Raw genomic sequence first — 144179 nt, forward strand, 5'->3', positions numbered from 1 at the left:
TGGATCACAATAAACTGGAAAATTCTTCAAGAGATGGGAATACCAGACCACCTGACCTGCCTCTTGAGAAACCTATATGCAGATCAGGAAGCAACAGTTAGAACTGGACATGGAACAACAGATTGGTTCCAAATAGGAAAAGGAGTATGTCAAGGCTGTATATTGTCACCTTGCTTATTTAACTTATATGCAGAGTACATCATGAGAAACGCTGGGCTGGAAGAAGCACAAGCTGGAATCAAGATTGCCAGGAGAAATATCAATAACCTCAGATATGCAGCGGACACCACCCTTATGGCAAAAAGTGAAGAAAAACTAAAGAACCTCTTGATGAAAGTGAAAGAGGAGAGTGAAAAAGTTGGCTTAAAGCTCAACATTCAGAAAACTAAGATCATGGCATCTGGTCCCATCACTTCATGGCAAATAGATGGGAAACAGTGGAAACAGTGGCTGACTTTAGTTTTCTGGGCTCCAAAATCACTGCAGGTGGTGATTGCAGTCATGAAATTAAAAGACCCTTGCTCCTTGGAAGGAAAGTTGTGATCAACCTAGACAGCATATTGAAAAGCAGAGACATTACTTTGCCAACAAAGGTCCATCTAGTCAAGGCTATGGTTTTTCCAGTGGTCATGTATGGATGTGAGAGTTGGACTATAAAGAAAGCTGAGTGCTGAAGAATTGATGCTTTTTAACTGTGGTGTTGGAGAGGACTCTTGAGAGCCCATTGGACTGCAAGGAGATTCAACCAGTCCATCCTAAACGAGATCAGTCCTGGGTGTTCATTGGTAGGACTGATGTTGAAGCTGAAAATCCTGTACTTTGGCCACCTTATGCGAAGACCTGACTCATTGGAAAGGACCCTGATGCTGGGAAAAATTGAGGGCAGGAGGACAAGGGGATGACAGAGGATGAGATGGTTGGATGGCATCACTGACTCAATGGACATGGGTTTGGGTGGACTCTGGGAGTTGGTGATGGACAGGGAGGCCTGGTGTGCTGCAGTTCATGTGGTTGGAAAGTTTTGGACACGACTGAATGACTGAACTGAAGTCAGGTATCATAAGTCCTCCAAATTTGCTCTTCTCCTTCAATTGTTTGTTAGCTGTTCCAGTGTTTTATAATATACGTCAGTTGCTGAATATTCCCATCAAGAGGGAAAGCTCCAGGTTGCTATTTGAAAGCATTTTTTTCTGCAATTGTTCTTTCTGGATGGGGGTAGTTTTTATTCCTCATAAATGAATAGAGAAATTATATACTCATTACTGTCTCTTTTAAGGCTGATATTTTATATCCTGGAGATAGTGTCAGGTAGGTTTCATATGAGAATATTGATGAGTCAGAAGTCATAGATCATCAGAAAGCAAATTGGCAGAATTATTATCATGTCTAGACTCCTCAGTCACAGGCTGTATATCAGCATCAGTGTTCCCTATGTTTTCTGTCTTTATTCTGGCCTGTTAAGGGGAAAATGAAACATATGTGATAAGGGTATAAACAGCTTCGACTATGTACTAATCAAAGCACTGAGGTCAGTTGGTGGTGATAATCTTGTACCATTAGCCACCTCATCTAACAATCAACCACGTCATCTAACAATCAGCTACCATGTGACCACTTGATATATATCTGAAATGGAAGCCGAACATTAAAATAATTATCTTATTTTCGAGTGATTTTTAAAAATAGAAATCGAACTTACACAATGACCACCCTGAGCCCTCACGACATTTTTGCAGATTCTGAGTGTTTAAGAAACATTTAGGTAAATGATCTCTTAGGGCTCTTCCAGCTTTAATATTTTATGTGTCTATGGGTTACATTGCTAAATGGATCCATGGACTGGAGAGATGCAAATTACTTTACCATGGAGGAATTCTGGCAGTTATGTTTGTTACAAGTATAAATACTAAATATTTTAGAATCCTTAATCTCAGTTATCCTGAGAAATAGTATGCATTTTTCATAATGCAGTGGTTTGCTTCCCCTCTCAGTCTCTCTCATTTTAGTAAACTATTATATTGTGTTGAGATATTCTAGGAGGGAGAGAGAGGAGTTCTTTCAAAAGAAAGCAGGGAGAACATGTTGAATAAAGGAGAAAAGATCATTTGACATTTCTAAAGGTAAATTAAGTGTTATAAAATGTCAACAGGAAGTAATACTTTATCTTGTGGTTATTTGATTTCTGTCTTCCATTCAAGTTGTCTTTTTTCTCATCTTGATATTGTAAAAGAAAAGCATTACATTGAATAGTTCACAAGAAATGTCAATTCAGTGGTTATTCTCATTTATATGTTTTAACATATATAGTCTGTAGAAAGTATGAAAATGTTGGCTATTTAACAAGCTTGAGAACAAACTAGGTCAGAATGAAACAGATAGCAAATAAATAAGCAAATATAAAAAAAATCTTTGCCTTCTGTACTTCCGCACCAACCCTTCTGTCTTTGTTCTGAATTTTCTTAGATTCTGTGTTTGTCTGTTTGGCATCCATTAATCACAGAACCAAACTAATGGCCATAGTTGTTTATATCTCCCTTGTGATCTAGTTTTTGCTAGCAAACAAAAATCATATTTCAAACTCTTGAATCAGTTCTCTTTATCCCAAATCACCTCCTGTATCTAACTTTCACACAACTAAGTCAATATTTCCCCTTCCCTAAATCACCCAGGGCCAGGTACCAGACAACTATGCATGCATGCATGCTAAGTTGCTTCAGGTGTGTCTGATTCTCTGTGTAACCCCATGGGCTGTCGCCTGCCAGGCTCCTCTGTCCACTGGATTCTCCAGGCAATAATACTGGAGTGGGTTACCATTCCCTCCTCTAGGGGATCTTCCCAACCCAGTGATTGAACCACATCTCTTACATCTCCTGCATTGGCAGATGGGTTCTTTACCACTAGCACCAGCTGGGAAGCCCACCAGACAACTATAGACCATTCCTAAGTTGTTTCCTTGGTCCTGCTTTTCCTTTCATGAGGAAAATAGGATAAAACCTCTGGGTCATGTTTTCCTCTCACTCTTGCTTCTGCCTCTTGACCAAGCCTGCTTCTTCCCCATTGGCCTGCTTGATGTGGCATGATCCCTCCTTTCAGGAAATGTAAGTGACAAGAATCTTCTTTCAATGGCATTGTCTCATAGTTATCTCCATAAATTAAAATCTTACAAGTACATTTTAACAGTCTTGAATCTACTCCAGTCAAATTTTTACCCCACTGAAACTGGTCTTGTGAAGGTCACCAATGGCTCCCCTGTTGCTAAACCCAATGGACAGTTAACCATCTCCAGCTTACATGACCATCCAAAAGCAGCATCAGGTCCAGTGACTTGTTCTCTCTTCCTTGCAATGCTTTCTTCATTTGCAGAATTAAGACTGGGGGGGGAGACAACTGAGTGCTTCACTCACCTCAGGCACCAAATTTAAGGGATGTATAAAACCTCAGTAATCAGTTTGTATACTATTTCAATGCATTACTTCAAAAAGTCAAAATAAATTCTAAAAATCTATGATGAAAATATCAACATTTTAAATGAAGATGGGATCTAGTAGTGCCATGCCAAGCCATAAAGGAGGCTGAGGCCCATTATATGTGACTCTGTATATATGCATATATACGTATACATATGTATTTATATATTTTAATATATTTTCCAAAATAATGAAAAAATTAAAAAGTAAGTATAATGAAACTCATAATATTATTTTGACTTCAAATATTTTATTTATACCTCCAATTTTTAAAAATTATTTCATTTTCCTGGCTCTAGTGGAACCAAATCCATAAATACTATTTTCAAACTCTCTTTTTTTCTTCTACTTCAATATCAGGAAAAAAACCAACAATTTAAAAAGTACATCCAAGACATGTATACGAGGATACATATGTTTGCTTTGGCCCAGCACTCTTTGCTTGTTTTTCTAGGAACCCACTCTCTTGCTCTTTCTTTTATGCCCCTGGCGACTTCTTCTCTGTTCTACTTTATCGCCTTTTCCACCTCTCTTTCATCTCTGAGTGTTCTAGTGCTCCAGACTCAGCATGGTACTATTTACCCTCACTCCTAGTCAGGCGTATGAGTTGAAATATCTGTATTTATATCCTCAGCCCTAACCTCTCTTACATGACAGATTTAGGCCTGAAAGAGAATATTCTTTTTCTCTTTTCCTGTACTTTGGGATTTAGAATCTCTGCCTACAGAGAACACCAGTACTAGTTTTATTAACATGAGAACCAGCTTCTAGAAATACTTATGGAGAAGTATTTGTATGAACATTTAATGGTAATGATTCTTGCCATGGAAGTTTTAGAGTAAATTAAGAGAATACATTCTAGGTGTCCTGGGGTCTCCAAAACTTTCAGAGTCTTTTCCCTTTCAGAGCCATTCCCAATATATCCCCATCTCTCATACACACAGGGAGCCCCACACATTTTAGAATATATAAAATATGTATGTGTAAGTAATATATATAGATAGAGATATAGGTTTCCAGGAAGACTTATGACTGTCTTTGGCCCCAATTCCTGCTGCCAACTTAAATTCCCAAGGAACACTAGCCACTTCATTCCTTTTTATTTTTTCTCAGCATTACCAAATGTGCCAATATCCTTTCTGATACATCCCTAAGGAAATAACATCAGATTTAATAAAACTAAAACTGGACACAATCACATCCAGATATTGTAGGCTGAACAGAGTTCAGTTGGAACAGTGTTGGATAGTACTCTCTTATTCTCATCTTGATTCTTCCTTATACCACCATATGGATCTTAACTTGGATATCCTCTAATCAAAGGTTGTCAAAATTCAACATGCTTTCTGATAAAAAATGAACAAATTGGGCATAGAAGAAAATTACATCAATATAATAGAAGTCATATATGACAAGCTCACAGCTAATAACATACTCTACAATGAAGGGTTGAAAGTTTTTCCTCTAAAGTCAGGAACAGGACAAGTTTGCCCACTGTCACCACTCCCATTCAACATAGTATTAGAAATTCTAGCCAAATAAATTAGGCAAGAAACAGAAAAAAAAAGCTCATCCAAATTGGGAAAGAAAAAAGAAAATTGTCTCTCATTGAAGATAACATGATCATAGATATAGATATGGATATGGATATAGATATATTGTCCCAAAAGACTGCACCAAAAAACTGTTAGAACTAATAAAGTGGAAGCTTATAAAATCAACATATAAAAAATCAATTATGTTTCTATACACTAAAATGAACTGCCTAAAAAGAAATAAAACAGTCCCATTTACAATAGCATCAAAACAATGAAACTTAGGAATAAATTTAATCAAGAAGGTGAAAGATCTGTACAGCATTAATTATAGCACATTGATGAAAGAAATCAATGAAGACACAAACAAATGGAAAGATATTCATGCTTATGAATTGGAAGAATTAATATTGTTAAAAGGTCCATACTACCCAGGGCCATTTATGGATTCAATTAAAAATATAAAATAAAATAATAAAAATATTAAATAAATGTAAAATATTAAAATCCCAATAGCACTTTTCACAGAAATAGAACAATCCTAAAGTTCATGTAGCACTACAGAAGACCGATAACTGAAGGAATTCTGAGGAAGAAGAGCAAAGCTGGAGGCATCATGAAAGGTAGTTGCTAAATCACAAAAGATGTTGGGATTCTTGGCCTCCAGAGGGGAAGAATCCAATCAAGGGCCAGAGACGAGGTTTGATCGCTCAGAGCTTTTGTGTAATAAAGTTTCATTAAAGTATAAAATAGATAGAGAAAGCTTCTGACATAGACATCAGAAGGGGGCAGAAAGAATACCCCCATGCTAGTCTTTAGCTGGATATTATATAGCTACTAGCAGTCTGCTAATTAAAGAAAGGAAACGTCTCAAAACTCAGAGAATGGCACTAGGCCCCTTACCCACAAGATGCATTTTGAGATAATCTTGGCACCAGGTGAGTCATCTGGGCCATAAAATGATTGACATGAATCTTGAAGAAAGGCAGATTTCCATAAAAATATATTGTTTCATTAACATAGATTAGGAGAACAATGTATGAGTATAACATCCTGTTTTGTCAAGTCGGTTCTGAGCATTTAGGCAGAACTGACTTGAAGACAGAGTCTGGGGTAAATACTTAGCACATTAACATAGCTTAAGACAAACATTTCCATAAGAAAAATGCATTGGATAGCTCAAGGTTTGAGAAAAGTTAAGTTCAGGTAGAACCAGGTGTTGTTGTTATGGCAATACAGAATTTTAAGTGAAACCTCTTTTTTAAATTTGTATAGAGAAGGGGGAAAATGTAACACTAGTTTGTTTCCTCCTGGCACTTAGGAGAGAGATAAAAAATGTCTGACACTTGCAGTCTATTTCCTCCATTTGGAGACCCCTGGCTTTCCCACCTGTTACCCTCTCAATCATGCTTCCTGATGTCAAGCTATATTACAAAGCTCTACTAATCAAAACAGTATTGTCCTGGCATAAAAATGGACACATAGACCAATGGAATCCAATGGAGAACACAGAAATAAATCCATGCTTATATGGTCAACTAATTTTGATAATGAAGCCAGGAATGTTCAATGAGGAAAGTGTGATATCTTCAATAAATTGTGTTAGCCAATTTGGATATTCACTTTCATAATAATGAAATAAGACAACTATCTAACATCATTTGTAAAAATTAACCTGAAATGCATTAAAGACATAAGACTTGAAACTATAAAAACCTAGAAGAAAACATAGGAAAAATCTCCTTGATATTTTACTTGGCACTGATTCTTTTAGATATAACACCAAAAGCACAAACTAGGAAAGCAAAAACAAACCAAAAAGCAAACAAAAAAAGCCCAACTCCCCTCCCCACAAAAATAAAAACAAAAACAACAACAAAAAAAAAAAAACACGTGGGACTACATCAAGCTAAAAAGTTTCTGTATAGCAAAAGAGAAGATCAACAAAATAAAAGGAAACCTATGGAATGGGAGAATATGTTTATAAACCTGATTGATAAATTTGATAAGCAGTTAATGTCCAAAATATATAAAGATCTAATATAATTCAATAAAAAGAACCACACATAACCCAAATAACCCAAATAAAAAGGACTAGAATACACATTTTTCAAAGAAGCTATTCAAATAACCAACAGTTACATGAAATTGTACTCAATATAATTAATCATCAGGCAAATGCAAATCAAAATCACAATGAGATATCACCTCATACTTGTTAGATTGGCTATTATCAAAAAGACAAGAGATAATGAGTTAACCAATCCTGGAGAAGATGTGGAGCAAAGGGAACCCTGATACACCATTGGTGGGAATGTAAATTGGTACAACTACTATGGAAATCAGTATGGAGGTTCCTCAAAAAATTAAAAGTACAAATACCATACATATGACTCAACATTCCTACTATTGGGCATATGTGAAGGATTGTCACTCCAATCACCCCAATGAAAATCAAATACCCAACAATACAATAGCTGGGTGATGTTGACCACAATGCACTGCAGGAACACTGGAGATGCAAGTGCAGTGGGAGGTGGGTGCTAGGGAATCTGCTCATGCTGCAGGAGATGGGCGCTAGATGCACTCTGGAAGCTGGGTTCTGGGGAAGGTGCCCAGAGTGGGAGCTGGGAAGTGGGGAAGCTGTGGGTGGGGAAGCTACCTGTGCTGTGGGAATCTAGCAGTGTCCACAGGAACCAGGAAACAAAATTCCTTTCTCCAACAGTGTCTCCCCATTGCCCTCTGTTGGTCAGAGAGGAGAAAAGCACTTTGACCCATTTCACAGAGCAGGGAATAATGATCAATTTTGAAAAGGCATAATATGTATATATACTTTACACGTGTATTTATAAGCTTCCCAGGTGGTGCTAGTGGTAAAGAGCCTGCCTACCAATGCAGGAGACTTTGGAGATGTGGGTTCGATCCCTGGGTCAGGAAGATTCCCCTAGAGAAGGGCATGGCAACCCAGTCCAGTATTCTTGCCTGGGGAATCCTTTTGACAGAGGAGACTGGTGGGCTACCGTCCATAGGGTCACAGAGAGTCAGACACGACTGAAGTGACTTAGCATGCACATATAGTGGGTTAGATGGTAATAAGTTGTATGGAGAATTTTTTTAAAGGTAAGAGAATAATGAATGAGTGTGGTCTACTTTAGATTGGCTGAAGAGAGAATATTTGAGCTGAAGTGATGATGACACAAAGAATCGAGCATGTAACCATGCAGAGAAAGAGCATTCCAAGGCAGAAGAACTAGCAGGTGTAAAAGTCCTCAGACAGGAAGCAGCCTAAACTTATTAAAGAATATGAAAGGCATCTTTAGAATTGGCAGCATGCTGTAACCTCAGGACTGGAGAAAAATGAAGTGACTAGACCAGATCTAGGAGATCTCAATAACTTCTACCAGTTACATGATGTGGTTGTTCTTGTCCTAGTGCAGAGAATAAGGTTCTTACCTTTCTGAAACTGTCATTTCCAGATACCTAGATTTTAAGTCAGTTGCTACTCTTTACAAGGTTCAACATGGATTTACATGATTCAGCAATGCCACTGACAGATATGTACTCAAGGGAAATTAAAACAACTTCACACAAAAACTTGTACATGACTGTTCACAGCCACATTATCCATAATAGCCAAATAGTGGAAGCAACCCAAATATTCATCAACTTAGTGAATAAACAAGATTTGGCATACCAATATAGTACAATGTCATTTGGCCATAAAAAAAAAGAATGAAACACTGCAACAACATGAAGGGCTTGCTATGACATCGATGGACATTGAAAACATTCTGCTAAGTGAAAGAAGTCAGACACAGAAGACTAGGGGAAAGGGATTGGTGGATGTAAGGTTTCTTTTGGAGGATGATTAAAATGATCATGATGAAAATTGATTGTGGTGGGTTCTGTGCTAAGTCACTCAGTCATGTCTGACTCTTCACAACCCCATGGACTGTAGCCCACCAGGCTTCTCTATCCATGGTATTTCCCAGGCAAGAATACTAGAGTGTGTTGCCATGCCCTCCTCCAGGAGATCTGCCCAACCCAGGGATCGAACCCACATTATTACCCTATATTAGCAGGTGGATTCCTTACCATTAGTGCCACCTGGGAAGCCCTGATTGTGGTGATGGCTGTGCAACTCTGTGAATAAACTAAAAACCATTGAATTATATTAATGCACTTTAAATGGGAGAGTTGTCTGGTATGTGAATTATATCTCAATAAAGGTGTTCCAGTAAAATTTTGTTGCTGACTTGGATGCAGTGTCCAAGAATCCTTTTGGAGTGTTTAGTACAGATGGAAAGAACACATCTTTTAACATGCACCTCTCAACCAAGTACTGTGTAATTGGACCTCAAAGTAGGCTCAGTCTATAGTGCTGTTGACATACATATCTGAAAATGTCTGAAAAGTCCCCCTACAAGTCTCAGTTCAGTTGTCATATGGATTTTTGCTTTATTCTGCAACCAGCTCTATTTTTCTTAAGAGACGGTAAAAACATGGGTAAAACACTGTTTAGAATCAGAAGATCTTGATTTGAAACATAGTTCTACCACTTAAAGACATACTGTTGTTTGACTTAACATGTATAAACACACATACATGCATATGCACATTCCAAACAAATTCCAAAACTATGTCATCTTTTCATTTGGCAGAGTGTTCTCTAAATTGTGCTTCTCCTGGAAGCCTGCTCTGTAAACAAATCTCTATTCTGACAATGGAATACCAACCAATCAGTAATCCAGTTTGATTTATATGATCAATATAATTGGTAAGTCTTGTTTCCTTCATTTTGCAGAGGAAGAAGTAGAAATATGATAAGATTCAATGACTTCTGCTGTGCGGTAGACATGGATGGCTCCTGCTCAAATTTATCAAGACAGAACTTCTTATAACGTGTACAGTCAGTTGAAAACTTTCAGATGTAGTGATTTTGGTCTCCACTGGTCTTTCAGCCCAGGACAGGCTTTCCTTAGGCAGCTCTAGGCAATGGCTGAGCACAATGGGGTACTAGGATCTGGCTATTTCTACCCAGCACGCTGGAGTCCCCTCTTGGGCTGAACAAGCCATTCTGAAACCTACAGATTGTACAATTATACTACAATTGTAGTACAATCTGAGCCTCTTCCTAACTAATCCTTCTTTCTTGCTCCCTCTTTTCATACGTGTCATACCTGCATTTTTCTCTGAAAGCTTCCCCTGCACCTTCCTGCCCTCTTTCCCTCTTATCTATCATAGTGGTTTCTTTCAATAAATCTTCTGCACTTCTAGCTCTGTCTTGGTATCTCTTCTCTGAAGAGGACTTAAACTTACACTCTTTGGTGAAGCCAAGACTTACAAGTCTTCTGACTCCAAGGTCATCCCATAGAGCTACTACTATGCATAGCTCATTGGAACTAACTAGAAGCGACTAACTGGATTAACTAACTATTGTGTGGGTTTATCATGCCCCAGTCCCTGCATAGTCCTGAATGGATGGATAAAGCCACTTTTATAGAAAGAACAGGCTCTTGTGGCTGAATCTAACATACTCAAGAGCATTCATTCGTTTGGCAAGAGAGAAATGAACCCATAGTTAGTGTGCTGCTGAGTAGAACTCTGAATCTCCTTTATTGCTTCCCATGAAATGTCACCTGTGAGCTTTCAGTAGATATATGCAAAGGGCTGTCCCACCACCTATGCCCTTGCAGGTATTATGTGAAACAAATTGCTTTCTTCTTTAATGGCCAACTGTGATCAGCTACACTGAGAGAATGGGGGTTTGGAATTGGATTTGAGATGGCAGCCGGGAAAAGGTAATTTTCAGAGTGCACACAGCACATCAGGAGAAACCAGTCCACCAGCATGAGGGTACTGGATCTAAGATGTGGGGAAATATGCAGAACAGAAAGGCAATACACACTTGTGTTGGCTGTTTTGCATTTTTGCCTAGAGCCCCTAGACAGTCAGATCCTTTGTACCCTCTCCCCAACCTGTACCCTCAATTCAAATGCAAACAAATAGACTTGATTGAGCACTTACTGTATGCTAAGCTCCATACTAGGAATCTTGGGGCCTCCCAAAGCTAAGGTCAAGTGGAGAGACAAATGTGAAGATGACCTCTCAATGCAAGGTGGGATGTGACCAGGGCTGTAGTGATAGTGCTAAGAGGGAGAGTGAAAGAAGAGATTGATTCTGAAACAGACACTTTAGGGAGGTTTACTGAAGTCAGGGTTGAAACGGCTGGATACACAAAGAGAAGAAAAAGTTGAACAGAGCAGGCATTCCAGACAGCAATGCCAGCAGGAAGAAAAGCGGCACTGTGAGTGATGACGTGACATTTAGGGGAACAAACAAAAGTTGTTGAGTTGTTGCAGAGTCCTGTTCAGAGCAAGGAGGAGCAGGGCTGGGTGCAGGGAGAGGCGGAAGGGGCCAGGTCCTACAGGGTCTCGTGTGCAAGTTGAGGAGCATGTATTTTATCCTACAGACAAGCAGGGGTTGTATGTGTGCAGGAAGGGGTGTTTATATGCTTTTTTTTTTTTACATGCATCCATGTATGTAAATGCATCCAAGATGCATCTTGGATGAATGCATCCAAGACTGAAATCTGCAGTGTCCACAATACATCTGCAGAAATGCACACCTCTATTTCATAATGCATTTACATATTAGAAAGAACACTAGACCATAGTAAAGCAGCTAAGCCTCTTTAGATTTCAGTTTTCTCATCTGTAAAATGAATATGACCTCTGAGGTTTCTCCTTCCCTATGCTTCTATGATTCTGTTCTTAATAGCTTGTCTTGACATAACTTAAATGATGATAGCTTGACATGAAAATCTACTTGAATTGGGTCTCTACCATTAATGTGAAGTAGTTAAGCAATTAGCAACTTAATTTGACAGTGTAGCTGAGTTTCCAAAGTAGCTGTATTTAAATTGGGTCAACTATCTGGATAAGACATTTGTACTATGAGGGAGGCATGCTGCTCGGTTTATGTTTTTTAAAAACAAAAGCTTTGGTTCCATGTTTGAAATCTGATGCTTAGTTTGCATGGGTCTCAATGCCTCAGGAAACAGTGTGCCTATCAGGCTTGCTGATATTTAAACATGTGGGAAACGACCCCAGTTCACCCTAGTCATTAAATCTGATAGCTTGTTGGGTCCAGAGAGGAGCCCAGGCAGGCCGCTGCATAATAGAGTCCTGCAATGGGTTTGGGGGTCTTTTTTTTTAAAAGCTGCTTTCAACCCAGCCCTTTCCAGTTAACCATATCCTTGATGGTGAGAAGGAGTTGGTTTATTCAGCAAATCATAAATGCAAAATGATGAACCCGGGGCTGTGGAAATAAGGACTGACTTGCCTATCCGGTGAATAATACAAAGAATGTAGACTTTGGAAGGGCCTTAGAAGTCTTGCTTACATCTTTCATTTTATAAATCAGGAAGTCATTAGGTCAGTTGGCTCTTTTCAAATCCACAAGTAGTTGCGACCTGTTCTTTTTGAGCCTCATTCCTCCTAAACATTGGCCAGAATCATGGAATTTTCTCTCTGTAAAACTGATTTCCTACCAGTTGAATACTCTTGATGATAACGATGTGATTTTGCTATACAGAAGGGAATCATCCCTGAGTGTCCTGGCAAGTTAATCATTTATCTATTCCCAAGGTGCCTCATTTCTCTTTAATACTCTTCATCTTCAACATTTATGTAAATTTGTGCAATGTTCCTTCAGCAGCTTTTACTGAGCTGGTTTTGTTCTCCTCTAAGAGATGAGTAAGATATGCTCTCTGCTTTGAAGAGATCATTTTTTTCTTGGGGGTGGACACCCTGAAAAGCAACTGCAATTGAATGTGATAAGTGCTAGTGAAGAGAAACAGATGTAGTGACAGAAATGAGGGAGTAATTAGTTCCAGCTGAGGTAGACAGAGTGACACTTCAGCTGGCCCTGGGATGGAGAGAGGAAGTGTAGCAGGTAGTTGAGGAGTGGGATGTTGAGGAGGGCAATCTAGACAAGGTGATGACTCAAAAGCACTGAAACATACAAGACTATGCCATGTATCAGAAAGTGCAAGTGCACAGCTGGGGTTTAGGGTGTCTGGTTACAAAAGGGCCTGGGTGGCGGCCCCTAATTTCATGTTGGAGAGGAATAGTAGTTAATTTTATAAGGCAGTTTCAGGCATGAGGGGGCTTGTCCTATAGCTCTTGTCTGATAGGTAGTAGCCCATGGCAATTTGTGGATGCAACATGATTTAGGAAAAACACCCTTGTAACTTCCTTGTGCAGGAAGCACTCAACTCTAGGAGTGCAGTGAGAAGATGGGCCTAAAGGCATAGTTATCTCTGACCACATGAGGATAGCTTCATTTCTCTGTGTGTGTCGGGCTTTACTTGGCATTAATCTTTATCTAGAAGACAATGCACAATTGTATTACTGTGTTCAGGCTGCCATAAAAAAAAAAAAAACACCACAGACTGGGTGACCTAAACGATGAAAATTTGTTTTTTCACAGTTCTGGAGGCTAGAAGTCCCCGACTGAGGTGCTGACAGATTCTGGTCCTGGTGAGAGGTCTCTTGCTGGCTTACAGATGATCACTGTCCTGTTGCGTCCTCACATAACCTCTTCTCTATGCATGTGCAGAGAGAGACAGAGATCTCAAGTGTCCCTTCCTCTTCTTCTGAAGACACCAGTTCTATTGGATCACAACCTCACTCTTTCATCCTCATTTAACCTTCATTATCTTCACAAAGGCCCTATCTCCAAATACTACCAGAATGGGGTTTGGAGCTTCAATACAGAAAGTTGGAAGGGGAACATAACTCAGTCCCTAAGGGCAGCTGACTTCCCTTTTCGTCCCACAGAGCAAGCAACCCATGCAAAGTTATGGCAAGAACTTTAATGAACAAAAACAATACCCATCATTTCTGCAGATGACAAATGAAAACCAAATGTGCCATAGGAAATCTCAGTTCAGTCCAGTATCTCCAACGTGTATTTTCTGACTTTTCCTCTGCTGTAGGGGCCAGAAACTCCCCCTTTGCTAGCACTAGCATCCCTTTCCACATTAACCACACTTGGAAAATGTATTACTCAGCCCTAGCCAACCATGACCTGGTTCTTCTGAATAGCCTGCTGCTGCTTCTGCTGCTGCTAAGTCGCTTCAGTCGTGTCCAACTCTGTGCGATCCCATAGACAGTAGCCCACCAGGCTCCCCTGTCCCTGGGATACCCTTTCCCAGTTCCAGCATTGCCCTCCATGGTTTTCTCTCTCACCTCTCCCAAAAATAATCCTGGATTTCTCTCTTTCCCAGTCCATAATCCTTTTTCTTCTCCAATTCCCAGACCCTTCTGGAAGCAACAAATCATTTCCTTTCATCCAAATCGTAGGCACAAAGCTTGGCCTTCAGTCTCAGCTCTCTTTTCTGCAAGCTGAGAGGGCACATGAACTATGAATGCCATACTGTTTCCTAAAGTTTGCCTCTGAACGACTAATTGATTAAATGCCTGCTGAATGGATGCTGCAAAACAAGGTGAATGTCAATAGTCACTGGAGCTAGAAAGAGGAGTTGTTTCTAAACTTAGCAGGCAAAGTGCTACACAAAATAACAGTACTGCTAATATTTCAGCAGAATTTTAGAATCCTGGTTTCACTTTCCCAAATATTGACTTGCATATCATTTTATTTAATGCAAAATAATTCTTCAGTCATTATTTCTAGATAGGAGGGCTTCCCTTGTGATTCAGCTGATAAAGAATCTGCTTGCAATGTGGGAGACCTGGGTTCGATCCCTAGGTTGGGAAGATCCCCTGGAGAAGGGAAAGGCTACACACTCCAGTATTCTGGCCTAGAGAATTCCATGGACTGTATAGTCCATGGGGTCACAAAAAGTCAGACACGACTGAGCAACTTTCACTTCACTTCACTTCATGAGGGTAATATGAAGTAGAAGAATAGTGTTCTTTTCTCTGGGAAAATAGGATAAAAGACATAGTTGCAAGAATATATTGGGTAATAATGATACCATCTTTACATGCTATATCCCTTGCCCCTGTAACAGTGGTATGGCACAGACAAGGTGCTTGAATATATGTACAATACATAAAATAATACAATATTGGAATTGATGTTTAGTACAGATTAGTTCCACAAAAATGTACTGTGTATTGTCTAAATGTTCAGCAACTGCTAGGGCCTGAGGAATCTAGCAGGGGCCACACCTTCTCTTCCATCCACCATCAAATAATGCCCCTTGTCTATGTCAGGTGCTCATGTTCTTCAAAACCACAGTTTAGGGTTGAATACACAGGGAAGACCAACTAGCTGAGCCTAATCCAGAGAGCAGTTTTGTTGTAAATGGCCAGGAAATAAAATATTTTAGGCTTTGCGGGCCATACAGTCTCTAATGTGACTACTCTACCCTGCATTTGAAGCAGAACAAATGCCATAGACGATATGTAATCAAATATAGGCTTGGCTGTGTTACAATAAAGCTTTGTTTCTAAAATAAAATAGCTGAATTTGGTCCATGGGATGTATTCTTCCAGAACCTATGTGGCAGCAACTGGGGTGAAAGATCACCTTAATATGTACATAAAATTGTGGAATTTAGAAACTGCATGGACTGTACAGACATTGTCCTCTGTTTTACTCAAACAGCAAAATCCCAACCCTGGTAAATCCTATTGCAATAGGTGAACATGATTTCAGAAGAGCATACCATCATGCTGCCCAGAAATCCTACTGCATTAACCTAAGGCACTCATTATCCTTCACCCCAAGAAGATTTTCTAATGCTTTTCCTTCTCACCTGACTTCCAGCACCATGGTGGCCACCATGGATGTCTGTGCTCGGATCATCCTGCAAGAAAGAACTTTCTGTTCAGGTGTTCACTTCTTCAGAAACCATCTTAGTTCTGGCAAGGCCACATTCTTTTCAGGTGAGATCTCTAGGTGATGACCAAAAATAGCGTGTGTACAAGGGCCTGGCCATTTTGGCTAAGGTAGAATTCTCTAACTCTTCCTCTCTGCCTCAGACCTCTGCTTTGGGTTGTCAATATTTTTTAAAGTCTCATCAGCATCTGAGTTTCTCCTCTCCCGATTCTGTTTCCTCTACCATTCCTGTGCACAGGTGTCAAAACAGCCTAATTTATTTAAAATAGAATAGAGTATGCAACATGCAGAAACATTTAAGCTAATTTTATTTTTTTCTTGTCTTAGTGTGTAAAACATTTGTTACAGCAAAAGAATTTTTTAAAAATTTCTTTCCTAAAGGAAAGCATTGAATCAGCATGCTGCTAATGGCAGCTATGGCTTTCCTCTGTTCTCTGCAAATCTCCTACTGCACCCTAAGAAGCAAGCCTATCTCCCAGGAGACTAAGGCAGCAGTTCCAACGCCAAAGAGCACCACTGACCAAAAGATAACAAGGTGTGTCAAGGACTGACAGCTATTTTTCCACACCAGTCAGAATAGTGAGGGAGTCTATATTCCCCTATAAAGCTTTGTATTCCCAACAACTGTGCCTTGGAAACATGTTTGTTGCATTTCATACTTGTGACTTGACTCTATGATACAAGAAAAAAAAATTTTTTTTTAAGAGAAGCACCAGATTTAGAGAGTTATTCGGACTTTCTGTTGATGGAATTAGTATTCACTGGCTAATTCTTATCTCATATTCATACCTCTTGTGTGCATAGTCATTTGTTGCTGAGAGATTTTGCCCTCCAATGTTTCATGTGAATCTTCTTACGATTTTGTGAGAGGACAGGAACAAGTAATGTTATCTATGTTGTCCTACATATGAGGAAAATGAGGTTCATGGAGGTTAGGTGCTTTTTTCGATGTCACATAGCAGGAAAATGCAAAAGCTATTACTAGATCCTAAGCTATCCAAGTCTGATGAAGACCTAATCTCCAAAACTATGTGTCTTAAGAAATGTTACTCTGACAAAATACAAGAAGACATCTGTTATTTCAGTCCTCGCTTTTATCAAATATGACTTAGTGCATAATAACAAGTGAGGAACATTTGTTTCTTTATTCCATTTGCATGAGATGCAAAATAAAATAAATATTCATTAATGAAAACTTCTTTGAAGTAGAATACTTGCCTGCCCTATTTAAGTATTAAAAGCTGCCAGTTGTTCATATTCACTAAGACTATTTTTGTGCAAATAATAATTTGGCTGTGACTCATAATGAAGGTTTAGTGGGTACAACAACTCAGGGATGGAAGAAACAATGAACCCTCTGCCATTGGCATTTAGTTCCCAATCAACACATCGGACTACTGGATTAGACTCATCAATAAGCCATTGGGCATAATATAACTATTAAAAACATGTCTAATGATTTTTGGCCCAGGGAAACTAATGAAATCATTCAGTTATGCAACTTTTGTTTTTCTTTTTTCTTTTGTAGCTCTCCAGCTAAGCAGAATAGATTTACTAGCATTAAAAAATTAAACTTGGAATAATTTAATGAAACCAATGAACTTTTAAATGGGTAATTATCCTTATCATATTAAATAAATAAGAAAAGATATAACAAAGCTTATGGAATTGTGACTTATTCAGGAGCAGGAATTAGGAAAGTAAACAGAGATATTTCAATTTGTTTTCAAGCAAGCAAAATGTGGACACCATATTGTAATGAGAAATGATTTCAAACATGCAGAATATAGGATAAAAATGGAACATATACCTTTAATTCCACCTTTCTTTCTCAGACACAACAACTGTGAAGAGTTCAGTGTCTATTTCTAGCTGTATTCATGTATAAATAAACCTTTTTATATTAATTGGACTTCGTTCTATGTATTCTTCCATTACTCTCTTATTTTCACTCGGTGATAGGTATTACAGATCTTTCTATGTCAATGTATACATCATTATGTTTAAATGTATCATATTAATCTGTGATATAGGTGAAACTGCAACTTATTTAGCCACTTCCAAATTAATATCTATTTAAGTTGTTGCCCATCAACAATGTAGTGAGCAGCATTGTACATGCCTCTTCATTCACATAAGGATCAGTACCAGAAATCAAATCAAGGGTTTGAAGTTTCTGTGCATTTAATATCTATATATACTCTGCTGAATTACCCTCCAAAACAATTACCCATTTATCTTATCCCCAATAACATATGAGATAAATGTTCACAAACATGTATATTATTATACTTTGATTTTTGTTTTCTTTTCAAAGAAGCAACTCTTGGTTTTCTCACTCTTTCCTATTGTATCTATTATCTTTCATTTATCTGCTAATATCTTTATTATTTACTTTCTTTTGTTAACTTTGATCTTCATTTGTCCTTATTTTAAAAGTTCCTTGTGATGTAAACTTAGGTTGCTTACTTGAGATCTTTCTCATTTTTTACATATGTATGTGTTTATCAGTATAAACTTCCCTCTTAGATCTCCTTTTTCTACACCCATTAATTTTGGTATATTGTGATTCTATTTTCATTTGTCTCAAGACAGTTTTTATTTCCACTTTGATGTCTTTGATCCAGTGGCCATTCTGGAGCATGTTGTTTAATTTCCATGTATTTATGGGTGTTCCAGCATTCCTCCCATTATTGATTTCTGGCACCATTCCATTGTGGCCACAAAAGATACCTGATATAATTGCCTACTTCAATTTGTTGAGGTTTGTTTTGTGGCCTGCTATATGATTTATCCTAGAAAATGTCCTGTATGTGCTTCAGAAGAATGTGTACTCTACTACTGCTGGATGGAATTTTCTGTATATATCTTTTAGGCTCATTTTCTCTATAATGGTTCTTCAATGTTGGGTGTATAAATATAATTGTTATATCATCTTAATGGCAAATAAGTAAAATTAAAAATGAGAGAGGAGACATTACAACTGATACCACATAAATACAAAAGATCATTTGAGACTATTATTAACAACTATATGCCATCAAATTGCATAACCTAAAAGAAATAGATAAATTCCTAGGAACATTCCACTATCAGGACTGAATCATGAAAAATTAGAGTTTATTTGCCTTTGCTTTTAGATTGTTAGAAGGTCTGTATATATTCTGGATTTTAATCTTGCCTGTTTTAAATAGTTTTTCTCAGCCTCACACTTGTATTTTGCTTCTTCCTTATGGTGTCTGTCATGAAATGATGTGTTTACATACTCAAATCTGTTGATCTTTTCCTGTAGCCTTCTGGGCTTTGTGTCTTGCTTAAGGAGGCCTTTTCCACTTTGAAACAACAAGAAAAAATTCTCTTAATTTTTCCAGTATGTTTGAAACTGTGTAGTTTTCATACCCAGATCTTTAATCCATATGGAGTTTAATTTTTGAATGAACTGATGAAAAGATCCAATCATCTGTTTTTTAACAGATAGGCAATTGTTCTAAGACCATTTAATAGATATTTAATTCATCCCTGACTGAATATCCAAGTTTCTCTATAAAACCTGTATTTGTTTTTAGACTTTATTTTCTATTTCATTGATGTATTATTCTAGTCCTATGCCAGTGGTACACTCTCTTAAGTACTATAACTTTACAGGTAGTGTGCTACCACTCCACCTCTATTGTACTATATGAAATGTGCCCCATCAAATGCGCCCCCTATTTTTTCATGCATTTTCTTTTCCAAATAAGGTTTTGAATTAGCCTTTTAAGTTCTATGACAAAAATGCTAGATTTTAAAAACTCTAAAGTGCATTGACTTTTATGGTTTATTTCTAGCTATGTTCCCTTTCTCATTCCTAAAGTTAAAATATTTGTGCATTTATTTGGTCTTCTCTTTTCCTCCAAACCTGCATTCAGATTTCACAAAGATTTGCCAATTGTATTGCTTTAAAAAACAAAACAAAACAAAACTGCCTTTTCCACAGGTAACAAAAGTAAAAATAGATGAATTGGGCTACTTCAACACTGAAGGAGGAGAAGGGGACAACAGAGGATGAGATGGTTGGATGGCATCACAGACTCAATGGACATGAATTTGAGCAAGCTTAGTGAGATGGTGATGGACAGGGAAGCCTGGTGTGCTGCAGTCCATGGGGTCGCAAAGGGTAGGACACTACATGACTGAGCAACTGAACAACACTATTGAAGACTCATTAGCTTTAAAAGACACTATCTGTAGAATGAATAGTCAACCTATAGAAGGAGATAAGATATTTGCAAATCATGTATCTGATAAGAGATTCTTATCTAGAGTATATAAAAGCTCCTACAACTCAACAACAAAAACCACAAATATTCAATCAAAAAATGGTCAACGGGCTTAAAGACAAGTTCCTCCAAGGAAGATACATAAATGGCCATGCAAACATGCTAAGTCATTTTTGTTGTATCTGACTCTTTGTAATCCTATGGACTATAGTCCACCAGGCTCCTCTGTCCATAGGATTCTCCAGGCAAGAATACTGGAGTGGGTTGCCATTTCCTCCTACAGGGGATCTTCCCTAGCCAGGGATCAAACCTGGGTCTCTTATGTCTCCTGTATTGGCAGGAGAGTTCTTTACAACCCTGGGAGGATAAATGGCCATAAGTATGTGAAAAGATGCTCAACATAACTAATCTTTAAGGAAATTCAAATCAAAATCCAAAATGAGATATCACCTCATATCTATATTAGAATGGCCCCTACCAAAACAACAACAACAACAACAAAACAGAAAATAACAAGTTTTGGTGAGGATATAGAAAAATTAGAACCCTTGGGCACTACTGGTAGAAACATAAAATGATTCATCCTTTATGGAAAACTTATGGCATTTCCTCAAAAGATTGAACATAGAATTTTCATATGATCTAGAAGGTCCACTTCTGAGAATATACTCAAAATAATTAAATCAGTATCTCAGAGATTTTCATATACCCCTGTTTATAGCAGTGTTATTCACAGTACCTAAAAGGTGAAAACTAACATGTGTCCATTGACAAATGAGTGGATAAACCAAATGTGGGATACTCATGCCTTAAAAAGGAAGAGAATTCTAACATTTGGTACAACATAGATGAACCTTGAGGTCGTTATGCTAAGTGAAATAGTCACAAAAATACAAAAAGTATACAAAAGTATACAGATACAAAAAGTATCACAAATACTGTGTGATACCACTTATATGGGACACATAGAGCAGTCAAATTCATAGAAATAGAAAGCAGACTGGTTGTTGTTGCCAGGGACTAGGGGAAGGAGGCCATGGGAAATTATTGTTTAATGGAAATAGAGTTTCAGTTTTGCAAGATGAACTAGTTCTGGAGATTGGTTACAAACAATGTGAATGTATTTAACAGTACTGGACTGTGCAGTTAAATATTACTGTGATGGTAAACTTTACATAGTGTTTATTTTATCACAATTAGAAAAACTGGCTTTTGGCCTTATTAATCAAGTCTTCTTTTAATGTTTTGTATTTCTTAATTTATGCTTTTATTTGTTGTAAGTCTTCCCTTTTGTTTTATTTACATCAATTTCATTCTTTTTATTAGCCTTTGGAGTAAAAGTAGAGGCATGTTAATGTCTCTCAACATGATTGTGGAAAAATGTCAAATTTTTATTTCCAGAATTTTTACTATATCAATTCTGCTAGATTCAAAAAGTTTTCCAGATGTTATATCTTTTACACAGAATGAATATTTTCTCAATGTTAAAAATTGTCCTATAACCTTTTTAGTCCAATTTAATTCTTTTGAATATGAATTCTCCTCTGTGTTAGTATCTGTACACCTGTTTTCCTCCCCCAGATCTTTGATTAGCATATCCATTTTTTCTGTCTGCCCCTTAATTTTTAATCATTCTCTGTTGAACAGAGAATGCCTCTTATCAGTAAAGCATACGTGGATTTTTTTTAATTGATGCTGGAAACCACTATTTTGCAATAATGAAATTTAATACACTGATATTTACTGTTACTATCAGTTTGTTTGATTTTATTCCTGGCATGTAATTTTATGTTGTCTGTTTACCGTGCTTTTGTTGTTTTGTTTTCTCTTTCCTAACAGCTTGCCATTTGTTAGATTGATCAAAATTTCTTGGTTTCATTTTTCTTTATATTTCTGTTTTCTAATACCTGAAAAATTTTACACATATTTACACTTCTTCTTTTCAATACACATTTAGATCTAATTAATATTTTTATGTTCTTTCAAAAAATAAAAGAAGGTCTATTACTTTCTCCCATTCCCCTAAAATCCCCTGTGTAGTCATCATCTGAGGTTTTTACTGTATATTGTCATCAGCTTTCTATATAATGTAAACGTATTTACTTAGATGTAACCAGAAATTATACTGTATTCTTTGCTCACCACTCATGTGTCTGGTATCATCCCCTTCTTCCCTTCATCTCTTCCTTCTCTCCTTTGTTGTTTTTTGCTTTGTTAAAATCCATTATCAAATATTTCTTTCAGAGAAGTTCTCAAGGCAGTAAAGTTTCTGATTTCTTTTTGTCCAAACTGTCTTGAGTTTACTTTCACATTTGAATGGGAGCTTGGTTAGATATTGATTTTTAGGTTCAAAATCAGTGTCATGCAGAAATATCAATGATAAGCCTGATGCCAATGTGATTTTAGTTTTCCTCCCCTGGGAGCTTTTCAGATTTAGATGTCTGAAATATCACCAGGATGTGTCCAGATGTGGGTAAGTGTTCTTTTCATTCACTCTGTGTGATTCTCAGTGGATTCTTTCACACTGAAGTGTTCTGTGTTTCCTCCACGCTGGGGCTTTTCCTAGCCTAGCTCTCTGATTATTATTATTACCTCTTATTAGTACTCTTGCCTGGAAAATCCCATGAATGGAGGAGCCTGGTAGGCTGCAGTCTGTGGGGTCGCTAAGAGTCGGAGACGACTGAGCGACTTCACTTTCTTATCCATTCACTTGGTTGTTGTTCTTAACTCCATTTAGTGGTTGTCAGAATTTATATCACAGAACATTTCCCCCCAGTATTCCATGTCTTGTCATTTTACCTACATTCTGAGAGATTACCTCAATTTTATCTTCTAGATCATGAATTTAGGCTTTCCTTATTTCTGTTTTGTTATTTAACCCTTCTATTGAATGACATATTAGCCAGTCATAGTTTTAATTTTTAAATCCTTTCTCTCATTGGATTGCTTTTCTTTGTAGAAGTCTTTTCTTGTTGAATGGATGAAATCTCCTTTCATAGCCTAAGTATATATACTTCTCCTTTTTTCTCTAAATTATCTACTTCCTGTAGAGTCAATTGTACACCTTTGTCCATGTTATTCACCTTAGTCCTTTTCTTTCATCTTCCTTGTCTTCCTGACATCTGATGATTCACTTTATTTTTCTGGACAGTTCTGCTGGGTCAACAGCATTCTCCCCCAAGTTACAGCAGTGGGCTGACTGAGGCTCTGGGTAAGTTGGAGTGTGTCAACTGACAGACTTCTCTATGGGGTAGGTGGCCTTAGAGGCCTCTGTGATCCATTGCCAGCAAGCAATGCTCTGCACTACTGGTGGAGGATTTTAGAGTAACTCCCTCTGAGGCAATGCTTCTCCCTAAACCCATACCCATACCACACCATGCACATGCACACATGCATGAGCACATGAGTGTGATCACTATGGAGATCCATAACTACCGTAAGCCCTTCTCTGCTTTTCTGTCAGATTGCTATATTTTGTAAGAATCTTTTTCCAGTCAGGTAGTTTCTTTTTGGTTTTGGTGTGGGGGCCAATGTCACTGTGTGTGTATTTAGCTATGGAGATTGTTGGGAAAGAATGTCTCTCGAAAAGACACAGTTACCTTGAGAAGTTTCCCAGGAATCCCTCAGGTTCTTTGTGTTTGTTTTCTCTGTTCTTAGAGCTTCTGTAATTCTGTCATCACCTTAGAAAGTTGTTTGTTCCCTTCTGTCCTTTAGGCTGTGTTTTCTCTTATTTCTGTATTTCAGTCCAATTGCATCTACTTTGAGAAGCAATTTGAGTCCTTGGTTGCAATTCCTCTTTTTGTTTAGTGCCATTGTGGGTATGTGTGCCACAGGTGTTGGGGGTGGTGAGACATGTACAGCACTTATTTGTAATGCTCTGTCAGTTTTAATAATTTGAGCAGAAGTTCAAGTAGATTGTGTCATGAGTTGAAAAATGATAGCCATTCCTCCCTCAGGATCTCGTCTAGGCATTGTGCTCAGTATATCATGTACAGTTTTTTAAATACTCAAACACTATTAGAATATAAGATCCATGGGAATAGGGATTGTAGGGTTTCTTGTCCACTGTAGTATTCCTAATGCCTAGCACAGCACCCACCCAGCACATAATGGCTGTTCAATAGATATTTGTTGAAGGAAAACCCTACCAGATAAGTAATAACTTTACTAAAATTTAGCAGATGATGAAACCTAAGCTCAGACAGCGTTATTAAACTTCTCTAGACTGTAAATACTGGAGAGAGGGTGCAAATCTATATGTCCTAAGCTTGCTCTTACATCTGGCAATAGTCTTCTAAGGGGTTCTTTACCATTTCCTTCTCCAGGGGATCTTCCTGACCCAGGGATCGAACCCGGCTCTCCCACATTGGAGGCAGACGCCTTAACCTCTGAGCCACCAGGGAAGCCCAGAAAGGAAATATGAATAATTGTTGCAGATCTGACTTGAGTTCTATTTTTCTCTTTATAATGAAGTTGCATATCAAGATTTGCCCTTATGTGTTCAGCAAAACAAGAATCTCTTCTCTGGGGCGCACAGATTTTAAATGAGAGAGATATGACCTTTGAGAAGTTCATATTAATAAGGCCTGAGAGTTTTAATTTATCATAGATTCAAAGTGATCCCACAGTTTGACTTGATCAATACATAAAGTAAGTTTACTTTAGGGTGAATATATGCAAATATGATGTCCAGGCCAAGTCCCACTGTATTCTGTGCTCATTAGCTCTCCTGTGGAGAATTCTGTTTATCTCTGGGACATTAACAAACCATGTTACATGTGGCATAGTGAAGGACCAGGTGCATTTTATATCTGACCATGCTTGTGTTTCCAGTTTATCCTTCTCTCTTTGCACCCACATATGCTGCCTTCACTGAAGACCTCATTATCCTCTCCCTTTGAAACAATCCAATGACTTTTCTCTGTGTCTACAGTCTTACCACTTCAGATCTATCCTCCACACAGCAGTCAGAGTGATCTTTCAAAAAGAAAAATCAGATCTTATTTTGCCTCTTATAAAATTCTGTTAATGATTCTCTGGGAGTCTAAAGATTAAAATAACATGGGAAGGGATGACCTGTATGATCTGAGCCCTTTTACAATCTTTGGCTTTGTTTCCCATCACGTCCTTCCTTCACATCAGGGAAGGAGGTGATGCCGAAGTACGATTGAAGTAATGTTATGAACCAAGGCCATGTAGTACAGACACTCAGTCTGAACACTTTAAATCCTCTAAGTCTATGCTTTCCTACATTATATAGATAAATGTTATCTGGTGCTATGGCTATTAGGGTCTAGGTCTCAGAACCCAGTTGGATAAATACAATTAATATTATCATTTACAAATGCTTATTCATCAAGAACAGCACAACGACTATATTCCAGAAAACAAAGATCTTAATTTTCTCATTTTTTGCTAAGTTACAGACATATTGGAGTTCATTGGCATATGGCTCTGAAATCTAGAGAAGTCAAAGGGTTGTGGATGTACAAAGTTTACCAGCAGTTGAGGGAAAGTAGGTCAGGTAAGGCAAATGGGGCCTGTGTAGACCAGATGGTTCAAGAGCCTTATAATAGTCAGCACAGAACTGTTCAGTCACTCATTCCAAGAGCAAACCTCTGAGTGTGTACTTTGGTTTGATTCATGTGTTATAAGTGTACTGTAGTCAGGAGGATCTCAGGATCTTTCAGATGAATTTTATTCCTCACTTAGCAAACAACAGTTAAATCTTCTCCATCATCTAGTCATTCATTCCCTTGCAATTTACTAGGAGCCTGCCATGTGACAGAGGTGCTGAGATATGTTAGTTGGAGTGTTAATTTCTATTTAAAAAACAGACCTAAAATCTGGATGATTTAATCTTTTAAAAGTTTAACTTTTGCTCTGATCACAGTCCTATATGGGTCGGTAGAAGAGACTTTTCCCCATGCAGTCATTCAGGGCATAGGGCTCCTTTCATCTTTTTTTTCTTCCGTGAATCTTGAGCGTCACCTACTTCTTGGTCCTTGGAGGCCTCTCTCGTTCAGTGAGCAGATAGAGAATGAGAAAGATTTGAGCCAAACCTGGAAGGGGCCCATTTCACTTCTACTCATATCCCTTTAGCTAAACTAGTCATATGGCTTCTCCTAAATATAAGGGACCTTGGGAGATGCAGACTTCCTGCGGATCTAAGAAGAAGTGGAGGAGACCAATATTGGGCATCACCAGTAGTGTCTATGGATGGGGCTTATAGAGTTTTAGCTTTATAGCCATATGCCAAGAAGTTGAGATCTTAAAATATGACAGCAAAGGGAGTATAATGGAAAAACACAGGGTGAGGACAAGGTAAGCCTCATTAGAGAACTACTGAGAAAGTATCTTTCTTGAGATAGAGAGTGGGAGAAAAGTAGAGCCAAAGGTAGAAATGTTATTATTTTCCTGGATTTTTAAATAACTAGACAAAGGTATCTGTCATTCATAATCTCTGATGGCCACTTAGCTGACCTAAAACTAAGAAAGCTGAAAGAAACAAGTCATTTCACAAGTCAGTTCCTTGTTGGCAGAGCAGCACTCTTTGTCAGATCCTCAGCTATGTGGGCTCTGAGGACACAGAGATGGATGAAACCAGCCCCTGTCCTCACTTCATTCTCAGCCCAATGAGGTGGGTATGTGGGGTGGGGAGCGAGGAGGAAGTGAGGAAGCCATCATCCCTACTCAGGGGCTGTGGACAGTAAAGACCATGACATTGGAGCCTTTGCCATGTATGGGGCTATGACAGGTCAAGGTGGGTTCCAAGGACAATTGAAGCAGAAAAGCACTGGGAAAGACACAGGAAGATGACTCTGTATAGCATATATCAGGTATTTCTCAAGATCTGATGGCTTACTTCAACAAACCTCAGTGGTACTGAAAAATACCTTAGAAAACAACTGCTTATCCTGTGGTTCAAAACAGCCACATTGTTATCTATAACTGCTGAGAAGGACCATTATATATGAAATTGTGCTGGGCATTTTTGATATTTTTGGTTTCCTACTTAGCAAGAATTGTTTTCTCATGTCAATAGCAGAATGGCAGCCATATTGGCATTTTTATTTAACTGTAGATAACATTCACAAACTTTCAGGCTTTGTTCTAAGCACTTTACAAATATTCACCTATTTAATTCTCATAACAGCCCTAGGAGGTAAGAACTATCATGATATGCATTTTACATATGAGGAAACTGAGGCCCAGAACATGGAAGAAGCTACTCCAGACCACACAGCCAGTAAGTAGCCTGCCAAGTCTTAAGGCCCCAAGCAAACCAAAGCTCCTAAGTCTGGGTTATTTTAAATCATTAACTCATATCCAACAACACAGAATGAGGTTTATTTTGTGATACTAGCCACCTTGGGGTTCCCAGAAAGATGATTTACTTCAAGGATGAACAGAGGTAGGCAAGGTGTCCAGTTCAAAAGCGTGACCTCAGTGGAGGCCCTGAAGATTAGTTCTGTGGAGGGGACTGGACCAGGGGGAGCTGTGAGGACAGTGTGGTCACAACCCGCTGAGCTGCTAGGAAGGGCTGTGACAGAGAAAGGAGGCAGAGCTACAAAGCAGACTGTGCACAGCAAAAGCAGCAGGCTCTGGCAGCAGGTGGCGAGGAGAGCGAAAGAGAGGGACGACTTTCCAGCAGCGTCCATCTGTCGTCTTGTCGCTTGTCTGCCAGTCAAATTGAGCCGGGTGACTTCTGAAAGCAAACTGCCCTTCACCTTAGAGTGGGCTGTCAATAAATAGTACTTACAAGTGAAGAAGAGAATTGGTTCTGGAAGGAGAGAGGGCAGAGAATGTCCTGTTAAGAAACTCTCAAGACACAGACTGGCCACCATCATGTGCCCCATGAGGCCCAAAGCTTCCTTACTCAGGATGACTCCTGCCCTGCTGTGGCTTCTCAATATGAACATGCTTAGAGGAGACGGAGAGGGTGGGGTTGGGGTTGGGGCCCAGCAAGCCTCCCCTTAGAGCAACCCCCAGGGATGCCCCAGGTATGGGCCCTGGGTACCCCAACAGCCTTGCAGACAAGTTGGGTGCTAAAATGAACTGTAACTGCTTGAATATTAGTAGCTTGTATCAATTCAACCCATTGGACTCTATTTTCAGTGATAGTGGGTTCTGTTTGTGTGTATATTTGTTTCATTTCGTCTTCCTTTGACCAGAGTGCCTTCTCTTCCAAGAGAAGCGTCTTTGTGGAGGGAGTCTTGGCCTGGTGGCTAGGACAAAGAGGTTGAGTTCCTTCCTCCCTCACCTTTTCAAAGCCAGCTTGTTAGCCTTCAGCAAGTCATGAAACTTTCTTGGCCTCTCTGCTCTACTGTCTGTTGCCCCAAAGCGTGCTGGGTTTCCACAGTGCAAGAACTGCTCAAGTACAAAGAGTGAAAATGTGAAGTCTCCGAGCCTGCCCAGTGCTTCCTGCAGGCCCTCAACACTGCCCTTAAGTGATTAGTTCAGAAGGGTGTGCAGACTAACAGACAGTAACTCTTTGAGCCTTCAGGTTAGTGACAAGGCATTCCGTCTCAGTTCTGCACACGCTCCTGTTCGTAGGGCTTGACACGAAGCTCTGGAACTGTGCCTTAGCTGTTGCAGGAGTTGCACATCCCTGGGAACACATTCCTTCCTGTTGATTCACACTGAGCACACAGCTTTGTCAAATTACTCCTCTGATCCATCCCAGTGGCTTGCTATTTTAATTTTTTTCTCAAGGACTATAAGTTGCTTGACAAAAACTGCATTTGCAATTCAGATAGGAAATTATTTTCTCAGCTCAGTTATTTTACCCCATCTTTTAAAAAATTTGAGGTATAATTGACAAATACATTGTGTAAGTTTAAGGTGCTGAGTTGATGTGTTTATATATTGCAATATGATGACTGCCGTAGAATTGGCTTCCACCTCCATCTCATAATTATCATTTCATTTTACCCCATCTTAAACCAACGAAGAACTTGTTTTTAGATAGGAATTCATGGGAGCATTAAAGGTGGCTACAGCATAAGCACAAGTCATGAAGTGTTGACAGGTACATGGGGTAATTGATTTCAGTCAATTTTAAAGGTCATCACATCTTCCTTCCTGCTTCCTGTCCCCAGGTTGAAGCCTGTAAACTAATGGGCAATTTTGCTTTTACCAGGTTTCCTTAATCCCCAGGCCAGATGTGTTAAATCTCCCCCAGGTTTCTCTTAACAAAGTGACAGCAGGTTTTAATCTTCCAGTACACACTGAAGCAGCTGTGCAAACATTTCATTAACAAAAGAGAAGTGGGAAGCATTAAACCCGTGGGTAACTTGTGCCTAGCATTTGATATTAGTAGACTTTAAGATGCCCCAAAGTAAGGATAAATCTGTTCGCCTTAAATTCTACTTTATTTCAAAAGCTTGACTAGTCATAACAAAGAAATTAAACTCCATCTAGGGAATTAAAAAATGTAAGAAGAATCTCTGAATTAGTATTCAGTGACACAATTCTCTAAAAGCATATGTGGCAGAAATAATAAAACAACTTCCAGACAAATATTCACATTCTGAATGGGGAAGCTGTAAAGTCTGAGGCAGGCAAGTCTTATAAATGAAAAATTGTTTAATATAATATTTACATGCTGTCCTTCATAAGTTTTTGGAATTATATCGACATTTGTTCTCAAGATAAAAAATTGTTCAAAGATAACTGGAAAGTCAACACTGGGACTTTGATTTTTCTTGGTTTTATTACATTAAAGTGATTTATTATGCTTATTTCATAGTTCTCCTCCCTGAGAATTTTTAACATATTGCTGATGTTTTATTAGTCAGAGAATTTTTTATATCAAAGATTCTATCTATGGATTCTGTACTTAATCGTATAAAAAGTAAGGACAAATCTCTACTGCTTTCCTAGCTTATTTTTTGTCTGAACATAATTCATACTACATACAAACAGAAATATTTATCATTTACCTTTTATCTGAAAGCATTCAGGCTACTATGCTTTTAGATGTATGCCCCTTCCTCCATGTAGTCCTCTCTAATGCAATGGTAGAAAATCATTTCCTGCAAACCTTCAACAAGGCTTTATTATATGTCTCTCATAATATTTATCATATGATGTTGTTGTCTAGTTGCTAAGTCATGTCTGACTCTTTTGTGACCCCATGGACTGTAGCCCGCCAATCTCCTCTTTCCATGGGATCTCCTGGGCAAGAATAATGGAGTGGGTTGCCATTTCCTTCTCCAGGGGATCTTCTTGACCCAGGGGTTGAACCTGCATGTCCTGGATTGGCAGGCATATTCTTTACCACTGAGCCACCTGGGAAGCCTGTTCATCATCTAGTTCACCGTATTATAGTTCTTTGAGTATGTGTTAATCTACCTACTTTACAGTGAGCTCCTTGAGGTCAGGTACTAAGGCTTAACTAAAGTTTTTCTACCCATAATGAAAACTTGACCACAGACGTCAGCTGAATGAAGCTCTTGGGTGGGACACAATGCTTATGGTGGGGATCTTATTTTCTTTCTGTTCAGCTATTTGTTTCAGTGATCAGACACTTTTATCTTTTATCCCCAGTTGTATGCTGGGTCTGGAGAGGGTTATGGGGCTGAGGTGAAAAAGAGGCAATAGATGTTTCAGGGAGGAAATCTGCCAATCAACAATAAACATTATCTGGCATCTTTAATAAAAATAATCTTACAGTTATTTTGAATGAAATGAATTTATATGACATCTAAAATTTACATCATAAGGAGAGTCATTTAACTCTAAACAAAGAGGCTTAATCTCAGCAATTCTTCATTCCTTTTCCTATAGGTGATATTGATTTTTATTTAGAGGTGGTTGACTAAGCCTGTGTCTGGAGAATTTGTCACCAGGGAAATTGTATAGCTGTCATGTTTACAAAGCTTTTCAAACCTTTGTCTTTAGGAATGACCTGGGGTCCTTGCATTCTCCAGGGACTTTGGACCAGAGATTTTGGTTTTGGAGGTCTGGAACTGGGCCCAGGAAAGTGATTTTGACAACTCCCTTCTTACCCTCAATATGCACATGCTCAACACCAGCAACGCAAGGGTTTCTGATGCAAGTAGTCCACAGATAACACAGAGAAACCTTGTCTTAGGCCTTCCTAGCCTACTGCCCACCTACTAGTTCATTTTCAAAGTCAATATAAGTACTGAGCACTGATACAATATAAGTACAGAGTACTAATATAAAGTATCAATACTAATAGTAATATTACAAAGTGCTATTAGTACTATAAAGTACTTAATACTGAGTGCTAATATAAAGTACCGAGTGCTAATATAAGTCAATATTAGTTCTTGGGGTGGAGTGGGGAAGGGACAACTCAGAAGAGGCAACATTTGAGCTAGGCCCTGAAGAGTGAGGTTAGAAATTCAGGAAGACTTTCCAGAAAGAAGGAACAGAGAACTAGAAGGTTTGGGGATCGAAAGGAGCACTTGCAGCCAAGGAAGAGCAAGCAGGCTGGTATGGTCCCAGTCAAGGTCCTAGGGAGGGCAGTAAGAGTCCCAGCTCTACTAGTGACTGGCTGAAGGACCTTGGAAAGATACCTTAATTCCCTCCCCTGGAAGATGATGTAAGAATGTAAAGAAAATTACATCTCCCCTGTAAGACTGAAAGAAGATATATATGAAGCACATCGCATTCTCCTGGCTCAAAGTAGGCCTTTAAGAAATGGTAGTTGTTATGATTAATACTAACCATACAGTTGGAATTTTCTCTCAGGAAGATGAGTACATGCACATAAGGTGAAAAAAAAAGAGATGGACTAAAAAATGTTTAAAAACACATCAATTCATTCATGAATTAGCAAGGGAATTGAGCACAATTTAACTAATCTTTAATCTTCATATTCATTGAACTGCATCTATGGATGACTTAAAATGTGTCCAACACTGGACAATTCTCTCAGTTCTATTTTCCCTTCTCAGTGTGTTGACATGGCCAAGTGACAACGTTGTTCTATTTCATCAAAGAATAAGACATCTTAATCCTGAAATTCTGACTCACTCATAACCCATGCTCCCCTTACACAAACAAGATCCATTTCTCCAATAATGGAAATTCTCCATCGTCTGGGGGATGCAGTCCAATGTCTGGTTGCCGCTGCCTATCTCACAACCAACTTGAAGTAGCATCTGATAATTCAGGAGAGTGCATCCTACTAGCACACAGCTGTAACTCAAATACATTCTTTCCCACTCAAACATAAAACTGTTAGCTAAAGCAGAAGTCTTAAATATTCAATGTTTATTCTAGCAAATGAGTTCATTTTTTTGGTAAATACTTCAGTGTCCAGCTCTTGGTAAGTGCTGCTGCTGCTGCTGCCAAGTCACTTCAGTTGTGTCTGACTCTGTGCAACCCCATAGACGGCAGCCCACCAGGCTCCTCCATCCCTGGGAATCTCCAGGCAAGAATACTAGAGTGGGTTGCCATTGCCTTCTCCACTTGGTAAGTGCTATCTACATATTAAAATAGATAAAATATTTTCAACGTTATCAGGAAAGGGATCACACTAAATGCTCACTCTCTCCTCCCTTTCTTAAGATTGCCCCCAGGAACAACCTGGTTTTTGTGGATTTCTTCTCCTCAATTGATTATTCCAATGTAGAGCTCTTAGAAAAGACTTTCCCAGCCCAGTGGTGGGAGCTGTGTGCAGTTGGGTGAATTATTGAAGCAGAGAAGGGAAAAAGAAAAGAGTAAGCTGATACATAAAGAATTCAAATTTGATAGCTAGTTTGTAGAAAAGTGCTTAAGAATCAAAGTTCTAGGATTCTTAGAAATATGTTTTACTTGGAGGCTGCATAGTGCAAATCTAAGTGTGTTACCTTCCTGAGCTGTTAGCAAAGTGTGTGAAGAGGTGCAATTATACTATACTAGACAGTGCTCTTCATCCCTGCTTTGATTATTGCAAAGTGGCTCAGATGCATATTTAAGCATCACAACTTATGCACTCATAACATAAGTAAAAGCCCAGCATGTTGGCAGTTCAAACATCTTATTCATTGAAGCAGGAAGACAATATTAAACTTTATTCATAAAGTCTGTAGTTTCAGTAAACTCAAGAGCCCCTTTGGGCCTGTCCTAATTCCCCTTGGGGCTTTCCCATTGAAAGGTTACTTCCCTCATTTTTCAGAAACTTCTCCAAGAAATTTCTACTACATTTACTTTTGTGACTCCATAAATTTGTGGTTCATTTGTACCCATGTTTTAATTTATGCTTTCAATTGGTAATAAATAGCCACCTGTCCTGAGCACTTGTCTCATCACTGAGGCTTGTTGAGTAGGCAGAACTCAGCACCCATGAAATCCCTGATCCCTGCACTTGACACATTCGTAGTCTAGTGAAGGAGACAAGACACTGAAGAGTAACAAGATCACTCATTCCAGATACAATGCAGACACCGTGGGGAGGACTTAGACCAGCCTCCAGTTAAAGCTGTTCAGCCTAGAGAATGAGAAAAGCCCTTGGAAGAGCACTGACTCACCCACCTCTCCTCATTCTTGGAATGTTGTAGCAGCCTCCCTACCATTCTTCATGGCTCCTCCAACCCCAATCCATTTTTGGCAGAACTGTAGGTGAATTTGTCAAGAAGATATTGGCAAAGAAAAGAAATGGATAAAAATCAAACCAGGCAAAGCAGCATATGTGTCAAAATTGTATTATCTTCTGCAACTGTGCCACTGTATACACACACATACACACACGACTTACTGTTTTCATACCTTGATGCAGTTTTGAAATGTGTTTATGTGCTTTAATGTATTTCCGGCCATTTCTATTTCTTAGAAAATATTTTTGATAGTTTCTATAAATACTGGGAAAGTTTTGCAGTTGTTAAGCAGGTTTCTCTGTTAATAATTTTCATTCCCTTTTTTGAATTAAAATAGTTTAAGTCATTTTTGAAATTATACCAGTTCTGCATATTTTTCAATGTTGCTTGAATTTAAACATTTTGCCTCCAGCTCTAAATGAATTTTCAGAAAGTAAAGTGGTCAAAAGCAATATTGTCAGCCACTAGCTCTGTTATTAATGACTTTTGTTCATCTCAAGGTGATCCTAGAGCATCTTTGACATTCACTTTTTGGGTCATAGAGACTTATTTTTTTTACCTATTTAGGATTTTCAGTCCATTATAAGTTGATTTCTCTTTTGTATTTCAGCACAGTTTTCATAGCAAAGAAAAACAAAAATAAATCTTCTAGGAGGAATAAGAGGATGAGTGCTTTGCTTTTTAGATGGTTTTGAAATAGGCATTACATTAAAAAAAATTTTTATTGATTGATTTACAATGTTGTGTTATTTTCAGGTGTACAGCAAAGTGTATCAGTTATACAGATACATATATTCACTCTTTTAAAGATTCTTTTCCCATATAGGTCATTATAGTGTACTGAGTAGAGTTCCCTGTACTATACAGTAGGTCCTTATTAGTTATCTATTTTATATATAGTAATGTGTATATGTCTATCCCAGTCTCCCAATTTATCCCTCCCCTGCCTTGCCCCCTGGTAACCATCAATTTATTTTCTACATCTATGACTCTACTTCTGTTTTGTAATTCACTTGTACCCTTTTATTAGATTTCACATATAAGCTATATCATATGATAGCATTACATTTTAAAATGTTGATTTAGCATTCATATCAAAATGTGAAATGAAGAGATGAGAAATCAATTCAGTAGCTCACTTCTTGTTAACCTTTCCAATACCAGTAGGCATTTTGTGTTTCTCAACTGTACTTAGATAGTCTACTCCCTTAAATTGGCTGGTCACAGTGAATGAAAGATAATGTAGACAAGGTGTGCTAAATATTGACTCAGCTACTACCTGGAAATGTTCATTTTGCTGGCAATTCACTGTGTCAGCTTACCTACCATATCAACCAATTGTTCTGAAACAAAATCTATTTTCTATCTACCGTCCTCAGAGTTCACCACTTAAAACCTCCTGTCACCAAGACTATTTCTTTCTCAAAAAAATCCTCTACCTTATTAGCAAGATACATTGCACATTTCTTAGCTTAGCAGTCTGCATTAACAGCATAAGAATACTCAATTACTTTTGTTGCTCATAAGAATAATAATATTTTGTAGTGTGCTTAATATGTGCTAGACACTGTACTTTTTTCATGGAGGGCTTTTCAAGAATTATGTCAGATAGTCCCACAAGATGTGTCAGGTGCTATTGTTATCTTCCTTTTCCAGATCAGAAAATGGGAATTCAGAGAGGTTAATAACCACCCCAAGGATACCTTGAATTTGAACTCACCTTTGCTGAACTCTCGTGTTCTTTACTTTGTTTTCTTTTCTACTATATATCATTTGTCATATTTCTACAGGTCTAAAGTCTAGCTCTGCAAGTTAATTTTAAACTTTTTACATTTTCGTCTTGCTAAAAATACATAAAATTTACCCTTTTATCCATTTCTAAGTGTACAGTTCAGTGTCATTAAGTAATTTATAATGTTGCACAACCGCCATCATTATCTATCACTAAAACTTTTTTGTTATCCTCCAAAGAAATGTTCTACCCATTGAACAATAGCCCCCATCCCCCCTTACCCACAATCCCTGGTAACCTCTATTTTACTTTCCCTCTCTGTAAATTTGCCTATTCTAGGTACCTCATATAAGTAGAATCATATAATCTTTGTCCTTGTATGTCTGGCTTATTTCATGTAGCGTAACATTTTCAAGGTCCATGCATGTTGTAACATGTACCAAAATTTCCTTCCTTTTAAGGCTGAATAATATTCCATTATGTGTATGTATTATATTTCACTTATTATTTCAGCTGTTGATGGGCATTTGTGTTGTTTATACCTTTTGGCTATAATAGCCAATGATGTACATCATGTACATAATAGCCAATGTACATCAATGAACATTGATGTACAAGTATCTGTTATGTAGTAATTCCATTTTAAATGTTTTGAGGAACCATCATACTATTTTCTTTATTTTTTTCTATTGAAGTATTAAATAGCTTATAGTATCATTAATTTCAAATGTACCTCATATTTATTCAATATTTTTATATATTAGGAAAAGATCACCATGCTTAATTACCATCTGTCATCATATAATGCTTTTACAATATTTTTGACATATTCCCTACACTGTATATTACATCCTTGTGACTTATTTACTTTATAGCTGGAAGTTTGTACCTCTTAATCTCCTTCACCTATTTCACCAATCCCTGCCCTGCAATGCCTCCCACAAACCATCACTTTGTTCTTTGCATCTACAACTCTCTGTTTTGTTGTATTTGTTCACTTCTCTTGTTTTTGAGATTTCACATGTAAATGAAGTTGTTTGGTATTTGTATTAATCTGTCTAACTTATTTCACTTGGCATAATATTCTCTCTAGTTCTACCCATGTTGTCAGAAGTGGCAGGATTTCATTTCTTTTTATGGCTGAGTAGTAGTCCATGCTTGGACTGAGTATAGTCCAAGCTATATATATATAGCTTCTTAATCCATTTATCTATCAGTAGGCATTCAGATTTCTTCCATATCTTGGCTATTGTAACTAATGCTGCAATGAACAATTGGGGTACAATTATCTTTTTGAAATAGTGATTTCATTTTCTTCAGATAAATACCCAGGGATGGAATTGCTAGATTGTATGGTGGTTCTATTTTAAATTTTTTGAGGAGTCTCCATACTGTTCTCCATAGTGGCTATACCAACTCACATTCCCACCAACAGTGTGTGAGGGTTCTCTTTACTCCATATTGTATTTTTGATAGCAGGCATTCTGACAGGTGTGAGTTGGTATCTCACTGTGGTTTTAATTTGCATTTCCCTGATGATGACTGATGTTGAGCATCCTTTCATGTGCCTGTTCTACCGTGGTCTTTTCTACTGCAGCAGCACCATTTTTCATTCCCACCAGCAATTCACAAGTGTTCTAATTTCTCCATATCCTCTCCTACATTTGTCATTTTTTATAATAACCATCTTAATGGGTGTGAAGTGGCATTTCATGTTGGTTCTGATTTGTATTTCTGTAATTACTAGTGGTATTGAGCCTCTGTTCACATGCTTACTGACCATTTGTATTTCTTTGGAGAAGCATGTCTTCATGTCATTTGCCCATTATTAAGATGGTTTCTATGTTTTTTTGTCGTTGGGTTTTTCATTTTTTTAATACACTGAACTATGTATAGGGAACTGTGAGAGATAAGTAAGGCAATTTTGACCCTTCAGGTGTAGTAGCAGTAAAGCAACTAAGACAAATAGATGAAGGATGAATAGATGGGGATGAGAAGTGCCCAAAGAGGCACTGGCACAGAAGAGGGGACGGGATATTTCTTTTCAGTGTTTTTAGAAGTAATCAGCTAAGCCAGCATGAAATCAGTGGACTGGAGATGAACTTTAAAGGCTGAATGGGATTTCAATAGGCATAGATGAGGACAATTCAGCTACGAGATTCAGCATAATCAAAGCCTGGATGTAGGAAAGGTCCAGTCAGGTTTGTGCACTAGCAGCTAGTTCAGTTTGTTCATAGAGGTTGACTAAGGCTTTACTGCAGAGGGCCTTGAATGTCAAAATATTGAGTTAGTGAAAAAGTTCATTCAGATTTTTCTGTATGATGGCATGGAAAAACCTGAACTAACTTTTTGGCCAACCCAATAACAGATTTCTAACGACTCTCATAAGCAGTAGGGAGCTGGTGGACATTTTTGTAGAAGGAAACAGATCTGAAAAGAGCTGAGTCTTGATTAGTATGCCCTCCATTCTCATGCTTTTGTTGGGCTGGCTGTCACATAGCCTCTAGGATGGACTTTGCACATATTCTTCATCCAAGAGATGATTGATTGCTCGCACAGAACCCTTGGTACCAGTCCATTTTCTGATGTGTCATTTATCTGAATATGTAGAAAATCAATGGAATTTTTAACAGTCTGATTCTCCATATAATTATTTTGTCAAAGCTACCAATGCTTTTCCAGAATAATGAATGGGTTACCTGAGTGTGTCTTTTATTCCAATGGATTTTGTAGGAACTGCAGCTGTTTAATCAGCATGTCTTTGCTGGGACAATTAGAAGAAAATGGAGCTATTACAAACAGAACACACGACTCCAAACCAGCCCTCAATCATTTTCTGGCTGCTGATATGAAACCCTAGTTGATTCCAGCCTACACATTCTGTGATTCAGCCCTGAGATGGTAAATGTGAATATACACACACATATATATATATTTTTTTTCAAAATAGACACAATCCACATTGAAGTCAACATAGAAAAGAAAAAGATTTTCTTACAGTTACCAGATGGAGTGGCATATTTTCCTTCCCCCTGGAAGAATAGTGTTTGTGGTTTCTGAGATCAGCAGAAGCTGAGGCATTGGTGAGCTAGTTCAGTGTTTACAATGACTTCAGCTTCACATTATTCAAGAATAAACCACAAGGCGATTTACACATATCTTTAACAATTTAGAACAACTCAGACTTGCTCTAATGGGTCGATATTTCTACTACATAAAGATGTTATTGTAAAAAAGCAAAAAAAAAAAAAAAATCAGTAGTTGCAATGACTTGATGTGAATTATTAAGGCTGAAGATCACTACATTTAGGGGCCAGGCACTGTGCTAGAATGTTATTACATTTACTTTTCCCAACATCCATGTGGGTCCATGTTTTTCTCCTCATATTATAGATGAGGCAACAGTTAAGTAGAGTTATACAGTAATCAGACTTGGCTAATGGATCTATAGAATCTATGGCTTAACACAACAAAGGTTGATTCATTATTCCTATCATAAATCTAATTGTGTCAACAAGGAACTCTGCTTTAGGGCCTTGGGGTCTTTCTATCAAGAACTCACACCCTCTTAGAGAGAAAGCCTTGGACTTTTCCACTGGATTTTTAATTTTTTGCATCCAATTGGCTGGTGATGGAAGGGAAAACCATGGAGAATGACTTGAGAGGTGCTAGAAACTCATCTACTTCAATACATACTCCATTAGCCAAAGCATAGCCACATGGACCCACCTAATTGCAAGTGGGCCAGGCAAAGTGGTCTAATGATGTATCAGGGGAGACAGGGAGAAAGTAGATGCTAGTGAGTATGAATGCTTTGCTACGTCACACCCTTGTGATTACCAAAATTACTTTTACTCTTCTTTCTACACATATAACTCATTAACTATCTACTCCTCCCATAGGTTAAGACAGTAGCCAAAGTCCCAAGCTATTTATTGCATCCATACCTGGTGAGGGGAGACCTATTCCTTTCCATCAGGTTCAGATATGGCTCCACTTGGCTCTGTGCTTTCTGAAGTGAAAAGTTAGATCACTGGTACCCTCACACCAACACCACTCAGGATACAGTGGCACCATCTAGCAGTACAATCGCTTTTTATTTATAAACAATTAAATGTATATTTGAATAAGGCACATGATTTCCTTGGAGGTAGAGCTAGATCAAGAATCCAGGTCTCCTGATTCTCAGTATAATGTTGAAAGTTATCTTGCGTGTGTGTGAAATCACTTCAGTTGTGTCTCTTTGTGACCCTATGGACTCTAGCCCACCAGGTTCCTCTGTCCATGGAATTCTGCAGGAAAGAGTACTGGAGTGGGTTGCCAAGCCCTCCTCCAGGAAATCTTTCTGACCCAGAGATCCAACTTGCATGTCTTACATCTCCTGCATTGGCACCCACCTTGGAAGCCCCCAAAGTTATCTTACCTTTGTGAAATTGGGAAAACATATGCTGTTAATTGCCACAATGTATGGCAGTGTTATGAATTGTTAAACTGTTAAAATGTATGCCATTTATATGAGTCACTGGGACTCATATATGGGAGGAGAGACAATATAATTTAATCCCCCATCTCATACACAGTCTCTTGCTACTTATCCAATGGATCTTTGTCTGCTGAGAGTCCACTCTTAGAGCCTCACAGGACCTCCTTGTGAACGGCCGACAGGTATTTGAGGCCCATTAAAAGTTAGAGTGTTGGCTCTAAAAGGCTTTTCTGGTTCTGTCAGGACCTTGCTGTTCTTGTGGCAGTGGGCCCACCGTAAGGAATGATGGTGACAACAGGAGCAATAACTAGGAGAATGTACAGAGATTCACTGTGTAGAAGCACTTTCTGTGGATTATCTTAATGAATCTTCACAGATCCCTATGACAGTGGTGTTACTCTTCTTCCCATTTTATAGGTATAGAAACTGAGGCTCAGTGGAAAGCCTTTTGCCTGAGTTACTCATCTAGGAACTAGCGGAACCAGATTTCAATACAGGCCTATCTTTCACTGAAGCCTGTGCTACTAAGTACCAATGACAGTTATTAGTCTTATTGGAGCTTGGTGACTGTGGTGAGAAGCAAATGTTGCCTGCCATTTCAGTAAACAAGGGGTGCTGCCTGCTATCAAGCCATCAGCCACTGTAGCCACCCCCAGACAGTGCAGTGCGCCCTGAGAGAAATTCAAGATGGAGAAAAATAGGAAATGTTCTGTGCTCTGGGTACTGGCCCTAGAGAGTTAAAATGAATATTTAAGGAATAATTTCAATGAGTCCAGACTCTTGCATTTTCCTATACACAGAAACTCACTAAAATCACTAACTTGAGATGTCTGGGTTTTGTGATTAGCAGAAATCTTTTGATGTTTGACTGTGTTTGTAAAATTTTTTTCAGCAAAATTTCTTATGTATCCCGACCCCTCTGTTACCACTTTGGAGCTGTTCCTCAGAGCTATCTGAGAGGCTGGCTCTAGTCCTCAGTAAGGTTCTCCTATAAAATTTAACTCACAACTTTTAGGCTGTATGTTTATCTTTAGTTGACACTGTCTTAAGGGAAAAAAAAGGGAGCAGTACTGGCTGGAAGTGAGGCATGGCCCATGCCTGACATTTTCCAGGACAAGGTGGGAGAAACGAGGGGCAAAGCACTGCTGCTGACTACCAACTCTCTAAAAGTACAGAACTGGATGTGTTTCTCCTGATGTCATAATTTCTAATGATTGATGCAAGGTCAGGCCTTTTGAAATTTTCAGTGCATGGCAGTAGAGTTGAAATTAGAATTTGTCCAACATTCTTTGGAGAGGAATTCCATTACTCTTTGGGGAGTAGCATGCTGTGCTGTGCTGAGTCTTGTCTAACTCTTTGCAACCCCATGGACTGTAGCCCGCCAGGCTCCTCTATCCATGGGATTTTCCAGGCAAGAATACTGGAGTGGGTTGCCATTTCCTTCTCCAGGGCATCTTCCCGACTCAGAGATGAAATCCACAACTCTTATGTCTCCTGCGTTGGCAGGGTGATTCTTTACCATTGTGCCACCTGGAAAGTCCAGGGGTAGCATGCTTGGTCCACTTTCATATTTTATGCTGTCCTGGGGTACAGTGAAAGTGAGATGACTCAAAAACAGCACCTTTCTGGCCAAGAAGTTTCAATGGTGTTTCCAAAAGTTGGACTATAGAGGTAATGTCAATTCATGCACATGTATTTCTTTCAAATCATTGGCTATAGGTAAATCTAATTCTTAGGTTGTATCAAGGCTACATATCCCCATGGAAGGGGTAGAAGGTTGAAGGTCAAACTCTAGGTGCACAAAGGCAGACAACTGCAGTCAAGAAAACCCAAGCAGCCAAGCAAATGAAATAAATAGCTTCCAAACTATTTTTCATTTTACAAATCCTTGTTATTCAGCATTTATGTGACATGATTTTGGAAACATGAGTAAATAGAGACCAAAGAGTTGATGAAATTATGAGACAAATCAAAGTATGTAATTAGTCATGAGTAGATTCTTACATGGCATTTGTACACACACACACACACACACACACACACACACACACATACATACATACATCCACACATGCATAGTAGTCTGTTTCCCTCAATTGCAATCATACTATATGGTAAGTTTCATGACTCTACAGTTCACTTAACAATATTACATGATAGCCTTTCTGTGTGTTTATATAAATAGATCTGCTTTAGTCTTTAATAGTTGAATACTATGACCTGCTATGGAGGTTTTCTAATTTATTTTAACAACCCCTTGTTGGTGAACACTGTTTTCTGTTTTGCATTTTTACAAAACAGCTGTTTTTGCTGACTCTTTGTCACCAGCCTTCTAGAAAATTTATTTTTAGTACATTCCATGCATTTCCTCAGTCTACTCTGATTCTTTGATTGGTGCAGAATTTCTACCTCAGCCCATCTTAAGTAAATAAATAAAGATTCTCCTCCTTCTTTACCTCCCTCTCCTGCTTTTTCCCTCGAGGTGATGGGCATGATGGTAGGGGGCTGTTCACCTTTTATCCTGGCTTTGGAGAAAGACCACATATCATCTGCTCACTTTCATACCTGAGTCTAGTGGAGTTCTTGTTTCTATATCTGAAATTAGAATTATCTTGATTTGAATTTTCCCATCAGGGACACAAAGTGGCATTGATTATAGACTCTGAAATTTATCAATAGCATGGCCTCTGGTTTTCATGTATTTAGGCCACTTAAAAATATCTCACAGCTTAGTAGGTTCTTGTTCCTTCCATCACCTTTCTGATGACTATCCTTGTACTCCCTCCTAACCACCCCCAACAGTTACTCTTCTAAATTGGTGCAACTAGATCATAGTTCAGGCCAAAGCTATGAGCCAAAGCTCTCAAGGGACTTTTGTGTCCAGCTAAGTAAGAAATAGGGCCACTTTAATGACTGCTCTCTGCATTTTCCAGATTAGCTTTCAAAACAGTCTATGCTGATAAACCAGATATTTAGAAGCATCCAGTCTTGACGAAATGCAGTGAGGGTTTTGGTGCAGTCTCTTCAAAATGCTATTTTATCTCCATTAATTGTGGTGCTTAGATGTTTTGTTATACTTATGATGTTTGCTTACAAAGATGACTTGAGGTGGCTTATAATAAAAAAAAATGTTTATGATGACTGTTAAAAAACAAAAAACAAAAAATAACAACAACAACCCATGGAGACTGAGGAGGAAGCAGTTACATGGAGGAGTGCCAGAAGTATCATTGACTGTGAGCTTCCTGGCCACCAGGATATAAAAGAAAACACAATGTGTTACAGGATTCAGTGTTTTCTGCTACAAAACAAATGGCTACTTTATTTATGGGAGGCAAACTATACATGTTGTTCTGAAAATTCTTCCCCAGGTTTGCTGATTGGGACGGGCTGGTTGAAGCAGATATTGGATTCTAAAAATAATTTATCATATGGATCCATATGCATGAGACATTGGACAACAAAATTGAAAGCTTCTTCAGAAGCTATTTATCATAAAACGCAGAGAAGCATCATTCATTTTCATTTTCTGATTTGAGCATTAATAAAAATCAAGGACATCACGTTAAGGTTGTCATCAGGAAAGGCACTCAGTGGGGAACTAAGGCCTTAGACCCCAGATTTTTTATATTGTTGTGTTAGGTTTGTCTTTGTTTATTTTGATTTTAGCTGTTATTTTTTAAAAATAATTCACTGTGTTTAAAAGTGACTTATTTTGAAATTCATGGATAGATTAGATAAAAGTGATATTGGGTTGGCCAAAAAGTTCATTTGGGTTTTTCAAGCCCATCTTACAGAAAAACCCAAATGAACTTTTTGGCCAACCCAATATATGTGCCGACTTGTGAATTTGGCCTGACTTAAGCTGTTGTTTTTTGGGATTTGTAAAATGGAAGCACAATTTTCTTTGATGCATCTAACAATACAGTCCTGCTTCTTAATAGCATTACCCATTGGACTGTAATTCAACAATATTGCTTCTGATGACTGAGAAGCCATAGTGAGGCTTTTTTCATCTGATAGACTTTCAGTGTGAGAGCAAAATGAACCAACAAGTTCTTCAGACACAAGAAATTGTCTGCTACCTAACAGCTTGAGAGAATTGTGTCATCAAACTGACATCAGACAAGCATGTTTTTGAAAGGCAATACTTCAGAATAATAAGAGTTTATCTTGTCCTATGTGTGAGGAAAATAAAAGTACAAAAAGGCTAAAATGTCCAATGACTTCAGTTAAAAGCTCTGTGAGGTTTGGAATGGAAGCCTATTGGAAGCTCTGTCCCTATTCTACTCCTCACTCACCCAAGCTCCTGGTTCTTTGAGTCCCTGTTTGCCCTTACAAAAAGTGATAGCATTGGATGTGTGCATTCGCATTAACTTTAGTCATGTCTGACTCTTTGTGACCCTATGGACTATAGCCCATCAGGCTCCTCTGTCCATGGGTTTCTCCAGGCAAGAATCCTAGAGTGGGCTGTCATGCCCTCCTCCAGGTGATCTTCCCAACTTAGGAATCAAACCCACTTCTCCTGCATTGCAGGTGCATTTTTAACCCACCGACCCACCTGGAAAGCCCCAGCATTGCATGAGATGATATCTAAATGTCTTTTACCTTAAAAATTAAAAGTTTTTAGATGAAGTCCAGAAAAGATTGCAGCAAGCTATCTCAAAAGACTCATTATCAAAATGTAAAAATGGATAAATGTCTGGTCCTGCCCCTGGGTCCAGAGAGTAAACTACCCACCTATAGAATGTGGGAGACATACCTTCATCTTGACTAGTGGAGTTGGTGGGCAGACATTTAAGAACTGTAAAAATCATAACGAGTCATTATATCATGTAGCCACTGAAAGAATTCTTTAAATTTTTCTCAAGATAGATGTACCACTTTAGAAGTGTTACCTAGAGTGAGAAGGATGGTATTCCCAGCTCCCTTGCACTGGGACGGCCATGTTGGGTCGAGAATAGGCATCTGGGATGGAGGATGGATATATGTATGTATCTCCTGTAGAGTGAATGGAGGAGTGGAGGATGGTTGGCTGGAGAAGAGAAGACTCAAAGAGGACACTAGTTCTGCCTTTAAAAATGTGCAATGTGTGGAGACTTCCCTGGTGTCCAGTGGTTGAGACTTTGCCTTTCAATGCAGGGACTGTGGGTTCGATCCTTGGTCAGGGAGCTAAGATCCCACATGCATTGTGGCCAAGAAAACCAAAACATCAAACAGAAGCAATATTGTGGCAAATTCCATAAACACTTTAGAAATGTTCCACATCAACAAAAATCTTTAAAAAATGTGAAGTGTGATTTGTCCTTCAGGATCCTTTTCCAACCCTCTGCACTCTCTAGCTCTCTGGCTTCTGACTGCATTTAGCCAATGAGAGGCACCAGCAAGTGAAGGTTAGGGGAGGTGGGAAAGAAAGTCAGGGTATTTATTTCCCCATGTCTTCCTTGCTGAACTTGGGCTTGGCTGTGTCTCTTCTCCTTTCCTGAAGGTCACAGCTCCTGTTTCTCTTATAGATACATTTTCCTCTGTAATTCTTCTCCATGTCCTCCCAGCAACTTTCTAGCCCCAGGGTTCTTCAGCTCCTTTTTTTGTCTCTCCCATTATAAATAGTGTCTTTATGAAACTCTTTAATTATATCCTTGAATGCGCCATCTGTTTCCTGCCAGTACCCTGATGGATATGTGTTTTCATGTAGAAGACAGACTAAGCTGTGGTACCGGAGGAAAGTGCTCACATTAAAAGATAGAAGTTCTGAGAAGAAATATTTTGGTTTAACATTTCTATCACTAGAGCTCTTTTAGGATGTAGTGGGTTGCTTCAGAAGGTAGAGAGCCGCTATGAATGGGGGTATCCATGAAAAATATCAGGATTCAAGGAGAAGGGAAGGAGGAGAGTGAGCATAGATGTGAGTTTGGAATAGATAACTTTTGAAATATCATTTAACAAGATGTTGTAAGAAACAGTTAGTTGTGTTGAAATATATATTCTTTTTTTGTTTCTACCTCCATGCTTTTTTCCCAGCTCTGTTAAGGGCTAGATGGTGAATAAAATTGTAATGTATTTAAACATTACAACATGATAATTATATCTAAATCTATATAAATGTAGATAAACTATGTAAATATACGAGATATAGATATATAGTGGGAGAATCCCCACAATCTTCTTAATTAACACATCTGTCACTTCACGTATTTACCATTTTTTTTTTTTTTTGGTGAGAATGCATAAGTTCTATTCTCTTAGCAAATTTCACTTATACAATATGGTATTATCAACTATAGTCATGATGCTGTATATTTGGTGGAAATATTTTCTTTCTTCTGATTTGCATGTGAATTTGACACTGTGAGGGAAGTAAAACTAATCAATTGAGACTCAGCAACCAGCTCTCCTCTCCATTCTGAGCCCCCTACATGTGCTTGGCATGCTAAGAGCTGCTTGAGGGGAAGGGTTAGCTATAGGCAGGTTGCTGTCCTTTCCCTTTCGAACAGAATCAAAGCACCAGATTTTGCCTGCACTGGTGACCTTTACGGTTTCCTCCAGCTCACCCCTTTCTTCCTTCCTCCCTTCTTCCCTCTCTCTCTCCCTCCTTTGCTCCCTTCCCCCCTTTCCTGCTTCCATGCTTCCCTCCTTCCTTTACTTCCTCCCTTCCATGCTTCCTTCTATTCATTCACTCATTTACATGTCTCACATTTCCTCAACAGTATGTGTGTCAAGAATTCCACAAGCTGCTGCCTTGGAGGTTAGGGAGGGATTACAGGACATTGCAAAAGTAAAGAACACACAGCTCATGAAACTCAGGTCTCCAAAGAGTCTAGTCTAGCAGGAGAGACAGAGATGCTGACAAGATATTTTCTCCTTGTTTTCTTAAACTCATCTGTTCTGTGTTTTGGAAATTCTCCCCTTACATGCCCACGCATTTTAACTTTCCTCAAGCCCTTCCTCACCCTCGTTGAGACACTCTTCATCTTTCCCTATAATCTTTTTATATATTTGAAACACTGCTCCTATAGCCATGTCTTTGCAGGTGACTGCCACCCCCTCTCAATCATCTCTTGATCCTCTTTATCACTGTTACCAGGATAACATTCACTGTTTGGGCAAAAGGAAGTGTTACACATTGTTGTCTGCTTCCAACTAGTATAATGAAAGGTTTGTGTCCTCCAATTTCCTTTGAGAAAAAAGCATAGCCATGAAAACAGCCTATAGTTATTATAAAACCAGAAAAAGAACACATAAGTGAAACAGAGCAAGCCTAGCTCTTTACAAATTAAAGAGGAAAAGAAAGCATATTGATAATGCTGAGAAGGTGAGTAAAATAAGTGTGCATTAGGAATCATTGTAGTATCACTAGCTGTATCAGAATTACTTTTGAGGATTTTAAAAAATGATTTTCAAGTTTCTATATCTTTCAACCTAACTAACAAAAATGGCTTCGTCAAATTATCATTGAGAGGTTGCCATTGGTGTTTTCCTCAAGACCAGAGAAGACCATCATACCCAACTTTCTGGGCTGGTTTTTGAAGCTTCAGAGTCTCCACTGTTCCTTCAGCGTTCATTATATGTAGAGATATCGGAATACGGGTTCACAATGTAGTAGTCTCTGTCAGTCAGGTTGTGCAGTGCGCAGTTGCTTCAGTCTTGTCTGACTCTTTGCAACCCCATGGACTGTAACCCACAAGGCTCCTCTGTCTTTGGAATGTTCCAGGCAAGAATACTGGAATGGGTTGCCATTTCTTACTCCAAGTGATCTTCCTGACCCAGGGATCAAACTTGTGTCTTCTGCACTGTGGATTGTTTACCTTTGGGGAAGCCTGTCAGTCAAGTTAGGTAAATGCATATTGCATGAAGAGAAAAGGAAATGAAAAGGTGCCCAGAGACTGTGATGAGCACAAAAAGAGAAACTTTTCTGCAAAGGAAGTGGTCTTTTTCTGGATGTAGGCTGGTGATTTGAGGATAAACAGGTGCTATGTATTGTGCCCATCATGGTTCAAAAGCTACTGATCTTCCACAGTCCTCACCACTGCCAGGATGATGTTTAGAATGCATGGCATTGCCAGTACCTGTACTTCACCTGTAACACAGTCTCTTATTGGAATAACGAGCACTGAGTCGAGTGCCCTTTTTAGTTGTAGCAGTGGTGTGATGTATATAAGGTGGCATGGAGTGGGGGGTGGGGCATATAGTCTCATTTCCAAAGGCATGGTTTCACATTGAGTTAACTATTACCATTTTATAGAATATGAGAGATGCATGTCTTCCACATTCCAGAGCATTGAGGGGGAAATTTCCTCCGAGTCTGGTGTGCCAAGCTTTGTCTTGTTGGAAGGAGATAGTTTAAGTAGAGATCACATCTTGTACAGTTTTTGGGTGCTCATCTTTGCTCTTAAAGTTAGATAGTGGTCTTAAACCTCATTGGTATAGACCTGCAGTGTTCAATACAATAGCCATTAGCCATATGAGGCTGTTTAAATGAAATACAATAAAAAATTCAGACCCCCACTTATGAAAACATACTTTCAATTGTTCAACAGCTATATGAGGCCAGTAGCTACCTATTAGACAGTGTAGGTACAAAACATTGTCATTGTAACAGAAATTTATAGTGGATAGCACTGGTATAGACAACCCCCTTATTTAGCTTTGTTTATTGTAGGATTTCCGTGGAAATCCTCATGTCCCCAACCTATCATGAGTAACAGAGATCTAGTATATGTAATAACTATAAAGTAATGGATGTTCAGATGGCTAAAAAGAAGTAGGGCAGTGGGTCAGGAAAGGTGTATTATTCTAACCTTGGATAATTTGAAAAAGCATGTTTTAATATGTGTATGCTATTTACTTTGAAGAATTAATAAGACATTTAAAACAATACTTTGAAGTATTTTGATATTTACTACATAGCTTTTTATGTTTGAAAAAATGGATATATACCAATATAGACATAGCTTTTAGCAGTCTCTACATTTAAGTGCTATGCCGTTTGCCTTTAGGACTTACCAACTGGTTTCCTGAAATGGTTCTTAAATGTTGACCTAGGTGGAGGCAAACCCTGGGGGGACTGGGCTTGCCCTAGTGCAACATTACAAGTCATACTGCATTAACGTTATGTAGCATTACAATACTGGAGAAGGAAATAGCAACCCACTCCAGTATTCTTGCCAGGGAATCCTGTGGACAGAGGAGCCTGGTGGGCTGCTGTCCATAGGATCGCACAGAGTCAGACACGACTGAAGCGACCTAGGATGCATGCATGCATTGGAGAAGAGATGGCAACCTACTCCAGTGTTCTTGCCTTGAGAATCCCAGGGATGGGGGAGTCTGGTGGTCTGTCATCTATGGGGTCGCACAGAGTCAGACACGACTGAAGCGACTTAGCAGCAGCAGCAACAGATGAATTCCACAGGAAAACTTATCCATGGATAGATATCAGATTCTCCATACACCATACCACAGATAACTGCCCCTTGGTAACCCAAAATCTCGTTTTCCATTAGGGTTGTTATAAATGATTAAATGAAATGATATATGCATAGCACCGGGCATAATGTTTGGCATTTAAGTGCTCAGAAATTGTCAGCTGTTAGAGCCCTGCTTCCAGGTGTTATATTATCCCCCATCCCCAGGTCTTTCTCTGTCTGCCATGCCATCCAAACAAATTCTGACTTCCATGCCTTTAATACAGCTACAATATATGTTCTTTAAAACTAGTGAATCAAAAATTTAAAAGATTGCCTAAATAGAGTCCATCTCTTGTGAGTGCTCTTAGTGAGGAAGATGAAAGACATGATGCTGGAGTCTCATCAAGGGTAATTTTATGTTATTTCTTGTTCATATGTTCTGCTGTTCACAATAATGAAGCCACTGTAAATGACTTATTTCAAGATGCCAAATGCTCTACTATCTAGCAAAGCACTTTATCTCCATGAGATGTTTTTTCAAGTTGGGAGATCATGGGCATAATTTTGAAAATAGCACTGATATATCAAATAAAGGAAGGGATTATGGCTTAGTAAAAACTGTTTATTTTTCCTCCAAAATGGACTATAGAAATGCAACCTGGTTTTTTCTATTGGGTCATAGTTGCCATCTCATGCTCAGCTTATATTAGGGAGCACTACCCAGTGCCAATGCAGAATCAGTTTCTTTTGGCCCAATAAAAATAGACCAAGTATGAGGCTGGTATGTGAATTGTAACTAGAGTGTACATTTTCAAGTGGTACCCACTGGTCAAGAAGTCCTCTAATTCACTATTTCCAAAACTTTCCTAGAGTTATGAATCACTTGGGGAACTCATTAAGAAAAATTTCCAGTCCCACACCAGACAATCTGAAGCACATTCTCCAAGAGATTGTTTGGCAAGATAGTCTATTACCAAGTTCCTGAGCTCATTAGTATTATCAGAAATTTGGGGAAACACCACCTAGCTTGCCTTCCAAACCAAAGGTAGGTGTGACGATCATTTTATGGATGCTTTGTTGTGTTTGACCTAACCATTAAAGAACAGCCATAAGAAATCTAGAAAATGGTCCAAAAGGTTAATGGTTCTAAAATTCTTTTCTATATGTGATTATTTGGGGAAGAGCTCTGGAAATGAGAAATAATCTTGTCTGTTCAAATCACCCCAATGGAGAAAGAATTCATACACAACAGGGGAAAGCCTAGTGGGTCCTTATTATATGGACACTTTGCTTCCTTGGACTCTGCTTCTATAGCTCATGTGTGGCACCACCAGAATAAGAGATACGTTCTGGGGGAGAAAAAATATGACTTTCTTTAGCTTAGGAGTCATAATGTTGGCTGTGTTTCTTTTCCTATCACTTGTCTCAAACATAGTTTTCTATACACAGTTGATAGTTACTGCATGGTGATTATTGAAATAATTATGCCACCTTGATATACATACATCACCTTGGCATATCTCCATGAAGGAGACATCAGGGTATGATGATTTATAGTTTACAGAATCTCCTATGAAAAAAACGTATGGAAGACTTCTGCTTATAGGCAAAATGGAATAGCAGCATCCAGATTCATCCTCTCCCTGAAATATGTTCTGGCCAAGACACACACACACACACACACAAGTTTATGAAACAATGTTTTCAAGACAGTGTACATCAAGTGACAATAAACAGCAGTACCCAAAAAGTGGAAAACATCTTAGGTGTGTTCCATGTGATTACTGTTACAGTTTATTTCTTTAAAAGAGTTTCCAGCTGCTCAGGGAGAGAATGCCAAGGTCAAGCCAGGTGAATTATCTGACTTGAGGAGATAGAGGTGAGGGTCTAGGGGCTAGAGTCCATAGCACAGAGTACTGGAGAGGAAAGAAATGAACAGAAATGGAAACACTATCACCTGCAGAGAGTCTCATTCATGCATTCAGCATAGTACAAGCATATGAGGAAACTATCCCAGGGCAGGGAAAGAACCATCTGAGAGATTTATAGGAAACGGTACTCAATGTTGATACAGGGCTGAAAATAGTGCCAGTTTCCACCAGCCAAATAGGAAAAACACATAATCCATAGGGCATTAAATAGAGTACCCATAAGGGACTTGCCTCAGCCGTGGGGAATAATTAGCCCTAAATGCTTCTGTTCCCACTTAACAAATCATGCAAACAAAGCCAAAATAGGATCAGACTGTTTCCAAGTAAGTTAACTGCATCCCAGAACAAAGCGTGAGGATATTTATAGAAAGACAACCAATAAGATAAAATTAACAAGGTCTGGCATCTATGACAAATTCTCAGGCAGGCAAAAAGGCTGGAAAATAAGTCCCATAATGGGGATAAAAATCAATTTAAGCCAACAAAGAATTAGATAGATGTTAGAATTTGTAGACAAAGACATTAAAAGAGTTATCATTACTGCCTATGTTTGAAAAGTGAAATAGGGACATGGATGATACAAAAAAGATCCAAATCACATGTCTATAGATGAAAACTACAGAACGGTCTGAGATAGAAAATATATAGGATGGGACTAAATACAGATTAGACAGTGCAGAAGATAAGATTAGTAAGCTTGAAGACATAGCACTAGAGGCTGTCCAAAGTGTAATATAGAAAGAAACAAAAAATATTTGGGGAAAAAAAGACATCTGAGACTTGTAGAACAACTACAAACACCCTAATATATAGGCAATTTGACTCTCTGCAGTGGAGAGCAGAAAAATGTTTGAAGAAGTAATGGTCCCCAAATTTCCAAATTTGATGAAAACTAAAAACTCAGAGATCCATGCAGCTCAACAAATCTCACACAGGGAACACGAAGAAAACTACACTAAGACACGACATAATCAACTGCTTAAAATCAATGATAAAAAAGAAATATTTAAATCAGAAAGAGAAAAAAAAGAGATACACACAGGAACAAAGTGTATCAGATTTCTCACAGGAAATAATACAAAGGAGAAGAAAGTGTAGCAACATCTTTAGAGGACTAAAAGACAAAATAACTGGAAACCTAGAATTCTTCACTTTGTGTGTATATCTTTCAGATATGAAAATGAATTAAAGATGTTTCAGACAACAGGTGAAAGAGTTCATCTCCAGCATTCCCATGCTACAAGAAATGGTAAAGAATATCATTCAGACAGAACAAAAATAATACCAGATAGAACTATGAATATACACAAAAAGATGAAGATTCCTGGAAATAATAACTACATGCAAAACTATGTAAGATTTTTCTTACTATTTTAATTTCTTTAAAATAAAATATAATAAACTAAGCAAAGATAACAAAAAGTACTGTATGATTTATAATATGTGTGTACGTGCTCAATCACTTCAGTCACGTGCAACTCTTTGTGACCCCATGGACTGTAGCCTGCCAGGCTCCTCTGTCCATGGGATTCTCTGGGCAAGAATATTGAAGTGGGTTGCCATGCCCTTCTCCAGTGGATCTTCCAGAACCAGGGATCAAACTCAAGTCTCCTGTGTCTTCTGCATCACAGGTGGATTCTTTACCATTGAGCCACTGGAGAAGCCCATGATTTCTAATATATGAGTGAGTAAAACATCTGAAAATATAGCATAAAGACCTAGAGGAGAGAAATGGAAGTATACTATTTCATGGGTCTTATACTATATATGAAGTGGTACCTTCAAGTCTACCACTTGAAGGCAGACTGTGACAAAGTAAAAAGTATACTTAAACCCAAAAGCATACAATAAACAAAATAAACAAAATTATAAACAAAATAAACAAAGTTATAGAATATAAAAAAGATAAAATGTAATAAGGATTATACTTTATTCAATAAAAAGGAGTTTCAAAGATAGAAGGACTAACCTAGACAGCATATTAAAAAGCAGAGACATTACTTTGTCAACAAAGTTCCATCTAGTCAAGGCTATGGTTTTCCAGTGGTCATGTATGGATGTGAAAGTCGGACTATAAAGAAAGCTGTGCACCGAAGAATTGATGCTTTTGAACTGTGGTGTTGGAGAAGACTCTTGAGAGTCCCTTGGACCGCAAGGAGATCCAGCCAGTCCATCCTAAAGGAGACCAGTCCTGGGTGTTCATTGGAAGGAATGATGTTGAAGCTGAAAATCCAGTACTTTGGCCACCTGATGCAAAGAGCTGACTCATTGGAAAAGACCCTGATGCTGGGAAAGACTGAGGGCAGGAGGCGAAGGGGACAACAGAGGATGAGATGGTTGGATTTCATCACCAACTCAATGGAAATGGATTTGAGTAAGCTCTGGGAGTTGGTGATGGGCAGGGAGGCCTGGCATGCTGCAGTCCATGGGGTCACAAAGAGTCAGACATGACTGAGTGACTGAACTGAACTGAAAGATAAACTAAAACAAATAGAAAACAGATTATAGATTTAAGCTTAACCGTGTCAAAAATAAGGCTTCCCAGGTAGCACAGTGATAAAGAATCTGCCTGCCAATACATGAGATGGGGGTTTGATCCTTGGGTTGAGAAGATCCCCTGGAGAAGGAAATGGCAACCCATTTCAGTATTCTTGCCTGGGAAATCCCATGGACAGAGGAGCCTGGTGGAGAGCAGTCCATGAGGTCGCAAAGACTTGGACAGAACTGAGTGACTGAGCACACAGCACATATCAAAAATCACATTAAATATAAACTGTCTAAATAACCCAGTCCAAATGCTGGGACTGTCAGCTTAGATAGAGGTGGCAAAAAACTATTCTGTCTGTAAGAAAAAAAATGTTTTAATTTTGAAGATAAAAATTGGTTGAAAATAGAAGCATGGAAAAAGATCTACTATTCTGACACCAATCAAAGCAAAACACAAAAAGCTGGTGTGGCTATATTAATATTAGACAAAGTAGATTTCAGAGATATAATATTACCAGAAATAAAGTAAGTCATGTCATAATGATAAAAATGTCAATGAATCCTAAGCATTTATGTGCTTAATAACAAAACTTCAGAATATATTACATAAAAACAGAAAGAACAGTAAGAAGGAGAAAAATCCAAAATTATAATCAGACATTTTAATATTCCTCTCTCAATATTGATAGAACAAGTAGAAAATTAGTAAGTGTATAGAAAATATAAACAATATTTTCAAACCACATAACACATTTGACATTACTACAGTTCTCTCTTCAACCATTGCAGAATACTCATTTTTTAAAATGTTTTTCAGAATAGTCATTCTTTTCAAAAGCACAGGGATATTTGCCAAAATAGAGCATGTTGCCAATAAAGGCCAAACTGAGAGAGCAAAAATTAGTCAGGGGATTGACTCAGTAATCAAAAACCTCCCAACAAAGGAAAGCCCCAAACCAGATGGCTTCCCTAGTGAATTCTAACAAAGATTTAATGCCAACCTTTCCAAACTCTTCAACAAGTGAAGAGGGGAGAACACTCCCAAACTCATTTACAAGGCCAGATTTACTCTGATACAAAACCTAGATAAGGCAACTACAGGAAAACTACAGGCCAGTGTCTCTGATGAATATAGATGCAAAAATTCTCAACAAAACATTAGCCATCCTGAATTCAACAGCACATTAAAAGGACCATACACCATGATCAAGTGAGATTTATCCCTGAGATACAAGGATGGAGATCCTGCCATTTACAACAACTTAGATGAAACTTGATGGTATTAAGCTAAGTGAAACACACCAGACAAAGACAAATACTATATGATTTCACTTTTGTGTGGAATATAAAGAAAAAGAAAGCTTAAGTCATAGAAACAGAGAGTTGAATGGTAGTTACCAAGGGCTGTGGATGGGGACTATGGGGAAATGACAGTCAAAGGGCATTAGTTTTAAGTTACAAAATGAATAAGTTATGGGGATCTAGTGTACAGCATGGTGACTATAGTTAATAATACTGTATTGTATACATGAAATTTGCTTAAAGAGTAGATCTTAAGTGTTCTCACCATAAGAAGGTTACTATGTGGGTTGATGGGCTTCCCTGGTGAGCCAGTGGTAAAGTATCTGCTTGCAATGCAGGAGACACAAGAGTCACGGGTTCAATCCCTGGGTTGGGAAGATCCCCTGGAGAAGGAAATGGCAACCCATTGCAGTATTATTCTTGCCTGGAGAATCCCATGGGCAGAGGAGCCTGGTGGGCTACAGTCCATGGAATCACAAAGAGTTGGGCATGACTGAGTAACTAAACAACAACAACAACAACAACAATATGGGGTGATGAATGTGTTAATTACCCTGATTTGTGATGATCATTTCACAATGTATATGTGTATCAAATTATCATGTTATAAACTTTAAATATATACAGAGTTATTGGTCTATTATATCTTAATAAAGCTTCGAGGGAGGAAAAATGGGTAATTTCCCATTGTATAGTGTAACACTGCAAGTTGTTTGCTTTCACATTTCTGATAGGCTTCCAGTGAGAATGCTAAAGATCCCTGTGTGTGTGTGTGTGTGAGTGTTTGTGTGCTCAGTCATGTCTGACTCTTCATGACCCTATGGACTGTAGCCCACGAGGTTCCTCTGTCCATGGGATTCTCCAGGCAAGAATACCAGAGTGGGTAGCTGTTCCCTTCTCTAGGGGATCTTCCTGGATCAGAGATTGAACCCAAGTCTCCTGCATTGGCAGGTAGATTCTTTACTACTGATCCACCTGGGAAACCCAAAAGATCCCCCAAAAGATAAATGGTGGTTCAGATGTCCTCTTCCTCTTAGTACTTTTAGAAAACTGCATAGTCATAGGTGTATTTTATTACCAAGTGTGGAAGAATAAAAAGGTCCTCTGTTCAGGGGGAGGGGAAAAGATGGGTTTTCGGTGACTACTCTTCCTAATTTTCTCAAAAAAGATGATAAACAAAATTCATTAAGAGCATTATTCGGATGTCTTTTGGTGATATTTTATGCAGAATGAAACCATTAAGTATACTTTGTCCTTTGAGACATAGTGAATGGAAATGAATTTGTACTTTTTACGGAGGCTTTGTCTTATAATTTCAATCGGTTTTCATGTGACATTGTTTTCGGAAGTTCACTTTTTGTAATTCTATTTTTGAATATGTATTGTGAAATACTTTAAGCCTATATATGTCATAAAAAATAATAGCTGAAGTAGCCCTCAGGGGAAACTCCATAATATTGGTATTGCTATTTTAGTGCATTCATAATTGAATGGGAGAACAGAAGAGCCATGAGTTTGTGTTTCTTATTATACACAAATCAAAATCTGCTGATATAATGGAATACGTTATGGCCACTATATTTTTTACCACCAAAATAGCCTTGTGTGGTGTGGCATTAATAGCAAAACTCTGCCTCATAGGTGTCCAAACCTCTAGAAAATAAGCCAGAGAGATAAAAAAGACACAGGATTTTTACCTGTTTTCCTTTGAAGAGGAATTTTTTTCTGGGGAAGCAGAACTTTTGGGTTGCTTGTGTTGAAAAAGAAGGTTGGGTTGGTAATTGTAAGACAAGGGTCTAAAATAATTTTTGGCACTGTGCTGTCTTAGGCAAATCACTTTTTCTCAGGCAAAAGGAGTTAGATTAAGTACCCTTCAAGATCTCCTTCTGTTATAGAATTTAAATAACTTCTTCAGGTAAAATGGAGAAAACACAGTAAGAAATCGGAGAAGAATGCTTATATTTTGATTCAAGTAAACCTTAAAATGAGATCAACCATCAAATAAATTTTGGTGGAAAATTAGTGAATTCTATAACTGCAGAATTGAGTGAGCTGATAACAAAAGTGCAAAATGAGATATTCAACAATGCAGATTGAGAAAATTATATGATGCATGAGTATTTCAAGTGAAAAGGTATGATTGATTATTATTCCAAAGTATCCTGCAATAACTGGTATTATTACAATGTAATAATAATAATTCAGTACATTTAAATATAAAATTACAGCTTTCAAATTTCTTTTACACATATAACAGCTTTTGTTTTCCATCAGAGTAAATGGAAAGCAAAAATTAAGGAATATAAGATCAAACCAGTCAATCCTAAAGGAAATCAACCCTGAATCTTCATTGGAAGGACTGATGCTGAAGTTGAAGCTCCAATATTTTGGCCACCTGATGTAAACAGCTGATTCATTGGAAAAGACTCTGACAAAGATTGAGGGCAGGAGGAGAAGGGGGCTACAGAGGATGAGATGGTTGGATGGCATCATTGACTCAATGGACCTGAGTTTGAACAAACTTGGGGAGACAGTGAAGGACCGGGAAGCCTGGTGAGTTGCAATCCATGGATTCACAAAGAGTTGGACACCATTGAGTGACTGAACAACAGCAACAATATCACTTGAAAGGTCAGAGTGTCAGATGCTAAATGAATGAAGGGTGTGTGTTTGTGTATACATCCACAATGTGGGTGGATTGAAAAACAGTAGTTTTAAAACCAACCAAAAGTAATATTTTCCTTAAGAAAACTGTCAATCCTTTTCAAAATCTGTGATACCTTGAAGAATTCAATTACCTACCACTTGTGGCTTAAGAGGCATGTATGAAGCACATTCCAATAACTGATGAAGAATGGGAAGTTATTGCATTTCTTCTTTCATTTGTTCTCTCAATAGTGAAGGCAAACAGCAATGCTGCTTTTAGCAGAACATGTGGCTGATGAAAAGAATCTGAATTTATGATCAGTGTTATGGAAAGAGCATTTGAAATTTTTTCACTAAATTCTGTTTCAAAACTTGTGAAGAAAAATATCCAAAGGAGGGGTTTGTCATTCATCGGCAATAATAAGTCTTTTAAAATATTGTTTTCCTAACTTCCTCGAAGAAGCAGGGGTGTTACTGCAGGGACAGCAAGTTTTGGAATTTCCAATAAGATCTTTTTAAGTAAAAATTCATGATAATAATGGTAATATCCTACAAAATATTCTTTTTTTTTTTTTATTTCTTTTTTTTTTTTTTTTAATTTTTATTATTATTATTTTTTTTTCCAGTGGGTTTTGTCATACAGACAAAGATTGGCTGAATGGATACAAGAACAAGACCCCTATATATGCTGTCTACAAGAGACCCACCTCAAAACAAGAGACACATACAGACTAAAAGTGAAGGGCTGGAAAAAAATATTTCATGCAAACGGAGACCAAAAGAAAGCAGGAGTCGCAATACTCATATCAGATAAAATAGACTTTCAAATAAAGGAAGTGAAAAGAGACAAAAAAGGACACTACATAATGATCAAAGGATCAATCAAAAAAGAAGATATAACAATTATAAATATATATGCACCCAACATAGGAGCACCGCAATATGTACGGCAAACGCTAACGAGTATGAAAGAGGAAATTAATAGTAACACAATAATAGTGGGAGACTTTAATACCCCACTCACAACTATGGATAGATCAACTAAACAGAAAATTAACAAGGAAACACAAACCTTAAATGACACAATGGACCAGCTAGACCTAATTGATATCTATAGGACATTTCACCCCAAAACAATCAACTTCACCTTTTTCTCAAGTGCACACGGAACATTCTCCAGAATAGATCACATCCTGGGCCATAAATCTGGTCTTGGAAAATTCAAAAAAATTGAAATCATTCCAGTTATCTTTTCTGACCACAGTGCAGTAAGATTAGATCTCAATTACAGGGAAAAAATTGTTAAAACTTCAAACATATGGAGGCTAAATAACACGCTTCTGAATAACCAACAAATCAGAGAAGAAATCAAAAAAGAAATCAAAATATGTATAGAAATGAATGAAAATGAAAACACAACAACCCAAAACCTATGGGACACTGTAAAAGCAGTGCTAAGGGGAAGGTTCATAGCATTACAGGCTTACATCAAGAAACAGGAAAAAAACCAATTAAATAACCTAACTCCACACCTAAAGCAATTAGAGAAGGAAGAAATGAAGAACCCCAGAGTTAGCAGAAGGAAAGAAATCTTAAAAATCAGGGCAGAAATAAATGCAAAAGAAACTAAAGAGACCATAGCAAAAATCAACAAAGCTAAAAGCTGGTTTTTTGAAAAAATAAACAAAATTGACAAACCATTAGCAAGACTCATTAAGAAACAAAGAGAGAAAAACCAAATTAACAAAATATTCTTGGAATGGAATAGTTCTGATGCTCTTCCCTAATCAGGACATTGAGAGGTACTGTTAAGAAAATGTATAAGTATAAGAAAATGTACTAGATTGAAAACTAGTAGAATTAGTTCCCACCCCTAATTTAACCACTTACCCAGTGAGCCTCAAAATCTTTTTATGTGAAGAAGGGTGCCATTACTAATACTGCCCAACTCGTAGAACACAAGAGAAGACTCTACACATGGGCATCACCAGATGATCAATACCAAAATCAGATTGATTGTATTCTTTGCAGCCAAAGATGGGGAAGTTCTATACAGTCAGCAAAAACAAGACCAGGAGCTGACTGTGGTTCAGACCAAGAACTCCTTATTGCCAAATTCAGACTTAAATTGAAAAAGTAGAGAAAACCAATAGACCATTCAGGTATAACCAAAATCAAATCCTTTATTATTATACAGTGGAAGTGAAAAACAGATTCAAGGGATCTGTTAGAGACCTGATAGAGTGTCTGAAGTACTATGGACAGAGGTTCATGACATTGTACAGGAGACAGGGAGAAAGACCATCCCCAAGGAAAAGAAATGCAAAAAGGCAAAATGGTTGTTTGAGGAGGCCTTACAAATAGCTGAGAAAAGAAGAGAAGTGAAAGGCAAAGGAGAAAAGGAAAGCTATACCCATTTGAATGCAGAGTTCCAAAGAATAGCAAGGAGAGATAAGAAAGCCTTCCTCAATGACCAGTGCAAAGAAATAGAGGAAAACAATAGAATGGAAAAGACTAGAGATCTCTTCAAGAAAATTAGAAATACAAAAGGAATTTTTCATGCAAAGACGGGCACAATAAAGGACAGAAATTGTATGGGCCTAACAGAAGCAGAAGATATTAAAAAGAGGTGGCAAGAATACACAGAAGAACTATACAAAAAAGATCTTCATGACCCAGAGAATCACAATGGTGTGATCGCTCACCTAGAGCCAGACATCCTGGAATGCAAAGTTAAGTAGGCCTTAGGAAGCATCATTATGAACAAAGCTAACAGAGGTGATGGAATTCCAGTTGAGCTATTTCAAATCCTTAAGGGTGATGCTGTGAAAGTGCTGCACTCAAAATGCCAGCAAATTTGGAAAACTCAGCATTGGCCACAGGACTGGAGAACGTCAATTTTCATTCCAATCCCAAACAGAGGCAATGCCAAAGAATGCTCAAACTACCGCACAATTGCACTCATTTCACACACTAGTGAAGTAATGCTCAAAATTCTCCAAACGAGGCTTCAATAGTACATGAACTGTGAACTTCCAGAAGTTAAAGCTGGATTTAGAAAACACAGAGGAGCCAGAGATCAAATTGCCAACATCCACTGGATCATCAAAAAAGCAAGAGAGTTCCAGAGAAACATCTACTTTTGCTTTTTGACTATGCCAAAGGCTTTGACTGTGTGGATCACAACAAACTGTGGAAAATTCTGAAAGAGATGGGAATACCAGACCACCTGACCTGCCTCTTGAGAAATCTGTATGCAGGTCAGGAAGCAACAGTTAGAACTGGACATGGACCAACAGACTGGTTACAAATAATAAAAGGAGTATGTCAAGGCTGTATATTGTCACCATGCTTATTTAACTTATATGCAGAGTACATCATGAGAAACACTGGGCTGGATGAAGCAAAAGCTGGAATCAAGAGTGCCAGGAGAAATATCAATAACCTCAGATATGCAGGTGCTACCACCCTTATGGCAGAAAGCAAAGGAGAACTAAAGAGCCTTTTGATGAAAATAAAGAGGAGAGTGAAAAAGTTAAAAAAAATAGAGACAAAAAAAATCAAGTCATCTGATTAACAACAACAACAACAACAAAAGTTGCCTTAAACTCAACATTCAGACAACTAAGATCATGGCATCGAGTCCTATCACTTCATGGCAAATAGATGGGGAAACAGTGGCAGACTTTATTTTTGGGGGCTCCAAAATCGCTGCAGACGGTGACTGCAGCCATGAAATTAAAAGATACTTGCTCCTTGGAAGAAAAGTTATGACCATCCTAGACAACATATTAAAAAGCAGAGACATTACTTTGCCAGCAAAGGTCTGTCTAGTCAAAGCTATGATTTTCCAGTAGTCTTTTATCAATGTGAGAGTTGGACTCTAAAGAAAGCTGAGCACCAAATAATTGATGCTTTTGATTTGTGGTATCGGAGAAGACTCTTGAGAGCCCCTTGGACTGCAAGGAGATCCAACCAGTTCATCCTAAAAGAAATCAGTCCTGAATATACATTGGAATGTCTGATGCTGAAGCTGAAACTCCAATCCTTTGGCCACGTGATGTGCGTTAGAAAAGACCCTGAAGCTGGGAAAGATTGAAGGTGGGAGGAGAAGGGGATGACAGAGGATGAGATGGTTGAATGGCATCACGGACTCAATGGACATGAGTTTGAGTAAACTCCAGGAGTTTTTGATTGACAGGGAGGCCTGGCATGCTGCAGTCCATGGGGTAGCAAAGAGTCGGACATGACTGAGCGACAGAACTGAACTGAACTCATAGAAAAACTATAAGGAACAAGTAATGAACATACAGACATAAAAACACAAAGCTTAAAACTTTAACAGACTATGGAAATTATATTCACAGTAACTAATAATATTACAATTTATTAGTAGACTTTAATTGAATGCTAAGTAACATAATAAGAGATTTAGGTGTAGAATAAGACATGGCACAGTTTTTTGGTTTTTTTTTTAAATTCTGGATGAGCTCTAAGGAGCTATGCAGACTTGAGCAAGTCTTTTCCCTAAACTGGACTTGTATTTCTTCTCTGAAAAATTAAGCAAGTTGAACCAGAGTTCAACTCTGAAAAATTAAGCAAGTTGAACCAGAACAATAATTTTCAAGTTGTTATAGTTTGTAGAACAAGGCAATCAAAGAAGTCCTCATTAAGAAGTTTATTATTTATACAGATAAATCAGAACTGTTCTGGTTAAATTAGGGGTGAAAGGTCTAGGTTCTTGCCATTGAATTCTACCTTCACCTGCCTCCACAGTCCCTGAGAGAAACTCTGAACCTTCTGGACAAGGTTTATTGGGTTCCATCCAGGTCTAAAAAATTATTTTCTGATTCATGCCACTTTAATATACAATCTTGCACTTGCTCTTCTCTATGGGTGTGTTGATTGGATTATTTAGAAATGAAGTGTGTCAACAACACTGTGTCTTCAGACCGTGAACATCTCTTTCCACTTGACTTTTTGGTGAAGAAAAAATCACTTTGCAATGCATGTCCTTTTTATATATATTTATAATTTATTTAATTTGTTTGGTCACACCAGATCTTATTTGCAGCATTCAGCATGCTAGATCTTTAGTTGTATGTGTGATCTAGTTCTCTGGCAGGAATCAAACCTAGGCCCCCTGCATTGGGAGTGCACGGTCTTAGTTACTGGACCACCAGGGAAGTCCCCATAATACATGTCTTGATTTTGCAAAGATTCGGCCTTGAAGTTTATTTTTTTCTTCTTGAGGATGGATCAGCCTATTCTAAGGGGTAGAGAGAAGTAAGATTTTCTCCATCTAGCCTGAATGGAGGATTATACATTATGAATATGTATAAAGAGAATGGGATCCTGGAATTTTTACCCTGGTTTAAAACCAATACCCTCAATTCCATTTGTTATTACAATTGTGATTTAGAGTCAACACTATTGTCACTAGAATCCTGGAGTCACTACTTAATTGCTTTGTGACCATAGTGAAGTTAGTGAACTTCCCTGAGCCTCAGTTTCCCCATCTGTAAAATTTAAGATTGTTGAGAGGATTAAAAGAATGCAGTCCAAGCGTCATGACACACAGAAGATGATAAATTAGTGTTCAGCTCCTTTCTATCTTCCTCTTAGAGAATATGAGTGCATTTTACTATTTACTCAGCTGTTGGTTAAGCACGTGGTAGTCATGCTTTTCTTTACACTTACAGAAGATGGCATCAAGAATAAATTTATGTAGTCTCCAAATTACATTTTGGTCTGTATTAATATCTTTTTCTGTAAGAAAATCTATCTAGAATATTATGTCAAATTTATCTAAGATTTCTTTTCTTTCACCCATTTTACTCATATTTGAAAGAGGACTGGCAGTACAACTGAGTGGAAACCTGCTGCATATTGAGATCTTGGTAATCAGCAGGGACCCAAAGGGTTTTGTGTAATAGAGAACTTGGTAAAATCAGCCCTTTGCTAATTGAAAATATTCTCTCTTATGTATTAGATAATCTGCAGGTTTATGGATATCCTTCCTAGACGTGAGTTTCAGTGAGATCTATCTTTTATGACCATAAAAGTACACAAGGAAAATGGATAAGGATTAGAATACTAAATTCAAATATACTTACTATTCTCAATATAACACTATACCAATTTTTATTATATTTATTCTCTTTCTTAGAGCATAACAGAATATTATATCTGGAACAGAAAGCCCTATGAAGATTGAAAGTAAATTTTAATTGCATTTTCATATATCTATAGTGTCATATGACAAAATGAAAAATGTAAATAATAGAGTTAGTTTTCAGAAAGACAGCCATTTGAATCCATCTTATTTTATTAAGATATATCAAAGTCAGTGGGACCTTCTGTGATTTTCTCAACCTGCTAAATCATTGTATGGCTTCGTGTTAAAATGCCCATGGATGGTTTTAGAAATCTAGCATGTGATATACTGTGTGTGTGTGTTAGTCAGTCAGTCATGTCCGACTGTCAGGAACCCCATGGACTATAGCCTGCCAGGCTCCTCTTTCCATGAAATTCTCCAGGCAAGAATACTGGAGTGGGTTGCCATTTCCTTCTCCAGGGGATCTTCCCGACCCAGGGATGGAACCTGGGTCTCCTGCATTGCAGGCAGATGCTTTACCATCAGAGCTATAGGGAGGCCCAAAAAGAATACTGGAGTGGGTTGACATGCCCTCCTCCAGGGGTTCTTCCTGACCCAGGGATCAAACCTGCATCTCTTATGTACCCTGCATTGGCAGGCAGGTTCTTTACCACAAGCGCCACCTTGTAAGCCCACCCAACCCAATAGGGCTGTAATGCCCCTCTAATGTAATTATCTTTTCTTATTTAATTAATATCATCTGGGGATGTTAAAGTCTCATTATCATTGGATGCTTGAGGGCTGAGGTTATGCCTTCTTAGTGCTTTGTAAATCCCATAGCACCTGGGATCTTAAGAGGCACTTGAGGATGACATTTTATATGTCAATAGTAACACAGCAAAGGTATTTATTAATATACATGGGGAAAAGATCTTTGTTGCTATGCCTGTGACATTTTAAGACTTCTTTCATTCTAAGATAATTGTGTCATATATTGATAAAAGGGAAACCAATCAAGATACAACAGGATTTGAGTAAGAAACAAACAGCTCTAATTTGGAATAATAGATTTTTTTAATGAAACATACACACAGAACACTGCAGAAAATTCTACAGCACCCACATAAATACCACTCAAAATAAGCGAAAATACTAAGAAATTGCATACTTGCTTCAATTATTTTTCTTAGGGAATAAAGTATTTCAGATATATTCAAATGTCTTTCTTTTGAATCCTCTTTTATGCCTTCCTGGATGCAACCATTAAGCTGAACTTGGTATATATAATTCCAGTCCATGGTTTTATAATTTTACTGTGCAAAATGTAGCTATGATCAGTATATAGTATCATTTTGTTCATTTTAAATATACATAAATGTATATCATTTTGACTTACTTCAATCATATGAGTTAGTGCTGCTATTTATTTAGCATGCTTGTTTGTTCATTTAGTTTTTATTTTTTCTCTGGCTTCCTAGAATTTAGAGCTGTCTTTACCTTCTCCAGTCCTGTTTCTTCCTCCTCAAACTGATTTGGAAGTTCTATCTTTGTATTGTTAAGGATCCAACACACAGGGAAATACACAAATTGTAAGCTCCAGAATGGTTACTGAATAAATTAGTGAAAGGGCGGCACTCAAAGTGTTGGGGGGGTAGTTAACAAAAACAAAGTATCATGGATCATCTTGAGGCTCCTTAGTAGGATCTGAGAGACCAGAGGAAGCTGCTAGCATTTCAGAAGTCTGAGAGGCAAGAGGAGGCAGGCTTTCGCAGGGCCCAGCAAGTGTTCCAGGTTGCGGGAGAGGGTCATCCCATCAGAGCTGTGGCCTTCAGCTACCTCAGCCACTAACAAACCATGAGGCCAGAAAGCCAGAGAGGCTGGTTGATGTAGTTGTTAGAGCTAAGCCTCTAGATGCACAGAGTAGGCCAGAGAAGGGTGGAGACTGATCTTAATGGGCAAAGGGGAAATATTCAACATAGGCATCTATATTCTTTTTTTTTTTAATTAGCATTTATTTATTTTATTTGGCTGTACTGGGTCTAAGCTGCAGCATGAGGTATCTTGAGTTGTGGCATGAGGAATCCAGCTCCCTGACTAGGGCTGGAATGGCCCCTGCATTGGAAGGTTGGAGTCTTAGCCACCGCACCACCACCTGGGACGTCCCTCTATGTGCTTTCTTGTCATGTCAACCCTTTAACCTTTTTAACACAAGGGTTTCAACTCTAAAGTTGCTTGCTAGCGTTGTTCCTCAAGCCTTCAGAAAGACTGAATTCAAACACTCCCATTGCACCTTCCAGTCTATGTGTGTCTCATATTTTACTTTGGTTTTGACCCATCCAAATTTGCCATTGCTATTATTTTCACTATTATTGTTGTTATTGTTTATTGCCAATAATTATATAGATTTCACCATGGATCTTAACAAATTTCCTTGCTTTTTCATCCTACTTCTTTCTTATGGGTCTACTTTCCTTTATTAACACAGCACAGTTTTTCCATGGAGGCACCTTGTGCCTTTAGAGTCGGAGCCTACCTCTGGTGGATTCTGTATTAACTGCTGCAGGATTGCCTCAGTTCTAGTTTTGTGTTAATTCTCAGTGTAAGTCTTTAAGTGAATAAGAGACAGTGCACATTAGAGTTCCATTTTATCAAGGTCACCCTCTTCCCTTTTTCCCGCCTTGAAATATTATAGAGATGGGAGTCTGACAAGACCAGACAGGGAAGGTTCCTTATCTTGTCTTAGACTTATGGGAACAATTTTGTTTCTAGTTCCACTTTTGATAGACTTTATTTGGGGAGCTCAGTTCTACCTCTGTAATCACACACATGCCTCAGGGCTTCTCTCACGTTCATACGATTCTTGCTCACTTTCTGGCTTGGAGATCTGCTTCATTTTGGTTACCAGGGGTTTCCTATTCTTGCTTTTAGTCTTGGGTTCACACTTTTAAAAAGAAAACTAAATTTCACTCAGTACTTCTCTATGTTTGAAGCCAGAGGGGATGCTTTCTCTCTTCTCTTAGCTGACCATAATAACTAGAAGTTCAATGATGGGTTATTTGCAGCTCAATCATGTTCTGAAAAGTCTTTCTACTTTGTGTTGTTCTGTTGCTATTTTTCTTCCACATTTCCTATTTCTTTCACTTTTTTTTTTTTTTTTTGCTTGGGTGTTTTGATCTCTTTACTTTAGTTGGCTTATAATTCTTTCCCTTGCCTTCTTTACACTCAGTTCAGATGATTATTTTTGTACATTATCAAAAAATGGAGAGCTGCCATTTGACTTAATTATGCTTTCAATTCTATTTTAAGGAACATTTCCAGTTGTCTCTAAGATCTTATTTGATTCTTTGTTGTCTCCACTCATTGGATATATCCCCTACACTGTGAGAGTTCTTCAATTAGTCACATTTCACCATCTCTCCCTATGCTTATGCCCATAGCTTGTCACTTGCTGATTTCATTTGCTCCTCAGCTTGCTGCATTTGGGTAGTTGCTGGAGACAAATTCCGGGCATTTTTTTTTAATTTAGTGATCCAGGATGGTAAAGCTGAAACACTAAATAAAACTGCTATAAAGTTATTTTTAACAGAAATAATCTTTACACCCATGTATGGTTAATTTTGCCCGGTTTCTGGAATAAAATGAAGATTTTATTTTGGCATAAAAAATTACAGGAATGTATAAATTGTAATTACAAGCTAAACTGTCTGCAGCTTGTTTTTACTCAATATCTGAACCTGGGGGATGTAAATGACATTGTCAGTGAGGCTGGAAGAGAAAATCAGCACTTAGTTTCTCACTGTTTCTATTGAACGTCTTTTTGAAGAGGTTTTTAAAAATTATTAGGTCCACACATTCTGTGTTACAAGCAGATTAACACATTTCCCACTTTTTATACAGTTTTCCTTTTCTCCCTCTTTGTTTTTATTTTTGGTTTTCTAACATTATGTGTATCTAAATTAAAGCAAGACATGTACAGAGTTCAAATAAATATTTCAAGGCTTCTATAGAAAAACAGCCCTCCTCTGCCCACTTCTCTCAGCCCTGTTCTTCAGAGTCAACCTATTTACAAATCTTAGTCCTGCTGCTCCTGGATTTTTCTTCCTTTATTTCTAAATAATGTACATATGCTGCCAGACCTTGATTTTTTTTTTTCAATTTTAGACATTAGTCACTTTCCTTCTACCATAGAAATTGTAGATTTCATACTCCCACGTCACCTTCACATACCCTTAATCACCCTCTCCTTGCTACTCTAATACTAGCAGAAAGTTTGGTTTACCAAATACTCGGTGTTTGCTTTATTTTGTTCACAAAAGAGTCATACACATATCTCTTATCTGTTGGGAAGCTTTGTTTTGCCTACACTTAAAAATTGACTTGATTTTTCCTTGATTACTCTTCAATATAAAGTCATTAATTCCCCCCCCCACCAGACTCTCCTTATTGTGGTTGCTGTAGTTCAGTCACTAAGTCGTGTCCAATTCTTTGCAACCCCATAGACTGCAGCACATCAGGTTTCCCTGTCCTTCAACATCTCCTTTAGCTTGCTCAAACTCATGTCCATTGAGTCAGTGATGCCATCCAACCATCTCATCCTTTGTCACCCCCTTCTCCTCCTGCCTTCAATCTTTCCCAGCATCAGGGTCTTTTCCAATGAGTCAGTTCTTCGAATCAGGTGGCCAAAGTAGTGGAGCTTCAGCTTTAGCATCAGACATTCCAATGAATATTCAGGACTGATTGCCTTTAGCATGGACTGGTTGGATCTCCTTGCAGTCCATGGAGTCTTCTCCAACACCACAGTTCAAAAGCATCAATTCTTGGCACTCAATCTTCTTTATGGTCCAACTCTCACATCCATACAAGACTATTGGAAAAACCATAGCTTTGACTGGGCTTAGTCACTCAGTCAAATCCAACTCTTTGCGACCCCATGGACTGTAGCCTGCCAGGCTCCTCTGTCCATGGGAATTCTCCAAGCAAGAATACTGGAGTGGGTTGCCATGTCCTCCTCCAGGGGATCTTCCCAACCCAGGGACTGAACCCAGGTTTCCCGCATTGCAGGCAGATTCTTTACCATCTGAGCCACCAGGGAAACCCATAGCTTTGACTATACAGATCTTTGTTGGCAAAGTGATGTTTCTGCTTTGTAATATGCTGTCTAGGTTTGTCACAGTTTTTCTTCCAAGGAGCAAGCATCCTTTAATTTCATGGCTGCAAACTCCCCTAAGTAACTGTAAAATCTTTCTTCAAAGCGCATCAAGTATTCTATGAGGATTTTTCCCCTCTTAGAGCCCTTGGTCACAGGTGTTCTTTGAGCCCTCTGACATGCTGCACAGCTGTAATCCTATTATTTCCATTGACCCCTATGTTGGAAATCTCCTTCACCATTCTCCTGAATTGGATTCCCCATTGGGTTGGTCAGTTTCTTCTTTGAGAATTGTCTCGTCACCTGCTTAGGAGATGTATATGAGAATTCTAAATGTGCAGGAGAGAGAAAGAAAAAAAAAAAACTGGTTTCCAACTGATCTTCAGAACTGACACTGCATCATTCTGCTTGTACTCCATTGATTAAAGCAAATCACAGAGTTAACCAGAGTCAAACTGAAAAAACTACATAAGCTTCGGAGTACCAACCATGTGTGTTTTGGTGACTACCTCAGTGACCGACTACTTCAGTAAGCGCTTTCAGTTCAGTTCAGTTCAGTTCAGTCCCTCAGTCGTGTCCGACTCTTTGCGACCCCATGAATCACAGCACGCCAGGCACCCCTGTCCATCACCAACTCACAGAGTTTACTCAAACTCATGCCCATCCAGTTGGTGATGCCATCCTGTCATCCTCATCCTCTGTCGTTCCCTTCTCCTCCTGCCCCCAATCCCTCCCAGCATCAGGGTCTTTTCCAATGAGTCAACTCTTCACATCAGGTAGCCAAATTATTGGAGTTTCAGCTTCAGCATCAGTCCTTCCAATGAACACCCAGGACTGATCTCCTTTAGGATGGACTGGTTGGATCTCCTTGCAGTCCAAGGGACTCTCAAGAGTCTTCTCCAACACCACAGTTCAAAAGCATCAATTTTTTAGCACTCAGCTTTCTTTATAGTCCACCTCTCACATCACCTCTCACAACCACTGGAAAAACCATAGCCTTGACTAGACGAACTTTTGTTGGCAAAGTAATGTCTCTGCTTTTTAATATGCTGTCTAGGTTGGCCATAACTTTCCTTTCAAGGAGTAAGCGTCTTTTAATTTCATGGCTGCAATAACCATCTGCAGTGATTTTGGAGCCCAAAAAAATAAAGTCTGTCACTGTTTCCACTATTTCCCCATCTATTTCCCATGAAGTGATGGGACCAGATGCCATGATCTTAGTTTCCTGAATGTTGAGCTTTAAGCCAACTTTTTCACTCTCCTCTTTCACTTTCATCAAGAGGCTTTTTAGTTCCTCTTCACTTTCTGCCATAAGGGTGGTGTCATCTGCATTTCTGAGGTTATTGATATTTCTCCCAGCAATCTTGATCCCAGCTTGTGCTTCTTCCAGCCCAGCGTTTCTCATGATGTACTCTGCATATAAGTTAAATAAGCAGGGTGACAATATATAGCCTTGATGTACTCCTTTTCCTATTTGGAACCAGTCTGTTGTTCCATGTCCAGTTCTAACTTTTGCTTCCTGACCTGTATATAAGTTTCTCAAGAGGCAGGTCAGGTGGTCTGGTATTCCCATCTCTTTCAGAATTAGCTTTCAGATCTGATTAACAAACAAAGGCCCATCCCGTTTCCATCCTTGGACATGCTGTTAACCTCTCTTCTCTGCTGTTTTCTCTTCTCTCATTTTTTTTGTCCTCTTTCTTCTTCCTTTTTGAATTTATTTTATTGACATATAGTTGATTTACACTGTTGTGTTAGTTTCAGGTGTACAGCAGAGTGACTCCATTACACACACACACACACACACACACATATATACATTCTTTTTCATAATTCTCTTTCATTATGGTTTATCACAGGATATTGAATATATAGTTCCCTGTACTATACAGTAGGACTTTGTTGTCCTATTCATCCTATATATACCAGTTTGCATCTGCTAATCCAAACTCCTAATCCATTCCTCCCCCACTGCCCTCCCCTGTGGCAACACTAGTCTGTTCTGTCTGTTCCTTTCTCTTTCCTTTCCTATCATTTTACTGAAGATTCTGGAATGACTGGTAATAATCATCTATGTTTAATTCCTCATTTTAAACCAAGCATCCATAGTCTTCCTTTTTTAAATCTCTTTCAACTACCCTGCTATATCAGCAGCACTTATTTGGAACTTATGTGTTAAGAGGTCACAAATAACTACATCCACACATAAGCTTGATTCTCATTAGATTACTGTTTTCACTGCTTTTCTCCTAGAGGAATTTTATGCTTGTATTATGACATAGAAATATTTTTATTAAATAAAATCTGCTCATTAAACTTTCAAAACCTGAAAAAAAGAAACTCAGTGGAACATTAGAGGGTCTGAGTGAAATATGTTTTCTTGCTTTTGCTTTTGTTTTAGTTTTCTGTGGAGAGCAAAATGAAGATATGTAGTTGTAGAATGAGCTCCACTAGAGTAGGCCTGGATCTAAAGGAAAAAAAGAATTTTAAGTCCATTGCATGTAATCTGAGAAGGTGTGAGCTTGACTGAAGAAAAACAGTGAAATATAAATATAATAAAAACAGTAGGAGGCTTGACCTTGGACTTCCCTAGATTAGAATCTGACGTGTACTACCTATTAGCTATCTGGCTTTGAGCACTTCACTTGACCCTTCTGATTCCCAATTTCTTTGTGCCTAAAATTGAGATAATTAGATGTACCCAAGTCTTGGGTTTGCAGTGTTCATGAAATGAGATATCATATGTGAAAACAACATCTTTAGGCACAAGCTTTCCAGAACACTTTTTTTCCAGAAAGTATAGTGATTTATCTCAAGGAAATATTTGGGCAAATATAAAAACATTTTTTGTACTAGATTGTTCACTGAAAAAATTATAATGGCAAAAAGAACCAAAGTTCATTAATAGATGATTGATCACACAAATTGTGATCCATTTTATATAATGCAGTCATTGTGTCAATTTTAAAAGAAATTTAAGCACTTCCCTGGTGGTCCAGTGGTTAGGAATCCACCTTCCAATGAAGTGGAAGCAGGTTCAATCCCTGGTTAGGGATCTGAGATCTCACATGCCTGGGGATAACTAAACCCCTGCACCACAACTAGAGAGCCTGCTCTTGGCTACGAAGACTCTCTTTGCAACCAAAAAAAAAAAAAATGCTTTTTAAGAGGTTTCTCTTTTACCAGAAGAGAAAGAAATTTAATTATTCTTGTAGGCATATAGCATAGTGATTGTAAGTATAAATTCTAGATCCCAGCTACCTGGGTTTGCATTCTGGAGAGCCACCTACTGACTGCATGACCTTGGGTAAGTTGCTTAACCTCTTTTCTATCAGTTTCCTCTTCTATAAAATATAGATCATAGTAGTAGCTAAATCATTGGGCAAATCACTTAGAACATTGCCTGGCATACTGTAAATGCTATATAAATGTTTTCTATCATCATCTATTGGATGTTTATAGCCAGATAAGAACAGCTATATACTGTTGCATTTTCAGAAATGTTTTGGCCATTTTATCTTATAGATAAAATTATTTAAAATAGTTTTGCATATCCCAACATGCTTAATGTGTCCATTGAATTACCATGTTCAATAAGGCATGGACATTTGACAAGGGACAGACAATAGGAGACATGTTCTGGGAGCATTAAGTGGCTCCCTATTCTAGAACACCATTGACTCCACTAGCATTTTCGTAGAGCAGATGTTCAGTAATACAGCTGACCTTTGGGAAGAGAAAAATATGGATTTATGCAGAAGGCATATTGCCAACACAAAAATCATCCCTGAATAAATTCATGGGTAGGTTGATTGATTTTGTATTACCATAATGAGATATGGGAAAATAGAAAATCTACTGCAGTGGTTTGACTTACAGCTAGAAAATCTAGGCAAAATGTTTGTTTATTTCCAAATTCATGGAAGGGTCAGATGGTGGCCTTGCCTTTATAGTTGCTGGGCCTCTCACTTGTAAATGCACTGGATACACAATGACACCAAAACTTATATTTCCATTTAGCCTCAGGTTGATGCTTTTCAGAAATATTACCTGATTGTAACTTTACAACAACCAACAACATTATGAATTAATTAGGATGGGTAATTTATCCCCTTTTTGCAGGTAAAGGAATAGGCACTCCTGTCTAAAATCACTTGTGTAGAAGAATGCAACTTAATAAATAGGAAAACTGAGACTTCAATCTGATCTGATGAATTTAAATCCAGTGATCTTTCCAATACACTACTCACTTATTCATCCATTCAATTAGAGCTACAAACTTTGTGAGTGAGTGAACACTAGTGAAAGTCACTCAGTTGTGTCCAACTCTTTGCAACCCCATGGACTATACAGTCCATGGTATGGTCAAGGTCAGAATACTGGAGTGGGCAGCTCTTCCCTTTTCCAGGGGATCTTCCCAACCCAGGGATCGAACTCAGGTCTCCCGCATTGCAGCCAGATTCTTTACCAGCTGAGCCACAAGGGAAGCCCAAGAATACTGGCATGGGTAGACTATCTCTTCTCCAGGGGATCTTCCCGACCCAGGAATCAAACTGGAGTCTACTGAATTTCAGGCGAATTTTTTACCAACTGAGCTATCAGGGAAGCCCTGATATGTTGTCATATGTAACAGTGGAAATTGCCATTTTGACCTTGTGATTTTCCACGAAGATCAGATGAACAAGAAAGTTTGTATACTGTTCTCAAAGTAATTATGAGCTGTGGTGACAAACAGCAGAAGCAAGGGTTTGGAGTACAAAACCGATTTTCTCACTGTTGATTGGTGCAGAAGGAGTGGAAGCAAGATGTCATGAAAGGATTTGTGGGTTAGGAAGATGGGGCTGGTAATGTATGGCTTCATAGGTCAGGCTCAGGCATTGCCTATGACTTTCTAAGCAGCAGGGGATCATCAGAATCTAATAGACAAATAAAACAGGGGAAATTGGGGAAGAGTAGCTTGGCAACAGTGTAAGATGAATTGGGAAAAGCTAAACCAGCAGAAGAGAACCTGTAAGGAGGAAACTGATGTTCCGATTGTAACTGCATTGCACATGAGATATTCAAAGAATAAACCCACAGTCAGGCAGACAGCAGTTTGCTGTAGAGAGGTCATTTTGTTTTCAACAGAAAATGAGAAACAAATAAAGAGGAAAAGATTTTGGAGTCTAACAGTGAATTACCTTTCAAGTATCACTCTTTCTCCATCTAGTTTTTTCTCCATTTGAAACCACTGATGTCCAGAAACCTCCACTCACCTCACAAAAGTAATATTATAGGACACATTCATGGACAATTTGTAAAAGGAAATGGTGGCTTTAGTTCACACTGGAGGAGAGTCATGCCTCTGAATTTCAAGAATAGGCATGCATTTGGATTAAAGAGCAAACAGCCCCAGAAATAGCTAAGACTGTAGACAACTGAAATTTGTGTAGCTAAGGCAAAAAGGCCTTTGTGATTGAATTGCAGTTATTGACACTAAGGGCAATCTAGTGTTCAAATATCTCCTATGGCTTACAGATACGTGTAGATTGATGTGAAGCCATGGCAGATATAAACACAAGGCATTCTGAGCAGAATTCCAAAGGAAGAAAAAGATCCACACCAACAAAAGTGCAAGAGAACACACTTCCATTTTCTCATTGCCTAACATAACAGTGGTTGATAATTAACAAAAAATCCATGCTATGTTTATCCTTGAACAGTGGTGAAAGCTGATAATAATGATTTTCCATCTAGGTACATATGAATTGCTTGTTTTTGTAGATATCTTGTGTGTGTGTGTGTGTGTGTGTGTGTGTGTGTGCGTGTGCGCTTAATTGCACCAGTTGTGTCTGACTCTTTGCAATTCTGTGGCTTTAGCCCTCCAGGCTCCTCATCCGTGGGATTCTCCAGGCAAGAATATTGGAGTGGGTTGCCAGGCCCTCCAGGGGATCTTCCCGACCCAAGGATTAAACATGAGTCTCCTGTATTGCAGGTAGATTATGTACCCACTGAGACACCTGGGAAGCCTGATATCATGTATGCTAATTATAATTCAGTTCAGTTTAATCGCTGAGTTGTATCTGACTCTTTGTGACCCCATGAACCACAGCATGCCAGTCCTCCCTGTACCTCACCAACTCCCGGAGTCCACCCAAACCCATGTCCATGGAGTCGATGATGCCATTCAACCATTTCATCCTCTGTCATCACCTTCTCCTCCTGCCCTCAAACTTTCCCAGCATCAGGGTCTTTTCCAATGAGCCAGCACTTCACATCAGGTGGCCAAAGTATTGGAGTTTCAGCTTCAGCATCAGTCCTTCCAATGAACACCCAGGACTGATCTCCTTTAGGTTGGACTGGTTGGATCTCCTTGTAGTCCAAGGAACTCTCAAGAGTCTTCTCCAACACCACAGTTCAAAAGCATCAGTTCTTGTGCACTCAGCTTTCTTCACAGTCCAACTCTCACATCCATACATGACCACTGGAAAAGCCATAGCCTTGACTAGACGGACCTTTGTTGGCAAAGTAATGTCTCTGCTTTTTAATAGGCTGTCTAGGTTGGTCATAACTTTCCTTCCAAAGAGTAAGCGTCTTTTAATTTCATGGCTGCAATAACCATCTGCAGTGATTTTGGAGTCCAGAAAAATAAAGTCAGCCACTGTTTCAACTGCTTCCCCATCTATCTGCCCTGAAGTGATGGGACCGGATGCCATTATCTTCAATTTATACTATAGCACTTCCTCTCCTTGTTAAGTTCACAGATTGAATAGTCTAGGTAAATAATTCTTCCTAAAAGAAGATTGTCCAAAGAGGAACTGATTTCTTGGCACATTGTAAGGAGTGCTTGGAGATGAGATGATGACAGTGGCAATGTAGAAATGATAAACTTTTATCAAGGAAGGAGCAGCAAGAATAAGTAACTGCCTGGATAGCATGGTCAAGGGGAAGGAGCCACTCAGATAAAAGTTCATAAAAGTGCCTTATGGCCCTTGAGAAGGGTGGTACCCCTGTAAGCAATGATAATGATGGATTGGAGGACACATTTTTGAGGCTAATATATAGGCTTCATGTTTGATATTTTAGATTTGAAATACAGATGAGATACTCAAGCAGAAGTAGCCTGCAGGCACATACAATGTGTTAGAACAGAACTCTCAGCTTAGGAGATGAAAGGACAGGTTCAAAATGAAGCAGGGCAAAGATAACAGAGTTTTGCCAAAAGAACACACTGGTCATAGCAAACACCCTCTTTCCAACAACACACAAGGTGACTCTACACATGGACATCACCAGGTGGTCCACCCAAAATCAGATTGATTATATTATTTGCAGCCAAAGATGGAGAAGCTCTATACAAAACAAGACCTGCTGCTGACTATGACTCAGATCACGAGCTCCTTATTGCAAAATTCAAATTGAGGAAAGTGGGGAAAATCACTAGGCCATTCAGATATGACCTAAATCAAATCCCTTGTGATTATACAGAGGAAGTGACAAATAGATTTAAGGGATTAGATCCACTAGAATGACTGAAGAACTGTGGGTGGAGGTTCATAACATTGTACAGGAGGTGGTGAACAAAACCATCCCAAAGTAAAAGAAAGAAATGCAAGATAGCAAAGTGGTTGTCTGAAGAGGCTATACAGATAGCTGAGAAAAGAAGAGATGCAAAAGGCAAAGGAGAAAAAGAAAGTTATACCCAACCAAATGTAGAGTTCCAAAGAATAGCAAAGAGATATAAGAAAGTCATCTTAAGTGAGCAATGCAAAGAAATAGAGGAAAACAATAGAATGGGAACATCTATAGATCTCTTCAGGAAAATTAGAGATATAAAGGGAACATTTTATGGAAAGATGCACACAATAAAGGACAGAAACAGCAAGGACCTAACAGAAGCAGAAGAGATTAAGAAGAGGTGGAAAGAATACACAGAAGAGTTATACAAAAAAGGCTTTAATGACTTGGATAACCATGCTGGTGTGATCATTCACCTCAAACCAGACACGCTGGAGTCTGAAGTCAAGTGGGCCTTAGGAAGCATTACTACAAACAAGGTGAGTGGAGGCAATGGACTTCCAACTGAGCTATTTCAAATCCAAAAAGATGATGCTGTTAAAGTGCTGCACTCAGTATGTCAGCAAATTTGGAAAACTCAGCAATGGTCACAGCAATGGAAAAGGTCAGTTTTCATTCCAATCCCAAACATGGGCAATGACAAAGAATGTTCAAACTAGCATACAACTGTGCTCATTTCACATGATAGCAAGGTAATACTTAAAAACCTTCAAGATAGGCTTCAATAATATGTGAACTGAGAACATCCAGATGTACAAACTGGATTTAGAAAAGGCAGAGGAATCAGAGATCAAATTGCCAGCATCCATTTGATGATAGAAAAAGCAAGGGAATTCCATAAAAAACATATACTTCTGCTTCACTGACTACACTAAACCCTTTCACTGTGTGGATCACAACAAACTATGGAAAATTCTTAAAGAAATTGGAATAACAGACCAACTTACCTGCCTCCTGAGAAACCTGTATGCAGGTCAAGAAGCAACAGTAGAACTGGACATGGAACAATGAGCTGGTTCAAAATTGTGAAGGGAGTGTGTCAAAGCTATATATTGTCACCCTGCTTATTTGACTTATATGCAGGGTACATCATGCGAAATGCTGGGCTGGATAAATCTCAAGCTGGGATCAAGATTGCTGGGAGAAATATCAGCAACTTCAGATATGCAAAATATACCACCCTAATGGCTGAAAGGGAAGCAGAACTAAAGAGCCTGTTGATGAAGGTGAAAGAAGAGTGTGAAAAAGCTGGCTAAAACTCAACATTTAAAAAACGAAGATCACAGTATCCAGTCCCATCACTTCATGGCAAATATGTTGGGGGGGGGAGTGGAAATAAATACAGATTTTATTTTTGTGGGCTCCAAAATCACTGCAGATGGTGACTGCAGCCTTGAAATTGAAAGATACTTGCCCCTTCGATGAAAAGCTATGCCAAACCTAGACAGCATATTAAAAAACAGAGACATCACTTTGCTGACAATGGTCCATATAGCCAAAGTTACAGTTTTCCCTGTAGTCATGGACAGATGTGAGAGTTGAACCATAAAGAAGGTAGAGTGCCAAAGAATTGGTGCTTTGGAACTGTGGTGTTGGAGAAGACTCTTGAGAGCCCCTTGAACAGCAAGGAGATCAAACCAGTCAATCCTAAATGAAATAAACCCTGAATATTTATTGGAAGGACTGATGCTGAAGCTGAAACTCTAGTACTTTGGCCACCTGATGCAAAGAGCCAACTCACTGGAGAAGAGTCTGATGCTGGGAAAGATTGAGAGCAGGAGGAGAAAGGGGCAACAGACGATGAGATGGTTGTATGGCATCACTGACTCAATGGACATGAGTTTGAGCAAACTGCAAGAGATAGTGAAGGACAGGGAAGCCTACAGTCCTTGGGGTCACAATGAGTCAGACACCACTGAGGGACTAAACAACAACAACAGCAAGATAAAGTTCAGAGGAAGCTGTTGTGAGTAGGAAAATGAGAAGTGAAGAACATAAGGCTTACCTCTAGTATCCACAGTGGAAAGACAAAGAACAACAAACAAAATAGAGGAATAGCTATAATCATGGGCGGGAGGTAAAGTTGCCTGATTTAGCAAAAATACAGGATTCCCAGTTACATTTGCATTTCAGGTAAACAATGAATGATTTTTTTATATGTAAGAGTATCTCAAATAGCACAGGATATACTTATCTGAAAAATGTCCATTGTTTATCTTAAATTCAAATGTAGTTATTTTATTGGTCCCCTTGTACTTTATATCATCAGCAAATCATATCATTTTGACTTTGTAATGTATCAAAAACTGAAGAGAGATAAAGGAGTCATGAGAAACATTTATTCAGTTGTCTTTCCCTGTCCCTGAAAGATAAAATGGTTTCATGTCCTGAGTTAAGGATGATTTAGGAATGGTGTAGCTATATGTAAGTTTGGGCAGATAAACTTAGATTTGATTTGCAAATGGTTTCCTGTTTATTGATTAGGGAATTTTGTCAGAATTCATACATCCTTGTTGGCAGAATAAAGAGTTCTATTCTTTAATGTAATTTATTTCATAAAGATATTGATCAAATTTTTTACATTATGCATTTCAAGGAAAACTGAGTTTCTAAAATTACAATTCCAGTTTAGCAAGACTGACCACCAGACTCAGGAAGAATGCTAAAATACAAAAATAATTTTTTGAAAAAGTTGGGATATATTTGCTTTAAAGTTCAAGAAATTAGTTTTAACTGTGCTTTGTCATTAAAGCATACATAAATAAGATTCATATTTTGTAATGCATCATTGAGTCTTTGCACTACTAATCCATCAGTGATCACCTTCAAAAATGTCATTTAAACAAAAACCATATTGAGTTTTGATCATTATTTAAAATGAAAGGCCAAAGACTTTTAATACTTCCATAACATTCTAATCAAATTATATCTACATTTTTTTTCCTAAAGCAATTCTTGCCTCATGTACAATAGCTATAATTAGGAAGGTAATAAATATTACCTTTGATGTACTGTCAAGCAAAGTTCAGAAGCTTGTCATTAAGAGACTTATCTATATATTCAATATTTTTTTTATTTTCACAGAGCACAAATTTTAAATTGCCCATGCGTGCTTAGTCAGTCAGTCATGTCTGACTCTTTGCAATCCCATGTAGCTTACTAGGCTCCTCTGTCCATGGGAATTCTCCAGGCGAGAATACTAGAGTGGGTTGCCATGCTCACCTCAAGGGGAACTTCCTGACCCAGGGATAGAATCCATGTATCCCACATTGCAGGAGGATCCTTTACTGTCTGAGCCACCAGGGAAGCCCCTAATTTGCCCATAAGTAATATCTTACCTGGGAAACATTCTGCAATCTAGGAAAACCATGCAATATTTTCACAAATGAAAGATTAACTATCAGTTAGGTTATATCCTCTTGTAAATAGAATATTTTATGTTTAAAAGAAAGTCTAAACCTAATTTAAGCTCATAAAATATTCAAAAAACACTCAAGACAACTAAATTTCCCAAGTGAAGAATATTCATATCTGGAATGATCTTAACACCCTTTAGAAATGAGTAGCTTGAATGACAAGATATGCTTCCCTGTTTTTTATTATTTTAATTGTTTCCTTATGCAAATGTTTTGCCCATTTCAGCCTTCATTTTTTTCTTTAATCTGTAAGAAGATAGTAATAACATGTCTCCCTCACAATTTTTTTATTAGGAAGAAATGACATAATATACATTAAGTATAAAATATTGTTCCAGTTATATAAAATGTATTTGATTACTAGTTGCTATGATTACTATTGTTACTTTAATATCATTGTCGTTATTAATGAATTCAAACTCAGGGAAAGGGAAGAACAGCATAGAACCTGTGGACAAAATCTACAACAAAAGAGTAGATGACAAAAGTAGGAAAGGGTTCAGAAATATATTTCTCCTGAAAGAGATTTAATATATGAAAAAAAATTTTACTTTTTTGTAAATATATACACACATACTATATATATAATATACTTTGTAAATATATATAGAGGAGACTTAAACAAAACAAGAGTGCAACAGAAGGAAAACCTCAAGAACCAAAATAATACTTGTTAGAAGTAAAAATCTACTGGATTCTGTAGAAAATGTTCAACAATAAACATAGAAATAAATTTAATTTGTAATAAATAATTTATAAAGTTATATATTACCATTAATTAATTAATTAAAAGATTTGAACAATATCAGGGTTCTATTTTTGGTACTTCCTAATAATTAATGTCATGTCACACATAGTGTCTATTCACCAGGAGAATGTCCTTGCCTTTTATCAACAAAGATGTATCTGTTTTCACTATGTTTTTAGAGATTATTATGTTTAACAGTCAACTCACGATTTCTGACATAGTCCATGTAATCCATTCAACTCTCATTTTGTTCTTAGAGTGTGAGCCAAATGCAATTTTTTTTATTTATTTGGCTACCCTGTGTAGCTTGAAGGATCTTAGTTCCCTAACCAGGGCTGGAACCTCTGCCCTTGGCAGTGAAAAAGCAGAGTCCTAACCACTGGACCACCAGGGAAGTCCCTATTTTCACTGTATTTTTATGTGTGTTATTTTAATCAAGATTTACGGTGGTTAGAGTCTTCCCCTGCCTTTACTCATTATTCTGATTTATTTGAGTGTTCATTCAGTAAATATTTTTTGAGCATCCATTGTGTGCCAAGTACTAAGCTAAGTACTTATACTTTGTATAAATAATTGTAGGCAAGATACTGATGTTGAGACTCTTGCAGCCTATAATCATGTCGGTGAAGAGAGTGATTAAACGATCATAAAAAGCAAATGTAAAATGGTAGCTGGAACAAATACTACAATGATGAATCTTATAATTAGCGAGAGGATTTCCTGAAGAAGAGATAGTGGAGCTGAGATATGAAGTATGACTGGGAAAAAGGAAAAGGTGGTATCCTAGGCCAAGAGGGCAATGTAAGCAGAGCCCCGTGATGAGAGGAAACACAGTGACTGAAAGAATACCAATATGGCCAGAGAGTTGAGAGTAAGGGTAAATTTGATTGAATAATTGGGGGTGAGAAGGGTGAATTTGATGGAAAAAGTGTTTCTCTTTATCCTAATAGCAAAGACAAGTCCTTGACAAATTTTAAGCAAAGGAGTAACAATGATTTGCATCTTAAAAAGATTGCCTTGGTTACAGGAAGAGAATAAAGTGGATGGAAACCAGAGTAGCTGCCATTAACAGGTTATTTAAAAAGTCTAGGTGAGTTACAGTGGCAGCTTTTACTAGAGCAGTAGTGGTGGAAATGGAGTGATGGGTGGCTTCTATTTAGAAGGCAAAATAAACAAGAATTGTTGATTATTGGATATGAGAGTAAGGGAGCTAGAAGCGACCATGACAACTCCTGAATTTCTGGCTAATATAATGGGATGGACAGTGGGGCTCTTAATTGAGAGAGAGAACAGCAGAAAAAGAGAGGAAAAAATGAATGGAAAGCTCATGAGCTCTATTTTGGACATACTGATTTCAAGGTGCCTTTAAGACATTCAAGAAGAGATTTCAAATAAACTATTGGAAATACAGACCTGATACTCTGAAAAAGTGGTCCACTGTGGGGATGAAATACTGGGGGCTGCCTCATTTCAGGGGGTGATTCAAGTCGTGAGTGTGGGTGACATCACTTGGGTACAAGGAAAGAAGTTAGCTTAGAATCAGGTCATGATGTGCTCCATTATAAAATGCCCAGAAAGAGAAAAGAAAAACTAAAGATAATGTATTATATTCTCCGAGAGAAGAGAATGTTTCAAGAGGAAGAAGTGTCGCCAGTGACATCGAATGTTGTTGAAGAACTGAAGAGTTGTAAGAGCTGGAAAGTGTCCATTTGCTTTATCAATATGGATGTTGTCAGTTGTGATGTGGCTGAAACCCTGACTGAGTTGGTAGTGAATGGGACAGAGAATTCTTTTAAGAGATTTGCTTATGAAAGGAAAAGATATAGGAGTGTAATCAGAAGGAATATGGGGTTCAGTTGAGGTTTAATTTTTTTTTAATGGTGGAGGCTTGAGCATGATTAAATGGGAGGATCTATTTGAGGAGAGATTGAATATACAAAAGAAAGAAGGGATTGCTAGTGTAAAGTGGTGTTGTTTAGTCGCTAAGTTGTTTCTGACTCTTTGCAACACCATGGACTGTAGCCCGCCAGGCTCCCTCTAGCCATGGGATTTTCCAGTCAAGAATACTGCAGTTGGTTGCCATTTCCTCCTCCAGGGGGTATTCTCCACCCAGAGATCAAACCCACACCTCTTGCATTGGCAGGTGGATTCTTATGATTGGTAGCAGAGAGATAAGAACACTCCCACCTGGTGTGCTACATTTTCTCTGACTTACATTTTCTCTGGAAAGTAGCATTTAAGATCATGTGTGAGAGGGAGGAGATAAAGCGGTAGGGGAGTTAAGGAATTGTGTTGGTGTTTGTGAAGAGTTGATTAAAGGAATGTGGCAGGCTTGTTAGGCAGTATTGAGGGCTCATTTGCATCTGATGGTTATACATGTACAGTAGGACCAATTTGTATGGTGTTCAATATTATACCAACAAACATTTTTCAGCAAGGGTCCCGGTTTGAGTCTAAAGTATGTCTACTATGGGAATCATTCATGTCTGCGGGGGCCAGTTAGGGAGACTCACAGATGTTAAGGGCTAACACCTCCTGCTATAGCAACATCTAAAGTGTGACAAGGATAAAGCTGTTGCAATGTTTGCATTAGTTCAGCCTAGTAGAGGTGACCATACGAGTGCCTAAAATTCTTATGTTCCATCCCTTTCAGGAGCTAGGAGAAAAGGATGAACCGAACCTGGATATTTCTGGAGTGCAAGTTTAGGAAAACTTTCTTGGCAAATATGAGAAAGCAGAAATATGTTGCGGAGGCAGAAGAGGCTTATTGAAAATTTAAATCAGAAAATTCTAAAAATGAGGAAGTGGTGGACTCAAATATGGCAGTTGTCATGTGTTTGCTTAATCTCCTATATAGTAGGGGCTTTCCTATCTCTCTCTCCCTGATTCCCAACAGGGGTAATCTCTGTCCTTTTCTCCATACAACTCTCCACTAACGCTTTTGGAAAGTCAGCCACCATAGACATGCCTGCCTCCAAGAATTCTCTGTGAGGGATGGGATTGAATGTCCTTCTTTAAACTCTGTTCTGGAAAGGTACACAGGAAAAAGGTGATGATCAGTGTGATGTTCTACAACTCAGTACCTATACCATGAGTGCAGAGGGGTGGAGGAGACGTGCTGAAGAAATCCTGCATAAAGAATTTATGCTCCCAGGAGCATAGGTGTCATACATGGGATTATACTTACTAATGAAAAAGAAATTATTTTGGTTTTAGCACCCCTAATAAAATGTCCATGATATCACTACTGTTCCTGTGCATCTGTAAACTGCTGGTGCCCTGATCCTCTCAGAGCCATGGAAGGTGCCCTTGAGATAAAGGGCCATAGGGCCTTTACGACTGTGAAACAGCAAGTAAATAGGAGCAAGTTCTCTTATTTAACGATTTCAATTTTCTTTCATCCCAAAGCTGTTTAATGTCCATGGTTTTTGAAAGTAGCTATGAATTGTGTCCAGATTTTCCTTCAATCTCTAATTATTCCAGAAAGAATTTCCTCTCAAATTCATTCATCACATACTGAGTGGCTAACATGCACGAGGCACTGTGTACTAGGGCTGGGCATGCAGTGGTGACCTTGACAAATGTTGTCCTTGCTCTCATGGAGCATATAGTCAGGTCACGTGAGAACCTCCCTCACCAACTATATGCTGAGATACTGTCACAAAATTTCTATATCCTCTACTGAATGACCTGACCTCTAATAGTAACAGTGTTGGTAACCTTTCAGGAGTGCCTTGAGGCTCTCATATTTATTTGACCATTGACATTTCTTAGAGAAAAGCCTGTTTTCTCTTAAAGGTATTATTGCATTACATTCATTATCTTTATTGCATTGCTGATTCCTGCACTTTGAGCATTTCTTCTGGTGATCAGAGGTGCAATTTTAACCTGTCAGGAGCCAGGGTTAGTGGAGAAGATGCAGGGTTACCATTTGTATGGCGGTTTACATTTTTTTGGAGAGCAGGTATGGTTTATTTGCTGTAGCTTCCTCTCACTGGTGGAATATGAGCTTTGATTTCTTCTGATGTATACAGAATTCCTAATTTCTTTTATTTGTCATAAATATTTGGTTGTAGAGAATCAACACAGTAGTTGCTAAGTAACCAAATTTCTCCACTGGCCCTAAGATTGTATTGTGAGTTATATAAAAGCACACTGCTGTAGAAAGCATTTCATTGGCCTCCTCCTGTTAGGCCAGTAGTATTCCTTGTTTTTCTACTAAGGCTTGTCTACACAGGTAGAGAACTGAAGTGACCATTACTTTCAAAGTGAAAGTAGAAATGTTGACAGAAATTAGCCACTTGGCTAAACTTATCCAATTCAACAATTAATTGCTGAAGTTTCTACTTCACTGCCTGGTTATACTCAAGGCAGCATTCAGGTTCAACAATAGCATATTGATATGGGAATCTTACACAAATGGTCAGATTTCCTCTTTTGAGATACATGTCAAATGAATGCATACACATTTGCATACACATTGGCAAACATGTTACACACATGGCACCCATCTGTCTTGAGTGGCCCTGCATGGGATGGCTTATAGCTTCATTGAGTTATACAAGCCCCATTCCCATGACAAGCCTGTGATCCATGCAGGGGTTGTAACAGGTATGTTTAGATGTGCACTCAAGTTGTCCTGACTTTCTTTTATTTGTTTAATTAGGAGAATACTCTCCAAAATTTTCCCTACAGAAGTTGTTATAAAGCATGATAAAAGCAGAATTGGGGGAATATCTGGATTTATTCAGTAGTGCATTATTCTGATACATTTTCAGACCCCACTGTCGAAAGTGCTGAAAAGAGTTCACAGCTTGTGTCTTTAAAGAATTCACAGTCCAGTGAGAAAAAAAAAAGCATATGAGGATAATGGCAGGGGTGGGATTATTGCTATGATTGAATATTTGCACTGCTATGAAAGCATAAGGTTGGGTGTGGGATGGGAGAAAGCATATCTACCTGGTCAGGGAAGAGTGAGTCCAGGCTCCAGGCAATATGGTGTACTGGAGAGAAAGGGGGCTCGAGGAAGACTAAGCAAATATGAACAGGCCCCTAACCCTTGACAAGCATGTACATATTTTGGGTAAAATTCAGTTTAAGAGTTATCTGTGTCTATATATACACATATATAACTTTGAACTCTATTGTCTATATAGTAAAAGAGAAGGAGTGCTAACTTCAAACTAAGTTACCAGAAATAATGAGAAAAGTTAAAGCCTGGGAAGTGACTGTGATCTTCTGTGTCATGGTGTCATGGTTAAGGGTTAAGGATTCCTATATCACAGTGGAGGAGGCAAGAATGCTGGAAGTAAGACCCCTGGAGAAAAACTTATCCTTTAATGTAGAGCTAACATGTTTACAAAAGGATATGGTCCAGATGAGAAATTGCCCTAATAACCATCTCCAGTGGAGTGGATAAATTGTCATGCAGTCACACAATGGAATACAACACAGCAAGTGCTAAAATCCACTCTGTGTCAAGAAAATAGAGGAATCTCAGAAACATAGTGTCAGGAGAAGAAAAAAATCACACACAAAGGAGTATATGCCATATGACTCTATTTCTATAAAGTTCTAAAACAGACAAAATTAATTTCTGACCTTAGAAGTCAAAAGAAAACAGTGTTGGTGAGAAAACAGTGAATGGAAAGGGACATAGGATGTGGCTTCTGGGATATATATAATATTTCATTGCATTATTGTTATTGTTGTACTGATTACACAAAGTTTATAAAAATTCTTCAAGCTTAATAATTATAAATGTTCTTTTGTGTTGTTGTTGTTGTTCAGTCACTCAGTAGTGTCTGACTCTTTGTGACCCCATGGACTGGAACACACCAGGCTTCCCTGTCCCTCAAGGAAATAGAAACTGTAATCAAAAATCTTCCATCAAACAAAAGCCCAGGACCAGATGGCTTCACAGGTGAATTATACCAAAAATTTACAGACGACCTAATACCTATCGTACTCAAACTGTTCCAGAACATTGCAGAGGAAGGTAAACTCCCAAACTCAATCTATGAGGCCACCATCACCCTAATACCAAAACCAGAAAAAGATTCCACACAAAAAAAGAAAACTACAGGCCAATATCACTGATGAACATAGATGCAAAAATCCTCAACAAAATTCTAGCAAGCAGAATCCAAAAGATCATATATCATGACCAAGTGGACTTTATCCCAGGATGCAAGGATTCCTCAATATTCACAAATCAATGTGATACACCACATTAACAAATTGAAAGATAAAAACCATATGATTATCTCAATAGATACAGAGAAAGCCTTTGACAAAATTCAACATCCATTTATGATTAAAAACCTCTCCAGAAAGCAGGCATAGAAGGAACCTACCTCAATATTATAAAAGCCATATATGATAAACCCACAGCAAACATTATCCTCAATGACAACAAATTGAAAGCATTTCCCCTAAAGTCAGGAACAACAGTGCCTACTCTCACCACTACTATTCAACATAGTTTTGAAAGCTTTAGCCACAGCAATCAAAGAAAAAAAGAAATAAAAGGAATCCAGATTGGAAAAGAAGAAGTAAAACTCTCACTGTTTGCAGATGACATGATCCTCTACATAGGAAACCCTGAAGACATCACCAGAAAATTACTAGAGCTAATCAATGAATATAGTAAATTTGCAGGATGTAAAATCAACAAACGGAAATCCCTTGCATTCCTATACAAAGAGGAAACAAAAAGAGCAATTAAGGAAACAATTCCATTTACCATTGTAACGAAAAGAATAAAATACTTAGGAATAAATTTACCTAAAGGATCAAAAGACCTATATAGAGAAAACTATAAAACACTGACAAAAGAAATCAAAGATGACACAAATAGATGGAGAAATACACCATGTTCATGGATTGGAAGAATCAACATAGTGAAAACGACTATACTACCCAAAGCAATCTACAGATTCAATGCAATCCCTTTCAAGCTACCAAAGGTATTTTTCACAGAACCATAACAAACAATTTCAAAATTTGTTCAGTTCACTTCAGTCGCTCAGTCGTGTCCGACTCTTTGTGATCCCATGGACTGCAGCATGCCAGGCTTCCCTGTCCAACACCAACTCCCAGAGGTTACACAAACTAATGCCCATTGAGTCAGTGGTGCCATCCATCCGTCTCATCCTCTGTCTTCACCTTCTCCTACCACCTGCAATCTTTCCCAGCATCAGGGTCTTTTCCAATGAGTCAGCTCTTTGCATCAAGTGGCCAAAGTATTGGAATTCCAGCTACAACATCAGTCCTTCCAATGAATATTCAGGCCTGATTTCCTTTAGGATGGATTTATTGGATCTCCTTGCAGTCCAAGGGACTCGCAAGAGTCTTCTCCAATGCCACAGTTCAAAAGCATCAATTCTTCAGCACTCAGCTTTCTTAATAGTTCAACTCTCACATCCATACATGACTACTGGAAAAACCAAAGCCTTGACTAGATGGACCTTTGTTGGCAAAGTAATGTCTCTGCCTTTTAATATGCTGTCTAGGTTAGGTATAACTTTCCTTCCAAGGAGCAAGCGTGTTTTAATTTCATGTCTGCAGTCACTATCTGGAGTGATTTTGGAGCCACCAAAAATAAAGTCTGCCACTGTTTCCATTGTTTCTCCATCTATTTGCAATAAAGTGATGGGACCAGATGTCATAATCTTAGTTTTCTGAAAGATGAACTTTAAGCCAACTTTTTCTCTCCTCTTTCACTTTCATCAAGAGGCTCTTTATTTTTCTTCACTTTTTGCCATAAGGGTGGTGGCATCAGCATATCTGAGGTTATCAATATTTCTCCCAAAAATCTTGATTCAAGCTTGTGCTTTATCCAGCCCAGCATTTCTCATGATGTAGTCTGCATATAAGTTAAATAAGCAGGGTGACAATATACAGCTTTGATGTACTCCTTTTCCTATTTAGAACCAGTCTGTTGTTCCATGTCCAGTTCTAACTGTTGCTTGCTGACCTGCATACAGGTTTCTCAGGAGTCAGGTCAGGTGGTCTGTTATTCCCATCTCTTTCAGAATTTTCTACAGTTTATTGTGATCCACACAGTCAAAGACTTTGGCATAGTCAATAAAGCAGAAATAGATGTTTTTTAGAACTCTCTTGCTTTTTTGATGATCCAGTGGATGTTGGCAATTTGATCTCTGGTTCCTCTGACTTTTCTAAAACCAGCTTGCACATCCGGAATTTCACATTCACGTACTGTTGAAGCCTGGCTTGGAGAATTTGCAGCATTGCTTTAGTAGCATGTGAGATGAATGCAACTGTGCGGTAGCTTGAACGTTCTTTGGCATTGTCTTTCTTTGGGATTGGAATAAAATTTGACCTTTTCCAGTCCTGTGGCCACTGCTGAGTTTTCCAAATTTGCTGGCATTTTGAGCACAACACTTTCACAGCATCATCTTTCAGGATTTGAAAGAGTTCAACTGGAATTCCATCATCTCCACTAGCTTTGTTCATAGTGATGATTCCTAAGGCCCACTTGACTTTGCACTCCAGGATGTCTGGCTCTAGGTGAGTGATCACACCATTGTGATTGTCTGGGTCATGAAGATCTTTTTTGTATAGTTCTTCTGTGTATTCTCACCACCACTTCTTAATATCTTCTCCTTCTGTTAGGTCCATAGCATTTCTCTCCTTTATCAAACCCATCTTTGCATGGAATGTTCCCTTGGTATCTCTAATTTTTTTGAAGAGATCTCTAGTCTTTCCCATTCTGTTGTTTTCCTCTATTTATTTTCATTTATTGCTGAGGAAGGCTTTCTTATCTCTCCTTGCTATTGTATGGAACTCTGCCTTCAAATGCACATATCTTTCCTTTTCTCCTTTGCTTTTCACTTCACTTCTTTTCACAACTATTTGTAAGGCCTCCTCAGACAGCCATTTGCTTTTTTGTGTTTCTTTTCCTTGGGGATGATCTTGCTTCCTGTCTCCTGTACAATGTCATGAACCTCTGTCCATAGTTCATCAGGCACTCTATCAGATCTAGTCCCTTAAATCTATTTCTCACTTCTACTGTATAATCATTAGGGATTTTATTTAGGTCATACTTGGATGGTCTAGTGGTTTTTCCTACTTTATTCAATTTAAGTCTGAGTTTGGCAATAAGGATTTCATCATCTGAGCCACAGTCACCTTCCGGTCTTGTTTTTGCTGACTGTATAGAGGTTCTTCACCTTTGGCTTCAAAGAATATAATCAGTCTGATTTTGGGATTGACTATCTGGTGATGTCCATGTTTAGAGTCACAAATTGTATGGAAACACAAAAATCCTCGAATAACCAAGCAATCCTGAGAAAGAAAAATGGAATTGGAGGAATCAACCTGCCTGACTTCAGACTATACTATAAAGCTACAGTCATCAAGACATTATGCTATTAGGGGCGGTCCTAAGATGGGGGAGGAATAGGATGAGGAGGCCACTTTCTCCCCCACAAATTCATTGAAAGAACATTTCACCACCGAGCAAGTTCCACAAAACAACTTTGGAATGCTGGCAGAGGACATCAGGCACCCAGTAAGGCAGCCCATTTTCTTTGAAAGGAGGTAGGACAAAATATAAAAGATAAAAAGAGAGGCAAAAGAAGTAGTGATGGAGATCCGTCCCAGAAAGGGAGACTTAAAATAGAGAGAAGTTTCCAAACACCAGGAAACACTCTCTCCAGCAGGTCTGTGGCAAGCCTTGCAATCTCAGAGGGCAAAATAACCAGGAGGAAAAATAAATAATTAAAACCCATAGATTACGTGCCTAACAGCAGCCCACAGCAGAACAGCAGCCCAGATGCTCACATCCCCCACTAGCAAGCTGGGCTGGACAGGGAGGCATGGGCTGCAGTGCTTAGGGTAAGGACTGGGCCTGAATACCCCAAGGGCAATCTGAGGGAACTAGCTTGAGATAGCAACCCAGACTGTGGGATGGCTATCCCATGAAAAGCCCTAACCTAAGACACTGCCAGGCTCGCTCACAGAACAAAGAACTGAGCAGAGCTAGCCGGCTGTGGACTGGCCCATCCCCTGCCAGAGACAGGCAGGCAAGGGCAGCCAGAGCCAGAAGTGGGCAATCGCGGCCCCAGAGAGGCATCCTATATCAAACTGCAAGCAGGCTTCATTGCTGACCAAGACTTCTTGGGATTCTGGATGGTTGACATCCACCAGGAGTGTTGCAGACAGAGATCAGCTCCCCAAAAGAGACATACAGCACACCTGAGAAGGCATGCCCGTTGTACACCCAGAAAACCGAGTGGCTGGGATGGGGAGCATGATAAGTCGCAGCGACCATGCTCGCCAAGCACCTGGTCACCTGAGCTGCTTGGACATGGGATAGGCACAAAACGCAGGCCCAACCAAGTCTGCACCTTTGTAGAGTACCCGAGAACCTGAATCTGAGCGGATTAGACCTGGGGACTGCATGCAAACCAGGGCCTGCATCAGACAGTTCCCGGCAGAGCAACCTAGAGCCTAAGCAGTGTAGGCTGGGAAAGCACACACGCCTTGAGCGGGGGCAAACCCAGTGCAGCTGAATCACTGCGAGCATTCCCCACACATGCCAGTGAGATTTGTTTGCAGTGTTCCTCCCTCCCCACAGCACGACTGAACAAGTGAGCCTAAAAAAGTGACCATCACGGCCTCTGTTGTGTCAGAGCAGAAATTAGACACTGAAGAGACCAGCAAACAGAAGAAGCTAAAATAAACAGAGGGAACTGCTTTGGAAGTGATAGGTGCAATAGATTAAAGCCCGGTAGTTAGCACTGACTACATAGGAAGGGGCCTATAGACCTTGAGAAGTACAAGCTGGACCAAGGAACCATCTGAAAATTAACTGACCCCACACAGACCCCAAGAGATCCAGAGAAAGACCTAGATATATTTTTACTATTATCATTTTTTAAAATTAAAAAAAATCATTTTTAAATCCCCTATTACTCCATTAATTTTCATTTTTATAACCTACAATTACCTTGCCAAAAAAAGACCCTATTTTTAAAGCAAACTTCATATATATATATATATTCTATAATTTTTGTGACTTTGTTTTTTGTTGTTGTTGTTTTTTAATATTGTATTTTTGAGAATCTAACCTCTACTCTAGATTTTTAACCTTTGCTTTTTGGTATTTGTTATCAACTTTGTACCTTTAAGAACCCATTCTTCAGTACCCATTTTTACTTGGGTGTGAGATCACTGGCCTGATTGCTCTCTTCCCCTTTTGACTCTCCTTTTTTCCACCAGGTCACCTCTATCTGCCCCCTCACCCCTTTCTTCTCAACCCAACTCTGTGAATCTCTTTGTGTGTTCTGGGCTGTGGAGAACACTTGCTTCTGTTGCTGCTGAGTTGCTTCAGTCATGTCCGACTCTGTGCGACCCCACAGATAGCAGCTCACCAGGCTCCACCATTCCTGGGATTCTCCAGGCAAGAACACTGGAGTGGGTTGCCATTTCCTTCTCCAAGTGGAGAACACTTAGGGAACTGATTACTGGCTGGATCTGTCTCTCTCCTTTTGATTCCTCCTTTTATCCTCCTGGCCACCTCTGTCTCCTTCCTCCCTCTTCTCTTCTCTGTGTAACTCCGTGAACATCTCTGAGGGATCCAGACTGTGGAGAGCACACAGGGAAGTGATTACTGGCTAGCTTGCTCTCTCCCCTTTTGTTTTCTCCTCTTCTCCTCCTAGTCACCTCTATCTCCCTCCTCCCTCTTCTCTTCTCCATGTAACTCTGTGTACCTCTCTAGGTGTCCCTCACTGTGGAGAAACTTTTCATCATTAACCTAGATGTTTTATTGTCAGTGCTGTATAGATGGAGAAGTCTTGAGGCTACTGTAAGAATAAGACTGAAAACCAGAGGCAGGAGGCTTAAGTCCAAATCCTGAGAACACCAGATAGCCCCTGACTCCAGGGAACATTAATTGATAGAAGCTCATCAAACGCCTCCATACCTACACTGAAACCAAGCACCACCCAAGGGCCAACAAGCTTCAGAGCAAGACATACCATGCAAACTCTCCAGCAACACAGGAACATAGCCCTGAGCTTCAATACACAGACTGACCAAAGTCACACCAAACCCACTGACATCTCAAAACTTATAACTGGACAATTCATTGCACTCCAGAAAGAAGAAATCCAGCTCCACCCACCAGAACACTGATACAAGCTTCCCTAACCAGGAAACCTTCACAAGCCACCCGTCCAACCCAACCCACAGTGAGGAACCTCCACAATAGAGAGGAACCACAAACTGCCAGGATACAGAAAGGCCACCCCAAACACAGCAATATAGACAAGATGAAAAGGCAGAGAAATATCCAGCAGATAAAGAAACAGTATAAATGCTCGCCAAACCAAACAAAAGAGGAAGAGATAGGGAATCTACCTGATAAAGAATTCCGAATAATGATAGTGAAAATGATCCAAAATCTTGAAAACAAACTGGAGTTACAGATAAATAGCCTGGGAGACAAGGATTGAGAAGATGCAAGAAAGGTTTAACAAGGAACTAGAAGAAATAAAAAAGAGTCAATATATAATGAATAATGCAATAAATGAGGTCAAAACCACTTTGGAGGGAACCAACAGTAGAATAATGGAGGCAGAAGAAAAGAGAAGTGAGGTAGAAGATAGAATGGTAGAAATAAAAGAAACAGAGTGGAAAAAAGAATTAAGAGAAATGAGGACAGCCTCAGAGGCCTCTGGGACAATGTTAAATGCCCCAACATTCGAATCATAGGAATCCCAGAAGAATAAGACAGAAAGAAAAACCATGAGAAAATACTTGAGGAGACAATAGTTGAAAACGTCCCTAAAAGGGGAAGAAAATAGTCACCCAAGTCTAAGAAACCCAGAGAGTCCCAAACAGGATAAACCCAAGGCAAAACACCCCAAGACACATATTAATCAAATTAACAAAGAGCAAATATTAAAAGCAGCAAGGGAAAAACAACAAATAACACACAAGAGGATTCCCATAAGGAGAACAGCTGATCTTTCAATAGAAACTCTTCAGGTCAGAAGGGAATGGCAGAACATACTTAAAGTGATGAAAGAAAATAACCTAGAGCCCAGATTACTGTACCCAGCAAGGATCTCATTCAAATATGAAGGAGAAGTTAAAAGTTTTACAGACAAGCAAAAGCTGAGAGAATTCAGCACCACCAAACCAGCTCTCCAACAAATGCTAAAGGATCTTCTCTAAACAGGAAACACAGAAAGGGTGTATAAACTCGAACCCAAAACAACAAAGTTAATGGCCACGGGATCATACTTATCAATAATGATATGAGAGAATAGCATTGAAACATATATATTACCATGTGTGAAATAGATGACCAGTTCAAGTTTGATGCATGAAACAGGACACTCACAGCTGGTGCACTGGGTCAACCCAGAGGGATTGATGGGGAAAGAAGTGGGTGGGGGTTCAGACCAGGGGTCGTATATACACCCGTGGCTGATTCATGTCAATGTATGGCAAAAACCACCACAATATTGTAAAGTAATTAACCTCCAATTAAAATAAATAATTAAAAGAAATTTTACTGACTGACCTTGAAAGTAGTAAGTAAACTCAACTTCTATCTGTTTGCTCATATTGTGTGGAAGTGAAATAGAAAAATCACCCATGAGAAATCCCAAATGTGTGCCATGTACAGGCATGGATTCATAATGCTTGTGTGTTAAATCCTACAAGCTCTTAAAATAAAAATGGGGCAGGGGCCATTAAAGTCTGCATGGGGGTCTCTCTAAATGGAGATACAAAACCACTTTTGTAAGGGCATATTTTCAACCCAAGGCACATAATACTCAATGATGAATAACAAAAACATATAAAGCAACTTTAAACTGGGGATTAGCCACATAAAAAAAAGAAATACAAAGCACAAAACAAAATTAGCCACCATGAACAAGAGCCAGCTAATTTCAAAAAAAAAAAAAACAGATTTAGCAAACCAAGAAATGCAGGTAATAGAATAATCTGTAAAAGAATATAAAATAAGTATGTTTAAATTGAGGAAATAGTAAACCAGAATCTAAAAGTCATAATGAATGAATTGGAGAGTAATTTGTTGAAAAAGAACAAATATAACATAAATAAATAAAATGGAAAAAGTAATATGAATACAGAAAATTTGACCAACTCAGAAAAGAAGCTTGATTAATGGACAGTGTAGAGCATCTCACCCAACAAATAGAAGACACATCTATTTTAAGTACACATGGAATATTTACCCCCCAACTTACCATGGACTAGGCTGCAAAAGAAGTCCAAAAACTTACTAAAGAATTTGTATCATGCAGATCAAATTTCATGATTACAGCATTAAATAAAGCAAAATAAATAGCAATATGAGAGCCAACATCACCACTGTCTCACATGTTTCATAATGAAAATTTCACCTTTCATTAACTCATGAGTCAATAAAAAAACCTAATGGAAATTATGACTTAGTGATGATTAAATGACAAGAATAACATCATTTCAAAGATGAACAATGCTACTAAATTGGTATATTGATGGAAAATTTTAGCTATAAAGTGTTATATATAAAATAAGGCTGAGAATTCATGTGATGTGTTCAACTCGCAAATGTAGAAGAAGAATAAAGTCAAAGTAAAGAAAACTGAAGGATGGAACAGTACAAACAGAAATTAATTAAATAAAAAAAGAATTTTCTGGTTAGATCAATAAACCAGCAAACCCATAGGTTATTCTTTCGAAAATTGATAAACATCTGACAAAGACTGCTCCAGAAAACAAATAGTAGAGTTGGCAGAAATAAAAGAATTAGAATTTAAAAGGGAATGTAACAAATAGTGTAGAGATTTAAAATATAAGAGAATACTTGAAACAGCAACAAGTCAATAAATTTGAAAACTTAGATATAGTAGAATTTTACTAGAAAAATATTTTTTACACTGAAAAAATATATACATATGTATAGACCAGTTGATGTATGATATATTGTACTTCTGTTTCTCAAATGATAGCTAACAGTGCATTATTAATATTTAAAAATCAAAAACTTTCTCAGTTTGGACAGTTAACTATTATTTCATTTTTCTAAAATCACCATACTATTTCCAAGTAAACATGCTATGTTTACATATTTTTTTCAAATTCAGGAGAAAGATTAAAATCCATCTGAAGCAAGTCCTAGCACAATCCTTTGAGCTTGAAGATATTACTTACTGTTTTTTGTTTTTTTTGCAACCATACTAAGAATTCTGCTCTACCCAGCAGCTCCCATCATCACATCCTTAACAAGAGTTTAAAAGAGCAAAGACCCATATTTCAAGGCTGTTAGAAAATAATTGATTTCTTAGGGCATGATCCTAACACACCTGATAATATTCTAGGCTGCCATAGATTTAGATTTTTCTTTTGTCATTCTAAAGCTTACTGTATAATGTTTTTGACCCACCTGATTCATTTAATCTATGAATTATATTTTTAACCTTATCACCTCATTGGAACTGTGGAAAAGTATTTCAGCTTGACATATTTCTTACTCATCTTTAACCTCTTCATATAAAAAGGCAGGATTTCTTAGCACTAGGTATTGTCATAAAATATATGAACCAGAAAGAACTGGGCTGAGTGAGACTTGATTTCAATCAACCCTGGAAGAAAGAATGTTGAAAGTATGAAAGAAATGTAGCACTTTTATATGACATAGTTTACAAGGCAGGTGTAAACATGATGCCATTTTGTCCCTAAATGTGTGCCTGCACACCTATACACACACATCTGTGCATGTATGAATGCAGGGGAGCTAGGCTATTCATTCATTATCATTCTGTCTCATTTTACACATGAGAAAACAGACTCAAAGTTTGAGAGTCCCTTGTCAATGTTACACAGTTTAACATGCAAATATTTATGGTTCAACTACAGAGCCCATGTGCTGCAGCTACTGAGCCCCAGTTAAGACCCAATACAGCCAAATAAACAAATAAATATTTAAGAATGCACATATTTGTGGCAGAATTTGCCAGTATTTTCTCCTTTACTCCACACTGAAGACTGATCAAGTTGAGGGCAGTTACTCACTGGGAGCAAGAAACATCACTCATTGTCTCCCTGCTTTTGTTCCTTACTTAATCAGTCTTTCTCAGTTGCCTACCTTATGCCAGCCACTATAATTGAGTCCTCAGTATGTAATCAGCTTTCCTTTTTTCTTCTTTCCCTCTTTTTAATAGCTACATAGCCTTCCATGCTTCTTTAGTAGTCTCTGGCTCTAACCATTTGCTATTTTCAGCCACCCAGTAATGAACTTCCACCAAAGCAAACCAGGGCTGGATATTGTTCACTTCTGTAACTGGAACTGGATCCTTAGGATGGTTCTCACTTTTGTGAAGAGAAATAATGGCTATTTCCTGAACATAATGCTTCTCTGAATTGGGCAATAAATCAACTTCTTATGGAAAGGTAAGAGGGAACACTGAAAATGGCAGTGAGGGGTGGGAGAAGCACCATCCACAAATTTGAATCTATACTGGGAAATTTTCTCAAATGTCCTTGACACATTTTTATTAGATGTTGTGAATTTAAGATAACTATTCATTGGACAGAGACATTACATATGCTCTGATTGTTTGGCACAATAAAGGCATACGGTGGAGATCTGCAAACATCTCTTGACTACTCAGTGTAAGGTGACCCTGCATTATGGCCCCTGGCCAGTTCATTATTATTATGGATGTCCAACCTTTGTATCTGACTGTATTTCCTTGGAAGGACTTGAGTATGGTTGACTTCTAGACTCCATTCTGCCAAGAACCCTAATGAAAAGTTATAAAGTGTCCCATGATGTCCCAAAACCTAGTTAGAAGGAGCTGCTTGAATTTCAGGATAACCAGTGTTCAAGATAACCAGTTGTTGAATCAATTTAAAGTCTTTTCTTAAAATAAAAAAAAAAAGATTCTGCATATGCATCCACACAGCCAAAACATTGCTCATTCCTAAGATGGCAAGCAAAATGTTATGGGACTCCCTGTACTATAATGTTATGTGGCAGTTTTTCCCTATTAAAATGCTTGAATTCATTGCAGCTTAGCAAAGGTGTCATAACAAAAGCATTTGCCCAAGTTTTTGAGAACATACAATCAGAGTTCATGGGCGATGTGGCTGTGCCTGAATATTAAGTGTTAGTTTTATGTTCTGGGTCTTTTCAAAGAAACACGGAGATGTTTGAAAAAATAGAAACATAACAATATTCTTTTTGAGATGGACTTGCACTAAACAATGTCTACATCCTCCTGTGAAGGTTGCAGGGCTTGGGATTGATATATTCATCTGGGGGGTGCTCCAGGCCCAGGCTCCTCTGTGGCAGACATGTTTAGTTATTTGGCAAATCCTTTGCAGGCAGGCAACCTTCTCTTCCTGCCTGCTACATGTTAATATGCAGAACGAAACTTGTGTGAAAGGGTGGTAGATATTTAGGTCATTTAACTGCTCTAGTAAAATACAAATTAACAGGAAAATTGCTGACATCATTAGTATAAAGCATTAACATCTGCAGGTTACACATGCCAGCTGCATAATATCTGTTAATTATGGTTGTAATAGAAGACCATTGGGAGTGTGAATCAGGATTTATGTGGAAGTTTTGCCACTTTCAGAAATATAGAATTTGACTTGGAATATTCCATTTGTAAAAATGAAGAAAATTCTGTGTGTGAGTAGGGATATAGGTGAATCAAATGCTTTTGAAAATGAATCCAATCAGTTAGTTCTTATTTCTTTTTTTTCCCCAAAGACATTTAATTAGGCTTAATTTTGATAATATAGAAACATGAATTTTTGAGTCCTTTGTTTGAAAAACACAGGGATCGTTTGGTTAAAACTTTTTGCTTCTGTGTTATTTTGTGGGGCTTTTCATCTTTATACATGATGTAGTGGTACTTATCCCTCTGTACCGTTTCTCAGTTAACCTCAAAATTTCACATATTATTTCATTTATACTTTAGTTGTGTTTTCATTTCAGTTTGTGCTGTATTGAAATATCTCTCTGAGGGCATCATGAAGCTGATATTATATTATATTAACCATGTCCAGTGAAAATACATGTGGCCTGAGATGAGGCACCCACCAATTTAATAACTTTAAGGACTGTGAAAAGGGCTTCCCTGGTGGCTCAGTGGTAAAGAATCCACCTACCAATGCAGGAGACACGGGTTCAATCCCTGGGTGGGAAAGATTCCACAGGCTGCGAAGCAACTAAGCCAATGCACCAAAACTACCGAGCCTGTGGTCTAGAACCAGGGAGCTGCAACTACTGAAGCCCACATGCCCTAGAGCCTGTGCTCCACAACAAGAGAAGCCATCACAATGAGAAGCCTGCACACCACAACTAGAGAGTAGCCCCTCCTTACCACAACTAGAGGAAAGCCAACACAGCAGTGAAGACTCAGCACAGTCAAAAAAATAAAAAATTAACACTAAATTATTTTAAGAAGGACTGTGAAAAAAATACACAATAGAGGTTTGTTTTAATATTTAATTAATTGATTTTATTTGACCATACCAGGTCTTATTTGCAGCATGTGGGATCTTTGATCTTTGTTGTGGCATACAGGATTTTTAGTTGTTCCATGTGGAATCTAGTTCCCTGATCAGGGGTTGAACCCAGGCCCCTGCATTGGGAGCTTGGAGTCTCAGCCACTGGACCAGCAGAGAAATCCCCACAGTAGAGGTTTTATAGGTGAAATTCGGGAGTTCATAGAATAGGAAAATCATTATTGTTATAAGTGACTAATAACTTTCTCTGGTTTTGACAGGCTTGACTGAGTTTTTTTTCCCTTAAGCTCTGTCCTTAAGAAAAGGGACTATAACACAACATTTAGAAGTTTCCTTTGCACTGATCTCTCCATGCAGTTAGTGATATATAACCAGATTCTCTGAATGCCCTTTAAAGAGGCCTGCTATTAATTATCAGATTTTCTCTCCTAGTAGATTTGCATTATTTTTCATGATTTTTATATTAACCCTTCCAAGGCTGCACATACTTAGAACAATTGATTGGATTCAAGTAAGACATTTATCCCAGAGGAAATTTTCCTGAATAATTTAATGATACATGGAGAGAATGCATTGAAAAGATAAAAATACTAGAAAGCCTGCATATGGTATGCAGATACTATGAAAAAGGGTCACATAAATTGATAAGGATTAGAAAATTGAGGAGCCAAAGGTGTCACCATATATATATAATATCTGAAAACCTGTAAGGTATAGATGTAATTACACAAAATCAAAGTATGACATTCTAGATGCAAATTCACTCCAGTCCACAAACAAGGCTTTAACCGCATTTTCTAAAAAGCCAAGTTTTAATTTCAAAATTTCAATCTCCACAATAGCAAAAGTTACTGTGAGTCAATTCAGGATTCCTTTCCTTCCTTGCAGCTGTTCCTGAATTCTGAAGGAAGCTACATGTGTCAAAGTGTCTGAGACTCATTTTGTCTTCTATTTCATATGCCCACCATGACGTTTGCCTCATCAGCCCATCCTGTCTGCAGTTGAAGGGAGCCTGCAGGTCACCAGGGCCATATTCACCATTCATTACCTAGTATTCCCCTTGGATCTCTCTGTCTTCTACATTCCTCCCATGTAGGGGTATACAGAAAGTACTGGGTTGCCTTTGCATCACACTTGAGAGAAGGAAAATCCATGCATCTAAGGCTTAATTTTCCAAGCAAGGCACATAGCCAGTTCTACTTCAGTCTGCCACTTCCCTGTTTTACCCCCTGGCCTCAGGGCCAGAGTTGATCCTGTCCTCATATCTCACAAACCTGTTCTAGGGCAACTTGCCTACTATTGGTACTGGCCCCTCTCCTGGGGACCCAACAGCATCCACTCTTTCTTCTTGCCCACATGATTCTCCCCTTTCCCCTAGCCTTCAATCTACTATTTTATCCTAGGGAGTAATGCTGTAATTCTCTTATGAGCTTTTTTTTTTTCAAAATTCATTATCCAAAGGGTAGAGGGTTTTGAGTTTCAAAAGCTTAGAAAATAATTCTTTGCATTTATGCTGTCACATCCCTTCTCTGAATGATAAAGAAATTGCCTAGTGTTTCAAATTGGTAGAATAAAGCATGAGAGTGGGAAAAGCAAGAATTCACATTGGTTACTATTTTTTATTTGTTAATTAATTTTTATTGAAGTATAGTTGCTTTACAAGGTTGTGTTAGTTTCAGCTGCATAACAAAGTGAATCAGCTGTATGTATACATATATCCCCTCTTTTTTGGATTTCCCTCCTACTCAGGTCACCACATTGGTTACAAGGGAAGCCCCCACATTGGTTAATATTTTTAAAAATAGTATCCAGTCATATGGAAAGCAGAACTAGAAAATGCTAGAGAAGAAAGGAGCCTGGTAATTGTATCTGCCTCTCCTAAGTCAATATTGGCCTCTAGGGTCAAATGTTTTTGAGTAATGTGGGATGAGAGAACTAATGCAGGACTTTCTTCTTCTGGGACTGGGAAAGATCCCAAAGACAAGTATATGAGGTTTGGGATGAAAGTTATAATGCAGAGGGATTTGGGGGGTAAGTGTATACTGCAGAGCTCTATGAAATGCCTGGAGAAGGCTAATGTCACTTGCCACCCCCACATTAGTATGCTTCATCTACCTGGTCCTCAACAGTCCCCAAAGAAGATCAACAGTGGCCTGATTACTCCTGCCTTGGGCCTGCGAGAGGAGAAAAGTGCAACTATAAACTCAGAAACCATCAAAGGAAAAGAAGGCTTATATGTTATATACATTTCATAAATGTAATGTGAAATTATGAAAGTCAATAGATAAGCAATTGACTTGCAAAACAGCGGATTGCCACACAGAGGTCATATAGCTATAATATATAAAGAGCTCTTACAAATTAACAAGGAGATAAAGAATCCAGCTAAAAAATATGCAAAGAAATAAATAGGCCATTTAGAAAAAAGGAAACCCAAATTGCTGAAAATGGATTAAATAGTGTTCAAACTCAGTTAGGAAAAGGCAAAATAATAATAATAACAATGAAATATCACTTATTCAGATCAGACTGGCAAAAATTTAAACAACACTAACATCTATTGATTGTGGGCTTCAAGAATAAAAGTACTCTCAGACATTGCTGTTAACCTGTGGATTATTATAGTCTTCTGGGAAATAAATTTCATGTCTCTCAAGTTTTTCAAATTAATTTTTATTTATTTAACATTGGTTTATAAAAACATATAAGTTTCATGTGTACAAACTTATATTTCTACTTCTGTATACCCAACAGAGTGCTCACCACCAAAAATTTAGTTTCCATCCATCACTACACGGTTGATTTCTCTTTACCCATTTCACCTACCCTTTGCCCCTTCCCCTCTCATAACCACTACTCTGTTCTCCATATCTATCTGTTTGTTTTTGTTTGGTTTGGTTTGGCTATTTTTTTTTTTTGGTGTATTTGCTTGTTTGTTTTTTGTATATTCCCTTTGAATCATTAATTCCACCCATGGCAATTCTGCACCACAGACAGAAAACTCCCAGTTTATAAGAATGTGTACATGTGTGTGCTTAGTAAAAGTAAATCCCCAGCAATAAGAAAATGGTTCATTAAATTAGGATTCATTCACCCTATGTTGTTGTTGTTGTTGTTGAGTCTCTAAATCATGTCCAACTCTTTGAAACCCTGTGGACTGTAGCCCTCCAGTCTTCTCTGTCAATGGGATTTCACAGGTAAGAATACTGGAATGGGTAGCCATTTCCTTCTCCAAGGGATCTTCCCAACCCAGGGATTGAACCCTCATCTCCTGCATTGGCAGGCAAATTCTTCACCACTGAGCCACCAGGAAAGTTCCATCCACCCTATAGATTATCATAAAACCATAAAAAGAACCAAATTAGGGCTTTATTCAGTGGTGAATTGGGAAGACTGCATGGTGTCCTTTTAAGCAAAAAGAAAAGTCTCAAGTTGTGTACAATCAATTTTTATAAGAAGATTATTAACAACCACCTCCCTCTCTGTATAATTAACAAAGATACCTTGTTATATAAACTTGGAGAAAAAAGTAGGATATGCGCTGGGGTTTAATCTTGGCTACTCGGGGTGGTAGAGACAGGACAAGAGAAGAGGGAATCAAGAAAAATGATCCCAAAATTAAAAACAGCTAGCCAATAAAGAGTGCATTAATAAAACAAGGAAGTTTCATTTAAGTACAAGAAATATTCATGACCATAGATTTCATGTTATGCTATTTACAAAGGCATCCTAAGTATAAATTGTATTATATACATTAATGGTCAATGTGCTGTTGTTTTCTTTTCTTTCTTTCTTTTTTTTTTTTTTTTTTTTTTTTGATTACCAAATCATGTTCTCTCTTTGAGGAGAGAATCCTCACAATGTATTTTTCTGCTTACAGGTGGCAGGGCTCTTACCCTCTCTCAACTTACTGGTCATGTTCTTTACAAAAGCCTATTTCAGGATCTTATCTTAAGCCCCTTAACAGGAAAAGAGAATTGTTAAACATAGAGACATTTGTGGATTGCCCTACTTAATAGTATATTTACACTATTTGGCATCACTGATGACAGACACCATGTTTGAACTTTTCAGTCTCTGACATGAATCATATTTTTGCTCTCTTGATTATATAGAAAAATTACACTGTTGCAGAGATCAAGCCTGGTTATTTTGCTTTCAGACATTAGAATGTGTTTTTCTCTCTGTTATTTCTAATATGCATATATTTCACCATTGCTTATCAAGAAGTCCCAATATTATTCATCGGTTGTAGCTGTTGTCATATATTTCTTTCACTCAGCTTACAGTATAATCACTGAAACATCCTTTACCTAATTTAATAACCACATCAGTAATTTACAACTCCACTCTACTCCTGGAAATATACACAACTATGCACATACATATGTGCACACACATACACAATTTTAAATTTCCTTTGCATTTAAGATTTCTTTCTTCCCTAAAATCTACTGTATGCTCAGTCTTGTCTGACTCTTTGCAACTCTTTGGACTGTAGCCTACCAGGATCCTCTGTCCATGGGGTTTTTCAGGCAAGAATACTGGAATGGGTTGCCATTTCCTCCTCAAGGATCTTCCTGACCCAGGGATCAAACTTCTGTCTCTTGTGTCTCCTGCATTGCAGGTGGATTCTTTACCACTGAGCAACAAGAATTTGAGGGAAATCCAGGAGACAGTGACTAACAGGAAACCTGGTGTATGCAATCCTTGGGGTAGCAAAGAGTCAAACAAAACTTAGTGACTGAACAACAACAAAAATCTACTGTGCTTCTATCCTATAAAATGTCTAGTTTACCTCATTCATCAATCTGATAAAATATTTTAAATAATTCTGGACCTTTGGGCTGTACATAAGACATCTTTTCCCCAACTCAGAATCTTGTTGTAGTGATAATTTGTCTTTCATACTGTTCTATAGCCAAACTAATTCACATTATATTTTTGTCAATTTTATCAAGGTATAATTTATTTATTTGAGTAACTATCATCACAATTTAGATACATATTACCACCAGTGACTGCTTATATTATTTGCAGTTGAAGATGCAGAACCTCTATACAGGCAGCAAAAACAATACATGGAGCTGACTGTGGCTCAGATCATAAGCTCTTTTTGCAAAATTCAGGCTTCAATTGAAAAAGTAGAGAAAACCACTAGACCACTCAGGTATGACCTAAATCAAATCTCTTATGATTATACAGTAGAAGTGATGAATAGATTCAAGGGATTCGATTTAATAGACAGAGTGCCTGAAGAACTATGGATGGAGGTTCGTAACAATGTACAGGAGGTGATGACCAAAACTATCCCCAAGAAAAAGAAATGCAAGAAGGCAAAGTGGTTGTCTGAGTGCCTGCCTGCTTGCTAAGTCACTTCAGTCGTGTCTGACTCTGCGACCACATGGACTTCCAGGACCCTATAGTCTTCCAGGCTCTTCTGTCCATGGGAATCTCCAGACAAGAAACTGGAGTGGATTACCATGCCCTCCTCCAGGGGATCTCTCCAACCTAGGGATCAAACCCAAATTTCTTATGTCTTCTGTATTAGGAAGTGGATTCTTTACTACTGTGCTACCTGAAAGCCCTGGTTGTCTGAGGAGGCCTTACAAATAGCTGAGAAAAGAAGAGAAGCAAAAGGCAAAGGAGAAAAGGAAAGATATACCCAACTGAATGCAGAGTTCCAGAGACTAGCAAGGAGAGATAAGAAAGAATTCTTAAGTGAACAATACAAAGAAATAGAGGAAAACAATAGAATGGGGAAGAGTAGAGATCTGTTCAAGAAAATTAGAGATAATAAGGGAACATTGCATGCAAAGATGGGCACAATAAAGGACAGAAACAGCAAGGACCTAACAGAAACAGAAGAGATTAAGAAGAGGTGGTAAGAATACAGAGATGAACTATACAAAAAAGGTCTTAATGACCTGGATAACCATGATGGTGTGATCACTCACCTAGAGCCAGACATCCTGGAGTATGAAGTCAAGTAGGCTTTAGGAAACTTTACTACAAACAAAGCTAGCGGAGGTAATATAATTCCAGCTGAGATATTTCAAATAAAAAAAGATGATGCTGTTAAAGTGCTATATTCAATGAATCAGCAAATTTGGAAAAGTCAGCAAGGGACACAGGACTGGAAAATGTCAATTTTCATTCCAATCCCAAACAAGGGTAATTCCAAAGAATGTTCAAACTACCATACAACTGCACTCATTTCACATTGAGCAGAAAGGTAACGCTCAAAATCCTTCAAGCTAGGCTTCAACAGTACATGAATTGAGAATTTCCAGATGCACAAGCTGGATTTAGAAAAGCCAGAGGAACCAGAGATCAAATTTCCAACATCCTTTGGATCATAGAAAAAGCAAGAGAATTCCAGAAAAATATCAACTTCTGCTTCATTGACTACACTGAAGTCCTTGACTATGTGGATCACAACAAAGTAAAGCCTTTGACTATGTGGAAAATCCTTAAAGAGATGGGAATACCAGTCCATCTTACCTGTCTCCCAAGAAACCTGTATACAGATCAAGAAGCAACAGTTAGAACCAGACATGGAAAAATGAACTGGCTCAAAATTGGTACAGAAGTACATAATTGGTAAAGAAGTCCACTGGTAAAGAAGTACATTTGTCACCTTGCTTATTTAACTTCTATGCAGAGTATGTGCATGCTAAATTGCTTTAGTCATGTCTGACTGTTTCCGACCCTGTACTGTAGCCTGCTAGGCTCCTCTGTCCATGGGATTCTCCAGACAAGAATACTGGAGTGGGTTGCCATGCCCTCCTCCAGGGGATCTTCCTAATCCAGGGATCAAACCCACCTTTCTTGCAGCTCCTGCATTTTTTTTTTTACCTCTGAGCCACCAGGGAAGCCCTCTATGCAGAGTACCTTTGTGAAATGCTGGGCTGGATGAAGATCCAGCTGGAATCAAGATCACTGGGAGAAATATCAATAACCTCAGATATGCAGATGACACCACCTTAATGGAAGAAAGGGAAGAGGAACTAAAGAGCCTCTTGATGAAGATGAAAGAGGAGAAAAAGCGGGCTCAAAACTGGACATTCAAAAAATTAAGGTCATGGCACCTGTTCCCATGACTTATTGACAAATAGATGCAGAAAAAGTTGAAACGGTGACAGATTTTATTTTCCTGGGCTCCAAAATCATTGTGGACAGTGACTGCAGCCATGAAATTAAAAGACACTTGCTCCTTGGAAGAAAAGCTATGACAAACCTAGACAGCATATTAAAAAGCAGAGGCACCACTTTTCCAATAATGGTACATAAAGTCAAAGCTATGGTTTTTCCAGTAATCATGTATGGATGTGAGAGTTGGACCATGAAGATAGCTGAGCACCGAAGAATGGATGGTTTTGATATGTGGTGCTAGAGAAGACTCTTGAGAGTCCCTTGGACTGCAAGGAGATCAAACCAGTCAATCCTAAAGGAAGCAAACCCTGAATATTCATTGGAAGGACTGATGCTGAAGCTGAAGCTCCAATACATTGGCCAGCTGATGCAAAGAGATGACTTTTTGGAAAAGACTGATGCTGGGGAAGATTGAAGGCAGGAGGAGAAGGGGATGGCCAAGGATGAGATGGTTGGATGACATCACCAACTCAATGGACATGCATTTGAACAAACTCTGGGAGATAATGAATTACAGGGTAGCCTGGCATGCTGCAGTCAATGGGGTCGCAAAGAGTCATACATGACTTAAAGACTCAACAAGAACCACCACCAGTGAACAAAAAAGTTGCTTGGTTCTCCTTTGCAAGTCAATGCACTTTGCAAACCAATGCCCCATGCAACTGCTTATCTACTTTCTCTCACTATAGTTTAGACTGGTTACGGATTTCATATAAATGGAATCAAATGGTTGGTTAATTTTTTCTGGCTTATTTCATTCATCCAAATTCTTTTGAAATTCAATCATATTGTTACAAGTGTCAGTTTTTCCTCTCTATTTTTGAGTAGTATTTCATTGTACATGTGCACCACAATTGATTTATTTACCTGTTGGTGGACATTTGGTTTGTTTCCATTTTCTCAGCTTGAATAAGACTGCTCTGAACATTCATGAACAAGTTTTGGACATATATATTTCTTTTTTCTTGGATGAATATATGGGGGTGAAATTATTAGGCAGTATAGTAAGTACATTTTTAATTTTATGTTAAACTGCCTAACTCTTTGCTGTGCTAAGTCACTTCAGTCGTGTCCAGCTGATTCTCGAGAATCCCCAGGGACAGAGGATCCTGGTGGGCTACTGTCCATGGGGTCACAAAGACTAAATAATGACTGAGTGACTAAGCACAACACAGCATATTTTCTTTGAGGTTTACAAATAATTTATCTATTTTTAGTAACTTGTTTGTCTTTTTATTGATATATAGAGCTTCTTTATGTAGTACAGTTACTAATTATCTGTCAGAAATGTGTATTATGAATATTTTCTCCCAGTGTGTGACTTGCCTTTTCACTTTCTCAACTGTCTTTCCAATACCAGATGGTTTTAATGATAAAGTTCAATCTGTCCATTTTTTTTTCTTGTTGTGCTCTTTCCAAGGAATACTCTTAGTGTTGCCTATGAAAATTTTCTTCTCAGAATTCAACAAGAAATTTTTGTTCTGGCTTTCACTTTTAGGTCTGTCATCTGTTTCACTTAATTATGTATATTGTGAGGTAAGGGTTTCCTTCCCTGGTGTCTCAGACAGTAAAGAATCTGCCTGCAATGCATGAGACCCGGGTGAGATCTCTGGGTCTGGAAAATCCCCTGGAGAAGGGAATGGCTACCTACTCTAATATTCTTGCTGGGGGAATCCTATGAACAGAGGATACTGGTGGGCTACAGTCCATGAGATTGCAAAGAGTCAGACACAACTGCGTGACTAAGCACATACACACACACACACACACACACACACACATTGTGAGGTAAAAGTTAATTGTTTTTCTAAGTGGGTATCCAATTGTTTCAGCATGTTTTTTTCAAAAGAGTGTTTTCCTCCTTGAGTTACCTAGGCAACTTCATCAAAAATCATGATGTCTGGGTTTATTTCTGGAACTTCTAGTCTGTTTCATTGGTTTACATGTCACTTCCTTTCACCAATACTATGCTATCTTGATTATCATAGCTTTCAGTACCAACTTTTTTCTTTTTCAAAATTATTTTGGCCATTTTTGGTTCTTTGTGTCTCAGTACAAATTTCAGAATTTGCTTAAAGATTTATACAAAATACATCATACATTTTGATTAAGGTTGTATTGAATTGAGAGACCAGTTGGGGGTTAACTTAAATCTTAACAATTGAGTTTTCTGACCCATGAACATGGCATGTCTCAAATTTATTTCTTACAAATTTCATCAATGTTTTGTAGTTTTCAAGACATCAGTATTAGATATATTTTATAAATATTTCTTGCTTTTTGTTACCATTATAAATACTACTTTGTACATTTCATTTTCTAGTTGTCTAATTTTTGTACATAGAGATAGAATTTATTTTTTGTATTGACCTGTATCCTGAAAGATTTTGTTTCCTTACTATTTCTGGATCTTTTCTATAGATTTCTTATAATATTCTACATAGACAGTGATGTCATCTATGAACCAATCTGGTTTTATCTCTTCATTTCTAATCTCTATATCTTGTATTTATTTTTCTTTCCTTATTTCACTGCATACAGCATCTAGTATAATGCTGAAAATTTTCTGGAGGACATTTTTAGGTTTGTTTTTTTTTTAGTGACATTGGTTAATTTGGACCCAATGAATCATATGAGGCCTTAACTATGAAGCCCATCCTACTGTGGATTAGCTCTTAATTAGTAAATTGCTGCTAACCTCACTAGCAACCAGAAATGTAGAAATTCAATCAACAATGTTATGTTACTTTTTATCTATCAGATTTGCAAAATTTAGAGATGCAAATAATATCAACTGTTGTAGAAGATGTGGAGAAATGGAAGTGTCATAAACTGCTAGTGAGAATGTAATTTGGTACAGCCATTCTAGAGAGAAATCTGGCATACATTAGTGAAATTAACAAATGTTTATGCCTATTTACCCATACATCATCCAGGTATTTGCCTTAGAGAAACTCTTATACAAGTCCAATTACAAACTTCGAAATGGTAGCAAGATAGCTAGATGTCTATCACTCATGGAGTAAGGAAATGTAATGCAGTGGGGGCACACCGGAAAATGCTCCGCAGATACTAGAAACCATGAACTAGGTTTATATATAGCAACACAGGTGCATCTTTGAAACACATCACTGAATGAAAGGAAGAGAAAGAAAATTAATTCTATAGTATAAGGCAAGTTACATGAATTAAAGCCATATATACACACTCAACCATAGTATATATTTCATAAGAATATATATATATACCTCCAAAAGAAAAGTCAATAGCTGTTAGGAATGATAATTGGAAAAATAAAATAACACAAGGATCTTGAATCTATCATAATGATGAAAATACTCAGTGAACTGAGGAATATGATTAACTCAAGTCTTTAGCCCTGAGTTTAAAATAATGAAAAATTTAAATCTCAGGTGATATTAAAAGGAGAGTAGGATATGCACCAAAATATGTAGTGTAGTCCCATTTTTTTAAGCTTTATAAATATGGGTAGAAAAAGAACTGTATAGAAAAACACAAATATATTAATACTGATTGTCTCAACGGGAGCATGGCTAGTAAGAGTGATTTTCAGTTTTTAGTTTTGCCATTACACCTTTCTCTTCTTCACAATAAGCATGTACAACTTTCATAATGAAAAGAATAACTGTTACTTTCCCAAAACTGTGTAAATGAGAAAATTATATCTAACAAATTTTATGCAAATTAGCATGATCACCATGATTCCACTGAAGTGAATAAACCCCTGTTTCAGGTCACAGAACACCAATAGTCCATAGAGACATGGTTTGAGAGAATATCTGTCTTCTGGATGGTCAAGACATCACTACAGCCATTTTTTGCTACCTGAAGAAAGCACTGCTTAAACGCAGGTCTTTTGTGTTTTCAGGATGATAATTATTTCAATGGGTATGGGCTTTTTCTTTCTAACTGAGACTATCATGGTAATATTCAGAAATTGCACAAGTTAATATGTTTCTAAAGCTGGAGTAAAACTAAATTAATAAGATCTTAAACCATTAAGAAGTAATTAGAAATATAAAAGCACTAAGAGCAAAAGCTAAAAACCAACTAATGGACTATGGTGAGCATGAGAAAATTATTCTATGTTACAATGGAACCAGGAGTAGACTTCACACTGGCAGGATAATAAGATCTTAACATACTAGAAAACATCATGAAACACTAATAGCAACTGTGACATGGGAATGATAAGAAAATATGGTTTTAATTCAACATTTCAGGGTCAGAACATTCTTCACTTTCCCATATTTACCAAAGATGTTGAATTTCCTGGTGTTTACTGAAGGAGTGGGAAGTCTCTATATTTCTATAATATCCTACACAGTGAATTATGAATAATTAAATGAACACATCACGAATTTTAAACTCAAGCTTTAAAAATTAAAATGATTGTTTTGTAACTCTATAAATGTCTTTATATTTTATTGCTTTTAAACCCAGTGTGCTTCTACCTCTGTGTCTAACAAGAATTGCATGTTTATCATTTCTAGACAAACATTTCCTATGCAGTTGAAATGCTCACACTTGTACAATTTTCGAACAATTTAACTCATTTCCTAACAGGCCATTCCCTGCCCAGTTATATTAATACTGTCTAATAATTTTATTCAAAGTGTGGTTTCCTGAACCATAACTGTCTCTATCAGAAACATTAGTGTATATTAAAAAATGCATTTACTTAGATCCCACCCCTGTCAGGTTCTGGATCTAGGATTTGTATAATTAACAAGTGTTCCTGTTTAAGGACCGTTGCTCCAGGTGTATGGAGATCCTCTACTTCTGCCCACAAGGAAGAAGGGTGTTGATCTAAGTTCATAAAAGTCAAAGGTACTAATTTGGTTCCTTGTGATGGTGGCTGGAGACAATATGCCTTGTTTAAAGACCTAGGGAACTTGACTTTAACATCTTTCGTATGATTAGATGATGAGGATGAGGTTAAAAGGCTGAGGTCATCTTCCTTCTATTCTTTCTTCTTCTATTTATGAGGCCACTGAAACAGAGAGAAGCCTAGGACCAGTTCCCCCAAATTCTAGAGGCCCTGGCCTGTCTCTCTTATGCTCTCCCTTCTCTATGTATTCTGCCATGTTTGAAGATTTGATTGGCTCTTCTCTAGGCAGTGCTGGCAAAATGGTTTCTTGTTCTCTTTGGGTTCTTTTTTTCCCCTGACACTCACTGGGGTTAATTATAAGAGAAAAGTCCTTGAGTAGGTAAGAGGGTATGGGATTCCAGTAACACTCTAAAATGTTACTCTAAAGAATAAATTAATTCTAAAGTGTTAATTTCAATATATAAACACCAGGATTGATCACCCATTGAAGTAGGGAAGAGAAGGTTTATAGAGAAGAATTCTATTCTTGGGCAGTATTCAGTATACATTTGAGATTTATGACCTTAAATTTCATGTAAGAGTAGTCAGTATCATTGCTATTTTTCTCCAGTCACTTTTAGCTGCATAAGTGAAAGCTCCAGAGATCTGTGTTTTAGCAGTGTTCAGGTTTTGTCAGAGAGAGAAAAAGATGTGTGAGTTCAAGGTGAGTATGTTAGAGGCCATAATGCTAGGCTGTGGAAGCCACTATGGGTAAACAAGAGAAGGCCTGATATTGAGAGATGACAATTTAAAAAGTGGTAGGGTAATTGGGTTAGAGGTCTTGATGTGGTCCCAGAATTGTTGGAATGGGTGTCATCATTTAAGTAAGCTGGAAAGGTAAAAGATGGTTCATTAATGGGGTGACTGAAAATGAGATTTCAGATCAGTTCAGTTATTAATGATGACAAAGTCTATAAATCAGGCTTAAATTTTTCAAGAAGTGATATCATATAGACTACACATGCAATCAATACAAATGTAGGTGACTAAGTGTCATAGGTTTAGATATTTTAGAATATATTGTTCATGGTTAGAGAATAAATCATAATATTAATTAGAAAATGCCTATGGACAATGAAGAAAATATCACACATCAAAACTCACTGGACACAGTTTAAGCAGTATAGAGAGGAACAAGGATGGTCTTAAAACTTCTGTGAGAAGAACATTCCTAAAATTAATGAGCTAAGAGTCCTAAACAAGGAGTTAGACCAAAAAAAAAAAAGAAGAAGAAACCCAAAAAAGGAGAAGGAAGGAAATAATAAGAATAAAATAGGAATGCATTAAGTAGTAACTTTATATCAACAAAGATAAATGTTTACTCCATGAAGACAGTTAAAATCAATAAACTTCTGGTAAAATTAAATAAAAAGAAAGAGAGCATAAATAATAAAAATAAAAAGGGACATCATAACACATAAAGTAGAGATTAAAATGATAATAGGATCTTATGAACAATTTTATAACAAAATATTTGAAAATTAGTGGCATATGGACAAATTCCTAGAAAAGAAGCATTATCAAATTTACTCAAGAATAAATAGAAAATAGACCTGATTTGTCTCATAAGCATTAAGGAAATGGAATCTGTAAGTGAATGTCTTTCCACATAAATAAAAACTTACCTCAAGTCCAGATGGTTTTATAATTAATTTTTATCAGTCATTCAAGGAAGAGGTACACCCAATGTTTTGCAAAATTCTTCAGTAAATGCAAACAAACAAAAATAACAAACACCTCACTTACACATTCATTTCATAAGGCTACTAGACCATAATCACAAAGCAAACCAAGAGTAATATGAAAATAATAGTAAGTAGAGGCCAATCCCACTTATGAACATAGATACAAAAATCTTAAAATATTAAAAGTAAATTTTAAATATGTCCACTAACTGGCCACTTCCCACTACTTCTTCCACCACCATCCTCAGACAAAGCACCATCACCTTTTGCCTGAGTTAATATAATAAAATCCTTGCCACTTCTTTTGCCCTCATTCAATATGGCAACCAAAGGGATCCTTTAAACATGCAAACCAGGCCATGTACCTCAATTACTCAATACTCTCCAATGATTCCCTATCTCAGCCAGTGAAAGCCTCACAGTGATCTTCAAGACCCTAGATCATAGTCAGCCAATTGTGGCCCATGGACCAATTCCAGCCTGCTATCCATTTTTATGTGGCTCATGAGCTAATATTTGTAAACATATTTTGCATAGTATTTTATATATTTTAATGCTTGAAAAATAATACAATAAAAAGAAAACTTCATTGTATGAAAATCACATGAAACACATATTTCAGCATCTTTTGGAACAAGGCTACACCTGTTGTTTATAAATTGTGGATGCTTTTTTAAAAATTTTAATTGGAGGCTAATTACCTTAACTTGTGGTGGTTTTTGCCATACATTCACATGAATCAGCCATGGGTGTACATGTGTTCCCCATCCTGAACCTCCCTCCCACCTCCCTCCTCATCCCATCCCTCAGGGTCATCCCACGGCACCAGCCCTGAGCACCCTGTCTCATGCATCAAACCTGGACTGGCGATCTATTTCACATATGATAATATACATGTTTCAATGTTATTCTCTCAAATCATCCCACCCTCGCCTTCTCCCACAGAGTTCAAAAGTCTGTTCTTTACATCTGTGTCTCTTTTGCTGTCTCGCATATAGGATCATCGTTACCGTCTTTCTAAATTCCATATATATGCGTTAATATATTTTATTGGTATTTTTCTTTCTGACTTACTTCACTCTGTATAATAGGCTCCAGTTTCATCCACCTCATTAGAACTGATTCAAATGAATTCTTTTTAATAGCTGAGTAATATTCCATTGTGTATATGTACCACAGCTTTCTTATCCATTTGTCTGCTGATACTTTTGCATAACAACTAGCCACACATACCTGTATTCTTTGCAAATGCAAGGCATGCTTCTGCACTTGCTGTTCCTCTGCCTGCATTGTTTTTCTTCCACCTATCAGCATGGCTAACTCTCTCCTCAGTTTCTTTAGGTCTCTATTCAAATATAACTTTATCACTGAGCTTTCCTGGGGACCCTAAACTTGAAACTATTCTTTCACCCTCTCCTTGGCAATCACTGTCACCTCTTCCTGATTTGTTTTGCTCCATTGCATTTAATCACCAGCTCACATCTTCTCTATATATACTCATATATTTTGTTTCTTTTTTTTTGTTTTGTTTCTTTTTTGTCTCATGATGGGGAGAGATTTTCCTCTTTTGTTAACACTTGGCCTACCACATAGAATGTGTTCATTAAATGTTGAATAAATGAATAAAGGGATTGATGACTGATAAAAATACTCTAAGTTATTGCATACTTACTATAAGTTAGACACTGCACTTTAGAAAATTATTTAATGAAGTATAGTTGATTTACAATGTTATGTTAATTTCTGCCACATAGCAAAGTTGTTCAATTATACTTTTTCATATTCTTTCCCATTATGGTTTATCCCAGGATATTGAATATAGTTCCTTGTGCTATATGGTAGGACTTTGTTGTTTATTTATCCTCTATATAATCACTTACGTCTGTTAATCCCAAACTTCCAGTTCATCCCTCCCCTCCCCCCTCCCCCTTAGCAGCCACAAGTCTGTTCTCCATAGACACTGTACTTTTGTATCATTATCCTTAATTTGCACAACAACCTTGTAATTTAGGCATCACTAGGCCCATTTTACAGTTTACAGAGCAAGGAGCTGAAGTTCAGAGAACTTATGTAACTTACTCAAGATCAGAAGAGGCACACAGAAATTCAGGGCACTGGTGAGCATTGTAGCCTTTAGGATAAAGACATAAAAGAGTGGGAGAGATTATTAGAGGAAGAACCTGGGCTGACCAAGTCCCCTTGACATCCTGGGATATTTACATATTCAAGATAAGGATTTTGCTAGTTTGAGGAGTGATTTAAACTGGGGCAGGCATCTTTATTCAATTGGCAATGAAGTAAATCTGATTTTATAGCAATTTCAAAGGAATTTAGGTTCAGAAAGAGACTTCCGAATAAATCAGTCACTAGACACAGAAATGGCAAACATGCTTATCGTGTTTCCATAAGTACCACCTGTCACAGTCATATCACAGATGATGGCTATAAAATAAATATTACATGGAGTTAAAAAGAGCTATGGAGACAGAATGCATTGCTAAGACCTAATAACTAGTGCAAGTGAAATATTTTGTAGTATAGAGATGAAACTAATAACAGTCATTATGGACCAACACTGTTGCGCTTAAGGATTACGATTCCATTTGCTCTGAGGATGGAGGATTATAATTTTATAGTTGGTAATTTCATAGCTACAGAAGGTTCTTTTATGAAATCATGTAGCTGTGTTTAATGTTTCAATATCAAATGCTGTATTTATTTGTTTCTCTTTCTTCTAGAGCAAATAAAGTTGTGACTATTCTTTTCTGGGGTTTATCAAGGTTGCCACGTAAAGTTCTATAAATATGATTTTTCTATGAATTTCTTAGGTTTCTATGGTAAATCTCCATAAGGCAAGTCAAACAATATGTGGGTTTATCCGAGTGACTGACGTGCACCTGTTTTCACCTTAAAGTCACCAGGAAACTTTTTTAAAAGTACTTATGCCTGTGCCTGGCACCCAGAGATTTTTATATAATTAGTGGGGTGGGGTCTGGGCATCAGAATTTTAAAAAGAAAAAAAAATTTCCCCAGTGAATTCTGCCAGAGTTGAGAAGTGGTGCTGTTGAGCTAGACTTCAGCATCTAAGAGTCACATAGCTAAAGGGTATCTATATATAGGCATGATTTGTCTGTATAGCATAGCCATAGTGTTTGTTACACAATGACATTTCTAGTTACTTACTAAGTCTCCTTGGAGAATGTCTCTAATTAACTCCCATACATTGTATCCTTTCTTGGGACTTTTAATGGGTTGTGCTGTAGCCTATGTGATAAGAATGACCAGAGACTAAGATGAAAATAAGGAACTCAGGAATTTCCTCATTTGCTCTCCAAATCGCCAAGAAAGGAACAATGATATTCACATGAGTCCATTTCATTTCATTTCAACAGATGGCAGTGTTTGGGAGGAACTGTCTTATAGTGATTAAAAGTATAGGCTCTGTAGGCAAACTGATTTCAGTTCCAAGTTCATCTAAGTAGCTCTGTGACTTGTCCTAAATTACTACCCCTCTCTGTTCCCTAGTTTACTTGTGTTAAAAACAGTACTAGCATTAATTTGCAAGATCAGATGATGTGCATCAACAAATTCAAAAGGAACGTCCCATTTCTTGAATGCCTTTTGTCTCCATTATACCCAGTTTTCTTATGTTCAAGACAGGGCTAACATTAATTTCTACCACAAAAATAATAAATGCTTCCCCTATCAAGTATTATTATAACTATTCTCTGTTAGGTGAAAGCTATAGCTGAGAGGTTCAGTGAGGATGATAAACCTCTAGGTTTATCTTTACTAGAGATCTGAGGGCCCCCAGTCCAGGAAGACTATAATACTATTCCTGGGTGATCTCATTACTCCAGTAAAAATAATTCTACATACATCCACTTGTATGTAGATGATTCTGAATTAGTATCTATGGCCTTGACCCTCTCTTAAATTCAAATTCCATACTTACAAGTTCCTTTGGGTAATCTCCAACTGGACATCCCACGTTGTTGTTTAGTCGCTAAGTTGTCTCCAGCTTTTGCAACCCCATGGACTTTAACCCGCTAGGCTCCTCTGTCCATGAGATTTCCCAGGCAAGAATGCTGGAGTGGATTGCCTTTTCCTTCTCCATGGGATCTTCCAAACCCTGGGATCCAACCCACATCTCCCACACTGGTAGGAGGGTTGTTTACCACTGAGCCACTAGGGAAGCCTGGACATCCCATTGGACCCTCCAGTTCATCATGATGAAACTAACATTTTCTCTGTCATACTCCAGTTTCTACTCCCCTTCTCTTTGCAACACTGTATTACAGCCTTACCATCTACTTCAAAAACAAGCAGAAAGAAAAACCAAAGGAACAAAAGACAAAACAAAGTATTTCCCTATTCACCCACACCTCTGACAAGCCATTGGACTAATTAGTTTTATTTTGCTTCCAAATATCTTTGATATCTATTTTCTCCTCTCTAGTCTTATTGAGACTACCTTACCCCAGGCTTGGAAAGCAGCATGGCAGAGAAGAAAGAGAGTGACAAGTTAGTTATCTCATCACTTGTAGAATCATCGTATAAAAACTAACTTTTGCAGCCTGAGAAACAAAATGAAAAGAGTGCAAAGCCACAGGACCAGATTGTAGCTCTGCCACTGACTTGTGTTGCCTTGGTGAAGGGACTGGACCTTTGGTTCTTGGTTGTTTCATCTGTTAAATGGTAATCCTAAAACCTATTCTTCATGTAACACATGGTATAATGGAGACAGAAGACATTCAAGGAATGGAAGACTCCTTTTGAAATTGTTGATGAAATCATCTGATCTGCCAAGTAGCATTATTAAGCAGCCCAAAAGAGATATTCAAATAACTCTATCCTTTATCAGCATCTCTTGCAGAGTGTTAATGTGAGATCTAACTTGCAATCCATCGTTAGGCCTCAAAGTCTCCTTTTCATCTTTCTTCATTCCCTTGTACCACTATCTGCCCCACAGTCTTCCCCTTTGTCAGCATTCTCTTTACAACTCCAAACCTGACTAAAATACTGACTCACAAGGCTTAAAAACCAACCAACCAATCAAAAAAAAGTCTTTATTCCACTATCACCTCATCTGCATCTTATAATACAGGTATACTAGTCCTTTCCTCCCAGTAAGCAAAACCCCTTAGGCATCAGGAGGGGAAACGAGGAGAGCAAGTGACAGTGGAGGAAGGGAGAGGGAGAAGAAACCAAGAGAATAAATATAGGATTCTCTTTTTCTTGGAGGGGGTGATGCCTATAAAATTTTATGTCCACAGTGTTTATCCTGTCACAAATGTTATCATTCAAGACATCTTTTGCCTTGTCTATTGCAACTACTTAGCCTGATTTCCATCTCCCTTCCTCTAGTCTCTCCATGCCCCTATCTGGCCACCTTGACCAGTCCATCTTTCATATTGCTCTCGGAGGAATTGTTCTCCTACACACCAGCTCGCATGATAGGAATCTTTCTCTGCTCCCTCCAGCCCAGTTTCCCCACAGACCATAGGGTTAAAGCTAGAGCCCTTGAAACAATGTATAAAGTGAAGCACAATCTTCCTCTCCTCCAGTTCTCCAATCCCACGCCCTGCCCCTGCCATTCACTCAGGGTACTAACTAGTGAGGACACACTGTCCTATTCCAAGTTTCACTGAATCTGCACATGTTGTTCCCTCAGCTGAGATCATCATTCTGCCTTTTTTCTTTATGTGTATGTTTGTATGATCAGACTTGAGAGAACTGAGAAGTGGTGCAGTTTTCTTTCCCTTATGATTCACAGGGACATCTATTTCTGGTATTTTGTATAATGCATTCATTAGCCAACAAATAGCTATCAAGTGCCTCCATGACCCAGGTCACACAGTTCTCCTAGAACAGATCCAGGAGGAAAAATCTTGCTTCTCTTTGCCTTTCCAGTCCTGTGTTCTTTTCACTACATTATGTTACATTCTAAGTGCCAGATGCTGTGTCAGGCATTAATGACAAAATTATCTTGGAATGGGCATCTGTTATGAAAGCCCTTAAAAAAATACAATGTCTGCTTCACTTGTGTTGTAACTAGTTTTTTAATGTAACTTGAGTTGTAACTAGAGTTTTCTGATATCTCTTGGTAGCATTATGGAATACAGTCCTAATGCTAGCCCCCTCTTGTATTTTTTTTTTTTAATATCTGTGTCTGTCTCACCCTATTAGGCCACGTGATTAATCAATACTGAAACATAATTTTGAATTTTTTTACTAGTGGTGACATATATCCCTTTCTATGACCAGTGGAAATACATCCATATATTTACTTTCCTTTCCAGGCAAGGAGAAAAACCCTGAATGACCTTGCATAGCCTCAGGGAAGGGAGTGGATGAAACCCCAGCTGTGGCAGAGAGTTCCAATTTACTGCCACTCTGATGATTATATGCTTGCATATTTCCTGAAATAGTGAAAAGCTGTCCAGGCTATAAAACAAATGGAAGACATACAATGTGGCCGAGTGTGGGGTTTTAGAATCTGGGAGAATATGGTGAACTGAGCCTCAGTATCTGTATAGATGTTCTCAGAATATGCGAGGAATATTGGTACCATTTAGGAATCAAAGAGCAGAGTGTGATTTCTTTTTGCAGACTTCCTAACTCAAGGTGAAGAGGTGAACGTGGCTGATACTCCATCAGCTTCCTGAAATCAGACCCAGGAATAAAGATACACACAAGTCACAAATCACATCAAATATCACAGTATTTGGAAAGCCTATCACTGTGGCACTCATATTTACTATGCTTTTTAGCCTAGAGGGTGGTTTTTTAATCACTATCTAATTTGATCATAGTAACAACTGTAAGAACGATTATGATCGTCACTACTGTCCCCATGAGGTAACTGAGGCACGGAGTGGAGATGACTTGCCCAAAGTCACTCAGCTTGTCTTTAGTGGAACCCAGATAAAAATCCAGATCTGTCATTTCATAGTATTACCTTGCTGACTTTCGCTTAAATAAATCATTCTTGTGTGTGTGTGTGTGTGTGTGTGTGTGTGTGTGTGCCCTTGGTGTGTGAATTCTTGTCTTATTATGAACATTAAAATATTATGAGTCACAGGAAACTCAAACAGGGGCTCTGTATCAACCTAGAGGGGTGGGATGGGGAGGGAGATGGGAGGGAGGTTCAAGAGGGAGGGGATATATGTATACCTATGGCTGATTCATGTTGAGGTTTGACAGAAAACAACAAAATTCTGTAAAGTAATTATTCTTCAATAAAAAATTAATTAAAAAATATTATGAGCCAGTGACCAAATCAGACTAAGAGACATAATAGCATAGGGTAGGATAGGTGACCAAAAAAGGGAATTAATTCTAGTGAATTCCCATTGGTAAGATGAAGTGTTTAATTTTATACCAGACTCTAGAATAGGCTGATCTCCTCAAAGAGATTCAAAACAGTATTTTTTTCAGTTCTACATCTTCCCTGATTTAAAATAATGTGCTCTTTATAGAAACAGAGGCATGAGTAGAAGAGGCAGAGAAGAGAGCTATCTATTTCGAACTTACAGTATCAGATGCCATGCTAGCTGCTGGTCATTTGATGTCAGCCTCTCAGCATCTCTACATAGTACTCTTCTTCCTGGGACTGAGGATATGTAGTACTTTCTGGGCTAAAACCAGGAGATGTGGTCAGCCTATATGAGGTAAGCAGTATGAATGCCATTGAGTGAGTTTGATATCTGAGGCCCAAGGTGATGGGGAAATTGCCCCTAGAAGAGTATGGTTTGTAGGGGATGTTTGTACATGTAAACAGAAGAAGTTTCCAATCATTCTCTCCATGAAATTCATGTTTTAAGTTTATATTTGGTGGGAATTAATATGCTGCATTGTGAAGCATAACCAACTCAATATATGTGAGTTTGAGCAAACTCCAGGATATAGTGAAGGACAGGGAAGCATGAGTGCTGCAGCGCATAAGATTGCAAAGAGTATAGGGTTATCGTTATCATCTTTTTAAATTCCATATATATGCGTTAGTATACTGTATTGGTCTTTATCTTTCTGGCTTACCTCACTCTGTATAATGGCTGATTCATGTCAATGTATGGCAAAAACCACTACAATATTGTAAAGTAATTAGCCTCCAATTAATAAAAATAAATGGAAAAAATAAAATGAATGAAAAAAAAGATTGCAAAGAGTAGGAGATGACTGAGCCACTGAACAACAACAATTTGCTGCACTGGAAAAACAAAACTTAGAATCAATTTTAGACAAAAAGATGTGGTTTGAAAATATATTCAATTAAAACATTAACATTTATAGCATGTAGAATCTGACTTTGACTTATGATTTTATTTTAAATTATAAGAATAAGATAATATGTCCATCAACAGATGAATGGATAAAAAAGATGTGGTATCTATACACAATGTGGTATATACTCAGCCATAAAAAGAATGAAATGTAGGGGGAAAAATAATAAAATATTGCCATTTGCAGCAACATGAATTGACCTAGATTATCAAACTAAGTGAGGTAAGTCAGACGGAAAAAGACGAATACTGTATGATATCACTCATATGTGGAATCTAAAATCATGATACAAATGAACCTGTTTCCAAAACAGAGACTCACAGACATAGAAAACAAACTATTGTTACCAATGGGAAAGTGGAGGGGGGTAGTGACAAATTAGGAGGTTGGCATTAACATATACACATTGCCATATATAAAATAGATAGTCAACAAGGACTACTATATAGCACAGGGACCTCTACTCAATATCTTGTAATAATCTGTTAAAGAAAAGAGTCTGAAAAGAGTATATTTGAGAACCTTCTGGAAATGATTCACTATTCTAGATGTCATTAAAAACATTTGCGATTCATGGGAAAGGGTCAAAATATAAGCATTCATAGGAATTTAGACACTGATGTCAACCCTCATGGATGACTCTGTGGGGTTCAGTGGAGAAAATAACTGCAGATATGGTGGAAATAGTAAGAGAACTAGAATTAGAAGTGGAGCCTGAAGATGTAACTGAATGGCTGTAGTCTCATGAGAAAAATTTAATGGATGAGAAGTTGCTTCTTATGGACGAGCAAAGTAAGTGGTTTCTGGAGATAGAATCTACTCCTGGTGAAGATGCTGTGAAGACTGTTGAAAAGGCAACCAAGGATTTAGAATATGACATCAACTTAGTTGCTAAAGCAGTGGTAGGGTTTGAGAAGATTGATTCCAATTTGGAAAGAGGTTCTACTGTGTGTAAAATGCCATCAAACAGCATTGTATGCTACAGACAAATCATTTATAAAAGAAAGAGTCAATCAATGTGGCAAAATTACCTGCTATCTTATTTTAAGAAAATGCCACAGCCATCCTAGCCTTCAGCAACCAATACTGTGATCAGTCAGCAGTCATCAACATCAAGGCAAGATCCTCCATCAGCAAAAAGATCATGATTCACTGAAGGCTCAGGAGATGGTTAGTAGTTTTTAGTATAAAGTATTTTTAATTAAGGTGTGTACATTATTTTTAGACATAATGCTATTGCAAACTTAATGGGGCTTCCCAGGTGGTACAGTGGTAAAGAACCTTCCTGCTAATGCAGGAGACACAGGAGACATGGATTTGATCCCTGGGTTGGGAAGATCCCCTGGAGGAGGATTCCACTCTAGTATTCTTGCCAGGAAATTCCACGAACAGAGAAGCCTGGTGGGCTACAATCCATGGGGTCACAAAGAGTAGGACATGACTAAGCCACTGAGCACACATTGAACTCTTAATAGACTACAATATAGTATAAACATAACTTTCATGTGCATTGGGAAACCAAAAAATTGCATGATTTGCTTTATTGCAATGTGTGCTTTGTTGTGGTGGTCTGCAACCAAGCCTGCAGTATCTCCGAGGTTTGCATGTATTTGCATAGCTACTTATTGTCTACTCGTATCTATGGTTAGAAAGCTAAAAGGGTGCGTATGTGCCAAGTCACTTCATTTGAGTCTGACTGTACTGTCCTATGGATTCTAGTCCGCCAGCCTCTTCTGTCTATGGGATTCTCCAGACAAGAATACTAGAGTGCTTCTCCAGGGGATCTTCCAGACCCAGGGATCAAATTCTGGTCTCCTGCATTGCAGGCAGGTTCTTAACCATCTGAGCCACTAGGGAAGCCCTAAAAGGGTGCAGAACTAAAAACTGTCACGGTGCATACAGTTTGAGATTCCTGACATAGAGGTCATAGCCCAAACACACTTTCTCTATTAGGGGGTTGTGCATCAATTTAAAACTGTTCAGTTCAGTTCAGTCGCTCAGTTGTGTCCGACTCTTTGTGACCCCATGAACTGCAGCACGCCAGGCCATCCTGTCCATCACCAACTCCTGGAGCCTACCCTAACTCATGTCCATTGAATTGGTGATGCCATCCAACCATCTCATCCTCTGTCGTCCCCTTCTCCTCCTGTCCTCAATCTTTCCCAGCATCAGGGTCTTTTCAAATGAGTCAGCTCTTCGCATCAGGCGGCCAAAGGATTGGAGTTTCAGCTTCAACATCAATCCTTCCAATGAACACCTAAGACTGATTTCCTTTAGGATGAACTGGTTGGATCTCCTTGCAGTGCAAGGGACTCTAAAGAGTCTTCTCCAACACCACAGTTCAAAAGCATCAATTCTTCAGTGCTCAGCTTTCTTTATGGTCTCTCACATCCATACATGAGTACTGGAAAAATCATAGCCTTGACTAGGTGGGCCTTTTTGGCAAAATAATGTCTCTGCTCTTTAATATGCTGTCTAGGTTGGTCATAACTTTCATTTAACTCTGAATGCTAACCTCAGGGTCTCTGGCAGCACTGCCACCAGGAGTCCAAAAGTGTCTCAAGCCTTACTAGCTCTGACAGAGTCTGGGCACTTGCAGAATTCACACAAAACCTAGTTTCTGAAGGAATTCGCATGTGACAGGAGACTGTCAATTTAGAGCAAAAATTGAACTATTTATAAACTCCAAATGTATTTAGACTGAAGAATGGCTTCAATAATACACAAATTAATTTTTGAAAAGCCTTATGAGTAAGAAGAAACTTGTCGACCTGTTTCAACATGAGATCACCAAATATACAAAATAATAGTAAACTAACATCCTATTGTTTTTTCTTTGTTCCCTTTAAAATAGTGGAAAAGGCTGTTGCTCCTTATCACTTTATGTATAAACAAAGCCCCATTTCTTTCTCCCTGGTGATTCTGGCAGAAGTATAAATATCTCTGAACATTTAAAATGTAGACATTCCCTTAACCTAATTAAGGATGCAGTACAATAATTAGGTTATGTATAATTTCCTTTCCTTTCCAATCAACCTCAAGTCTAGCGATTTCCATTCCCTCAGTAATGGTTTCTGGCATTTCCTTTACCTGTCATCTCCCTGGAGAGCCCCTGTCAGTTTTTTTCATCCTCTGTCAGAAAATGGAGCCAACCCCCTCTTCTCTTTCTCTAATTGTGTCCTGAACATAATCTTATACAAGACTGTAAACACCTTATGTCCTTGCTTGGAAACAATCACACCATAAATTCCCAAACATTTTTGTTACCACTCTTGACATGGTGAAAGCACCCACTAAATATTTGTTTACTTTTTTCTTATTGAATACAAGAAATGTGTTTACAAATCTACCCTTTGCAGCCTGAGAAACCAAGTGGACTTATATAAGTGCTGACTTCTCCACCTGGCAATATGAAAATACTAAGGGATGTAGTTTTTCTGTCAAAGGGTTGGACACGGAAGCACCCTAAACCTGTAACATGTCAATATCACACCCTTGAAACAAATACGTGGCAATGTAGATGCAATGGCATTGACAAATGATCGTGTGCTGAGTGGACTCGCTCTATTTGGAGTTTTACACTTGCACTTAATTATCACATGTGTATTTTGCTAAAGTATTCCCTCTCTTATTTTAATTCTCTCCTCCAAATTCAGAGTATAATCTAACACCATAATAGATGGCCCCTGGCACTAGTGGGCACATTCTTACCCGACGACCAACTAGGACTAGAAAAAGCAGTGTTTTTCTTAAGGTGCTTCCTATAGAACAATACTTTGTATCACTGATGAAATAGAGGTATGTCAGGCACAGGGGGATCTAGTTGTCTCTAAGCCACTGATTCTCTTAACAAACTCCCTCGGAACTTCTAGTTTTCAGTATCTTATCCTTAAGCTGCCAAACAAGAATGGAGCAGAGACGTGGAACATGCATGCAATAGTTCATCACTGTTTAAACCTCCCACTTTTATTTTTAGTTTTGATAACTTTATTATGCCTAATTATCACACTTAATGTGGTTTCTAAATTAGAAAGGCTAGGAAGCAAACAACATTTTAGGAAAGCCACCTTTTTTTAAACCATAGCTTTGTTTCTAAGCTGCAATGATAGCAAACTTATGTTTGTTAGCTAATAGAAAATCACTTTGCCAACAAAGGTCCATATAGTCAAGGCTATGGTTTTCAGTAGTCATGTATGGATGTGAGAGTTGGACCATAAAGGAGGTTGAGTGCTGAAGAATTGATGCTTTCAAACTGCAGTGCTGGAAAAAGACTCTTGAGAGTCCCTTGGATTGCCAGGAGATCAAACCAGTCAATCCTAAAGGAAATCAAGCCTGAATATTCATTGGAACAACTGATACTGGAGCTGAAACTCCAATACTTTGGCCACTTGATGTGAAGAGCTGATTCATTGGAAAAGACCCTGATGCTGGGAAGGATTGAGGGCAGGAAGAGAAGGGGATGACAGAGGGTGAGATGGTTGGATGGCGTTACTGACTGAATGGAGATGAGTTTGAGCAAACTCTAGGAGATAGTGAGAGACAGGGAAGCCTGGTGTGCTGCAGTCCATAGGGTTGCAAAGAATTGGACATGACTTAGTGACTGAACAACAGCAACAACAAATGAAAAGAAACTGGAGACAGTAAAAAAAAAAAAAAAAAAAAGGCAGAGAAATCCTGAAATCGAAAAAACCAAGCAGGTGAGTATGTTTCTTGTGAGAGAGAAAAGGAAAAAGATGTAAAAAAGAAAAATTGCAGATGCCAAACAATCAAATTAACACAAAAAGGTGATGAATAGGTAAAAGAGACATATGGGGTCTGGTCAAGCAGTGCCTGTAGCTTTGGTACAGGTAGAAAAACAGGGAAAGGTTTTGGAAACCTACACAAGGACCCATCAGGCCTTGGTGGCACCAACCAGTCAATGTAGGTTGTAAACAAATGTTTAAAGTCCAATTTAACAGCTCTTCATTAGTATTTAATTAGCAAAGTTGGAAGTTGACTGCCATTTCAATCAGAGAAAATTTCTGTGCCTACTATTTGGAAGGCTTTATCACACCTAATTCTGTTTTGAGCCATTTCATTTGTGAGGACGATTCAGTAGCCATCAATTGTGGTGGAAAATTGTTTCTTATAGGCTTATCAAACTTCAAATCCAAACATGACATATTTAAGGAGGGTGTTTTGTAGAAAGACTTAAAATCCATGCACACTCTTTTTATGAATTTTTGATGTTTTAACTTTCAGCTGCTGATAATCAAAGCTTTATTAAAGCCGTAATCATATTAAGGACTTAGTGAGGCCTCTCTCTCCCTGGTGAGGCATTCCTGGATTGAAATAATTGGGTTAGTGTCTAGAAAGAGCATTGTTTTATTTGAATCAAGTTACAGTGTTATAACTGAATGCCACAACTTGGGGTCAAATTGCCTGGCTTGGATTTTCAGTTTCACTGTTGATTTCTTGGATGAGTGACTTCACAAAGTGGGAATGAGAAGAACATACTTCAAATATTTGCACATGTTGGCCATCATGGATACATCATATTACCCTGTGTGTATGCTTCCAAACCACAGGCCTACCAGTGATATATATGGCTAGCCTGTTCCCCTCAGATTTTATTACACAAACACAGGCACAGGCCTAAATGACTTTGTGAGCACAGAAACATAGTGGTTTTAGAGTTCTTAACATATATTTATCGTTTTATGATTCTTGTGACCACACTGTCCACTAATCAGGACAATGGTTTGTATCCATGCTATCTACTTTATGGATTAAAAAAGCTGAAAGATAGTACTATTCATTTAGGGTTTTATTTTTAAACTGAAGTGTAGGTAATTTGCAATGTCATGTTAGTTTCAGGTGTACAGCAAAGTGATTCAGTTATGCATATCTATGTATCTATTCTCTTTCATTTTTCCCTTATAGGTTATTACAGAGTATTGAGTATACTTCCCTGTGCTATACAGTAGGTCCTTGTTGATTTTCTATTTCATATCTAGAGCCCCAGCAAGAAAGTAGGTGCTGGAGTGGTGGCTGCGTGGCACTGAAGCGACCTTGAGGAGAAACCCCATGACCAAGGGCAAAGGAGAAGCCCCAACAAGATGGTAGGAGGGGTGAAATCATGTTTAGAATCAAACCCCATACCCACCAGAGACGTTCAGAGGGCTCAAACAAACCTTGTGCCCACCAGAACCCAGAGACCCCACAGAGACTGAGCCAGAACTGCGTTTGAGTGTCTCCTGTGGAGGTACAGGTCAGCAGTAGCCTGCCGCAGGGACAGGGGCTCTGGGTGCAGCAGACCTGGGTGTGACATAAGCCCTCTTGGAGGAGTTCGCCGTTAACCCCATAACACCATAGAGCCGCCAGAACTCACACAGGACTGGGGAACAGAGTCTGGGAGGGCACAAACAAAACCTTGTGTGCACCAAGACCCAGGAGAAAGGAGCAGTGACCCCACAAGAGACTGACCCAGACTTGCCCGTGAGTGTCCAGGAGTCTCTGGTGGAGGTAGAGGTCGGCAGTGGCCTGCTGCAGGGTTGGGAGCACTGTGTGCAGCACTGTAAGCATGGGACCTTTTGAAGGAGGTCACCATTATCTTCCTTACCTCCACCATAGTTTGGCCTCAGGTCAACTAACAGGGAGGGAACACAGTCCTGTCCATTAACAGAAAACTGGATTACAGATTTACTGAGCATGGCCCCACCCATTAGAACAAGACCCAGTTTCCCACTCAGTCAGTCTCTCCTATCAGGAAGCTTCCATAAGCCTCTTATCCTTCACCATCAGAGGGCAGATAGACTGAAAATCACAATAACAGAAAACTAACCAATCTAAGTTAAATTCACCCATTCCAGTCCATCTTAGTTCTTTGATTCCTAAAATGTCAACATTCACTCTTGCCATCTCCTGTTTGATAACTTCCAATTTGCCTTGATTCATGGACCTAACATTCCAGGTTCCTATGCAATATTGCTCTTTACAACATTGGAACTTGCTTCCATCACCAGTCACATTCAAAACCGGATGTTGTTTTTGCTTTGGCTCCGTCTCTTCATTCTTTCTGGATTTATTTCTCCACTGATCTCTAGTAGCATATTGGGCACCCACTGACCTGGGGAGTTCACTTTCAATGTCCTATCTTTTTGCATTTTCATACTGTTCATGGTGTTCTCAAGGCAGGAATACTGAAGTAGATGCCATTCCTTTCTCCAGTGGACCACATTTTGTCAGAGGTGTCCACCATGACCCATCTGTCTTGGGATGGAAATGGACTGGAAAGGGTGGATTTAACTCAGATGACCATTATACCTACTACTGTGGGCAAAAATCCCTTAGAAGAAACAGAGTAGCCATAATAGTCAACAAAAGAGCCCAAAATGCAGTAATTGGATGCGGTCTCAAAAATGACAGAATGATCTCTGTTCATTTCCAAGGCAAATCACAATATCATGGTAATCCAAGTTTATGCCTTGACCAGTAATGCTGAAAAAGGTGAAGTTGAATGGTTCTATGAAGACCTACAAGACCTAGAATTAACACCCAAAAAAGATGTCCTTTTTCATTATAGGGTACTGGAACAGAAAAGTAGGAAGTCAAGAAACACCTGGAATAACAGGCCAATTTGGCCTTGGAGTACAGAATGAAGCAGGGAAAAGGCTAATAAAGTTTTGCTGAGAGAATGCACTGGTCATGGCAAACACCCTCTTCCAACAACACAAGAGAAGACTCTACACATGGACATCACCAGAGGGTCAACACCAAAATCAGATTGATTATATTCTTTGCAGCCAAAGATGGAGAAGCTCTATACAGTCAGCAAAAACAAGACCAGGAGCTGACAGTGGCTTAGATCATGAAATCCTTTTTGCCAAATTCAGAAGTAAATTGCAGAAAGTAGGGAAAATCACTAGACCATTCAGGTATGACCTAAATCAAATACCTAATGATTATACAGAGGAAGTGAGAAATAGAATTAAGGGAGTAGATCTGATAGACAGAGTGCCTGATGAACTATGGACAGAGGTTCGTGACATTGTACAGGAGACAGGTATCAAGACCATTCCCAAGAAAAAGAAATGCAAAAAAGCAAAATGGCTGTCTGAGGAGGCCTTACAAATAGCTGTGAAAAGTAGAGAAGCAAAAAGCAAAGGAGAAAAGGAAAGATATACACATTTGAATGCAGAGTTCCAAAGAATAGCATGGTGAGATAAGAAAGCCTTCCCCAGTGATCAATGCAAAGAAACAGAGGAAAACAATACAATGGGAAAGACTAGAGATCTCTTCAAGAAAATTAGGAATAACAAGGGAACATTTCATGCAAAGATGGTTTCAATAAAGGACAGAAATGGTATGGACCTAACAGAAGCAGAAGATATTAAGAAGAGGTGGCAAGAATACACAAAAGAACTGTACAAAAAAGATCTTCATGACCCAGATAATCATGATGGTGTGATCGCTCACCTAGAGCCAGACATCCTGAAATGTGAAGTCAAGTGGGCCTTAGGAAGCATCACTACGAACAAAGCTAGTGGAGGTGATGGGATTCCAGTTGAGCTATTTCAAATCCTAAAAGATGATGCTGTGAAAGTGCTGCACTAAATACACCAGCAAATTTGGAAAACTCAACAGTGGCCACAGGACTGAAAAAAGTCAGTTTTCATTCCAATCCCAAAGAAAGGCAATGCCAAAGAATGTTCAAACTACAACACAATTGCACTCATCTCACACGCTAGCAACATTATGCTCAAAATTCTTAAGGCCAGGCTTCAACAGTATCTGAATCTTGAACTTCCAGATGTTCAACCTGGATTTAGAAAAGGCAGAGAAAAAAGATAAAATTGCCAGTATCTGTTGGATCACAGAATAAGCAAGAGAGCTTCACAAAAATATCTACTTCTGCTTTATTGACTGTGTCAAAGCCTTTGACAGTGTGGATCACAACAAACTGTGGAAAATTCTGAAAGAGATTGGAATACCAGACCACCTGTCCTGCCTCCTGAAATATCTGTACACAGGTCAAGAAGCAACAGTTAGAACATGACATGGAACAACAGACTGGTTCCAAATAGGAAAAGGAGTATGTCAAGGCTGTATATTGACTCCCTGCTTATTTAACTCATATGCAGAATATGTCATGAGAAATGCTGGACTGGATGAAGCACAAGCTGGAATCGAGGTTGCTGGGAGAAATATCAATAACCTCAAATATTCAGATGACACCACCCTTATGGCAGAAAGTGAATTAGAACTAAAGAGACTCTTGATGAAAGTGAGAGAGTCAAAATGTTGGCTTAAAACTCAATATTCAGAAAACTAAGATCATGGCATCTGGACGCATCACCTCATGGCAAATAGCTGGGTAAACAGTGGAAACAGTGACAGACCTTATTTTTTTTTTGGGGGGGGGGCTCCAAAATGACTGCAGATGGTGACTGCAGCCATGAAATTAAAACATGCTTGCTCCTTGGAAGAAAAGTTATAACCTACCTACACAGCATATTAAAAGCAGAGACATTACTTTGCCAACGAAGGTCCATCTAGTCAAAGCTATGGTTTTTCCAGTAGTCATGTATGGATGTGAGAGTTGAACTGTAAAGAAAGCTGAGCACTGAAGAACTGATGCTTTTGAACTCTGGTGTTGGAGAAGACTCTTGAGAGTCCCTTGGACTGCAAGGAGATCAAACCAGTCAATCCTAAAGGAAATCAGTCCTGAATATTCATTGGAAGGACTGATGCTGAAGTTGAAACTCCAATACTTTGGCCACCTGATGTGAAGAACTGACTCATTGGAAAAGACCTTGATTCTGGGAATGATTGAAGGCAGGAGGAGAAGGGACGACAGAGGATGAGATGTTTGGATGGCATCACCGAATCAATGGACATACGCTTGAGTAAGCTCTGGAATTGTTGATGGACAGGGAAGTCTGGCCTGCTGCAGTCCATGGAGTCACAAAGAGTTGGACACAACTGAGCAACTGAACTGAATTTAACTGAGTGTGTATATGTTAGGCTTCCCAGTGGTGCTAGTGGTAAAGAACCTGCCTGCCAGTGCAGGAGACATAAGAGATGTGGGTTTGACCCCTGGGTCAGGAAGATCTCCTGGAGGAGGGCACAGCAACCAACTCTCGTTTTCTTGCCTGGGGAAGCCAGTGGACAGAGGAGCCTGGCAGGCTACAGTCCATAGGGTCACAAAGAGTCAGACAGGACTGAAGCAACTTAGCATTCATGCACATATCATCTTTTGATGACAATATTAATTGGTATTTTTCCTAATCACTCTGATTTTACTGTTGAGGAAACATAAAACTCAGAGGAAAACAAAAGAAGAAAACGAAAATCATTCATTACCTCACCGTTCAAAGATGCCCATTGACATTATGGTTTGTATCATCCTAGCCTATGTAATGTGCAAATGTGTGTACACACACACATACCCACATAGGACTGGCTTCATGGGTGTGCAGCCTGGGTAGTTGCACAGGCCCCCACAATTGAAAGGGCTTTGTGCTTGAGGTAATGCTCTGCTGTCACCTTCATGAAAGTATTAATAAGTTTTGAACAAGAGGCCCCACAATTTTATTTTGTACTTGGCCCCATAAATTATGTAGCTGGTCCAGCATTCGCATTAGAATTCAGACAACATTGGAATGATCAGTTCAGTTCAGTCATTCAGTTGTGTCAGACTCTTTGTGACCCCATGGACTGCAGCATGCCAGGCTTCCCTGTCCATCACCAACTCCTGGAGTTTATTCACACTCATGTCCATTGAGTCAGTGAAGCCATCCAACCATCTCATCCTCTGTCATCCCCTTCTCCTCCTGACCTCAGTCTCTCCCAGCATCAGGGTCTTTTCCAATGAGTCAGTTCTTCGCATCAGGTGGCCAAAGTATAGGAGTTTCAGCTTCAGCATCAGTCCTTCCAATGAATATTCAGAACTAATTTCCTTTAGGATGGACTGGTTGGATCTCCTTACAGTCCAAGGGACTCTCAAAAGTCTTCTCCAATACCACAGTTCAAACCATCACATGAGGGAACATTACTAAAAATGAAGAATTTCAAGATATATTTAAAATATACTACCTAAGTAGGCAATTAAGTAAAGATAATTCTCCAAAAAAGCTATGTCTCTCAAACTGTGTCCAAAGTTTATTTTGCCCACTGAGTATATGAGTAGTAGGAAAACATTACCTCTCTGTATTAGTGGAAGTCTTGGATAGGTGCCATTAAATGATCATTAGGGGAAGACAAGGATAATGTTATGTTCTTTGATGGAGACAGAATTTTGCTTGCCTTTCTTAGGCATATACAAACTGAGGGAAGAGTAAAGAATTTATAACTTACCTAACACAAAAATCCAGCCTGAAGTAGCCCATGACATGTACAATATAATACTTCATTCAGGACAAAATTACTAGACTTGAGAATAAATATGATAAAGTATGTCAGTCTCCAAATATAGTTAAATGAGGAGCTATCTCTTTTCCCCCCATATCTGAACAGTATAAAATGATAAAGTAAGAGCATTTGAAAAATGAGACCAGTAAAAGATTCTCTAATTTGCAGAAAGAAAAGTTCAAAAGTGATTTTGCAAATCAAAGAGCAAATTTGAGATTAGATCTCAAAATGAAGACTGGAGTCTCACATCTTTATCACAGCAAGAATGGTGAGCCAAGCAAGCTTAAAAGGTAGTCACGTGAAAGAAGAGAATAGAATCTTGATTGTAGTTAATTTAAAATTGGGCTGACTGGAAATGGTAAGTTTAGCAGAAAGGCAATGGAAATTACACTGAAACGTGGCATAGCTCTCAGAATGTAGATTCAATGAATAATAATAGTCACAATTTCATGACTTTAAGAGCTCATAGAATCATCAAATATACATGCGTAGTTTCTTTTAAAAAAAAACTGTGCTTTCTATCCAACTTTGATTGGGAGAGTCTCTTTATAGATTCAATTAAGTCAGTTTTATTAATCTATTGGAAATGTGATTAATTTCGGTAATACGCCCTCTTGTCCTCTTAAGGAATCGTACTAAACTGAAGCCAGTAATAGTGTCAAGTATCCAATCTGAACATCGGGGTCCCACTGGACATCATTTAACAGTGCTTGTCCATGATTTCCACTAACGTAGAAAAGCCATGCTTTTCCTGTCACTCATACTCTCAGTAGGTAAAGCAGACCCTTGACACAGTTTACAAAATATAACATTTAGAGAATTTATGGTATGGGAATTAGTTTTACATATCTATCTGCTTAGATGGTGTATTTTAAATACTTAAATATCTTTCCACACATTTCTGTATTATTGGTGTTGACTTTTTGCTTAACTGAACTATAGAGTCTCCTGTTTTCTCTTCATACAACTTAGCAAATTATAGTAACTAATATATATGGGTGTGTGTGAGTGCATGTGTGTGTTTTAAGAAGAAACTATTTTGACAGTCATGCAGTGTACTGGTGCCACCTTATTCTACCAATGGTCAGTAGACCAGAAGCATTTGTACCACCCGAGAGTGCATTAGGAAGGCAGAACCTTGTGCTCTGCTTCACATCTACTCTGTCAAAACCTGCTTTTTAACAACATCTCTGGGTGATTTCTGTGTAAATTAAAGTTCTGGGGATCTAATGTACAGAGTGATGACCGTAGTCAACAAAACCAGACTATATACTTGAAAGTCGCTCCAAAGAATACATACAGATGGCCAACAGGTATGTGAAAAGATGCTCAGCATTGCTAATTATTAGAGAAATGCAAATCAAAACTACATTGAGGTATCACCTTACACCTCTCAAAATGGCCATCATCAAAAAGTCTACAAATAAATGTTTGAGAGGATGTAGAGAAAAGTGAACCCTTATACACTGTCACTAAGAATGCTTACTGGGATATCCACTATGAAAAAGCAGTATGGAGGTTTCCTCAAAGAAATTAAATAAAACTGCCACATGAACTGGGCTTCCCAGGTGGTACTAATGATAAAGAACCCGCCTGCCAAAGCAGGAGATATAAGAGATGCATGTTCAATCCCTTGGTCAGGAAGATTCCCTGGAAGAAGGCAGGGCAACCCACTCCAGTATTCTTGCCTGGAAAATCCCATGGACAGAGGAGCCTGATGGGCTTCAGTCCATAAGGTGGCAAAGAGTCAGACACAACTGAAGTGATTTAGCATGCACACACCATCTGATCTAGTAAACACACTCCTGGGCATATATCTGGAGAAAACTATAATTTGAAAAGACACATGCACCCCAGTGTTCATTGCAGCACTATTTACAATAGTCAAGACATGGAAGCACCCTAAGTGTCCTCCAACAGATGAATGGATAAAGAAGATATGATATGTATAAAAAAAAAATATATATATATATACAATGGAATACTACTCAGCCATAAGAAGAATGAAGTAGTGGCATTTACAGCAACACTGATGGACCTAGAGATTATCATACTGAGTGGAGTAAGTCAGACAGAGAAAGACAAATATTATGTAATATTACTTTTATGTGAAGTCTAAAAAAATGATACAAATGAACTTGTGTCCAAAACAGAAGTAGACTCATAGAGACAGAAAACCAACCAATGGTTATTAAAGGGAAAAGAGAAGGAAGGAAAAATCAGGAGTTGGAGATTAAAACATACACACTATTGCATATAAAATAGATAACCAAGGACCTAATGTATAGCAAAGGGGGAACTATACTCAATATCTTGTAATAATTTGTTAGGATAAAGAATCTGAAAAAAATACACATGTATAACTGAATCTGTTTGTTGTGCACCTGAAACTGCTGCTGATGCTGCTAACTCGCTTCAGTCGTGTCCGACTCTGTGCCACCCCATAGACGGCAGCCCACCAGGCTCCTCCGTCCCCGGGATTCTCCAGGCAAGAACACTGGAGTGGGTTGCCATTTCCTTCTCCACACCTGAAACTAACACATTATACATGAACTATATTTCAGTAAAAATTTAAAAAGAAGAAAGTTGTTAAGAGAGAGACACTTTTCACAAAGAATTTTTTGTTTACTTAAAGCTGAAATACTGCAATACATTATTCAGTTTTCCAGCAGCTATCCACTCCCATTACAATGGCAACAATGTCAGAATAAGAGAGTTCTGTCTTACCACGCCAACATTGTTTAATCCTTTGAAATACCAATGTTTACACTACTACACACAAATTGTCATTATACCTTGAAAATATCAGCTTACCTTAATTTATAAATCAAGGAAGATAACACCCATCAAAGATATTTTAGAAGTAGCAAATTTAATCAAACATAATTTGCTGATAAAATGAGCAGGTAAGTCACTTTGCAAATTTGGGGTTGGTATCAATAATTTTGCCTTGAGGAAATAATGGAGGTAGAAGTGAAGTGAAGTGAAAGTCACTCAGTTGTGTCCAACTCTTTGCGACCCCATGGACTATACAGTCCCTGGAATTCTCCAGGCCAGAATACTGGAATGGGCAGCCTTTCCCTTCTCCAGGTGATCTTCCCAACCAAGGGATCAAACCCAGGTCTCCCGCATTGCGGACGAATTCTTTACCAGCTGAGCCACAAGGGAAGTCCAGGATCAATGCAAAAATGTTCTCTATTTTAAATCTCCTTGATTAATATTTGTCCTCTGCAATCTTAATAAAGTCCTATTCTTGAACATTATGGTAAGTTAAACATTCATCTACATCTTCAGAGTTTTCATGGCTTCTGCAGTTTTACATTTAGCTCTTTATTTAATCCATCTGAAATTTACCTTGGCATTTGATTTGAGGTGAGGATATACTCAAGTGATTTCCAAGTAGTTCTTTTCTTAATATTTTAAAGGAATAAGTTTTTCCATTGCTTATAATTATTCATTTTTAATGTGTTGAGTTTGTTTTTATAATAAAGTGTGTTTCAGGGCAATCTAGTATATTCAAATGATCTATTTGTTGATTCTTGTGTCAGTAACAACATTTTTAATGCCTGTGACTTATAGTTAATTTTAATATCTGTTTGAACAAATCTCCCTGTGATACCTTTTTTAAAAATGTTTTTAACTATTATAGATATTGACTGTTCACTTTTCCAGATGAATATTAGAATATAATTTTAATTCAGTTTTTCCTTTATTTTGATTTGATTGGCTTTAAAACTATGAACTAATTTTAGAGAATGGATTTATTTATAACATTTAATATCCTTCTTTAAGAGAGAATTAAAAGTGTAAATTGATTGACAGTTGTAATATTTTCTAAAAAAACTTTCATATCTCTTTTATACTTTTCTTCATTTAGGTCTGATAAATCTCCTCAAGGGAATTTCCAGATATTTCATGTCTTTTGTTTCTATTATAAATGTAATTCTCAAATTAGTCATCTTCTCATTTTATATTCTAAATAATTATTGCCTTGTGCCCTGATTAACCTAAGAAAATTCTAAAACTTATTATTTGATTTCATTTTATTACCCTTCAATTGTTTCTGGTGTATGTTTCAGGTAGACTATTAGATCATCTTGTATTTTTAACATTTTTCCATTTCTGTTGTTCAGAGCATAAAAGTACATGGCTGTTACTTCTTCATGGTGAAATGTAACTTTTATCCATCAACGATATCTTGACTTCATAAAGAAAACTTAGGTCACAACCTTTTCCCCTCAGAACTCTGTAGACATTGCTTCACTTTCTTCCGGTGCTCAAGATTGTAGAGCAGAAGTCTGAGACTAGACTGGATTTTGTTCCTTTGTAAGTTACCTGGTTTTTCTGTTGAACTGTATGTAGGATACTTTTTTCTTTGTCCTTGTAATTCAAAAGTACCACCAGGATAAGCCTAGATGTTGTGCTATTTTCATTAACTTTAACTGAAATACAATGGACCTTTTCAATCAGCAGACTCTTTATAGCTCAGGAAATTTTTCTTCTGTTATATATTTGATTATTATTTCAGCTCCATTTATTTTGGTTTCTTCCTCAGGATAGCCAGTTACCAACAAATTGAATCATTCCTTTTTCTTCTCCTATACCTCATCTTCTCTCATTATTTCCATCTTTTTGTCCTTGTGCTGGAGAAAAATGTGCTTAGAGAATTCAGGGACTGCAAAGAGTAAGGGATTAGCAAATGATAACTGTATATATTTTTAAATTAATTTTTATTGGAATATAGTTGCTTTACAACACTGTGGTATTTTCTGTTATACAATAAAATGAATCAGTTATATGTATACATATATCCCCTCTTTTTTAGATTTTCTTCCCACTTAGGTCAACACAGAGCATTGAGTAGAGTTCCCTGTGCTATATAGTAGGTTCTTATTAGTTATCTATTTTATGCATTGCAGTGTTTATATGTCAATCCCAATTTACCAGCTCATCCTACCCACCATAATTGTATAATCATTATTATATTAGCAGCTCTCCTCTATTCAGTTTTCATTCAGTGAATGAAGTTGTTCATAAGTTTTATTGGTGTGGAACTTAACAATTTATAAAGCATTTTGCAGTCATTCTTTCAGTTGATCCTCATGACAAATCTTGGAGGTGAGAATATTATATCCCTACTTTAAAAATGGAAAAACTGATGTTCAGAAAGGTTAGGTAATCTGCCTAGGATTACAGAGCTGGGTAGAAGTGAATGTTAGAACAGGGACCTCAGCTTTGGGTGGATGCCCAGGTCACTCTTCCTTTTTCTGGGGAGCATTGCTTCCTTGTTTCTGTTCCTTTTAGAACACAAAACCCTCCAAAGAAAGCATTAGCTATGGAATTTCAGCTTGAGGGATTTGTACTCTCAGGAAGCAACAAATCATATTTTGTTACTTTTTTCTTTGTTTAGACAGACATCATGGCATTTTCTTTTCTTCAAACAGATATTTTAATCGCTTGAGCCCCTCTAAGCAATATGAAGCAATTGTAATCACAGATGTCCTTGATCCTTCCTGCCGTTCTCATTTCCCAAAATAGAATCCTTGCTCAGGATTTCTCATGAAATAGTACAGTTGAGCCTTTGTGTTTTAAAATCCTTATTATTTGAAAATAGCTTTATCTGCAACTATAATACTCCTGAAAAAAGAACCAAAAAAGGAAAACCTCACTGTAGGTTTTTGACATATCTCATCCTCTTATAAAAACTTTCTTCACACACTAAATGACAGTTGAATATTTAACTCTGAAACTCAGTATTTCATATTTATTGGTAGGAATATGACTGTGCATTAGGATCTTAGAAGATCAGATCATTCATTAATTGTTAAGGATTGAGGCATTGAATTGCTGAAATCTGTCATATGAATATGACATAGTGTATTTACATATGAAGTCTATCTTTTGATCTGGCCCTTGATCTATCTATAGCCCAGGTGCACTTAGGCTCATGTTGCTGTATTAGTAATGGGCCCTGCTGCTAGCCCTAATTCTGTTTCCTGACCTCTCCCTCTTGTGTGGGTCTTCTTTGCAAAGACATACACATGCACAAATCAATCACGTCTCCTTAGAGTCCTGGAGTAACTGAGACAAGACAAAGACTCATCCTGTTGGGGAGATTTTATTAACCCTTTGAACCCAGAAGAACTTCTGGAGGGAGTTTTGTGGTCTTTCTCCAGAATGAACAGTGGGAGCTGAGAGAGTTTTGCTCTTTGCCATTTCCAGGGATATATCTTCTTTCTCACATCCTGTGGTTTACAGCCCCTACCCTGCCCCAGTACATTATTCCCATTTTGAAGTATCACATACTTTGAGGTGTCAAGTTCTAGTTAGAATATTTGAATATCCTAAAGTGCCTAAATTGTCCATATCAGAGGGCCTGACCTTTCCTCAGAGATCCAGAAAATCCCAGAGGTGAGAAACAGAGAAATCTAGGCAGAAGTACTCTGAAGCAATTTTACAGCCCACAAAAGGATCAAAACATCTCATCATGCAAATATCAGGCCCTCAAAGCAATTCTATCTACAGGAAGGAGATAAAGCCACCTTCTTTGTTGAGGCTCAAAAGGAAGACCAAGAAACTTCCCAGGCCCTTGTGCCTTTCTATTCATTCCAATTCCAACCTACTTTTCTTTAGGTTAATTTGAATTCTTTGTAGCATTTAATTTCTTCAATCTTAATACACAATAAATAACAGTGCATATATGTATGTGAGTATACATATTTTTTCAAATGAATATTTTGAGTGCCTGTTCTGTGTCTGACTCCGTGTTCAGGTTCCTTTTGAATAGGAGACCTGTACTTTATAAGCTTCACTGTTTTATGCTGAAGGAGAACAGATTATCTCACCCTAAAATATTCCATTTTGGCATGAGGAGCTGAAGGCAATGGAGACCTAGTAAGCCCAGGAAGAACTTTGTATCTCGCCCTTAACTGTCTAAAAGAATTTAGAAAGGGGGCCTTTGACAGTGTTGCAATAAACAGGGACCCCTACCAGGGCCTAAGAGTGGGCTCTTGTCTAACACTCAGAAATAAATTTTCTGAGAATAAACTGGTGCTGACAAAGCGAGAGACTTTATTGGGAAGGGGCGCCTGGGTGGAGAACAGTAGGATAAGAGAACCCAGGAGAACTGCTCTGCCATGTAGCTCAGTCTTGAGTTTTATGGTGATGGGATTAGTTTCCAGGTAGTCTCTGGCCAATCATTCTGACTCTGGGTCCTTCATGGTGATGCACATGTCACTCAGTCAAGATGGATGCCAGTGAGAAGGATTCTGGGAGGTGGTCAGACATGTGGCATCTCCTTTTGACCTTTCCCAAATTCCTCTGGTTGGTAGGTAGCTTGTCAGTTCCATTGTTCTTACCAGGACCTCCTGTTGTAAGATAACTCATGCAAGTGGTTACTAACATGCCTGGTCAGGGTGGGCGGTTTTTATCAATGGTTCCCCTAACATCAGGAAGGCAGCTATTACCAGAGATAATTTGAAAGATAATCTGTCATCTGAGAGATTTATCTGCATGGCAGGCAGGGCAAACATTTGTTTATCAAACATTTCATTTTCTCCACCTATAAACTGCTTTATTTCCCTTGAAGCCCTGGACCCCTATCCCTTCCTCAGCTCATGGTGACATACAAACCACAAGTGTCTGGCTGCCTTCAAGTCTCATATATTTGTCGGACTCCTGTACATAAGTAATTAAATTTGTTTTTCTCCTATCAGTCTATCTTTTTTTATTATTACAGGGAAGTCTTAGCCAAGAACCTAGAGGGACAGAGAAAATTCTTTTTCCTTCCCTTCAGTGCTCTGTCTTTTCATTTTTTCATTGCCCTCTAGGTATTTGCTTATCTTTGCCCCAACTTGTATCAGTTCTGCTGAGGCCTCTTTGGTTATCCATACTAAGGCTAGAATCTTCAAAGGGTAAAAATACCTGAGGGGAGAGGGGCGTGTTTGTAGCAGTGGACATCCATGTAAGCAGACCCTATGAATAGGAATCCTTGGGGACTTCCCTGGTGATGCAGTGACTAAGACTGTGCTCCCAGTGCAGAGGGCCTGGGTTCATCCCTAGTCAGAGAACCAGATCCCACATGCCACAACTAAGACCCAGCAACAACCAAATGAAAGAGTAAATGCATATTTTAAAATAGAATAGGAATTTTCACTGAAATAATTAATATTGTTTGACCCTCTTGAACTATTCCACTAAACCAGAGATTTCTTAGCAGACCCTGAGGATTTTTGCTTTGCTTTAACCCAAGAAGCCATTCCATTTGGTGAGAAAATTTGTTCTCTCATATATCCTGAATTTGTTTGACTTTGTTTCACAGAATATCTATCAGACAGTAGTTAGATCCATATTGATAATCAGTTGCTTGGTACATGCAATCCTTACAGATCTTTGACACATCTTTTCTGCAGTAATATAATGAATAAATAAGCCCCTAGACCTGAAAATGGCCTAAATAAAGACAAAAATGGTCTAAATAAAGAAGAAGTAGAAAATTCATCAAGGGTATTCTGGACACCATAAATTATTTAGCAAACCTAGCCTCCAGAAAGAATGCACCCCAAATAGAGAAACCTCATTTTAAAGGACACTCAAGGCCAAATCAACTGTCTTAATTTGACAAATGTTGCTTAGCAAAGTGTTTACAGCACACATTTCCAGATATGAAATTTGTTGCATTAACTAATCATCTCTGTCCTGGGAAAAATAAATGAAAGTCAACAGAAAACTGATCTCCTAGATATGTGGTTTTAAATAAATCATGAAGATGAGAGGGAACCATAGGTGTTGAACCACCCTGTGAATTTTTAAATCACTAAAGTAAGCAGCCCTGGCAGAATAGTCCTCCCCCATCCCTAAGTTTCTGCATAGTAAGAGAATTGTGAAAAAAATCATTTCTTATCCAAATAAATCTGATGGTATTTTTTTTTTTAAAAATAGTAACAACAAAAGAGGGAAAGAAATAGGTTGCTTGAAAGCCAGGCTGTTTTGAACCAATATTTGCTTTTTGTTTGTTGATTATTTTGTTTTGCCTTCTATTATACAATTCTCAATTATGTTGAACCTCAAGTATTTTTAATTCTCCCATTTATTCCTGAAATCTAGGAAAGCAGAGACCATATGGCATAGCTATAGTTAAAATAAGCTTTATCATCATCCTCCCAGGGCCCTGAAAGTCGTAAACTATTTGAGTCCCTTTGTTCAGTACTCTCTTCTCTCCCAAGGCCTCGAGTAATGGCAAAAACTAGCACAGAAACCAGTGGTAATAGAAAAACCAGCACAGATACCAACAAAGGTGTCTTAAGTTTCCCTTTGATCATGTATCCATTGCTCTCACCCATGCTTCCCTCAGCCAGAGCTTATGTTATTGAACATGGAGGCAAAAACCATGTGTTTTAAGTATTTTACAGATGCCTTCATCCTTGGCCAATATCTGCACCGATGTCTATCTCAGAGTGCTACAGAAGTATCCATCAGTGGAGATGACACTCCTGAGGTATTCAAGCCAAAGCATTTTTGTGACTATCTAAACACATGAAACTTGCTTTTCTGTATGAACTGACAGCATTTATAAAAGACACGAAGTTGAAATGGAAAAGGCCATTGTTAGCTAAATGAAATGAACATGTTTATTGACTGAAAATCATGTGGAAAGACTGTCTTATCTAAATGTCCAGGGCACCTGCTGTAATTCTAATCTTCCTAGTTAATGGTCTCCAAAGCATGCCCCTTCCTCCTATCTCTCAATCCCTGCCTGGGCATAACACTAATGACAATATTGGCATTTTACATTATTTTGTGTGATTCTTAGTTGATCTCTGTCTCTCCAACTAGACAGTATAATCCACATCAGAAGGGGCCACCCCTGTTTTGTTTATAGCTGTAACTCCTGTGCCTAGAATATTATCTGGTCCACTTTAAGTTTTCCATTACGGGGAAGAAAGGAAAGGACAGATTCCTATGAAGTGGAAAATTAGGGGAGGGATGTGGTTAGAAGTTAGTTACTGGAATAGTAGATGTGTTGATGTTCAATACAAGACGCTGTATGGTAGGTAGAACAATGATTGTCCATGTCTTAATCTCTGGATCCTATGGCTATGCTACCTTTAAATGGCAAAACAAACTTAGCAGATGTGATTAAATTAATGGTTTTGAGGGTTTTGAGATGGGGAGATTATGCTGGATTATTCAGGTAGGTCCCCTGTAATGATAAGGGTCCTTAAAGTAGAAGAGAGGGAAAGAAGTCAGAATGAAAAGAAAGATCTAGACTCTACTGTGGTGTTTGCTAATAGAGGAAGGGAGGAGCCTGAGCCGAGAAACATGGGCAGCCTCTAGCAGCTGAAAAAAGGCAAGGAAATGAATACCCCCTAGAGCTTCCAAGACAACACAGCCCTGTTGACAACTTGATTTTAGTCTAGTGATACCTTTATTAGGCTGAGCGCCAAAGAACCGATGCTTTCAAATTGTGGTACTGGAGAAGACTCTTGAGAGTCCCTTGGACTGTAAGGAGATCAAACCAGTCAGTCCTAAAAGAAATCAACCCTGAATATTCATTGGAAGAACTGATGCTGAAGCTGAAGCTCCAATACTTTGGCCACCTGATGTGAAGAGCCAACTCTTTGGAAAAGACTCTGATGCTGGGAAAGATTGAGGGCAGGAGGAGAAGGGGGAGACAGAGGATGAGATGGTTGGATGGTATCACTGACTCGATGGACCTGAGTTTGAGCAAACTCCAGGAGATTGTGAAGGACAGGGAAGCTTGGCATGCTGCAGTCCATGAGGTTGCAGAGTCAGACACGACTTAGCCACTGAACAACTACAATCTTTGTTAGACTTATACCTCCGGAAATGTAAAATAATAAATTTGTTCCATTCAGGCTGCTAAGTTTGTGGTACTCTGTTACAATAGCAATAGGAAAGTAGTACAAGACCCATTAACATTTTCCTTTCCTTTTCTTTTTTTTGGCATTTCCATTCCTGCTAACACTTTCCTTTTCTATATATTACTAACGACCTCCTGCCAGTGTATCCCTGAGGTGACAGTTTGTGTAAGGAGCTAGTGTTTTTTTCTGTAAGGAGTAACAATTATAATAAGAATAAAATAATAGGAGTGTTTCTATAGCAATTCTATAGCATCAATTAATATATATTAGGGGTTTTGTAAAAGTGACATTGTACACAGAACACTTAACCCATAGTAGCTTAAGGAGTCTTTTGGGCCTAGAAAAGAAAACAACAGTCTCAAAGGTCCTTGCTGAATCATCTAACTTTGGAGAAAACAAAACAGAACTTTAGTTCTGCCCTGATGCTCCAGGCCGGTTGCATCTATCTGCGACTTATCACACCCTGTCCAAAAACCTTCCACCCCGCACACCTGCCCAGAAGACTTATCGCCCCCTGTTCAGAAACCTTCCACTCCCTGCACCTGCCCAGAAGACTTATCACCCCCTGCCCAACTACAAATGTCATCTCACCAAAAGAATACTCAAAATATCCTACCTGATTAACGTTTCCCGTATCGCTTCCACAAACCTCCCTATAAATATGAAGCCTCCCTGATCCCTCTCAGCACTCAGCCTGGTCATTAGGCTGACTGTTCCCCCTCCTT

Source organism: Dama dama, chromosome X (genome assembly GCF_033118175.1).
Source record: "Dama dama isolate Ldn47 chromosome X, ASM3311817v1, whole genome shotgun sequence".
NCBI classification, from domain to species: domain Eukaryota; kingdom Metazoa; phylum Chordata; class Mammalia; order Artiodactyla; family Cervidae; genus Dama; species Dama dama.